Raw genomic sequence first — 144,179 nt, 5'->3', positions numbered from 1 at the left:
CTTTCACAGTTCGGAGGAAGAGGCAGTGGTGAGACCGAGCCAACAGCGTAGCAAAAGAGGGAGCAGTGGGCAAAAGCAGAACACCCGCCGCCAAGAGACTCCGCCTGCTACTGACCTCCGCCATCTGGGACCGAGCACTCAAAAGGCAGCTTCAAGGAGTTCCCTGGCATGGCACTTCTTCAAACAATGTGCTGACGACAAGACCCGAGTGGTTTGCACGCTGTGCCATCAGAGCCTGAAGCGAGGCTTTAACGTTCTGAACCTTAGCACAACCTGCATGACCAGGCACCTGCATGCAAAGCATGAACTGCAGTGGAGTAAACACCTTAAAAACAAGGAACTCACTCTTCTGCTGCTGCCGCCTCGGCCTCTTCTGCTGCTGCCGCCTCGGCCTCTTCCTCCGCCTCTGGAGGAACGTTGGCACCTGCCGCCCAGCAAACAGGGGATGTACCACCAACACCACCACCTCCGTCACCAAGCATCCTAACCATGTCACACGGCAGCGTTCAGCTCTCCATCTCACAAACATTTGAGAGAAAGCGTAAATTTCCACCTAGCCACCCTCGATCCCTGGCCCTGAATGCCAGCATTTCTAAACTACTGGCCTATGAAATGCTGTCATTTAGGCTGGTGGACACAGACAGCTTCAAACAGCTCATGTCGCTTGCTGTCTCACAGTATGTTGTTCCCAGCCGCCACTTCTTCTCCAAGAGAGCCGTGCCTTCCCTGCACAACCAAGTATCCGATAAAATCAAGTGTGCACTGCGCAACGCCATCTGTGGCAAGGTCCACCTGACCACAGAACAAGGACCAGTAAGCACGGCCAGGGACGCTATATCTCCCTAACTGCACACTGGGTAAATGTAGTGGCGGCTGGCGGAGAGCTGTTTGGCGCACTTCCTTCCGCCGCCAAGGATCGCAGGGCAACATTCTTTGCCTCCTGTTGCCACCTCCTCCTACTCAGCTTCCTCCTCCTCTTCTTCCACCTGCTCATCCAGTCAGCCACACACCTTCACCACCAACATCAGCACAGCCCGGGGTAAACGTCAGCAGGCCATTCTGAAACTCATATGTTTGGGGGACAGGCCCCACACCGCATAGGAGTTGTGGCGGGGTATAGAACAACAGACCGACGAGTGGTTGCTGTCGGTGAGCCTCAAGCCCGGCCTGGTGGTGTGCGATAATGGGCGAAATCTCGTTGCAGCTCTGGGACTAGCCAATTTGACGCACATCTCTTGCCTGGCGCATGTGCTGAATTTGGTGGTGCACAAGTTCATTCACAACTACCCCGACATGTCAGAGCTGCTGCATAAAGTGCGGGCCGTCTGTTCGCGCTTCCGGCGTTCACATCCTGCCGCTGCTCGCCTGTCTGCGCTACAGCGTAACTTCGGCCTTCCCGCTCACCGCCTCATATGCGACGTGCCCACCAGGTGGAACTCCAGCTTGCACATGCTGGACAGACTGTGCGAGCAACAGCATGCCATAGTGGATTTTCAGCTGCAGCACGCACAGGTCATTCGCACTGCGGAACGGCACCACTTCACCACCAATGACTGGGCCTCCATGCGAGACCTGTGTGCCCTGTTGCGCTGTTTCGAGTACTCCACCAACATGGCCAGTGGCGATGACGCCGTTATCAGCGTTACAATACCACTTCTATGTCTCCTTGAGAAAACACTTAGGGCGATGATGGAAGAGGAGGTGGCCCAGGAGGAGGAAGAGGGGTCATTTTTAGCACTTTCAGGCCAGTCTCTTCGAAGTGACTAAGAGGGAGGTTTTTTGCAACAGCAGAGGCCAGGTACAAATGTGGCCAGCCAGGGCCCACTACTGGAGGACGAGGAGGACGAGGATGAGGAGGAGGTGGAGAAGGATGAGGATGAAGCATGGTCACAGCGGGGTGGCACCCAACGCAGCTCGGGCCCATCACTGGTGCGTAGCTGGGGGGAAAGGCAGGACGATGATGATACGTCTCCCACAGAGGACAGATTGTTCTTACCTCTGGGCAGCCTGGCACACATGAGCGACTACATGCTGCAGTGCCTGTGCAACGACAGCAGAGTTGCCCACATTTTAACGTGTGCGGATTACTGGGTTGCCACCCTGCTGGATCCACGGTACAAAGACAATGTGCCCACCTTACTTCCTGCACAGGAGCGTGATAGGAAGATGCGCGAGTACAAGCGCACGTTGGTAGACGCGCTACTGAGAGCATTCCCAAATGTCACAGGGGAACAAGTGGAAGCCCAAGGCCAAGGCAGAGGAGGAGCAAGAGGTCGCCAAGGCAGCTGTGTCACGGCCAGCTCCTCTGAGGGCAGGGTTAGCATTGCAGAGATGTGGAAAAGTTTTGTCAACACGCCACAGCTAACTGCACCACCACCTGATACGCAACGTGTTAGCATGAGGCAACATTTCACTAACATGGTGGAACAGTACGTGTGCACACCCCTCCACGTACTGACTGATGGTTCGGCCCCATTCAACTTCTGGGTCTCTAAATTGTCCACCTGGCCAGAGCTAGCCTTTTATGCCTTGGAGGTGCTGGCCTGCCCGGCGGCCAGCGTTTTGTCTGAATGTGTATTCAGCATGGCAGGGGGCGTCATTACAGACAAATGCAGCCGAATGTCTACAGCCAATGTGGACAAGCTGACGTTCATAAAAATGAACCAGGCATGGATCCCACAGGACCTGTCCATCCCTTGTGCAGATTAGACATTAACTACCTTCCCTTAACCATATATTATTGTACTCCAGGGAACTTCCTCATTCAATCGTATTTTTATTTTCATTTTACCATTATATTGCGGGGCAACCCAAAGTTGAATGAACCTCTCCTCTGTCTGGGTTCCGGGGCCTAAATATCTGACAATGGACTGTTACAGTGGTGGGTGACGTGAAGCCTGATTCTCTGCTATGACATGAAGACTGATTCTCTGCTAACATGAAGCCAGATTCTCTGTTACGAGACCTCTCTCCTCTGCCTGGGTGCCTGGGCCTAAATATCTGACAATGGACTGTTACAGTGTTGGGTGACGTGAAGCCTGATTCTCTGCTATGACATGAAGACTGATTCTCTGCTGACATGAAGCCAAATTCTCTGTTACGGGACATCTCTCAACTGCCTGGGTGCTGGGCCTAAATATCTGACAATGGACTGTACCAGTGTTGGGTGACGTGAAGCCTGATTCTCTGCTATGACATGCAGACTAATTCTCTGCTGACATAAAGACAGATTCTCTGTTACGGGACCTCTCTCCTCTGCCTGGGTGCCGGGGTCTAAATTTATTACAATGGACTGTTACAGTGGTGGCTGACGTGAAGCATGATTCTCTGCTATGATATGAAGACTGATTCTCTGCTGACATGAAGCCAGATTCTCTGTTACGGGACCTCTCTCCTCTGCCTGGGTGCCGGGGCCTAAATATCTGACAATGGACTGTACCAGTGTTGGGTGACGTGAAGCCTGATTCTCTGCTATGACATGCAGACTGATTCTCTGCTGACATGAAGCCTGATTCTCTGTTATGGGACCTCTCTCCTCTGCCTGGGTGCCGGGGCCTAAATATCTGACAATGGACTGTACCAGTGGTGGGTGACGTGAAGCATGATTCTCTGCTATGATATGAAGACTGATTCTCTGCTGACAAAAAGCCAGATTCTCTGTTACGGGACCTCTCTCCTCTGCCTTGGTGCCAGGGCCTAAATTTATGACAATGGACTGTTACAGTGGTGGGTGAAGTGAAGCATGATTCTCTGATATGACATGTAGACTGATTCTCTGCTGACATGAAGCCAGATTCTCTGTTACGGGACCTCTCTCCTCTGTCTGTGTGCCGGGGCCTAAATTTATGACAATGGACTGTTACAGTGGTGGCTGACGTGAAGCCTGATTCTCTGCTATGACATAAAGACTGATTCTCTGCTGATATGAAGCCAGATTCTCTGTTACGGGACCTCTCTCCTCTGCCTGGGTGCCTGGGCCTAAATATCTGACAATGGACTGTTCCCGTGTTGGGTAACGTGAAGCCTGATACTCTGCTATGATATGAAGACTGATTCTCTGCTGACATGAAGACTGATTCTCTGCTGACATGAAGACAGATTCTCTGTTACGGGACCTCTCTCCTCTGCCTGGGTGCCGGGTCCTAAATATATGACAATGGACTGTTACAGTGGTGGGTGACGTGAAGCCAGATTCTCTGCTATGGGACCTCTCTCCAATTGATATTGGTTAATTTTTATGTATTTTATTTTTATTTTAATTCATTTCCCTATCCACCTTTGTTTGCAGGTGATTTACCTACATGTTGCTGCCTTTTGCAGCCCTCTAGCCCTTTCCTGGGCTGTTTTACAGCCTTTTTAGTGCCGAAAAGTTCGGGTCCCCATTGACTTCAATGGGGTTCGGGTTCGGGACGAAGTTCGGGTTGGGTTCGGATCCCGAACCCAAACATTTCCGGGAAGTTCTGCCGAACTTCTCGAACCCGAACATCCAGGTGTTCGCTCAACTCTACTCATAAGGCAGTTGAAGGATGAAACTGAGCATGTGTGGCCTTCTAAGTGAGCAGGTGAAAGAAATAAAAAAAAAACAAACAGCAGGTCGTGCTATACAGATACATTTTATTGAATAACATAGAAACATAGAATGTGTCGGCAGATAAGAACCATTTGGCCCATCTAGTCTGCCCAATATACTAAATATATGTATAGCCCCTTGCCCTATCTTATGTGAAGGATGGCCTTATGTCTATCCCATGCATGCTTAAACTCCTCCACTGTATTTGCAGCTACCACTTCTGCAGGAAGGCTATTCCATGCATCCACTACTCTCTCAGTAAAGTAATACTTCCTGATATTACTTTTAAACATTTGCCCCTCTAATTTAAAACTATGTCCTCTTGTAGCAGTTTTTCTTTTAAATATTCTCTCCTCTTTTACCTTGTTGATTCCCTTTATGTATTTAAAAGTTTCTATCATATCCCCTCTGTCTCGTCTTTCTTCCAAGCTATACATGTTAAGGTCCTTTAATCTTTCCTGGTAAGTTTTATCCTGCAATCCATGGACCAGTTTAGTAGCTCTTCTCTGAACTTCTCTGAATAACTCAATGGATATACTACATTTTTAATTACATGCAATTACAAAAGTATTCATATCCAGGAGCTGGTTTGAAAAGTGTAGAATTTTTTTGTGGCTCAACCCCTTTAACATTCAACTTTATTAGGCATTTATTGGCCACATTTTGAAAATTTTATTTTATTTTTTGGGACGTTAGAAGGGATTCTTAAAATTTTAAAGAAAATTTCCAAAACCCACTATTTTCTTAAAGCCACCAGGTTCTCCTTCATCTTTGGGCCCGGCCGTTTGTCAAGATATAAGATCATGGCCACAATGGGGATATTTCTGAAGACAGAAGAAATTGATTGATAAATTTTGGGGTGTATGCCTTCATTTTCATTTGCTCAGTACTAGAGTTGAGCGGACACCTGGATGTTTGGGTTCGACGGGTTCGGCCGAACTTCAGAAAAAAGTTCGAGTCCGGGACCCGAACTTGACCCGAACTTTATTGAAGTCAATGGGGACCCGAGCTTTTGAGCACTAAAATGTCACGGCCATTGCCATGGTCGTGACTCCTGTGTCCGCATTCTGTTGCCTGCAGTTTGGTTTGGATGTTCAGCCACAGGTGAGGGCCGGGCCGCTAGTATGTTGCCTCACTTGTGGTTGACGTCGGCAACATGTGATTGTACTTGGCAGTATAGCAGCCTGAGCTGGTGCTAGGTAGCTTACTGTCAAGTGCATGTGGTTGCACCTGAGTTGTGTTTGTGTATGTTTGCACTCTGAATGTCTGGTGTGCACTCCGTTGTATGTTTGGTGTGCACTGTGACATTTTCCCTTCACTGTAGCTGCCCGTGGCAACGTTTGGTTTGATGTACATGTGGTGGCAGTGTCTCGGCCTTTTGGTCGGCTCCCAGGACACGTTTGCCGCATATGTCGTTGTCGACGGTAACAGCTGCAGTGAGTGTTTGTGTATATTCCCCTTTATGTGGTCTCACTACACTTCCTGGTGTTGGAAGGGTTAACTTCCTTCCTTGAGTGTCTGAACACTGGGTGTGTTTGTTGGGTGTGGCTACTTGGGCCTATAAAGCCTCAGTGTTTAGCACGTGTCTGAGGGTTACTTCAGCCATGGTTAGCTGGGGCAGCCTCCTGTGTATTCCACCTGCAAGTGGGGGCCACCCTTGTGGTCATAGGTTTTATACTGATGTTCTCCTGATGTTTTCCTTTCTTATCTGTTATTGCAACTATGGATGTCCTGGTTACCTGTGCGATATGTGTGCTATGTCCCTGAGTGTTTTGTGGACATTAGTAGTCATGCATGGGTTCCAGTCAGCGTGGCTGTGACAGGTATGTTTGGAACTACTTTAGTTCGCCTGTCATATCTGTATGTTGTATTTGTTCCCCCATTCCTTGCAGCTTGGCCAGTGAGACTCCTGTTCCTCCGTGTCCAGAAGGAACAGGTCGTCTTACCCTACTCCTAGTTCAGGGACCGGTCGGAGGGTGAGTAGGGATCCGAGGTTCCTGAGCATGGGCCCTCCTACCTTCAAGGTCGGCCCATGCAGCTAGGAGTTAGGGACGGATTAGGGATGTATTAGGAGGTGACCTGCTCCCTAATTCTGTCGTCCTGGCCGAGCAGCCATTAACATCTTCTGGCATCGCACGGCTTAGGGTTTTCCCCATCCTCAGCCGTGACATAAAATGGCTGTAAAAATGTCAATGGAAAGGGCTAGAGGGCTGCAAATGGCATCACAATGTGGTTAAGAGGATGATGTGGATAGGGAAATGACTTTAAATAACATCAAAGACGTAAAAATAAAAAATAATAATCTAGGACAAGGTCCATATGGAGTAGGAGGTTGAGGAGGCGGTGGATGTGGAAGCGGCAGTGGTTTTAAATTATATATATATTTTTTTAAATTAGGGTACACCCTAAAACATTGGGAAATATAGCCTGTGATAACCCACTCCAGTTGTGCTAAACACACGTTCAGACATTGCACTGGCTACAGGGTAGTCCAGCACCTCCAAGGGGTAAAGGGCAAGCTCAGGCCATGTGCCTAATTTGGAGACCCCAGAAGTTGCAGGGGCTGACCCCTGTCAGTCAGTTCGTGTAGGCGTGTGTACACTTACTGCCCCACCATGTCGCACGTCCCCGTGATGTTCACGATCCAGTTTGATATCTGCTCTATCAACTTTCAATGTTTTTTTATGCGCCCACCATGGTGATCACGGGTGGCGGGGAATCAGGGTTCCAGGCCAGAGAGGGAGCGTGAGAAAGAGAGACCACATCCACGGGAGGATTAATTTTTTAAAATGTAAAATTATAGAGCGCAATTATGGGACAAATTATTAAAGCGTAAAAGTGGGACAACTTTTTAAAGTTTAAGCATTGAATGAAAGGACGTGGCGCGCATCAATTAATAAAAAAAATATAAAAAAATATATAAAATTTTATTCCCTGTCAACTATGCAGAGCAGGGGTTTCTATCCGGCAAAATTTGAAAAATGTCAACTGACAATGTAATTGACGATTTTTTAAAATTTATGTTCCTGTCACCTATGTAGAGGTGCCCCAGTGACATCCACCATCCATTTGGATACAAATTTCGATGTTCTTTTCTGAGGCCGTCACAGCCATGCCTACTATTGGCATGGCTGTGATTGGCTAGAGCACCATGTGACCCAGCCTCTATTTAAGCTGGAGTCATGTAGCGCCGCACGTCACTCTGCTCTGATCAGCATAGGGAGAGGTTGCAGCCGCGACGTTAGGGCGAGATTAGGCAGTGATTAACTCCTCCAAAAGACTTCATTCAGAGATCGATCTGCAGCTGTGGATGATTGAACTGCTGCTATTGAATTGCTCACTGTTTTTAGGCTGCCCAGAGCGTTTTTCAGTCACTTTTTTCTGGGGTGATCAGCGGCCATTTTGTGTCTTGTGGTGCGCCAGCACAAGCTGCCACCAAGTGCAGTTAACCCTCAATGGTGTGGTTGTTTTTTGGCTAAATCCTACATCAGGGTCAAGCTGTCACACCAAGTGCATTTAACCAGGAATAGTGTGGTTATTTTTTGGCCATATACTACATCAGGAGCAAGCTGAGCATGTCACCAAGTGCATTTAACCCTCAATGGTGTGGTTGTTTTTTGGCTAAATCCTACATCAGGGTGAAGCTGTCACACCAAGTGCATTTAACCATCAATAGTCTGGTTATTTTTTGGCTATATACTACATCAGGGGCAAGCTGTCACCAAGTGCATTTAACTCTCAATGGTGTGGTTGTTTTTGGCCAAATCCTACATCAGGGTCAAGCTGTCACACCAAGTGCATTTAACCATCAATAGTCTGGTTATTTTTTGGCCATATACTACATCAGGGGTAAGCTGAGCCTGTCACTAAGTGCATTTAACCCTCAATAGTGTGGTTGGTCAAGCTGTCACACCAAGTGCATTTAACCATCAATAGTGTGGTTATTTTTTGGCCATATCCCAGTCTAATTCTGGCAGTAAACGTATACCTGTCACCCAGCGCCTAAATAATAGGCCTCAAATTTATATCCAGCTAAATCTGTGGTTACTGCTGTGGCTGGTCAAGTTATTTAGTGTCCGTCAAAGCACATTTTTTGTTCTGGGTTGAAATACAATTCCTAATTTAGCAATTTCCTAATTTAGTGGTTTCTGCTGTATCAGAGCTATTTTAAATCTATCCCTAAAAGGGTATATCAGATTCAAGGTGCACATAGGGTCATTCTGAATAACTTCACACACACGCTACTGTGCATTTCCAAGTCTAATTCTGTCAGTAAACATATACCTGTCATCCAGTGCCTAAATACTAGGCCTCAAATTTATATTCAGCTAAATCTGTCGTTACTGCTGTGGCTGGTCAAGTTATTTAGTGTCCGTCAAAGCACATTTTTTGTTCTGGGTTGAAATACAATTCCCAATTTAGCAATTTCCTAATTTAGTGGTTTCTGCTGTATCAGAGCTATTTTAAATCTATCCCTAAAAGGGTATATCAGATTCAAGGTGCACATAGGGTCATTCTGAATAACTTCACACACACGCTACTGTGCATTTCCAAGTCTAATTCTGTCAGTAAACCTGTACCTGTCACCCAGCGCCTAAATATTAGGCCTCAAATTTATATCCAGCTAAATCTGTCGTTACTGCTGTGGCTGGTCAAGTTATTTAGTGTCCGTCAAAGCACATTTTTTGTTCTGGGTTGAAATACAATTCCCAATTTAGCAATTTCTTAATTTAGTGGTTTCTGCTGTATCAGAGCTATTTTAAATCTATCCCTAAAAGGGTATATCAGATTCAAGGTGCACATAGGGTCATTCTGAATAACTTCACACACGCTACTGTGCATTTCCAAGTCTAATTCTGTCAGTAAACCTATACCTGTCACCCAGCACCTAAATACTAGGCGTCAAATTTAGATACAGCTAAATCTGTCATTACTGCTGTGGCTGGTCAAGTTATTTAGTGTCCGTCAAAGCACATTTTTTGTTCTGGGTTGAAATACGATTCCCAATTTAGCAATTTCCTAATTTAGTGGTTTCTGCTATATCAGGCCTACTTTAAATTTATCCCTAAAAGGGTATATTAGCTTCAAGGTGCACATAGGGTCATTCTCAATAACTTCACACACACGCTACTGTGCATATCCCAGTCTAATTCTGTCAGTAAACCTATACCTGTCACCCAGCGCCTAAATACTAGGCCTCAAATTTATATCCAGCTAAATCTGTCGCTACTGCTGTGGCTGGTCAAGTTATTTAGTGTCCGTCAAAGCACAGTTTATGTTCTGGGTTAAAATACAATTCCCAATTTAGCAATTTCCTAATTTAGTGGTTTCTGCTGTATTAGTGCTATTTTAAATCTATGCCTGAAAGGGTATATCAGATTCAAGGTGCACATATGGTCATTTTGAATAACTTCACACACACGCTACTATGCATTTCCAAGTCTAATTCTGTCAGTAAACCTATACCTGTCACCCAGCGCCTAAATAATAGGCCTCAGTCAGCTAAATCTGTGGTTACTGCTGTGCCTGTATTAGTGTAATACGGTACCTAAATAGATAGCCAGATAGTGTTAGTTGTCTTTAAAAAAAAGGCCTGAATTTGAATTCAATACATTGGGTCAAATAATATTTTTGTTGTTGTGGTGAACGATAACAATGAGGAAAACATCTAGTAAAGGACGCGGACATGGTCGTGGTGGTGTTAGTGGACCCTCTGGTGCTGGGAGAGGACGTGGCCTTTCTGCCACAGCCACACGTCCTAGTGTACCAACTACCTCAGGTCCCAGTAGCCGCCATAATTTACAGCGAATTTGGTGGGGCCCAATGCCGTTCTAAGGATGGTAAGGCCTGAGCAGGTACAGGCATTAGTCAATTGGGTGGCCGACAGTGGATCCAGCACGTTCACATTATCTCCCACCCAGTCTTCTGCAGAAAGCGCACAGATGGCGCCTGAAAACCAAGCCCATCAGTCTGTCACATCACCCCCATGCATACAGGGAAACTGTCTGAGCCTCAAGTTATGCAGCAGTCTCTTATGCTGTTTGAAGACTCCGCTGGCAGGGTTTCCCAAGGGCATCCACCTAGCCCTTCCCCAGCGGTGGAAGACATAGAATGCACTGACGCACAACCACTTATGTTTCCTGATGATGAAGACATGGGAATACCACCTCAGCATGTCTCTGATGATGACGAAACACAGGTGCCAACTGCTGCGTCTTTCTGCAGTGTGAACAGGAGGTCAGGGATCAAGACTGGGTGGAAGACGATGCAGGGGACGATGAGGTCCTAGACCCCACATGGAATGAAGGTCGTGCCACTGACTTTCACAGTTCAGAGGAAGAGGCAGTGGTGAGACCGAGGCAACAGCGTAGCAAAAGAGGGAGCAGTGGGCAAAAGCAGAACACCTGCCGCCAAGTGACTCCGCCTGCTACTGACCACCGCCATCTGGGACCGAGCACCCCAAAGGCAGCTTCAAGGAGTTCCCTGGCATGGCACTTCTTCAAACAATGTGCTGACGACAAGACCCGAGTGGTTTGCACGCTGTGCCATCAGAGCCTGAAGCGATGCATTAACGTTCTGAACCTTAGCACAACCTGCATGACCAGGCACCTGCATGCAAAGCATGAACTGCAGTGGAGTAAACACCTTAAAAACAAGGAAGTCACACAGGCTCCCCCTGCTACCTCTTCTGCTGCTGCCGTCTCGGCCTCTTCTGCTGCTGCCGCCTTGGCCTCTTCCTCCGCCTCTGGAGGAACGTTGGCACCTGCCGCCCAGCAAACAGGGGATGTACCACCAACACCACCACCACCTCCATCACCAAGCATCTCAACCATGCCACACGGCAGCGTTCAGCTCTCCATCTCACAAACATTTGAGGGAAAGTGTAAATTCCCACCTAGCCACCCTCGATCCCTGGCCCTGAATGCCAGCATTTCTAAACTACTGGCCTATGAAATGCTGTCATTTAGGCTGGTAGACACAGACAGCTTTAAACAGCTCATGTCGCTTGCTGTCTCACAGTATGTTGTTTCCAGCCGGCACTACTTCTCCAAGAGAGCCGTGCCTTCCCTGCACAACCAAGTATCCGATAAAATCAAGTGTGCACTGCGCAACGCCATCTGTGGCAAGGTCCACCTGACCACAGATACGTAGACCAGTAAGCACGGCCAGGGACGCTATATCTCCCTAACTGCATACTGGGTAAATGCAGTGGCAGCTGGGCCCCAGGCGGAGAGCTGTTTGGCGCACGTCCTTCCGCCGCCAAGGATCGCAGGGCAACATTCTTTGCCTCCTGTTGCCTCCTCCTACTACTCGGCTTCCTCCTCCTCTTCTTCCACCTGCTCATCTTGTCAGCCACACACCTTCACCACCAACTTCAGCACAGCCCGGGGTAAACGTCAGCAGGCCATTCTGAAACTCATATGTTTGGGGGACAGGCCCCACACCGCACAGGAGTTGTGGCGGGGTATAGAACAACAGACCGACGAGTGGTTGCTGCCGGTGAGCCTCAAGCCCGACCTGGTGGTGTGTGATTAAGGGGCAAAATCTCGTTGCAGCTCTGGGACTAGCCGGTTTGACGCACATCCCTTGCTTGGCGCATGTGCTGAATTTGGTGGTGCAGAAGTTCATTCACAACTACCCCAACATGTCAGAGCTGCTGCATAAAGTGCGGGCCGTCTGTTCGCGCTTCCGGCGTTCACATCCTGCCGCTGCTCGTCTGTCTGCGCTACAGCGTAACTTCGGCCTTCCCGCTCACCGCCTCATATGCGGCGTGCCCACCAGGTGGAACTCCACCTTGCACATGCTGGACAGACTGTGCGAGCAGCAGCAGGCCATAGTGGAGTTTCAGCTGCAGCACGCACGGGTCTGTCGCACTACGGAACAGCACCACTTCACCACCAATGACTGGGCCTCCATGCGAGACCTGTGTGCCCTGTTGCGCTGTTTCGAGTACTCCACCAACATGGCCAGTGGCGATGACGCCGTTATCAGCGTTACAATACCACTTCTATGTCTCCTTGAGAAAACACTTAGGGCGATGATGGAAGAGGAGGTGGCCCAGGAGGAGGAGGAAGAGGGGTCATTTTTAGCACTTTCAGGCCAGTCTCTTCGAAGTGACTCAGAGGGAGGTTTTTTGCAACAGCAGAGGCCAGGTACAAATGTGGCCAGCCAGGGCCCACTACTGGAGGACGAGGAGGACGAGGATGAGGAGGAGGTGGAGGACGATGAGGATGAAGCATGGTCACAGCGGGGTGGCACCCAACGCAGCTCGGGCCCATCACTGGTGCGTGACTGGGGGATAGGCAGGACGATGACGATACGCCTCCCACAGAGGACAGCTTGTCCTTACCTCTGGGCAGCCTGGCACACATGAGCGACTACATGCTGCAGTGCCTGCGCAACAACAGCAGAGTTGTCCACATTTTAACCTGTGCGGACTACTGGGTTGCCACCCTGCTGATCCACGCTACAAAGACAATGTGCCCACCTTACTTCCTTCACTGGAGCGTGATAGGAAGATGCGCGAGTACAAGTGCACGTTGGTAGACGCGCTACTGAGATCATTCCCAAATGTCATAGGGGAACAAGTGGAAGCCCAAGGCCAAGGCAGAGGAGGAGCAAGAGGTCGCCAAGGCAGCTGTGTCATGGCCAGCTCCTCTGAGGGCAGGTTTAGCATGGCAGAGATGTGGAAAAGTTTTGTCAACACGCCACAGCTAACTGCACCACCACCTGATACACAACATGTTAGCAGTTGGCAACATTTCACTAACATGGTGGAACAGTACATGTGCACACCCCTCCACGTACTGACTGATGGTTCAGCCCCATTCAACTTCTGGGTCTCTAAATTGTCCACGTGGCCAGAGCTAGCCTTTTATGCCTTGGAGGTGCTGGCCTGCCCGGCGGCCAGCGTTTTGTCTGAACGTGTACTCAGCGCGGCAGGAGGCGTCATTACAGACAAACGCAGCCGTCTGTCTACAGCCAATGTGGACAAGCTGACGTTCATAAAAATGAACCAGGCATGGATCCCACAGGACCTGTCCATCCCTTTTGCAGATTAGACATTAACTACCTCCCCTTAACCATATATTATTGTACTCCAGGGCACTTCCTCATTCAATCCTCTTTTTATTTTCATTTTACCATTATATTGCGAGGCAACCCAAAGTTGAATGAACATCTCCTCTGTCTGGGTGCCGGGGCCTAAATATATGACAATGGACTGTTACAGTGGTGGGTGACGTGAAGCCTGATTCTCTGCTATGACATGCAGACTGATTCTCTGCTGACATGAAGCCAGATTCTCTGTTACGGGACCTCTCTCCTCTGCCTGGGTGCTGGGCCTAAATATATGACAATGGACTGTTGCAGTGGTGGCTGACGTGAAGCCTGATTCTCTGCTATGACATGCAGACTAATTCTCTGCTGACATGAAGCCAGATTCTCTGTTACGGGACCTCTCTCCTCTGCCTGGGTGCCTGGGCTTAAATATATGCCAATGGACTGTTCCAATGTTGGTTGATGTGAAGCCTGATTCTCTGCTATGACATGCAGACTGATTCTCTGCTGACATGAAGCCAGATTCTCTGTTACGGGACCTCTCTCCTCTGCCTGGGTGCCTGGGCCTAAATATATGACAATGGACTGTTACAGTGGTGGGTGACGTGAAGCCTGATTCTCTGCTATGACATGCAGACTGATTCTCTGCTGACATGAAGCCAGATTCTCTGTTACAGGACCTCTCTCCTCTGCCTGGGTGCTGGGCCTAAATATATGACAATGGACTGTTGCAGTGGTGGCTGACGTGAAGCCTGATTCTCTGCTATGACATGCAGACTGATTCTCTGCTGACATGAAGCCAGATTCTCTGCTACGGGACCTCTCTCCTCTGCCTGGGTGCCTGGGCCTAAATATATGCCAATGGACTGTTGCAGTGGTGGCTGACATGAAGCCTGATTCTCTGCTATGGGACCTATCTCCAATTGATATTGGTTAATTTTTATTTATTTTATTTTTATTTTTATTCATTTCCCTATCCACATTTGTTTGCAGGGGATTTACTTACATGTTGCTGCCTTTTGCAGCCTTCTAGCTCTTTCCTGGGCTGTTTTACAGCCTTTTTAGTGCCGAAAAGTTTGGGTCCCCATTGACTTCAATGGGGTTCGGGACGAAGTTCGGATCAGGTTTGGATCCCGAACCCGAACATTTCCGGGAAGTTCGGCTGAACTTCTCGAACCCGAACATCCAGGTGTCCGCTCAACTCTAGTAGTGAGGTGTACCTTGCCACAGATGGCGTTGCGCAGTGCACACCTGATTTTGTCCCCTACTTGGTTGTGCAGGGAAGGGATGGCTCGCCTGGAAAAGTAGTGGCAGCTGGGCACAACGTTTTGTGGGACAGCCACCACCATAAGGCCTTTAAAACTATCCATCTCCACAAGACGGAATGACAGCATTTCAAAGGCAAGTAATTTAGAAATGCTGGCATTCAGGGCTAGGGATCGCGGGTGGGTAGGGGGGTACTTCCTCTTTCTCTCCAGCATTTGGGAGATGGAGAGCTGAACGCTTCCTTGGGACATTGTGGAGATCTTTGGTGACCCAGGTGTTGTTGTTGCTGGCAGATCATCTGTTTGCGGGGTGGCAGGTGGCACTGTCACTCCAGAGGTGGATGAAGAGGCCGAGACTGCAGCAGAAGAGGAGCCAGAGACCTTTCTTGGTTTTTGTGGTGTCTACTCCACTGCAGCTCGTGCTTAGCACTTAAATGCTTGGTCATGCAGGTTGTACTCAGGTTGAGAACGTTTATGCCTCGCTTCAGGCTCCGATTGCACAGAGTGCAAACCACTCGTGTCTTGTCGTCAGCACATTGTCTAAAGAACTGCCACGCTAGGGAACTCCTTGGAGCTGGCTTTGGTGTGCTCGGTCCCTTGCTGCGGTGGGCAGTAGCAGGCATACTGTCCAGAGGACGGCTGCTCCGCTTTTGCACCCGGCTACCTCTTCTACTGTGCTGGTGGCTCTGTGCGACCAAAGTTTCTTCCTCCGAACTACATAGGTCGCTCACATGATCTTGATTCCATGTGGGGTCGAGGACCTCATCGTCCTCCACATCATCTTCCACCCAGTCTTCACCCCTTCCCTCCTTGTCGGTCTGCACACTTCCGAAAGCCCCAGCAGTTGGCACCTGTTTCGTCATCATCCGAGACGTGCTGCAATGGTCCTCCCATATACTCATCTTAAAAGATAAGTGGTTGGGCATCGGTGCACTCTTCCACTTCTGGGGTAGGGCTAGGTGGATGGCCCTGGGAAACCCTGCTAGCAGAGTCATCAAAAAGCAGAAGAGACTGCTGCATGACTTGGGGCTCAGACTGCTTGGCTGATTTGCAAGTGGGTGAGGTAAAACACTGATGGACATGGGCTGCAAGTGCCAACTCTGATCTTTCAGCAGGAGACTGGGTAGGAGACAATGTGAAGGAACTGGAGGCACTGTCAGCAACCCAATCTACTATCGCCTGTACTTGTTCAGGCCTCACCATTCGTAGAGCCACATTATGGTCTACTAAATAACGCTGAACGCTCTGTTGCCTACTCGCACCTGAGGAAGGAGTTTCACTTGTGCATGTAGCTGGCACAGATCGACCATGTCCTCTCTCTGCAACAGGAGCTCCACCAGCAGCACCACGACCTAGGCCACGTCCCTTATTTGACGCTCTCCTCATATTTCTCGAATTTAGGATCTTGCCCTATTCTAATAGTAGAATAGAATGACAGTATGTACATGGTGTATCTCACACGCTCTGAAGCAGACTAGGCCTCAATTAAATTTGTTTGCCCAAAATGGCTGTATTTCAAATACCTGAATAGAACCCCTGTATTTAAACGGTATATCTCACACGCCCTGACCCACACTAGGCCGCAATTAAAGATTTGTGCCCAAAATGGCTGTATTTCAAATAAACTAAATATAACCCCTGTATTTAAAGCGAAACTTTTACCCCATTTTCACTTTATAAACTAGCAACAGTACCTTATAGATTATCTTCAGTGTGTTCTTATACATGTTAGTGCCGCTTTCCTGCGCTCTTTATTCTTGAAAAAATCGTCTTATAAAGTTCACATTTCCTGCTTCAACAGTCACGCAACAGTCTATGCTCTGTAATTGACAGCCGGCTCAGTCGCCGGGACCGCGCTTGTGAATCCTGCGCATGCGCCGTCCTCCTCATTCGCCGCGCGATCCCGTCTTTCTTGTGGACACAAGCGCGATCCTGTAACAGAATCGCGCATGCGTCGTACGCAATGCCTGCCTGTCGGCGAATGAGGAGGACGCCGCATGCGCAGGATTCACAAGCGCGGTCCCGGCGACTGAGCCGGCTGTCAATTACAGAGCATAGAGGCGGGGTTAGGGCAGGGGAGGTACAGCCAGAGGTGAGGGAAGGGCTACCCCCTTGACTTGTTGCGTGACTGTTGGATCAGGAAATGTGAACTTTATAAGACGATTTTTTCAAGAATAAAGAGCGCAGGAAAGCGGCACTAACATGTATAAGAACACACTGAAGATAATCTATAAGGTACTGTTGCAAGTTTATAAAGTGAAAATGAGGTGAAAGGTTCGCTTTAGGCCTCATGCACGCGACAGTATTTTTTCCCGTTCCGCAAAAACGGGGTCCGTAGGTCCGTGATCCATGACCGTTTTTTCGTCCGTGGGTCTTCCTTGATTTTTAGAGGATCCACGGACATGAAATCGTTTTGGTGTCCGCCTGGCCGTGCGGAGCCAAACGGATCCGTCCTGAATTACAATGCAAGTCAATGGGGACGGATCCATTTGACGTTGACACAATATGGTGCCATTTCAAACGGATCAGTCCCCATTGACTTTCAATGTAAAGTCAGGAGTCCCTTTTATACCATCGGATCTGAGTTTTCTCCAATCCGATGGTATATTTTAACTTGAAGCGTCCCCATCACCATGGGAACGCCTCTATGTTAGAATATACTGTCGGATATGAGTATATTCTAACACAGTATATTCTAACACAGAGGCGTTCCCATGGTGATGGGGACGCTTCTAGTTAGAATATACAAAAAAACTGTGTACATGACTGCCCCCTGCTGCCTGGCAGCACCCGATCTCTTACAGGGGGCCGTGATCAGCACAATTAACCCCTCAGGTGCCGCACCTGAAAAGGTTAATTGTACTATCATATCCCCCTGTAAGAGATCAGGGCTGCCAGGCAGCAGGGGGCAGACCCCCCCTCCCCAGTTTGAATATCATTGGTGGCCAGTGCGCTCCCCCCTCCCTCCCTCTATTGCAATAAAAGGTTGGTGGCACAGTGTGCCCCCCCCGCCCCCCCTTCCTCCCTCTATTGTAATAATTTGTTGGTGGCACAGTGTGCGCCCCCCCCCCCTCGCCCCCCCTTCCTCCCTCTATTGTAATAATTAGTTGGTGGCACAGTGTGCCCCCCCCGCCCCCCCCCGCCCCCCCTTCCTCCCTCTATTGTAATAATTTGTTGGTGGCACAGTGTGCCCCCCCGCCCCCTTCCTCCCTCTATTGTAATAATTCGTTGGTGGCACAGTGTGCCCCCCCGCCCCCCCCTTCCTCCCTCTATTGTAATAATTCATTGGTGGCACAGTGTGCCCCCCCCCGCCCCCCCTTCCTCCCTCTATTGTAATAATTTGTTGGTGGCACAGTGTGCCCCCCCGCCCCCTTCCTCCCTCTATTGTAATAATTCGTTGGTGGCACAGTGTGCCCCCCCGCCCCCCCCTTCCTCCCTCTATTGTAATAATTCGTTGGTGGCACAGTGTGCGCCCCCCCCGCCCCCGTTCCTCCCTCTATTGTAATAATTCGTTGGTGGCACAGTGTGCGCCCCCCATCGGCCCCCCTTCCTCCCTCTATTGTAATAATTCGTTGGTGGCACAGTGTGCGCCCCCCCCTTCCCCCCCTTCCTCCCTCTATTGTAATAATTCGTTGGTGGCACAGTGTGCGCCCCCCATCGGCCCCCCCTTCCTCCCTCTATTGTAATAATTCGTTGGTGGCACAGTGTGCGCCCCCCCTTCCTCCCTCTATTGTAATAATTTGCTTGTGGCACAGTGTGAACCCCCCATCGGCCCCCCCTTCCTCCCTCTATTGTAATAATTCGTTGGTGGCACAGTGTGCGCCCCCCATTGGCCCCCCTCCCTCTATAGCATTAACAACATTGGTGCCCAGTGTGCGGCCTCCCATCTCCCCCCCTCCTCCGATCATTGGTGGCAGCGGAGTTCCGATCGGAGTCCCAGTTTAATCGCTGGGGCTCCGATCGGTAACCATGGCAACCAGGAAGCTACTGCAGCCCTGGTTGCCATGGTTACTTAGCAATAGTACAATAGTAGAAGATTCATACTTACCTGCTGGCTGCTGCGATGTCTGTGACCGGCCGGGAGCTCCTCCTACTGGTAAGTGACAGTTCATTTAGCAATGCGCCGCACAGACCTGTCACTTACCAATAGGTGGAGCTCCCGGTCGGACACGAACATCGCAGCTGCCAACAGGTAAGTATGAATCTTCTACTATTGTACTATTGCTAAGTAACCATGGCAACCAGGACTGCAGTAGCGTCCTGGTTGCCATGGTTACCGATCGGAGCCCCAGCGATTAAACTGGGACTCTGATCGGAACTCCGCTGCACCAATGATCGGGGAGGGGGGGGGAGATGGGAGGCCGCACACTGGCCACCAATGTTGTTAATGCTATAGAGGGAGGGGGGGGGGCCGATGGGGGGTGCACACTGTGCCACCAACGAATTATTACAATAGAGGGAGGGAGGGGGGGCGGGGGCGCACACTGTGCCACCAAAAAAATATTACAATAGAGGGAGGGAGGAGGGGGGGGCTGGGGGGGGGCGCACTGGCCACCAATGATATTCAAACTGGGGAGGGGGGGGTCTGCCCCCTGCTGCCTGGCAGCCCTGATCTCTTACAGGGGGATATGATAGTACAATTAACCCCTTCAAGTGCCACACCTGAAGAGGTTAATTGTGCTGATCACGGCCCCCTGTAAGAGATCGGGTGCTGCCAGGCAGCAGGGGGCAGTCATGTACACAGTTTGTAGTGTATTCTAACTAGAAGCGTCCCCATCACCATGGGAACGCCTCTGTGTTAGAATATACTGTCGGATATGAGTTTCACAAAGTGAAAACTTAGATCTGAAAAAGCTTTTATGCAGACGGATCACGGACACGGATGCCAATCTTGTGTGCATCCGTGTTCTTTCACGGACCCATTGACTTGAATGGGTCCGTGAACCGTTGTCCGTCAAAAAAATAGGACAGGTCATATTTTTTTGACGGACAGGATACACGGATCACGGTCTCGGCGATTTTTCCACGAAAAAAACGGAAAACGGCACAACGGCCACGGATGCACACAACGGTCGTGTGCACGAGGCCTTAAACTGTGTTTCTCACACGCCCTGAACCACACAACAACTGTGTATTTTGCCCAAAAAAGGGTGTTTTATTAATAGAAGAATTTAAGCCCTGTATATACAGGGTGTATCTCACATGCCCTGACCCACACTAGGCCGCAATTAAAGATTTGTGCACTACTAAATGGCTGTATTTCAAATATCTGAATATAACCCAAATATATAAAGGGTGTATCTCACAATGACATCTGCAGCAAAGACTGCCAAATAATATTTTTATATAACCCTGGAATTTCAAACGTCCTGATGCTGCAAGGGCGCAACAATTGTGTATTTTGACCAAAAAAGGGTGTTTTATTTTTTTATTTTTTATTTTTTTTTTTGCTTTAAAAAAAAATTTATTGGGAAAACTACAAAACATTTGCAATAAAAAGTTTTTACAATCTCTCAATTCTTAGTGACCCAACTAATTATATATAAATATAAATATATTCAACTCGTCTTTTCATAACATTTAGAAAAACCATCCCCTCCCTCCCCCCCGATTTGTGGTGCGTCAAAGTAGGACCCCTATATATAAAACAACTTGACCTCAGCTAATCAGACCTCCAACCACCCCATATCCTACTCCATTGGTATTCAATTTCTCTCCGTCTATATATAATTTTCTCGTAGTTCTTTACCTTATCAATTAAATTTATCCATGTATTTATGTCTGGAGTGGATCGGGCAAACCAGGTCCGACTGATCAAAACTCTAGCCAACATCAGTATTCTACTCAGGAAGATCTTTTGATACTTGTGATTTTTTAGTTTGGAAAGATCATTAAGAACAAATACTTGTGGTTCAAAAGGAATTCGAATTTTTAGTTTATACATAATACAATTATTGATACTATTCCAGTAATTTATAAGTTCTGGACAGGTCCATATCATATGGAGAAAGTCTGCTCCTACAGTGTCACATTTGGGACAGTTGGACGTGTCTCTTAACCCGCATTTATTCATCCATAGGGGAGTAATATATAATCTGTGGCAAATATAGAATTGTATTAGAACATGGTTAAAGTTCTGGGATAATAAAGATAAATTCCCAAAAATATTCTCCCACCCTTCTATTTGTAAATTCGGACAATCCACATCCCACGCTTTTTGTCCTGGTGAGTGTATATCACTAAACCGTACCTTAAGTAATAACTTATATATATATGAAATTTTTATTCTAGAAAGTGTACCCCCTACCCAATCATTCAGAAAAGATGAATTATCTATATCCAACAACCGTTTATCATCCAAACTAGATAATACAGATCGCAATTGAAAATACCTAAACCATGAAAGATTTTTTATATTATGTGTCATTTCTATAAAGGGTTTAATTTCTCTATCTTTAACTACCTGTGAAATATATAAAATTTTATTCTTCTGCCAAAATGTGTCAGCTGCAATTTCATCCAGCCTTTGTAAATACACATTATGCCAAAGAGGCGTAAATGTAAGTGAACCCTTAACCTTCAACCATGTCCTAGTTGTAGCCCACACCTTGAGGAGTAGTTTTATAGTCTCTTTATAGCCTTGCTCGTAACTCTTCAATAGGCCGGATTCCAACAAGGTAAAAATATTATTGTGAGCGTGACTGGTTACCAACTTCCCCAGCAGTGCGCTGTTCTCTGATTCATAGCACATCAATAACTGGGCTGCAATAAAATACCCCTTAAAGTAGGGGAGATTTAAACCCCCGCACTCCACTGATTTATACAAATATTCCAACTTAATTCGAACTCGCTTTCTTCCCCATATTAAATCATTAATTATTCTTTCCATAAGTTTAAAATGTTTGTCTTGTATCCAAATAGGTGTATTCCTGAGCACATAAAGAAATTGTGGTAATATCACCATTTTTACCAGTGAAACTCGATCAGCTCTAGATAGGGGAAGTTTCAGCCAGATTCCTATTTTAGCTCTAATCTTTACCATTATGGGGATCAAATTAAGTTCTAAAAAATTTTCGACCCGAGGCGATATAGTCAAACCCAAGTATTGAAAAGTATCAACAATATCCAACTGTGTAACAGGAACCTCTTTCTGTGGCAGGGGGTCTATTGGGAGCAGACTGGTCTTGGCCCAGTTTATAAGAAGACCAGACACCTCACCAAATACTTTAACCATTTGAATAACCCTAGGGAGAGTAGTTTCCGTATGATCTATAAAAAACAGAACATCATCTGCATATAATGAGATACGGTCTTGTATTCCTAGCGTACCAAATCCTTTAACCTGATCGTCCTGCCTGATGGCCATCGCAAGGGGTTCGATATACATATCGAATAATAAGGGAGATAGTGGGCAACCCTGACGGGTGCCTCTGTTTAAATCGATACTACTACTCAGAATTCCATTAAGACTCAATTTAGCCCTTGGGGATCTATACAATAACTTAAGAGTGCGTATAAACCTCTCTCCAAAGCCCATCCTAGCAAGAACCTTCCAGAGGAAACGCCACTCCACCCTGTCAAAGGCCTTAGAGGCATCCAATGACAGGATGGAGCGGGCGGTCCCCCCAGGGGCCTGGATATTAGAAAAGAGCCACTGTAAATTATGATGTGTACCCTTGTTTTGAATAAAACCGCTCTGATCTGGATGGATAATGGAGGAGATGACCCTAGAAAGCCTTGTAGCAAGGACCCTCGCAAAAAGCTTTACATCTGCATTGAGCAGTGAAATTGGTCTATAAGATTCTAAATCTAAAGGGTCCTTGCCTTTTTTTGGAATTAGTATTATTGTGGCCTCCATCATTGAATCCGGCAGCATCCCATCCTCCATTGATTCAGCAAAGACCTCCAATAATCTAGGAAAGATACAGTCCCCGTATTTACTATAAAATTCATATGGAAGCCCGTCTGAACCCGGAGTAGAATTGGCTGAACATAGTTTAATGGCTCCCTCAAGTTCCTGAATTGAGACCTCCAATTCTAGTGCTTTCTTTTGCGTCTCAGAAATAGTTGAAAAGTTGATCCTATCTAGATAGAGATCTATCTTATCATCTGTAATATTAGAATCAGCCTTATACAGATCAAGAAAATAATCAAGAAAGGCCTTCTCCACCGGGCCCTGTCTAGTGACTATCCTACCATCCCTCACTCGAACCTTGTCTATATGTTTTTTAGGTTGTTGATTGGAGATTACTCTAGAGAGGAGTTTACCAGGTCGCCCAGACTCTGTGAAATATTTTTGCCCTTTAAAAAAAAAGGGAGAAAGAGGTAAGAGACAAGCGGTTCTTGACCTAACTCAGGCCCATCTACCAGCAATAGTATGTCTGTTAGAGACCCACCTTACTGAGGAGACCACTAGAGTGGTCGACAGGGGATGGGCTGCGCATACGTATCATTCTACCCTCTCCAATTATTCGAAAGGTGTTACGGTGTTGATACATAGACTTATCGACTTCGTTTGTGAGGCATCCTCTGTCGACCAACAGGGGAGATTTATTTTTTTATACTGTAGGTTAGGGGGAAAGCTATGTATTTTGGCCTTTGTCTATATCCCACCGCCATTTTCCTTTTCGGTTCTTAATTCTCTTCTATTATTCATGGATAAATGGCCAGAATGTCCAACATTGATTATTGGCGATTTTAACTGTGTAATCGATCCTTTACGTGACAGGGTTTCTATGAGTGCCGGGAGAGACTGTCCGGTCCAGGGGTCTCCCCTCGCACGGTTTTGCCTGGAGGCTGGATTTGAGGACGCTTGGGAACATCTGGGACAGGGGAAAAGGGTTTTTTCATGCTTTAGCAAAGCAGGTAAATCGTTGTCCAGAATAGATCTTGTACTGATAAATAGTAAATATGTGAAACTGATAAAGCGAATGAAATATGAAACAAGGTCAATATCTGACCATTCTCCGCTATTACTTGAATTATGCTTATCTCAGGAAAGATATACACCAAAACCTTCCTTTAGACTAAACCCTTATTGGCTATCAGTTATAAAGACACATGAAATAATTCGAAATGAAATAGGCCGATTCTGGGATATTAATTATGGTTCAGCAAAAATTCAAGTGGTATGGGATACCTTTAAGGCATACATGAGGGGATTGATGGTTAGCAATATCACGAACCTTAGAAGGGAATATGGAAAAAAACTGAAAAATCTAGAAAAACAGGTAGTGTTGGCGACAGAATCCTTCCACACAAACAAGACGGAGAAGAATAGGGAAAATATGCAAAAAGCCACACAAATATATGCTAAGTTTTTATTGGATAAGGCCCAAAAAAGGGTGTTTTATTAATAGAAGAATATAAGCCCTGTATATACAGGGTGTATCTCACATGCCCTGACCCACAATAGGCCGCAATTAAAGATTTGTGCTGTATTTCAAATATCTGAATATAACCCAAATATATAAAGGGTGTATCTCACAATGACATCTTCAGCAAAGGCTGCAAATATTATTTTTTTGCCCAAATGGGTGTTTGTTTAATAACTGAATATGAAAGCAGTATATAACCCTGGAATTTCAAACATCTTGATGCTGCAAGGTCTGAAAAAATTTGTATTTTGCACAAAAAAAGTTGTTTTATTCATAAAAGAATAAAACCCCTGTATATAAAGGGTGTATCTCACACGCCCTGACCCACACTAGGCCGCAATTAAAGATTTGTGCCAAAATGGCTGTAGTTATTTAGAACACCTGCTGCGGTCCGCAAAAACTGATTCCGTAGTTCCGTGATCCGTGTCCGTTTTTCCTTCCGTGGGTCTTCCTTGATTTTTGGAGGATCCACGGACATGAAGGAAAAAGTCGTTTTGGTGTCCGCCTGGCCGTGCGGAGCCAAACGGATCCGTCCTGACTTACAATGCAAGTCAATGGGGACGGATCCGTTTGACGTTGACACAATATGGTGCAATTGCAAACGGATCCGTCCCCCATTGACTTTCAATGTAAAGTCAGGAGTCCCTGTTATACCATCGGATCAGAGTTTTCTCCAATCTGATGGTATATTTTAACTTGAAGCGTCCCCATCACCGTAGGAACGCCTCTATGTTAGAATATACAATCGGATTTGAGTTACATCGTGAAAACTCATATCCAACAGTATATTCTAACACAGAGGCGTTCCCATGGTGATGGGGATGCTTCAAGTTAGAATATACTACGAATTGTGTACATGACTGCCCCCTGCTGCCTGGCAGCATCCGATCTCTTACAGGGGGCTGTGATCCGCACAATTAACCCCTCAGCTGCCGCACCTGCAGTAGCGTCCTGGTTGCCATGGTTACCGATCGGAGCCCCAGCGATTAAACTGGGACTCCGATCGAAACTCTCCGCTGCCACCAATGATCGGGGAGGGGGAGAGGGAACGCCGCACACTGGTCACCAATGATATTAATACAATTGAGAGAGGGAGGGGGGGACGGGGGGGGGGGGCGCACACTGGCCACCAATGATAATACAATAGAGGGAGGGGGGGCCGCAGATCGGATACTGCCAGGCAGCAGGGCGCAGTCGTGTACACAGTTCGTAGTATATTCTAACTTGAAGCGTCCCCATCACTATGGGAACGCCTATGTGTTAGAATATACTGTCGGATCACAAAGTGAAAACTCAGCATTGAAAAAGCTTTTATGCAGACGGATCTTCGGATCCGTCTGTATGAAAATAGCCTACGGACACGTATCACGGACACGGATGCCAATCTTGTGTGCATCCGTGTTTTTTTCACTGACCCATTGACTTGAATGGGTCCGTGAACCGTTGTCCGTCAAAAAAATAGGACAGGTTATATTTTTTTGACGGACAGGAGACGGATGACAAACGGTGCATTTTTTTCAACGGACCCATTGAAAGTCAACGGCCGGTCAACAGGAACAAAGGCCACGGGTGCACACAACGGTCATGTGCATGAGGCCTTAATTGCACACTGACTAATCCTGCAAATGCACCAGATGTTGTATATTGCCAAAAAAGGGTGATTTTTTTTTTACAACCAGATCATTAGTGCTGTTTTTCAAGCTTGGATTTCAATGTCACTCAGATGCAGTGCTGGTGCACTGAGCTTGCATAAAATGGCTGCCACCGTCGCCCACCTAACTGACTTATAAAAGTTTTTTTTTTTTTCGGTCAGTGGGCTCAGGGCAGGATAAAAAAATGGTGCCCTGCACCCACACAACAAAATGGATGTAGTTTGCTGAGTTAGATTCACGTTTTGAACAAAGATTCAGTCCTATTCTCTCCCTGAAATCACCAGCTGCATCCTCTCCCTACACTAGTAACAGCAGAGTGACGTGCAGCGCTACGTGACTCCAGCTTATATAGAGGCTGGGTCACATGCTACACTGGCCAATCACAGCCATGCCATTAGTAGGCATGGCTGTGATGGCTTGTAAGGGCACACAGTTAATTGTTTGTTGATTGGCTGCTCTGCAGCCTTTCAAAAAGCGCAAAGAAATCGCCGAACACCGAACCCGAACTTTTACTGAAATGTTCTAGTTCGGGGTCCAAAAATCCTAAAGTTTGGTACGAACCCAAACTTTACAGGTCGGGTTTGCTCAACCCTACTCAGTACAAATACACTTTTTACCTGCTTAGCATTAATTAATGGAAAAAACTAGAGGGTCAAAAAACTCACTACACACCTAAATAAATAGTTTAGGGGGTCTAGTTTTCAAAATGTGGTAATTTATGGGGGTCTTCTATTGTTTTGGCAGCTTAATGCCAATAAAATGGCGCTTAGAATATTTCTGAAGACAGGAGAAATTAATTCATACGTTTTGGGGTGTACTCCTTATTTTTCATTTGCTCTATATGAAAAAAATCAGTCTTTAACCCCTTCCCAACTGCCCACTGGTATATACGTCCAATCTACATATGCCTCGTGCAGATAGCACATATATACACGTGCAGGCTTTTCTTTAATCCCAGCGCTGATCAGTCGCTGATGCAATCTAGCAGGAGCACTTCGGGTCCTGGCTGACAGACACAGCAGGGACCATAAGGAGAAGACAGGAGCGGTTTATTACCGGTTCTGCCTTCTCCTGTGTCGGCATGAGAGCGCTGAACGAGCGCATGTTGGGGGGAACAGAGCCGCTTCCTCTTTTAGTCCCGACGGTCACGTGACCGCCGGGGGTGTCTGAAGCAGGGGCAGGAGCAGAGCTGTAGGGTCTAAGGAGACCCGGATCAGCTCTGCCTGTGTGTCATGCCCCCACAAGGAGCTGTTTTCCCCTCTAACAGGGGCTCCTTTGGATGCCCCAGTTGCAGTGTGGAATTTTTTTTAAAAAAAGTGTTATTCAGAGCTCTTTTAATGACCTCCATATTATGTGCCAAAAAGAAATTAACCACTTCAGCCCCGCTAGCTGAAACCCCCTTAATGACCAGGCCACTTTTTACACTTCTGCACTACACTATTTTCACCGTTTATTGCTCGGTCATGCAACTTACCACCCAAATGAATTTTACCTCCTTTTCTTCTCACTAATAGAGCTTTCATTTGGTGGTATTTCATTGCTGCTGACATTTTTACTTTTTTTGTTATTAATCGAAATTTAACGATTGTTTTTCCAAAAAATGACATTTTTCACTTTCAGTTGTAAAATTTTGCAAAAAAAAACGACATCCATATATAAATTTTTTGCTAAATTTATTTTTCTACATGTCTTTGATAAAAAAAAAATGGTTTGGGTAAAAGTTATAGCGTTTACAAACTATGGTACAAAAATGTGAATTTCCGCTTTTTGAAGCAGCTCTGACTTTCTGAGCACCTATCATGTTTCCTGAGGTTCTACAATGCCCAGACAGTACAAACACCCCACAAATGACCCCATTTCGGAAAGTAGACACCCTAAGGTATTCACTGATGGGCATAGTGAGTTCATAGAACTTTTTATTTTTTGTCACAAGTTAGCGGAAAATGATGATTTTTTTCTTTTTTTTTTTTTCTTTTTCTTACAAAGTCTCATATTCCACTAACTTGTGACAAAAAAATAAAAACTTCCATGAACTCACTATGCCCATCACGAAATACCTTGGGGTGTCTTCTTTCCAAAATGGGGTCACTTGTGGGGTAGTTATACTGCCCTGGCATTCTAGGGGCCCGAATGTGTGCAAAGTAGTTTGAAATCAAAATGTGTAAAAAATGACCTGTGAAATCCTAAAGGTGCTCTTTGGAATGTGTGCCCCTTTGCCCACCTAGGCGGCAAAAAAGTGTCACACATGTGGTATTGCCGTACTCAGGAGAAGTTGGAGAATGTATTTTGGGGTGTCATTTTACATATACCCATGCTGGGTGAGAGAAATATCTTGGCAAAAGACAACTTTTCCCATTTTTTTTATACAAAGTTGGCATTTGACCAAGATATTTATATCACCCAGCATGGGTATATGTAAAATGACACCCCAAAACAGATTCCCCAACTTCTCCTGAGTACGGTGATACCACATGTGTGACACTTTTTTGCAGCCTAGATGCGCAAAGCGACCCAAATTCCTTTTAGGAGGGCATTTTTAGACATTTGGATTCCAGACTTCTTCTCACGCTTTCGGGCCCCTAAAATGCCAGGGCAGTATAAATACCCCACATGTGACCACATTTTGGAAAGAAGACACCCCAAGGTATTCCGTGAGGGGCATGGCGAGTTCCTAGAATGTTTTTTTTTTTTGCCACAAGTTAGCGGAAATTGATTTTTTTTGTATTTTCTCTCAAAGTCTCCCTTTCCGCTAACTTGGGACAAAAATGTCAATCTTTCATGGACTCAATATGCCCCTCACGGAATACCTTGGGGTGTCTTCTTTCCGAAATGGGGTCACATGTTGGGTATTTATACTGCCCTGGCATTTTAGGGGCCCTAAAGCGTCAGAAGAAGTCTGGAATATAAATGTCTAAAAAATTACATTACGCATTTGGATTTTTTGACACAAGTTAGTGGAATATGAGACTTAGTAAGAAAAAATAAAATAAATATTTCCGCTAACTTGGGCCAAAAAAAAAGTCTGAATGGAGCCTTACAGGGGTGATCAATGACAGGGGGGTGATCAGGGAGTCTATATGGGGTGATCACCCCCCCCTGTCATTGATCAGCCCCCTATAAGGCTCCATTCAGACGTCTGTATGATTTTTACGGATCCACGGATACATGGATCGGATCCGCAAAACGCATACGGACGTCTGAATGGAGCCTTACAGGGGGGGGGGGGTGATCAATGACAGGGGGGTGAACAGGGAGTCTGTATGGGTGATCACCACCCTGTCATTGATCACCCCCCTGTAAGGCTCCATTCAGACGTCCGTATGCGTTTTGCGGATCCGATCCATGTATCCGTGGATCCGTAAAAATCATACGGACGTCTGAATGGAGCCTTACAGGGGGGTGATCAATGACAGGGGGTGATCAATGACAGGGGGGTGATCAGGAAGTCTATATGGGTGATCACCCCCTTGTCATTGATCACCCCCCTGTAAGTCTCCATTCAGACGTCCGTATGTGTTTTGCGGATCCGATCCATGGATCCATGGATTCGTAAAAATCATACGGATTATCTGAATGGAGCCTTACAGGGGGGTGATCAATGACAGGGGGGTGATCAGGAAGTCTATATGGGTGATCACCCCCTTGTCATTGATCACCCCCCTGTAAGGCTCCATTCAGGCGTCCGTATGTGTTTTGTGGATCCAATCCATCTATCCGTATATCCGTAAAAATCATACGGACGTCTGAATGGAGCCTTACAGGGGGGTGATCAATGACGGGGGGGGGGGGGGTGATCAGGGAGTGTATATGAAGTGATCAGGGGTTCATAAGGGGTTAATAAGTGACAGGGGGGGGGTGTAGTGTAGTGGTGTTTGGTGCTACTTTACACAGCTACCTGTGTCCTCTGGTGGTCGATCCAAACAAAAGGGACCACCAGAGGACCAGGTAGCAGGTATATTAGACGCTGTTATCAAAACAGCGTCTAATATACCTGTTAGGGGTTAAAAAAATCACATCTCCAGCCTGCCAGCGAACGATCGCCGCTGGCAGGCTGGAGATCCACTCTCTTACCTTCCGTTCCTGTGAAAGCGCGCGCTGTGTGCGTGCGTTCACAGGAAATCTCGCTTCTCGTGAGATGACGCGTATATGCGTCGTTGAGCGCACAGCTGCCACCTCCGGACCGCAGATCTGCGTTAGGCGGTCTGGAGGTGGTTAAAATATAAATAAAAAATGCAGTCGCTATCAGAAACCGTCACCATAGTCACCACATTCTATCAAACCTTTACATGTTATATATGAAAAAGATAATCACAAAATAGGGAACTCATTGCAATAATTAATTTTTGTCAGTTTTAATATTTAAGATATAAAAATCTATAATAAAAAAACATTTTTTAATAATAATTAAAAAGAAAAAAGGAAAAAAAAACTAAAAAAAACATTCTAATAAAAAGTCTTAAATGTCAAGTAAAGAAAAAAAAATCCCAAAATGTATTTTGGTAGTCAAACAAATAAAAAAGCTACCGTCACTAAACCACTACGTGCACAAAATCACAAAAAGTTGCCTGGACAGGCCTGTTTCGGGCCCAGTCATGAAAGGGTAAATTAACACTTAGCATTATTTTCTGCAAAAAACTAGGGGCTCAAAAAACTCACTTTTCCCTAGATGAATACATTGAAGGGATTCTAGTTTTCAAAATGGGGTAATTTATGGGGGGTTTCTATTGTTTTGGCAGCTCAATGCCATTATAAGTAGGGTTGAGCGAATATTTAGGGTTTATTGTACCCGGACCCGAACATTTCAGTAAAAGTTCGGGTTTGGTGTTCAGCGATTTAATAAAGCTCGTTGAAAGGCTGCAGGGCAGCCAATCAACAAGCGTTTGACTCGTGTGCCCTTAGAAGCCATCACAGCCATGCCTACTAACGGAATGGCTGTGATTGGCCAAGTGCAGCATGTGACCCAGCCTCTATATCAGCTAGAGTCACGTAGCGCCACACGTCACTCTACTCTTACTAGTTGTAGGTATAGGATGCTGCTGCTGTGAGGGAGAGATTAGGAAAGACTCTGATATCTGCACTTGGTGTGAAGTCTGCGATCTACAGCGTTTTTTGTTTGGGGGTGCAATGCAACATTTTTGTACCCTGCCCTGAGCCCAGTGAGACTGAAAAAAGTTTTAATCCGCCTGTTAGTTAGGTGGGCATCGGAGGTCATATTGTGCAACAGCAGTGCACCAGCACTGCATATGTGGCAGGGACAATCATTTAATCCTGTTCTTGTAGTTCAGTGGCGAGATATACCCATTTTTAAAGTGCACCTGCACTGCATGTGTGCCGGGGAAGGGAAAATAATACCGTCTGTGAGTTCAGGGACCCAAGGGGTGACATATCCCCATTTTTTTCTGTAAAGTACCCCTGTGCTGCATTTCTGAGAGTAAACTATAATCAGTTAAATCCATCTGTTGCATTGTGGGGTGATATATTTACATTTTTTATTGTAAAGTACCTTTGAGGCCTGCACTGCATATGTGACAGGCAGGCACATAAATTCAGCAAATCCATCTGTTCCATTGTAGTGGTGACATATCCACATTTTTTTTTTTTAGGTAAAAAAAAAAAAAACTGTGCTTAATTTGTGAGATATAATATAATCTCAGTTAAATCCATCTGTTTCATTTATGGTTAAAGAAACCCTTTTTTTGGGGGGGGGGGGGGGGGGCAATAAAGTACCATTTTGCCCTGTACTGCATTTCTGACAGTCCAATAAAACCGCCAAATTCAGCAGTTACATTTTTGGTTGAAAAATTTAAATTTTTGTAGCTAGAAAGTACATTTGCGACCTGTGCTGCATTCCTGTCAGTCAAATAAAAACAGCAAATACTGCTGTTACATTTTTGGGCTTCAAATTCCCATTTTAGGGTGTAAAGTACCTCTGAGGCCTGCACATGTAACAGGCAGGCACATCAATTCATCAAATCCATCTGTTCCATTGTAGGGGTGACATATCCACCGTTTTTTATGTAAAAAAAAATAAATTTGCTTCATTTGTGAGAGTGAAATATATTCTCAGTTAAATCCATCTGTTTCATTTAGGGTTAAAAAAAAAAAACTTTTTGGGGGGGCAATAAAGTACCTTTTTGCCCTGTGCTGCATTCCTGACAGTCCAATAAAACCACCAAATACTGCAGTTACATTTTTTGTTGAAAAATTCTAATTTTTGTTGCTAGATAATACATTTGCTGCCGCCTACACTGCATTCCTGTCAGTCAAATAAAACCAGCAAATACCGCTGTTACATTTTTGGGCTTCAAATTCACATTTTTGTGTGTAAAGTACCTCTGAGGCCTGCACATGTGACAGACAGGCACATAAATTCAGCAAATCCATCTGTTCCATTGTAGGGGTGACATATCCACAATTCTTTATGTAAAAAACTTCTGTGCTTCATTTGTGAGAATGCAATATAATCTCAGTTAAATTAATCCATTTAGGGCTTAAAAAAACTATTTTTTAGGCAATAAAGTACCTTTTTGCCCTGTGCTGCATTTTTGATAGTTAAAGAAATACAGTTAAATCCATCTGTTTCATTGTGTGTGAGAAAAACAAACATTTTTTGGCAATAAAGTACCTGCATAGCAGACCGGGCAATAAGTTTAAAAAATGTGTCTGTTCCATTCTTGGGTGACATTAACCCATTTTTTCTGTAAAAAAAAACCTGCTCTGCCTAGGTGACAGGGACCTAAATTTCTAACAATTTGTCTGTTCCATTGTTGGGTGACATTAATCCATTTTGGCCATCAAAAAACCCCTGCTCTGTATTGTTCACAAGGATCTTAATTTAGTAAAAACTAGTCTGATACTTCGGTGGGTGACCGCAAAAATTGAGGAGCGCGTCAAACAAGGGACATGGCCCTGGTCGTGGTGCTGCTGGTGTTGATTGAGCTCCTGTTGCAGGGAGAGGACATGGTCGATCTGTGCCAGCTACACGCTCAAGTGAAACACCTTCCTCAGATGTGAGTCGGCGACAGAACCTTCAGCGTTATTTGGTATGGCCGAATGCGGCTCTACGAATGGTGAGGCCAGAACAAGTACAGGCGATAGTAGATTGGGTGGCTAACAGTGCCTCCAGTTCCTTCACATTTTCTCCCACTCAGTCCCCTGCTGAAAGCTCAGAGTTTGCACCTACAGCCCATGGCCATCTGTCTTTCAACTCACCCCCTTGCAAATTAGGCAAACAGTCTGAGCCCCAAGTCATGCAGCAGTCTCTTCTGCTTCATAACTCTGCTGGCAGGTTTTACGTGGGCCATCGACATAGCCCTGCCCAAGAAGTGATGCCCAACAACTTATGTTTCAGGAGGAGGACATGGTAAGACCACTGCAGCACGTCTCTGATCATGACGAAAAACAGGTGCCAACTGCTGTGGCTTTCTGCAGTCTGCAGACCGACAAGGAGGGCAGGGGTAAAGAGTGGGTGGAAGATGATGTGGAGGATGATGAGGTACTAGATGACACATGGAATCAAGGTCATGCGAGTGACGTGTGCAGTTTGGAGAAAGAGGCGGTGGACGCACAGAGGCACCAGCACAGCAAAAGAGGGAGCAGGGTACAAAAGCGTCTGTTACATTCTTGGGAGACATTTTACCATTTTTGCCATATACAAACCCCTGCTCTGCATAGTTGACAGGGACCTACATTTTGTAAAAATCGTCTGTTCCATTGGTGGGTGACATTTTACCATTTTTGCCGTATACAAACCCCTGCTCTGCATAGGTGAAAGGGACATAAATGTCTAAAATTCGTCTGTTACATTGATGGTTGACATTAACCCATTTTTGCCGGTGAAAAAACCCTGCTCTGCATTGCTGACAGGGAACAAAATTTTGTAAAAACGTCTGTTACTGATTGGAAGATGTGCGACTACAAGCGCACGCTGCTAAAGGCACTGCTGATGGCATTCCCACCTGACAGTGGGGGCTCAGTGGAAGCACAAGGCAAAGGCTGAGGAAGAGGAAGAGGTCACCAACACAGCTGGGGCATCGCCAGCCCCTCAGAAGGCAGGGTCAGCATGGCCGAAATGTGGAAATGTTTTGTCAGCACGCCACAACAACCAGCACCACCAGCTGATATGGAACGTCTTAGCAGGAGGCAGCATTTCAGCAACATGGTGAAGCAGTATGTGTGCACACACCTACACATACTGACTGATGGGCCTGTCCCCTTCAAATTCTGGGTCTCCAAATTGGGCACATGGCCTGAGCTTGCTCTTTACGCCTTGGAGGTGCCGGCCTGCCCTGCAGCCAATGTATTGTCTGAACGTTTGTTTAGCACGGCAGGAGGGGGTTATCATAGAGAAGCGCAGCCGCTTGTCCACAGCCAATGTGGACAAGCTCACATTCATTAAAATGACCCAGGCAGGGATCCCACAGGACTTGTCCGTACCTTGTGCAGAATAGACTTGTATAAAGGCCTCACCCAGCCATTGTTGTACTCCAGCGCACTTTATCTTTGTTTTATTTTTAATATTTCACAATGTTTTGGGGTATACCCAAATTGACACAAAAAAAAAAAAAAAACATAAAACAAAACAAAAAAACAAACAGTGTTGGCTACCTCCTCCACCGCTGCTTCCACCTACACCGCCACATCCACTGCCTCCTCAACCTCCTACTCTATATGGACCTCCTCCTCCTAGATCAAGATTATTATTTTTTATTTTTATGTATTTTATGTTATTTTAAGTCATTTCCCTATCCACATTTGTTTGCAGAACACTTGTTATGCTATTAACCACATGTTGCTGCTTTTTGCAGCCCTCTAGCCCTTTCCAAGACTTTTTTACAGCCATTTTAGCTCTCCAAAGTTCGGGTCCCCATTGACTTCAATGGGGTTCGGGGTCAAGTTCGGGTCCCAAACTCAAACTTTTTTGTGAAGTTCGGCTGAACCCGTCGAACCCGAACTTCCAGGTGTCCGCTCAACTCTAATTAGAAGTGTGCAATGGGGCCTGATACATTTTCAATAAAATTTTGTGTTTTGAAAGCCACTGGGTGTTACTTTATGTTTGGGCCCTGCTATGTGTCAAGACATAAGATTAGGACCATAATGGGGATATTTCTAAAGACAGGAGAGTTCTGCAAAAAACTAGGGGGTTAAAAAAACAAATACATCCCTAGATGAATATCTTGAGGGGTCTAGTTTTTAGAATGGGGTTTCGTTTGGGGGGTTCTATTATTATGACACTTATAAACCTCTGCAAACTTGGCTTGTTGCAGAAAGAAATATGTACTTCAAAACATTTTAAATTAATGTTATAATGGTAAGTCTCCTAAATTAAAAAAAAGTTTAGTTTTTTGTAAGTGCAGCCAAAATATAGTAAAGATGTGGAAATATATTTCTGATAAAATTAAATAGTATTTATGTATATATGTGAAATATTGCTGTAGAAAATTTGAAATTATGCTAACTTTTACTAATTTTCATAGATTTTTACATTTAATACATATACGCAGATTGTATCGGTAAAATATTGGATAAGAGAAAATAGCAGGCAACACCACCTTCTGGAAGAATGTGAAACACTCAAATGAAAATTCAACACTTTATTAGTGCAAGATATCACATAATATAAAACCATATATAAAATCACTTAGTATATAAAAAATACAATATATGCAAATAAAGTCCATACAAATGAAGTAAAAAAAAAGGTGCATAAACTAAAATGTGACTAAAAAACCAAAGTTGGAGGTATTCAATGGTGGCACTCTCAATTTAGTGCAGACTCTGATATATACAGTTTCCTGAGTTATGTTGCAGTAGTTGTAAAGCAATATTCAGCTGTGATAGATAATAGAACATAGAAAAACACTCCACTTCTCTCATAAGTTGCCCATTAGCGTCTGCATAAATGGCTGCCAAACTGAATCAAACTGTCTCTATGAGACTCTTACCACTCTGTGATGTTGGCTGCGTTGGTATATCAGCAAATTCGCTGGATGTTATACTTGCATGGAGCGGTGAACAGTGTGGTCACCAAGACGCTGGACGCTAGATGAGTGTGGTTTGGAGCGCACAACTTCCTTGCTTGAAGGGCGTGTTTCAAGTCATGTGATCCTGATAAACAGGTCAGGTGGTTAGGTCAGCTGATGTACTTGCCCAATCACGTGGTACACAGGTCCTTATACCATAGTAGGTATTACGAATGTCCAGGTCCTATGTTGCAATATACTGCCGTAGGTATCTGTATTGACCAATAATTCTTTCTCCGCAGAAGTCCTTCTGTACTTTGGGTCCGGACCAGTACTGGATGTGGAAATTGTGTAGTGCGCTAGACGCGTTTCGAGGCTGCCTGCCTCTTCCTCAGTAGCTACCGGACTGCACACCTCCAAACATTTTATATAGTTCATGATTAAAATGATTGATAAAACCTGAGATCTAATTAAAAATTTAGGTAAGACATGGAGTGGATTCCAAAATGGAAGCTTACTTATAGGTCAAAGGCAAATGTCAAATATCGTTATATGCACAACCGCACCACAGAAAAATTATAATACATATATGCGTTTTCCGTGCGCTTTCTCAAGTCTCTTGATTAAACCCATAATGGGTTCAATAGCGATGATAAATCAAATATCAGTATATCTCATCTATGATAAAACCACAGAAAACCCAAATACATATACGTTTCCTCTGCGTTATATATATATATATATATATATTTTCATATAGTTATTCATATAATTTTTCATATAATTTTTCAACAGGGAGTATTCACATAATAGTTTAGCAGAAGATATTCATATGTTTTTTCGTATGGTTTTTCGCTTGTTTTTTTGCATATTTTTTCACATGTTTTTTCGCATGTTTTTTTGCATGTTTTTTCACATGTTTTTTTCGCATATTTATTCGCATATTTGTTCACATATTCAGCAAGGAACCCAAAGTACAGAAGGACTTCTGCGGAGAAAGAATTATTGGTCAATACAGATACCTACGGCAGTATATTGCAACATAGGACCTGGACATTCGTAATACCTACTATGGTATAAGGACCTGTGTACCACGTGATTGGGCGAGTACATCAGCTGACCTAACCACCTGACCTGTTTATCAGGATCACCTGACTTGAAACACGCCCTTCAAGCAAGGAAGTTGTGCGCTCCAAACCACACTCATCAAGCGTCCAGCGTCTTGGTGACCACACTGTTCACCGCTCCATGCAAGTATAACATCCAGCGAATTTGCTGATATACCAACGCAGCCAACATCACGGAGTGGTAAGTGTCTCATAGAGACAGTTTGATTCAGTTTGGCAGCCATTTATGCAGACGCTAATGGGCAACTTATGAAAGAAGTGGAGTGTTTTTCTATGTTCTATCTATCACAGCTGAATATTGCTTTACAACTACTGCAACATAACTCAGGAAACTGTATATATCAGAATCTGCACTAATTGAGAGTGCCACCGTTGAATACCTCCAACTTTGGTTTTTTAGTGACATTTTAGTTTATGCACCTTTTTTTACTTCATTTGTATGGACTTTATTTGCATATATTGTATTTTTTATATACTAAGTGATTTTATATATGGTTTTATATTGTGTGATATCTTGCACTAATAAAGTGTTGAATTTTCATTTGAGTGTTTCACATTCTTCCAGAAGGTGGTGTTGCCTGCTATTTTCTCTTATCCATTATTTACTCCCAACTGGGTGGGTGACCCAGTTAGCAGTGAACCCACCGCTATCCGTCCATTCAAGTGTTGAGCCTCCCTACCTTGACAGTTTTTCAAATGTATCGGTAAAATGTTACCACCTAAGTAAAGTAAAATATGTGACGAGAAAACAATGTTAGAATTACTTGGATATGCAAAACCTTTATGTAGCAATTGTCTGCTAAATTGACACATGACAGATTTCCAAAATCTGGCTAGGTCATATAGGACATGACAATCTCTTTCTAACAAAGCTAGAACAATCCCTGTACCTCACATGGGTCCAGAGATCTCCCCATTCGTTGCTCTGCTAGATTTATATCAAGCTGACAGCTCAAGAAGAGTGTCTTTTCTGCTGCAGCTAAGGAGGCGTGTCCATGACCTCCCTATCACAACTCAGAAGACAGTTGAAGGATGAAACTGAGCATGTGCGACCTTCTCAGTGAGCAGGTCAAAGAAATAAGAAGAAGAACAAACAGCAGGTGGCGCTATGCAGATACATTTTATTGAATAACTCAGTGGTTATGCTACATTTTTAATTACATGCAATTGCAAAAGTATTCATATCTAGTTGCATATTTTTCATGGGACAACCACTTTAAGGTACCTTTATTGATGCTCTAATTAAACAAAGTTGATAAGACCAATGGCACCCATTGAATAGTCCTCTTTACCTCAGTTTGTGGGACATTCAAGGGCATTCATTCTATTATTATCAAAATATTTGTTCTTGCTAATGGGCCCAAATAGCCCAAAATTCATATGAACACATGATACACATAATTTGGCTGATTAGTGTGCAGTCTAGTAGGGGCTTTAGTCATATGGGATACAATGAAACAGTACACTCCTCCATGTGGCCCTCCAGGTGGAACTTAAGCAGACTGTTCTATAGACTTGTCAGCTTATCAACCTTAATGAGTGCAATTAAGCTAATGTCTGAAATAATGTTCTTCTTCCTTTACTTCCCAGTAGAAAAAATGTATTTAGCAGTAAAATTGCTCAATAGACCCCCAAAATAACAATTTTAGAATATTCTTTTACCAGGAGACCAACATTTACCCATCACTTCCCATGCAAGTATGCAAAGATTTAGCTACTATACTAAGCAGTGGATACTATACATTTTACATATGGACTACATTCTAAAGATTTTATTTATTAATTTTTTGCATTCATTTATCCAACACTTTTTCCTTTTTTGATTTTTCTGAATCAACCCAACCCAAAATTACTTATTTGATTTAGCATTTTGTGTTTACAAGCTAAAGTAAGCAGACATAGACCAGCATTTCTAAGAAATGGTGGCAGAAGAATTTGCCATTACTTTGGTTTACGGGCATGAATGAAATATTGAGTGTCATAATCAGCAACATCCATCTTTGATCTATCAATACGAGGAGTATACACAGCCTTTTCAATTTCATAACCAGCTTCTTTAAACGCCATCTCCAGCTCATCTTTTCTTGTGACCATTGAACTAAAATAAGTTTTACCAACATAATAAAAAGTAGCATTCAGCCCGCTTAAAATTAAAAGGTGACCTCCAGGTTTTATCAAGTGCTGGAAATTTTTTAGAACCTCACAATATGACTTTATGTCTTTACATGGAGCCTCAAGACAAAGACAAGAAAGGAGACAATCAACTGGAGGCACAACAATAGGATCATAAGGATTTTGTTTCAGAGCATCACATTTCAGGACTTCTTTCACCTTACTGCGAAGTTTTTCAGCTTTTTTCTCCCAACCCTCCCTATAAACATACAAGAATAAATTGTTAAACCATGTAATTTGTGTGCAAATTCATAACTTAAACAAAATCAAAATTTCAGATTCTACAGGAATGCATCAAGATGGCAACTACTTTCCATATGTTCTATTAAGACAAATTGTCATCATAGATGACGGTACCTTTCTTGGGATAATCCTCAGCTTGATTAGAAAGCAGCTCTGTAAGATTATTTCAATGGTCACCATGTAATACTATATCTACTGGTTGTTGAGGTTTGACCATCTACAGATGTAGTTCACAATCTTTTTGTCATGGAGAGGCCTACAACCCTTTCATGACTGGGCCTATAAAAAGGCCTGAAATGTCCAGGCAATTTTTAGTGATTTTGTGATTTGCATGTGGTGGTTTAGTGACCCAACTTTTTTATTTGTTTGACTACCAAAATTATTTTTACAATGTTGTTTACTTGAAACTTAGGACTTTTTATTGGCATGTTTCTATTTTAGGGGAAAACCGCTAATTGTTATTAAAAAGTCATATTTTTAATTATAGCTTTATATTTCTTAAATATTATAACCGATACAAAATGTATTATTGCAATTGGTTCCCTATTTTGTGATGATCCTTTTTATATCGAACATGCATAAGTTTGAGTTAATGGAGCAACTATGGTGATGGTTTCCGTTAGCCACGGTTTCCTGCAAATTTTTGTTTTACTTTTTTATTTGTATTTTTTTATTTTATATTTTTACTTATATTTTAATTTATTTTTAGCACATAATATGTCCCCCAAGAGGTCATTAAAAGACCTTTGGAGGACACTGACTTTTTTTTTTTTACTTGCACTGTTTCCACTGTAACTGGGGCATCCATAGGAGTACCAGTTATAGGGGATTACAGGCCTCTGTGGGAGCATTACACACAGGCAGAGCTGATCACATTCTTCTTAGACCCTGCAGCTCTGCTCCAGCCCTGAGACACTTGGCGGCTCTGCCGCTTCCTGATCCTCCTCTCTGAGCTACTGCAGCAATCTCCTCCTGGCACTGGACAAAGCAAGAGCGGTAATAAACCGCTCCTGTCTTCTCCTCAGGGTGCCCGCTGTGTCTGACTGCCAGGACCCAACCTGCCCCTGCTAGATTTCAGGAGCAGGAACTTTACAGGGCTGGGATTAAAGAGCAGCCTGACCGTTTATATATGTGCTATCTGCACAGGGTATGCGCAGATAGGACGTATATAGTCAATGGGCAGCCGGGAAGGGGTTAAAAAATAAAGTTCCCTTTCTGGGACATCTCCACAATTATTCCACGCCTATTGTTAAAAGTACAGCATCTGCGACAGTTAAAGCTAAAATTCAGTTGAGATCTAAGAAATATATTCAAATTGCTATCCCATAAGTGATGCTTATTTAGCAGAATTTTTCAAAACAAAGCACCTAGTCAGATACACAGTCGTCTGATGTCTGCAGCGCTTAGCTGATGAAGGAAGTTACACTTGCTGAGCTGGCTTGGTGGGTATATAAGGTTGTGCAATAGGCTTTCTGCACACATATCCTTTGTAACTGTTATGGGTAAAGTGGTGATTTATCAGAGTTGCAAAAAGAGATGATTATTGACTTTGGGCCAAGGGTGACGGTATTTCTGACACTGTGCAGTTTATGAATATGCATTCTACTGTGGTCAAAGTTTAATGCGAGTGCACAAATGGCATTGTGAATAAGCGATGTGGGAACTTCAGAGCACCACGTGCCATTTATATGACTAAGGCCTCATGCACACGACCGCTGTTGTGTCACGTGACCGTTGTTACGTTTTCCGTGATTTTCTGAAGACCCATTGTGGGTCCGTGGAAAACTCAGCTAATGCACCGTTTGTCATCCGCATCCGTGATCCGTGTTTCCAGTCCGTGAAAAAAATGTGACCTGTCCTATTTTCTTAACGGACAACGGTTCGCGGACCCATTCAAGTCAATGGGTCTGTGAAAAAACACAGAGGCACACAAGATTATCGTCCGCGTCCGTTTTTTTCCTATCATTTGCATGGCAAACTTGACTTCGATTTTTTTTTACTTTCCTTCATGTCTGGAGAGCCTCCAAAAATAAAGCAAGACACACGGAAAGAAAAACGGATACGGATTACGGAACAACGGAACCCTTTTTGCGGACCGCAAAAAAATACTGTCGTGTGCATGAGGCCTAAGGTGCGCGAAGGCAGACTGACACACTACAGTGGTGCAGCTCGCTGCCAAAATGAACCAGGGGTATACCACTTATGGGGCTCTGAAGCAAACAAAATTTCATTAGCAGAAAAGGCTTCAATTTGCATAGCATTGGACCTCTGTTAATTGGCAAAGGGTTGTCTTCTACAAAGAGTCATGTATTCTGCTTTATTGAATGAATGCACGTTATGAAGCCATCACTGCAGATCACAGGGCACACATAGAAATCACTAGGCCCCTTAGCAAGAATCAAAATTGGGCCCCATGATCCATTTATAGCCCCTCCCACTACCCATTCCTGGCCCCTCCCCTTGCTCAATGAACTGTGCTTGCTGCTTCAGGTTATATTGCGTGCCATCAGGGCTGGACTAGGATTATAAATCAGGCCAGGTCCCCAAACCCCAACAGCCACATATGATATTGCATAGCCAAGTACATTTTGTGTTACTTGGTCATGTCTCTATGTAAACAATCAACACAAGTAAGGAAATAAAAGTGGAACTCAAAAATGCCTAATCACAGTAGTCAGGGACGTACATTGCCTTCCCCAATAGCAATACATACCATGAAAAAAAGCTCAAAATACCTCCCCAACTTCCCTATTTAAATACAACATTGCAGCACAAAATGTCTCTCCAACAGCGCAAAATATATAACACCATGAAGTACAAAATACCCCACATTATTGTCCTCTGACAACCCCCTCCCCCACTGGCAGCAGCATTGTCCCCATTTAAATGTCTCATATCTGTTTGGGACATGCAAGACTGGAGTAGTGAGGCTGGAGTTGGAGGGAGAGAGCCTTCTGTTAGAAGGTAGACTGAAATGGGTAAAAGAAGTTGTGACATCACAGGTCACATGTTGCCGACAGTCAGATAGTAAGAGGTATAATAGATGCAGTGTGTACAGAACATATAGTATATAGAGCAGTGTACTGATATATGAGATATATGCAGTATAAATTATAACTCATACTTCACATATCAGTACACTGTTGTATATACCATATCTCTTAACACACTGCATTATATCTCGTACCTCTCATATCAATACACTGCTGTATATATTACATATATATGATATATAATCAATATTTATTATATACAACAGTGTACAAGGTATAATAGATGCAGTGTGTACAGATATATAGTGTACACAGCAGTGTACTTATATGTGAGATACGAGGTATAATAGACGCAGTGTGTACAGATATATAGTGAGGAACAGAAGTATTTGGACATCCTGTCATTTTGCAAGTTATCCCACTTAGAAATCATGGAGGGGTCTGAAATTCACATTGTAGGTAGAATCCCACTCTGAGAGACAGAATAAAAAATCAGGAAATCACATTGTATGATTATTTAAGAATTTATTTGTCTTGCACTGCTGAATATAAGTATTTGAACACTTGAGAAACAGCAAGAATTCTGGCTCTCAAAGACCTGTTACTGTGCCTTTAAAAAGTCCACCTCCACTCATTAATCTAACTTAGAATCACCTGTATGGGCTCTTTAAAGACACCTTTCCACCCCACTGTCAGAAGACACCAGAGACAAAATTGTGGACCTCCACAAGGCTGGAAAGGGCTACGGGCAATTGCCAAGCAGCTTGGTGAAAATAAATCAACTGTTGGAGCAATTGTTAGAAAATGGAAGAGGCTAAAGACGACTGTCAGTCTCACTCGGACTGGGGCTCCATGCAAGATCTCACCTAGTGGGGTATCACTGATGAAATAAAAGGTGAGGAATCAGTCCAGATCTACAAGGGAGGAGCTGGTCAATGACATGAAGAGAGCTGGGACCACAGTTTCAAAGGTCACTGTCAGTAGAACACCACGCCGTCATGGTTTTAGATCATGCATTGCAAAAAAGGTTCCCCCTGCTCAAGTTAGCAAATGTCCAGTCCCATCTGAAGCTTGCCAATGACCAGTAGAGGTATGGGAGAAAGTCATATGGTCAGATAAGACTAAAGTAGAACTTTTTGGTCTAAACTTTACTCATTGTGTTTGGAGGAAAAAGATGGATGAGTTGTGTAATGGATCTCCTGGCACCCCGACCGGGTACCTCCGTCAAATGATGCTCCTAGTGCTTCCCGAGGACTCCAAGCATTCCACTTGACACCGTAAGCGCTGCAGACCCCACTAACCGCTGAAGCTTGGTTGAGGTCTCACCGTCTCCTTCCCACCCTGGACCTACGACAAGGCTCCAGGCTCCAGTGGGTGAACCTCTCCTAAATCCAGAGAGCAGAAACAGATCTTGCAAGAGCAAATAGTATAGCCAGGGGAGTATAGCAAATCTTCAGCGTATAGCAATCCCCAGTGTCGATCAGTTACCCAAACACCCGCCTCAACAAGGCTGAAGGGTAAAACAGGAACTCTTTATTGAACACATAAGCATTGACTTATACACATTTTTCAACAAGGTTACCACCCACAGGGTTTTGTAAAAACAACCAATTAACACGTACAATACACTCAGACACTCCCACACAAAATCCTCCCCTCTGCCTGTGATACAATTACCTCACACAATGGGTTGATGTAATTGTATCACAGGCAGGAGAATACACAGTGTCTTCTGTCCTGGAGACAACCGAGGAGTAAGTCAATTATTTCTCAGGACAAAGGGAAATCGCCAATACACACATGGAGACAATAGGACAGACATTACTACTCAAATATACAATGTCCCACCCTTTACAGTACACATAGACATTTAACATATCCCAAATTGGCACAAATTAGACCAGGGGTTCAAACGTTAGCAAAAGTCCTTTGTGAACAAAGGCAGCCTGGCTGATGAGAGGGCCCATAATCCTGGGGCAAGAGGCTGGTAGCCAGGCTTCTCCACCACCCAGTGGCGAGGTTGGTTCTGTCACAAGTTGCATCCCAAGAAAACCATCCCTACTGTGAAGCATGAGGGTGGTAACTAATATTTAGCGAGCATGCTCGGCTGATTAACTGCTCGGCTTGAGTATCGCTATGCTCGGCACGAGTATCGCTATGCTCGGCACATGGCGGTACTTAGTCGAGTGCCATGCTCGAATCTCCTACCAGCACGTTTGCCGGCTTCTAAGCAGCCAATAAACGTTCAGGTAAGTACTGCCATCACTGTAATGCCAGTAGACATGTTGGCTACTGGCATTACAGTGATTGGCTGGCTGGAATGCTTCAGATATTTGGAAAAATATTACTGACAAAATTATATATTTTCCATAATTTATCTACACTTTGCCTATAAACGGTGTCTGCAGTGAATTGTCACATCTGCGCTGCATGCGCGTGTGTGTGTCAGGGCCAGATATTGGGGAAAATATTACTGACAACAAATATTTATTTTCCATCATTTATCCACACTTTGCCTATAAACGGTGTCTGTATAAATCACAGAAAAAAATGCACCAAACGGATATGCCACTGACTATACTGGCTAGTCATACAAGCAGATATTAAAAGCTGAGACTTTTGCTAATATATTCCTGTCAGGAACATATCGGAGCCCATAATGAACCACATCACGATCTCTCAGCATGGCAAGGGTCCTACCACTGCGCTAACTGTGGTGTGAACACGGTCTGAAGGTGATGAAATCCAGCTCACAGCCAAGCTTCCACACAACCGCATAGCAGGACAAATAATGCAATGTGGATAAAGCAAGACTGTAAGCCACACCCATATCAGACCGTATGATGGAGGTTACCGGGTGCAAAAGAATGTTTAAATGCCAGGTAAAGGCACATTCAACACATATCAAATAAAATCACAGAAATATAGTGGCAAATATGGGGGAACTGCTCAAACCCCAATCACTGTAGCGTGTTTCTCATTGGGGGAGCAGTCCCACCGCATGTGGACCGCAGAAAACGACCATCCCCAGCAAAAAATGCGTACAATGGAGGATGCCAAACGAATCTGCAGTGAATTGTCACATCTGCACTGCAAGCACAAGTGTGTGTGTCAGGGTCAGATATTGGGAAAAATATTACTGATCAACAAATATATATTTTCCATAATTTATCCACACTTTGCCTATAAACGGTCCCTTATAACATATAACATTTAATATGAAGAAAGTGAGCATTAAGGGACAGGGAAGTGGCCGTGATACTGATGGTGCACACAGAGGCCGTGGCCCTGGGCGTGGTGAAACTGTGCCTGCTGCCAGAGCACAAGAAGAACCATCATTCAAGATACCTAGCTTCATGTCCCAGTTTGCAGGGCTGCGCACGACACCACTCTTGAATTCAGCCTAGTGCGAGCAGGTGGTCGGTTGGATTGCAGCAGATAGTGCTTCCAGTCGGTTAAGCACCACCCTGTCATCCACCAAGTCCAGTCTCAGCTCAACAGCAGACCCGCACCTAAAATCTTTAACTGGATCAGCTCACATGCAGGCCCTCACATAGAATTTTTTAGACGGTCAGCTCAGCTGCAGGCCCTCATATAAATTGTTTTACAAGGTCAGCTCACCAGCAGGCCCATGCCTAAAATCTTTTACAGGGTCAGCTCACCTGCAGGCCTGCAACTCAAATCTTTTTCAGGGTCAGCTCACCTGCAGGCCTGCAACTCATGCTGCCTTGCTTTGAAGTAGTAGCCGTAGCCATTTATCAGGCTCCCTCTCCAAAATCACCATGAACAAGGCCTGGATTGACCATGACTTCTCGACTCCACCATAGGAATGATGATAAACATAAAGGCACTTTACATGTGTTGTTTTTAATGTAGTTAATAGACTGTATTCCCATGCACCCCTTCCACCACAAACAAGGGCATATGGTTGAATCTTCCTTTTCTCCTCCTCCTCTTCCGTCATATCAACATGCATTGCTTATTCGTCACATATAATGCCCTCGCACATATGGCCTTCGAATATAATTTATTTAGAGGGTCCGCTCACCAGCAGGCCCTCACATATAATTTTTTAGAGGGTCCACTCACCAGCAGGCCCTCACATCAAATTCTTTACAGGGTCAGCTCACCTGCACACTCAAACCTATAATCTTTTAAAGGGTAGACTCACGTGCTGGCCCTAAACTGAAATCTTTTACAGGGTCAGCTCATCTGCAGGCCTGCAACTCAATGTGAATGAGGCCCTCCTTTATGTGATATACAGGTTGTATCGGAGAGCCTCTTCCTTGTAATTTTTGGCAGCACTTGCACTTTATATGCAAGTAAATATACAGGAAAGAATGTTTTCAATCAATTGTTCCTATAAAATCGATTTTTTTACTTTGGTTTTGTGCTTAAAACCTTAAATAAATTGTGGGCCTGGTGATCACTTTAAGGCCTTTTAAGCAGCATCAGCAGCAGCATGGTGATAAAAATTTGTGGCAAGGTGACATACTGTGGAGATGGCAGCATGAGACGGCCACAAAGTGGCACAATGACTGAGTCTGGATAAAATACTGAGGCCACAGATTGCTGAGAAAGATGCAGATGAAAACAATCTGTTGATCTGTATGACAGTCATCTGCAGATTAATGTAGTCATCAAAATCAAGTTGGGTTTGTCGGTTCCACCTCAGCTCACCAGCAGGCCCGCACCTAAAATCTTTTACTGGGTCAGCTCACCTGCAGGCTCTCACATAGAATTTTTTAGACGGTCAGCTCAGCTGCAGGCCCTCATATACCTTGTTTTACAAGGTCAGCTCACCAGCAGGCCCATGCCTAAAATCTTTTACAGGGTCAGCTCACCTGCAGGCCTGCAACTCAAATCTTTTTCAGGGTCAGCTCACCTGCAGGCCTGCAACTCATGCTGCCTTGCTTTGAAGTAGTAGCCTTAGCCGTTTATCAGGCTCCCTCTCCAAAATCGAACAATGATTCTCCGTTATCGGTAGTCACCATGTTAGGCGCATAAAAGAACATCGCACAAAATTGATAGGGAAGATATCCAAATGGATCGTGGACGTGCGATCAGGAAGAAGTTAACTAGAGTCAAAAATGCGGCGGCAGCAGGGCCTCTCCTGTATAACATTTCCTTATCCAAAATAATGCAGTGATATTCCCTGTAAATTGTAATTACTCATTCCAATAACAGAGCATCTTAATAGTCTTGTATTGTTATTTATCGCCGCTACCTCCACAAGTTGGGAGTGTGTGATTTGCGCGACACCCGCTTACCTTCCTTGTATGTGTTAGCCGTTTCTCAGGCTCCCTTTCCAGAATCAAACACTGATTCCCCATTACCCATAGTTTACAATGGTTTTGAGCTGACAATTACATTGAAAGTTGATAGGCCAGACATCTGAATGGATCGCCGCCGTCACGAGGACGTGCCATCGGCTCCAGGTTAACTAGAGTCACCAAAGCGCCAGCAGGTCACCGCCCATAATGTTTTAGATGGTCACATCAGCAAGCCCTTGCTCCTAATGTTTTTGAGGTTCATCAGCAGGCGATCAATCATAATTTTTAAAGGGTGTGTATGAAGCGCTCCTTTATGTGTAACTAAGGGTGTATCGGAGTGCCTCCTCCTTGTAATTTTAAGCAGCACTTGCACTTTATATACAAGTAAATATTCAGTAAAGAATGGTTTCTATCAATTTTTCCTCTAAAATCAAATTTTTTATCCCCTTGGTTTTGTGCATATTATTGTCATTATGTAAAAGTGGCGTACTATTTGGACAACATAGTTCCCAGCAGCGACCAGCTTGTCCAAGATGCATCCATACATCCTCCCCATGCTGTTACAGAACCATTTTGGTGGTGTCACCAACAATTTCTGACATTTTCTTATGTACCTGGTTTAATGCTCGGGTTCTCACATTGACTTCCATTATACTCAGGTGCTCGGTCGAGCACCCGAATATCAATGTGTTTGGCCCAAGCACCCGAGCACTATGGTGCTCGATCAACACTAGTGGTAACATCATGCTTTCGGGGGGCTTTTCTGCGAAGGTGACTGGACTACTGCACTTTAGATTTTGAGCAACAACCTCCTTCCCTCATTCAGAGCATTGAAGATGGGTCATGGCTCGGTCTTCCAACATGACAACGACCCGAAGCAAACAGCCAAGATAACCAAGGAATGGCTCTGTAAGAAGCATATCAAGGTTCTGGAGTGGCCTAGCCAGTTTCCAGACCTAAATCCAATAGAACATCTTTGGAGGGAGCTGAAACTATGTGTTGCTCAGCGACAGCCCCAAAACCTGACAGATCTAGAGGAGATCTGTGTGGAGGAGTGGGCCAAAATCCCTGTTGCAGTGTGTGCAAATCTGTCCAAGAACTACAGGAAACGTTTCACCTCTGTAATTGCAAACAAAAGCTTCTGTACCAAATATTAATACTTATTTTCTCAGGTGTTTAAATACTTATGTTCTGCAGTGCAAGACAAATACATTCTTTAAAAATCATACAATGTGATTTCCAGATTTTTTTTATTCTATCTCTCAGAGTGGGAATGCACCTGCAATGTAAATTTTAGACCCCTCCATGATTTCTAAGTGGGAGAACTTGCAAAATAGCAGGGTGTTCAAATACTTCTGTTCCTCACTGTATATTGTCAGGTATATATTATGGTCACTGTGAGGTACATGAGGTAGTGGTGGTTGTGACTGTCTGCAGTACTATATATATGAGTGAGATATGAGTAAAAACAGGGAATGATGGGTGAGAGCAAATGAAGAGAAAAGGGGAGAACCTCCTTTTATCCAGTCCATTCTAGTCTGCAATTGAGAGCTTATGGAGCAGTTCTTCTCCTTGCTGTTGGAGGTTGAAGGAGATATGAGTAAAAACAGGGAATGATGGGTGAGAGCAAATGAAGAGAAAAGGGGAGAACCTCCTTTTATCCAGTCCATTCTAGTCTGCAATTGAGAGCTTATGGAGCAGTTCTTCTCCTTGCTGTTGGAGGTTGAAGGACCTGTTATGATGTCATAAGAGGTCCTGGCAGATGCACCTTTCTAACCTGGGAACTACACTATTCTCTGGCAGTTCCCTTAGTAGATATACAAGACCTGTGATGACATCATCACAGGTCCGTTCACTTTCTCTACTGATGGTAGGGCCTCTAGACTGGAGCTGGATAAGAGCCTGTATTGAATGTAATTAGGGGGCAGGGCTTTGGTTCACTGTGGGCCCCCCTTCCCCATGGGCTCCATAGCAGCTATGTGCTCTGTCTTTATTAGAGGTACGCCACAGAGTATGCCCATACCTGCTGATTGTCTTTCCTAGGAACGATGGGATCTTCAAGCAAGACAGTGTGAAATGTCACATGACTAAAAATGTCTGACATTGGTTGGTAGTACATGACTATACTACTTTATGTTCTGGCCCTGCTATGTGTCAAGACATAAGATTAGGACCATAATGGGGATATTTCTAAAGACAGGAGAGTTCTGCAAAAAACTAGGGGGTTAAAAAAACAAATACATCCCTAGATGAATATCTTGAGGGGTCTAGTTTTTAGAATGGGGTTTCGTTTGGGGGGTTCTATTATTGTGACACTTATAAACCTCTGCAAACTTGGCTTGTTGCAGAAAGAAATATGTACTTCAAAACATTTTAAATTAATGTTATAATGGTAAGTCTCCTAAATTAAAAAAAAGTTTAGTTTTTTTGTAAGTGCAGCCAAAATATAGTAAAGATGTGGAAATATATTTCTGATAAAATTGAATAGTATTTATGTATATATGTGAAATATTGCTGTAGAAAATTTGAAATTATGCTAACTTTTACTAATTTTCATAGATTTTTACATTTAATACATATACGCAGATTGTATCGGTAAAATATTGGATAAGAGAAAATAGCAGGCAACACCACCTTCTGGAAGAATGTGAAACACTGAAATGAAAATTCAACACTTTATTAGTGCAAGATATCACATAATATAAAACCATATATAAAATCACTTAGTATATAAAAAATACAATATATGCAAATAAAGTCCATACAAATGAAGTAAAAAAAGGTGCATAAACTAAAATGTGACTAAAAAACCAAAGTTGGAGGTATTCAACGGTGGCACTCTCAATTTAGTGCAGACTCTGATATATACAGTTTCCTGAGTTATGTTGCAGTAGTTGTAAAGCAATATTCAGCTGTGATAGATAATAGAACATAGAAAAACACTCCACTTCTCTCATAAGTTGCCCATTAGCGTCTGCATAAATGGCTGCCAAACTGAATCAAACTGTCTCTATGAGACTCTTACCACTCTGTGATGTTGGCTGCGTTGGTATATCAGCAAATTCGCTGGATGTTATACTTGCATGGAGCGGTGAACAGTGTGGTCACCAAGACGCTGGACGCTAGATGAGTGTGGTTTGGAGCGCACAACTTCCTTGCTTGAAGGGCGTGTTTCAAGTCATGTGATCCTGATAAACAGGTCAGGTGGTTAGGTCAGCTGATGTACTTGCCCAATCACGTGGTACACAGGTCCTTATACCATAGTAGGTATTACGAATGTCCAGGTCCTATGTTGCAATATACTGCCGTAGGTATCTGTATTGACCAATAATTCTTTCTCCGCAGAAGTCCTTCTGTACTTTGGGTCCGGACCAGTACTGGATGTGGAAATTGTGTAGTGCGCTAGACGCGTTTCGAGGCTGCCTGCCTCTTCCTCAGTAGCTACCGGACTGCACACCTCCAAACATTTTATATAGTTCATGATTAAAATGATTGATAAAACCTGAGATCTAATTAAAAATTTAGGTAAGACATGGAGTGGATTCCAAAATGGAAGCTTACTTATAGGTCAAAGGCAAATGTCAAATATCGTTATATGCACAACCGCACCACAGAAAAATTATAATACATATATGCGTTTTCCGTGCGCTTTCTCAAGTCTCTTGATGAAACCCATAATAGGTTCAATAGCGATGATAAATCAAATATCAGTATATCTCATCTATGATAAAACCACAGAAAACCCAAATACATATACGTTTCCTCTGCGTTATATATATATATATATTTTCATATAGTTATTCATATCATTTTTCATATAATTTTTCAACAGGGAGTATTCACATAATAGTTTAGCAGAAGATATTCATATGTTTTTTTGTATGGTTTTTCGCTTGTTTTTTTGCATATTTTTTCACATGTTTTTTCGCATGTTTTTTTGCATGTTTTTTCACATGTTTTTTTCGCATATTTATTCGCATATTTGTTCACATATTCAGCAAGGAACCCAAAGTACAGAAGGACTTCTGCGGAGAAAGAATTATTGGTCAATACAGATACCTACGGCAGTATATTGCAACATAGGACCTGGACATTCGTAATACCTACTATGGTATAAGGACCTGTGTACCACGTGATTGGGCGAGTACATCAGCTGACCTAACCACCTGACCTGTTTATCAGGATCACCTGACTTGAAACACGCCCTTCAAGCAAGGAAGTTGTGCGCTCCAAACCACACTCATCAAGCGTCCAGCGTCTTGGTGACCACACTGTTCACCGCTCCATGCAAGTATAACATCCAGCGAATTTGCTGATATACCAACGCAGCCAACATCACGGAGTGGTAAGTGTCTCATAGAGACAGTTTGATTCAGTTTGGCAGCCATTTATGCAGACGCTAATGGGCAACTTATGAAAGAAGTGGAGTGTTTTTCTATGTTCTATCTATCACAGCTGAATATTGCTTTACAACTACTGCAACATAACTCAGGAAACTGTATATATCAGAATCTGCACTAATTGAGAGTGCCACCGTTGAATACCTCCAACTTTGGTTTTTTAGTGACATTTTAGTTTATGCACCTTTTTTTACTTCATTTGTATGGACTTTATTTGCATATATTGTATTTTTTATATACTAAGTGATTTTATATATGGTTTTATATTGTGTGATATCTTGCACTAATAAAGTGTTGAATTTTCATTTGAGTGTTTCACATTCTTCCAGAAGGTGGTGTTGCCTGCTATTTTCTCTTATCCATTATTTACTCCCAACTGGGTGGGTGACCCAGTTAGCAGTGAACCCACCGCTATCCGTCCATTCAAGTGTTGAGCCTCCCTACCTTGACAGTTTTTCAAATGTATCGGTAAAATGTTACCACCTAAGTAAAGTAAAATATGTGACGAGAAAACAATGTTAGAATTACTTGGATATGCAAAACCTTTATGTAGCAATTGTCTGCTAAATTGACACATGACAGATTTCCAAAATCTGGCTAGGTCATATAGGACATGACAATCTCTTTCTAACAAAGCTAGAACAATCCCTGTACCTCACATGGGTCCAGAGATCTCCCCATTCGTTGCTCTGCTAGATTTATATCAAGCTGACAGCTCAAGAAGAGTGTCTTTTCTGCTGCAGCTAAGGAGGCGTGTCCATGACCTCCCTATCACAACTCAGAAGACAGTTGAAGGATGAAACTGAGCATGTGCGACCTTCTCAGTGAGCAGGTCAAAGAAATAAGAAGAAGAACAAACAGCAGGTGGCGCTATGCAGATACATTTTATTGAATAACTCAGTGGTTATGCTACATTTTTAATTACATGCAATTGCAAAAGTATTCATATCTAGTTGCATATTTTTCATGGGACAACCACTTTAAGGTACCTTTATTGATGCTCTAATTAAACAAAGTTGATAAGACCAATGGCACCCATTGAATAGTCCTCTTTACCTCAGTTTGTGGGACATTCAAGGGCATTCATTCTATTATTATCAAAATATTTGTTCTTGCTAATGGGCCCAAATAGCCCAAAATTCATATGAACACATGATACACATAATTTGGCTGATTAGTGTGCAGTCTAGTAGGGGCTTTAGTCATATGGGATACAATGAAACAGTACACTCCTCCATGTGGCCCTCCAGGTGGAACTTAAGCAGACTGTTCTATAGACTTGTCAGCTTGTCAACCTTAATGAGTGCAATTAAGCTAATGTCTGAAATAATGTTCTTCTTCCTTTACTTCCCAGTAGAAAAAATGTATTTAGCAGTAAAATTGCTCAATAGACCCCCAAAATAACAATTTTAGAATATTCTTTTACCAGGAGACCAACATTTACCCATCACTTCCCATGCAAGTATGCAAAGATTTAGCTACTATACTAAGTAGTGGATACTATACATTTTACATATGGACTACATTCTAAAGATTTTATTTATTAATTTTTTGCATTCATTTATCCAACACTTTTTCCTTTTTTGATTTTTCTGAATCAACCCAACCCAAAATTACTTATTTGATTTAGCATTTTGTGTTTACAAGCTAAAGTAAGCAGACATAGACCAGCATTTCTAAGAAATGGTGGCAGAAGAATTTGCCATTACTTTGGTTTACGGGCATGAATGAAATATTGAGTGTCATAATCAGCAACATCCATCTTTGATCTATCAATACGAGGAGTATACACAGCCTTTTCAATTTCATAACCAGCTTCTTTAAACGCCATCTCCAGCTCATCTTTTTTTGTGACCATTGAACTAAAATAAGTTTTACCAACATAATAAAAAGTAGCATTCAGCCCGCTTAAAATTAAAAGGTGACCTCCAGGTTTTATCAAGTGCTGGAAATTTTTTAGAACCTCACAATATGACTTTATGTCTTTACATGGAGCCTCAAGACAAAGACAAGAAAGGAGACAATCAACTGGAGGCACAACAATAGGATCATAAGGATTTTGTTTCAGAGCATCACATTTCAGGACTTCTTTCACCTTACTGCGAAGTTTTTCAGCTTTTTTCTCCCAACCCTCCCTATAAACATACAAGAATAAATTGTTAAACCATGTAATTTGTGTGCAAATTCATAACTTAAACAAAATCAAAATTTCAGATTCTACAGGAATGCATCAAGATGGCAACTACTTTCCATATGTTCTATTAAGACAAATTGTCATCATAGATGACGGTACCTTTCTTGGGATAATCCTCAGCTTGATTAGAAAGCAGCTCTGTAAGATTATTTCAATGGTCACCATGTAATACTATATCTACTGGTTGTTGAGGTTTGACCATCTACAGATGTAATTCACAATCTTTTTGTCATGGAGAGGCCTTTAACCCTTTCATGACTGGGCCTATAAAAAGGCCTGAAATGTCCAGGCAATTTTTAGTGATTTTGTGATTTGCATGTGGTGGTTTAGTGACCCAACTTTTTTATTTGTTTGACTACCAAAATTATTTTTACAATGTTGTTTACTTGAAACTTAGGACTTTTTATTGGCATGTTTCTATTTTAGGGGAAAACCGCTAATTGTTATTAAAAAGTCATATTTTTAATTATAGCTTTATATTTCTTAAATATTATAACCGATACAAAATGTATTATTGCAATTGGTTCCCTATTTTGTGATGATCCTTTTTATATCGAACATGCATAAGTTTGAGTTAATGGAGCAACTATGGTGATGGTTTCCGTTAGCCACGGTTTCCTGCAAATTTTTGTTTTACTTTTTTATTTGTATTTTTTTATTTTATATTTTTACTTATATTTTAATTTATTTTTAGCACATAATATGTCCCCCAAGAGGTCATTAAAAGACCTTTGGAGGACACTGACTTTTTTTTTTTTACTTGCACTGTTTCCACTGTAACTGGGGCATCCATAGGAGTACCAGTTATAGGGGATTACAGGCCTCTGTGGGAGCATTACACACAGGCAGAGCTGATCACATTCTTCTTAGACCCTGCAGCTCTGCTCCAGCCCTGAGACACTTGGCGGCTCTGCCGCTTCCTGATCCTCCTCTCTGAGCTACTGCAGCAATCTCCTCCTGGCACTGGACAAAGCAAGAGCGGTAATAAACCGCTCCTGTCTTCTCCTCAGGGTGCCCGCTGTGTCTGACTGCCAGGACCCAACCTGCCCCTGCTAGATTTCAGGAGCAGGAACTTTACAGGGCTGGGATTAAAGAGCAGCCTGACCGTTTATATATGTGCTATCTGCACAGGGTATGCGCAGATAGGACGTATATAGTCAATGGGCAGCCGGGAAGGGGTTAAAAAATAAAGTTCCCTTTCTGGGACATCTCCACAATTATTCCACGCCTATTGTTAAAAGTACAGCATCTGCGACAGTTAAAGCTAAAATTCAGTTGAGATCTAAGAAATATATTCAAATTGCTATCCCATAAGTGATGCTTATTTAGCAGAATTTTTCAAAACAAAGCACCTAGTCAGATACACAGTCGTCTGATGTCTGCAGCGCTTAGCTGATGAAGGAAGTTACACTTGCTGAGCTGGCTTGGTGGGTATATAAGGTTGTGCAATAGGCTTTCTGCACACATATCCTTTGTAACTGTTATGGGTAAAGTGGTGATTTATCAGAGTTGCAAAAAGAGATGATTATTGACTTTGGGCCAAGGGTGACGGTATTTCTGACACTGTGCAGTTTATGAATATGCATTCTACTGTGGTCAAAGTTTAATGCGAGTGCACAAATGGCACCATTGTGAATAAGCGATGTGGGAACTTCAGAGCACCACGTGCCATTTATATGACTAAGGCCTCATGCACACGACCGCTGTTGTGTCACGTGACCGTTGTTACGTTTTCCGTGATTTTCTGCAGACCCATTGTGGGTCCGTGGAAAACTCAGCTAATGCACCGTTTGTCATCCGCATCCGTGATCCGTGTTTCCAGTCCGTGAAAAAAATGTGACCTGTCCTATTTTCTTAACGGACAACGGTTCGCGGACCCATTCAAGTCAATGGGTCTGTGAAAAAACACAGAGGCACACAAGATTATCGTCCGCGTCCGTTTTTTTCCTATCATTTGCATGGCAAACTTGACTTCGATTTTTTTTTACTTTCCTTCATGTCTGGAGAGCCTCCAAAAATAAAGCAAGACACACGGAAAGAAAAACGGATACGGATTACGGAACAACGGAACCCTTTTTGCGGACCGCAAAAAAATACTGTCGTGTGCATGAGGCCTAAGGTGCGCGAAGGCAGACTGACACACTACAGTGGTGCAGCTCGCTGCCAAAATGAACCAGGGGTATACCACTTATGGGGCTCTGAAGCAAACAAAATTTCATTAGCAGAAAAGGCTTCAATTTGCATAGCATTGGACCTCTGTTAATTGGCAAAGGGTTGTCTTCTACAAAGAGTCATGTATTCTGCTTTATTGAATGAATGCACGTTATGAAGCCATCACTGCAGATCACAGGGCACACATAGAAATCACTAGGCCCCTTAGCAAGAATCAAAATTGGGCCCCATGATCCATTTATAGCCCCTCCCACTACCCATTCCTGGCCCCTCCCCTTGCTCAATGAACTGTGCTTGCTGCTTCAGGTTATATTGCGTGCCATCAGGGCTGGACTAGGATTATAAATCAGGCCAGGTCCCCAAACCCCAACAGCCACATATGATATTGCATAGCCAAGTACATTTTGTGTTACTTGGTCATGTCTCTATGTAAACAATCAACACAAGTAAGGAAATAAAAGTGGAACTCAAAAATGCCTAATCACAGTAGTCAGGGACGTACATTGCCTTCCCCAATAGCAATACATACCATGAAAAAAATCTCAAAATACCTCCCCAACTTCCCTATTTAAATACAACATTGCAGCACAAAATGTCTCTCCAACAGCGCAAAATATATAACACCATGAAGTACAAAATACCCCACATTATTGTCCTCTGACAACCCCCTCCCCCACTGGCAGCAGCATTGTCCCCATTTAAATGTCTCATATCTGTTTGGGACATGCAAGACTGGAGTAGTGAGGCTGGAGTTGGAGGGAGAGAGCCTTCTGTTAGAAGGTAGACTGAAATGGGTAAAAGAAGTTGTGACATCACAGGTCACATGTTGCCGACAGTCAGATAGTAAGAGGTATAATAGATGCAGTGTGTACAGAACATATAGTATATAGAGCAGTGTACTGATATATGAGATATATGCAGTATAAATTATAACTCATACTTCACATATCAGTACACTGTTGTATATACCATATCTCTTAACACACTGCATTATATCTCGTACCTCTCATATCAATACACTGCTGTATATATTACATATATATGATATATAATCAATATTTATTATATACAACAGTGTACAAGGTATAATAGATGCAGTGTGTACAGATATATAGTGTACACAGCAGTGTACTTATATGTGAGATACGAGGTATAATAGACGCAGTGTGTACAGATATATAGTGAGGAACAGAAGTATTTGGACATCCTGTCATTTTGCAAGTTATCCCACTTAGAAATCATGGAGGGGTCTGAAATTCACATTGTAGGTAGAATCCCACTCTGAGAGACAGAATAAAAAATCAGGAAATCACATTGTATGATTATTTAAGAATTTATTTGTCTTGCACTGCTGAATATAAGTATTTGAACACTTGAGAAAAAGCAAGAATTCTGGCTCTCAAAGACCTGTTACTGTGCCTTTAAAAAGTCCACCTCCACTCATTAATCTAACTTAGAATCACCTGTATGGGCTCTTTAAAGACACCTGTCCACCCCACTGTCAGAAGACACCAGAGACAAAATTGTGGACCTCCACAAGGCTGGAAAGGGCTACGGGCAATTGCCAAGCAGCTTGGTGAAAATAAATCAACTGTTGGAGCAATTGTTAGAAAATGGAAGAGGCTAAAGACGACTGTCAGTCTCACTCGGACTGGGGCTCCATGCAAGATCTCACCTAGTGGGGTATCACTGATGAAATAAAAGGTGAGGAATCAGTCCAGATCTACAAGGGAGGAGCTGGTCAATGACATGAAGAGAGCTGGGACCACAGTTTCAAAGGTCACTGTCAGTAGAACACCACGCCGTCATGGTTTTAGATCATGCATTGCAAAAAAGGTTCCCCCTGCTCAAGTTAGCAAATGTCCAGTCCCATCTGAAGCTTGCCAATGACCAGTAGAGGTATGGGAGAAAGTCATATGGTCAGATAAGACTAAAGTAGAACTTTTTGGTCTAAACTTTACTCATTGTGTTTGGAGGAAAAAGATGGATGAGTTGTGTAATGGATCTCCTGGCACCCCGACCGGGTACCTCCGTCAAATGATGCTCCTAGTGCTTCCCGAGGACTCCAAGCATTCCACTTGACACCGTAAGCGCTGCAGACCCCACTAACCGCTGAAGCTTGGTTGAGGTCTCACCGTCTCCTTCCCACCCTGGACCTACGACAAGGCTCCAGGCTCCAGTGGGTGAACCTCTCCTAAATCCAGAGAGCAGAAACAGATCTTGCAAGAGCAAATAGTATAGCCAGGGGAGTATAGCAAATCTTCAGCGTATAGCAATCCCCAGTGTCGATCAGTTACCCAAACACCCGCCTCAACAAGGCTGAAGGGTAAAACAGGAACTCTTTATTGAACACATAAGCATTGACTTATACACATTTTTCAACAAGGTTACCACCCACAGGGTTTTGTAAAAACAACCAATTAACACGTACAATACACTCAGACACTCCCACACAAAATCCTCCCCTCTGCCTGTGATACAATTACCTCACACAATGGGTTGATGTAATTGTATCACAGGCAGGAGAATACACAGTGTCTTCTGTCCTGGAGACAACCGAGGAGTAAGTCAATTATTTCTCAGGACAAAGGGAAATCGCCAATACACACATGGAGACAATAGGACAGACATTACTACTCAAATATACAATGTCCCACCCTTTACAGTACACATAGACATTTAACATATCCCAAATTGGCACAAATTAGACCAGGGGTTCAAACGTTAGCAAAAGTCCTTTGTGAACAAAGGCAGCCTGGCTGATGAGAGGGCCCATAATCCTGGGGCAAGAGGCTGGTAGCCAGGCTTCTCCACCACCCAGTGGCGAGGTTGGTTTTGTCACAAGTTGCATCCCAAGAAAACCATCCCTACTGTGAAGCATGAGGGTGGTAACTAATATTTAGCGAGCATGCTCGGCTGATTAACTGCTCGGCTTGAGTATCGCTATGCTCGGCACATGGCGGTACTTAGTCGAGTGCCATGCTCGAATCTCCTACCAGCACGTTTGCCGGCTTCTAAGCAGCCAATAAACGTTCAGGTAAGTACTGCCATCACTGTAATGCCAGTAGACATGTTGGCTACTGGCATTACAGTGATTGGCTGGCTGGAATGCTTCAGATATTTGGAAAAATATTACTGACAAAATTATATATTTTCCATAATTTATCTACACTTTGCCTATAAACGGTGTCTGCAGTGAATTGTCACATCTGCGCTGCATGCGCGTGTGTGTGTCAGGGCCAGATATTGGGGAAAATATTACTGACAACAAATATTTATTTTCCATCATTTATCCACACTTTGCCTATAAACGGTGTCTGTATAAATCACAGAAAAAAATGCACCAAACGGATATGCCACTGACTATACTGGCTAGTCATACAAGCAGATATTAAAAGCTGAGACTTTTGCCAATATATTCCTGTCAGGAACATATCGGAGCCCATCATGCACCACGTCACGGTCTCTCAGCATGGCAAGGGTCCTACCACTATGCTAACTATGGTGTGAACACAGTCTGAAGGTGATGAAATCCAGCTCACAGCCAAGCTTCCACACAACCGCATAGCAGGACAACTAATGCAATGTGAATAAAACAAGACTGTAAGCCTCACCCATCTCAGACCGTGTGATGGAGGCTACCAGGTGCAAAATAATGTTTAAATGCCAGGCAAAGGCACATTCAATACATATAAAACAAAATCACAGAAATATAGTGGCAAATATGGGAAAACTGCTCAAACCCCAAACACTGTAGCGTGTTTCTCATTGGGGGAGCAGTTCCACCGCATGTGGACCGCAGCAAACGACCATCCCCAGCAAAAAATGCGTACAATGGAGGATGCCGGCGCGGTCCACATGCACCACAAAGGCATCCTACACAAAACAGAGCATTGTGCGGATGAAAATATAATTATATAAATCACAGAAAAAAATGCACCAAACGGATATGCCACTGACTATACTAGCTAGTCATACAAGCAGATATTAAAAGCTGAGACTTTTGCTAATATATTCCTGTCAGGAACATATCGGAGCCCATAATGAACCACATCACGATCTCTCAGCATGGCAAGGGTCCTACCACTGCGCTAACTGTGGTGTGAACACGGTCTGAAGGTGATGAAATCCAGCTCACAGCCAAGCTTCCACACAACCGCATAGCAGGACAAATAATGCAATGTGGATAAAGCAAGACTGTAAGCCACACCCATATCAGACCGTATGATGGAGGTTACCGGGTGCAAAAGAATGTTTAAATGCCAGGTAAAGGCACATTCAACACATATCAAATAAAATCACAGAAATATAGTGGCAAATATGGGGGAACTGCTCAAACCCCAATCACTGTAGCGTGTTTCTCATTGGGGGAGCAGTCCCACCGCATGTGGACCGCAGAAAACGACCATCCCCAGCAAAAAATGCGTACAATGGAGGATGCCAAACGAATCTGCAGTGAATTGTCACATCTGCACTGCAAGCACAAGTGTGTGTGTCAGGGTCAGATATTGGGAAAAATATTACTGACAACAAATATATATTTTCCATAATTTATCCACACTTTGCCTATAAACGGTCCCTTATAACATATAACATTTAATATGAAGAAAGTGAGCATTAAGGGACAGGGAAGTGGCCGTGATACTGATGGTGCACACAGAGGCCGTGGCCCTGGGCGTGGTGAAACTGTGCCTGCTGCCAGAGCACAAGAAGAACCATCATTCAAGATACCTAGCTTCATGTCCCAGTTTGCAGGGCTGCGCACGACACCACTCTTGAATTCAGCCTAGTGCGAGCAGGTGGTCGGTTGGATTGCAGCAGATAGTGCTTCCAGTCGGTTAAGCACCACCCTGTCATCCACCAAGTCCAGTCTCAGCTCAACAGCAGACCCGCACCTAAAATCTTTAACTGGATCAGCTCACATGCAGGCCCTCACATAGAATTTTTTAGACGGTCAGCTCAGCTGCAGGCCCTCATATAAATTGTTTTACAAGGTCAGCTCACCAGCAGGCCCATGCCTAAAATCTTTTACAGGGTCAGCTCACCTGCAGGCCTGCAACTCAAATCTTTTTCAGGGTCAGCTCACCTGCAGGCCTGCAACTCATGCTGCCTTGCTTTGAAGTAGTAGCCGTAGCCATTTATCAGGCTCCCTCTCCAAAATCACCATGAACAAGGCCTGGATTGACCATGACTTCTCGACTCCACCATAGGAATGATGATAAACATAAAGGCACTTTACATGTGTTGTTTTTAATGTAGTTAATAGACTGTATTCCCATGCACCCCTTCCACCACAAACAAGGGCATATGGTTGAATCTTCCTTTTCTCCTCCTCCTCTTCCGTCATATCAACATGCATTGCTTATTCGTCACATATAATGCCCTCGCACATATGGCCTTCGAATATAATTTATTTAGAGGGTCCGCTCACCAGCAGGCCCTCACATATAATTTTTTAGAGGGTCCACTCACCAGCAGGCCCTCACATCAAATTCTTTACAGGGTCAGCTCACCTGCACACTCAAACCTATAATCTTTTAAAGGGTAGACTCACGTGCTGGCCCTAAACTGAAATCTTTTACAGGGTCAGCTCATCTGCAGGCCTGCAACTCAATGTGAATGAGGCCCTCCTTTATGTGATATACAGGTTGTATCGGAGAGCCTCTTCCTTGTAATTTTTGGCAGCACTTGCACTTTATATGCAAGTAAATATACAGGAAAGAATGTTTTCAATCAATTGTTCCTATAAAATCGATTTTTTTACTTTGGTTTTGTGCTTAAAACCTTAAATAAATTGTGGGCCTGGTGATCACTTTAAGGCCTTTTAAGCAGCATCAGCAGCAGCATGGTGATAAAAATTTGTGGCAAGGTGACATACTGTGGAGATGGCAGCATGAGACGGCCACAAAGTGGCACAATGACTGAGTCTGGATAAAATACTGAGGCCACAGATTGCTGAGAAAGATGCAGATGAAAACAATCTGTTGATCTGTATGACAGTCATCTGCAGATTAATGTAGTCATCAAAATCAAGTTGGGTTTGTCGGTTCCACCTCAGCTCACCAGCAGGCCCGCACCTAAAATCTTTTACTGGGTCAGCTCACCTGCAGGCCCTCACATAGAATTTTTTAGACGGTCAGCTCAGCTGCAGGCCCTCATATACCTTGTTTTACAAGGTCAGCTCACCAGCAGGCCCATGCCTAAAATCTTTTACAGGGTCAGCTCACCTGCAGGCCTGCAACTCAAATCTTTTTCAGGGTCAGCTCACCTGCAGGCCTGCAACTCATGCTGCCTTGCTTTGAAGTAGTAGCCTTAGCCGTTTATCAGGCTCCCTCTCCAAAATCGAACAATGATTCTCCGTTATCGGTAGTCACCATGTTAGGCGCATAAAAGAACATCGCACAAAATTGATAGGGAAGATATCCAAATGGATCGTGGACGTGCGATCAGGAAGAAGTTAACTAGAGTCAAAAATGCGGCGGCAGCAGGGCCTCTCCTGTATAACATTTCCTTATCCAAAATAATGCAGTGATATTCCCTGTAAATTGTAATTACTCATTCCAATAACAGAGCATCTTAATAGTCTTGTATTGTTATTTATCGCCGCTACCTCCACAAGTTGGGAGTGTGTGATTTGCGCGACACCCGCTTACCTTCCTTGTATGTGTTAGCCGTTTCTCAGGCTCCCTTTCCAGAATCAAACACTGATTCCCCATTACCCATAGTTTACAATGGTTTTGAGCTGACAATTACATTGAAAGTTGATAGGCCAGACATCTGAATGGATCGCCGCCGTCACGAGGACGTGCCATCGGCTCCAGGTTAACTAGAGTCACCAAAGCGCCAGCAGGTCACCGCCCATAATGTTTTAGATGGTCACATCAGCAAGCCCTTGCTCCTAATGTTTTTGAGGTTCATCAGCAGGCGATCAATCATAATTTTTAAAGGGTGTGTATGAAGCGCTCCTTTATGTGTAACTAAGGGTGTATCGGAGTGCCTCCTCCTTGTAATTTTAAGCAGCACTTGCACTTTATATACAAGTAAATATTCAGTAAAGAATGGTTTCTATCAATTTTTCCTCTAAAATCAAATTTTTTATCCCCTTGGTTTTGTGCATATTATTGTCATTATGTAAAAGTGGCGTACTATTTGGACAACATAGTTCCCAGCAGCGACCAGCTTGTCCAAGATGCATCCATACATCCTCCCCATGCTGTTACAGAACCATTTTGGTGGTGTCACCAACAATTTCTGACATTTTCTTATGTACCTGGTTTAATGCTCGGGTTCTCACATTGACTTCCATTATACTCAGGTGCTCGGTCGAGCACCCGAATATCAATGTGTTTGGCCCAAGCACCCGAGCACTATGGTGCTCGATCAACACTAGTGGTAACATCATGCTTTCGGGGGGCTTTTCTGCGAAGGTGACTGGACTACTGCACTTTATTAAGGAGAGGATAAATGGGGACATTAATTGTTAGATTTTGAGCAACAACCTCCTTCCCTCATTCAGAGCATTGAAGATGGGTCATGGCTCGGTCTTCCAACATGACAACGACCCGAAGCAAACAGCCAAGATAACCAAGGAATGGCTCTGTAAGAAGCATATCAAGGTTCTGGAGTGGCCTAGCCAGTTTCCAGACCTAAATCCAATAGAACATCTTTGGAGGGAGCTGAAACTATGTGTTGCTCAGCGACAGCCCCAAAACCTGACAGATCTAGAGGAGATCTGTGTGGAGGAGTGGGCCAAAATCCCTGTTGCAGTGTGTGCAAATCTGTCCAAGAACTACAGGAAACGTTTCACCTCTGTAATTGCAAACAAAAGCTTCTGTACCAAATATTTGCTTAAATACTTATGTTCTGCAGTGCAAGACAAATACATTCTTTAAAAATCATACAATGTGATTTCCAGATTTTTTTTATTCTATCTCTCAGAGTGGGAATGCACCTGCAATGTAAATTTTAGACCCCTCCATGATTTCTAAGTGGGAGAACCTGCAAAATAGCAGGGTGTTCAAATACTTCTGTTCCTCACTGTATATTGTCAGGTATATATTATGGTCACTGTGAGGTACATGAGGTAGTGGTGGTTGTGACTGTCTGCAGTACTATATATATGAGTGAGATATGAGTAAAAACAGGGAATGATGGGTGAGAGCAAATGAAGAGAAAAGGGGAGAACCTCCTTTTATCCAGTCCATTCTAGTCTGCAATTGAGAGCTTATGGAGCAGTTCTTCTCCTTGCTGTTGGAGGTTGAAGGAGATATGAGTAAAAACAGGGAATGATGGGTGAGAGCAAATGAAGAGAAAAGGGGAGAACCTCCTTTTATCCAGTCCATTCTAGTCTGCAATTGAGAGCTTATGGAGCAGTTCTTCTCCTTGCTGTTGGAGGTTGAAGGACCTGTTATGATGTCATAAGAGGTCCTGGCAGATGCACCTTTCTAACCTGGGAACTACACTATTCTCTGGCAGTTCCCTTAGTAGATATACAAGACCTGTGATGACATCATCACAGGTCCGTTCACTTTCTCTACTGATGGTACGGCCTCTAGACTGGAGCTGGATAAGAGTCTGTATTGAATGTAATTAGGGGGCAGGGCTTTGGTTCACTGTGGGCCCCCCATCCCCATCGGCTCCATAGCAGCTATGTGCTCTGTCTTTATTAGAGGTACGCCACAGAGTATGCCCATACCTGCTGATTGTCTTTCCTAGGAACGATGGGATCTTCAAGCAAGACAGTGTGAAATGTCACATGACTAAAAATGTCTGACATTGGTTGGTAGTACATGACTAGTGATGAGCAAAGCGAGCTTCGGATCCTAGAACCAAAGTTGCATCACTCAAAACTTTATTTAAATACTGTACAGAGGTTCATCTCTGTACAGCATTCAAATATATGGGCTCTGGGGAGTTAAAATGAGTAAATTTGACATTCGATTTTTTTTTTATTGAAAACCATTTTAAAACAAGAGTCTAAAGTTGGCCTCGGTACTGATTGGTAATTCTGTACCGAAGCCGACTTCGGAACCAAGTTTTAAAATGGTTTTCAAGTTGAAAAATCTAGTCCAAAGTTATTCACCAAAGTCCTGCTAAACTTCGGTGAAAACGAATTTCCGTCCCTGGAGCCCATATATTTGAATGATGCACCGAGACAGAATTCCGTGCAGCATTAAAATGAAGTTTGGAGTGAATCAACTTCGGATCTTGGATCCGAAGCTCAATTTGCTAATCCCAAAATGTGACCAAGACTTCCAAGTACTACCCTGGCCCCCTATTTCACCAGACTTGAACCCAATAGAGCATCTGTTGGACCACCTCGATCGTTGTGTTACCTCTATAGATCCTCCACCATACACCTTCCAGCAGCTGTGGGATGCACTGCAGTCAGCATGACTCCAGATACCTGAGACAACCTACCAGGACCTTATGGAGTCATTCCCTGACTAGCTGCTGTCCGCTCTGCACACAGAGGTTACTCTGGATATTAGCTGGTGTTCATAATAATGTGACTCAATTGCTTCTCAGGGTCAGCTCACCTGCAGAACAGTAGATGCTTAACCCTTTCAACCCTGGAGGGTTTTTCGTATTTGCGTTTTCGTTTTTCACTTCCTGTCATTCTAGGGCCATAATTTTTTAATTTCCTTATGGGGGTTTGTTTTTTGAGGAACAAGTTGTGGTTTCTAATTCCATCACTTAATATTGCATATGATGTTGTGGGGAGCTGGAGAAAATTCCAAATGGATTGAAATTGGAAAATAAAAACACAATTCCGCTACAGTTTTATGGGTTTTTGGTTTATTTAATTCTCCAGGATATATAGTTTTTCTTATGTTTTTATACTGAAAAATAAAATAAAAACTTGAAAAATGTTTTATTTATTTTTTTCATCAGCATATTCTGATCCCTATAACTTATGTGTACAGAACTGTATGAGGGCTCTTGTTTTGTGGGGAGATCTTTTTATTTCATTAATACCATTTTGGGATGTGTGTAACTTTTCATGTAATTTTTTGTGGAAGGTGAATTGACCAAAAAACTGCTAATCGGCCAGTTTAACTTTTTTCCCGTTTCGCCGTTTGCCGTATGGGATAAACATTTATATATTTTAATGCTACAGGCATTTTCACACGCTGCAATGCACATGATGTGTATTTTTTTATTGTTTATGTATTTTATTTTAATTTTAGGGAAAGAGGGATGATTTGAATTTTATAATTTTTTTTTACATTTATACATTGTATATCTATGGAGCGCTGTATTTATAGGGCTTTGACATCACAGGGCTGGCTGGCTGCTGATTGGCTGCATGCATGGCATTATGGGTGATCCCGTCTTCCCAGAGTTCCTTGCTCCATGTCCTCACACGTGCAACAGCCATTTTTGGAAAAAATTTGATTTATTATCACGAAGCGTGAGAAAATTTGTATTTGGTCAACTTCGATTCGCTCATCTCTAATGGTGACCATTTATATTAACAGCTATCTGTGCAATATATGTACAAGCCAGGCCTTAAGCTTAAAAAGAAATTACCTGTTTCCCTCCAGCTCACATACATGTTTGATGATGGGAGTCCAGTCAAAAGCATCTGGATCCTTGTTCAGCCATTTTCGGAATTCAGCACGGTTTTGCTCAAGGAAATCTGAGACAATGATTTTATCAAATACTTCACAGGCTGAGAGATGCTGATAAATGGTAGGTCCTGTGCCAAAATCAAGCAGAGTATCTCCTCTTACTCCACCTTAGAAGACAACAAAAATTTAAAAAAATGATTAGAAGTTTCAAATGACTACCACAAGGCAACCCTAGCTAAGGGTAAGGTAGATGTTCACCTCAGAAATGCCCAATTTAATGATACTGTACAGGGCATATGTAAGAGCTAGTGTCTTCTGTTTCTATTCTTGTGCAGTTATTTTGGAAAGTGTGATCTCTAATTTGAAAGTTTGAGGACCAGGGATGTGTGGAACTAATATGAGTGTTCATAAGTGCACATTTATTCAGCATTCTCTTCTAAAGTGCTACAGGAGTGCCATTATTATATGCTACATATGCTATATACTTGTTCAGATGCAGCAGAACCAAGTTTGTAATTTTGCATAACCCTTTTTGATATCACAATGCAACACATATACCCCTTCCCAGCACATGTATCGGGTGTGTTAAGGTAAGGACAACTTGGCTAAATACTCATCCCCCATTTTGTATACATGCTAAACTTTATTTTTTGTCTCTCTGATAATTGAAGTAGCGTATGGAACTTAAAGGCTATGCACACCTTTGGGGGCATTTAATATATATATATATATATATATATATATATTATTGCAAAGAACTTATTATGAGGTACATATCAATTAATTGGTGTTTAATTAAAATATGGAGTCCTTTTCTCGGTACAGAGCTGAGATGCGCTATTAGCAGGATCTGAATTTTCTCTCTCTTCCATCAGGCAGGGAACTGACGGGCTCCTTATCTCTGCTCTCTGATCTTGTAAACACTCATTGAAGCTCAATCCTTATCTTACTGATACGAATGTGGCTAAAATGAGTGTTTATGAACTATTAGTGATTTAGAGATAAGGATTCACACAGCTACAAAAACAGTTAACCCTCTGTGACAGAACGGCTCAATATTTGTTATTAAAGACCAAGTAAAAAAATGTTTTTTAGCCACAAATTGAATAAAATGCAATTATAAAAAAATTGCCCCTGAAAGTGTACATAGCTTTTAAAGTGTTGGCTGAGGCCAGCAGTTCTGATGGCATGGTCATATTTTTCTATAGGTCGTTTTTGTAAGACTTTTTGAATACTCTGAAGAACTATAAAGGTTTTGTATGTGTCTTCAATAAAACAGAGTAAGTTTGAGTTCTCCAGCTTGCTGCATCTAATTGGGAACCGTCTTGCAGACTGTGAGGCTTGAGCCTCAATCTATTTTTTATCCTAACGGCATCAGGGTGATTTCCCTAATGGAAGGGGGGTTATTCTGTTTCCACTCACTCAATTGTGCGCTCACCTTCCATTCCGACTGCTTAACTTTTCATAAATGACACCATAGACACAGTCCACTCACCCAAAAAATAAAAAATAAACATCCTGCCACCACCTGTCATTATGACCACTTCACTAAAACACGGTACGCACAGACATACAACTCTCTCAGGCATCAAACAGTCTTTAAAGGCTATGGATTCTTAGTGCATACAAGGGCAAAACATTATTCAGACTACGGAAAAAAGACATGCAATACTTTTTCCCCTGTCTAAAAAACAGATCTCAGATAGGAATTACTCAAACAGATGAGAACTGATGCAACAGGATCCGTTTTTTTTTTTTGTTACAGGGTCCTGCTTTTTTTTTTTTTTTTCTTCTTCTAACGGATCAGAAGAAAGGAAAGCTAAACGGTGATATGAACTGAGCCTTAAGGGCAGGTTCGCATTGGCGTTAGGTAATTACGTTATTGGTTCTATTATAATAGATTTATAACGGAATATAAGGAAATTTTAGGACGGAAAGCAAAAAGGACTAACGGAACCGTTATGTGTCCCCATAGACATGTATTAGGATGGATTAAAACAGGATGCCTCTTAAAGCCTTTCATTTTGCATTCCGTCCTAAAATTCCATTATATTCTGTTATAACGGAACCCTTTAACGCCAATGCGAAACCACCCTAACCAGGAAGAGAACACTGCTTGTACTAGCACTGCGGTCTCTTCAAACAATTGATCTGTGGGGGTTCTGGGAGTTGGTTCCCTGCCAATCTGCTATTAATGACCTATTCCAAAGATAGTAAATAAAAGTGTATGTAGAGCAAAACCCACAGACACAAACGGCCACCCCAGCAATGCAACAGGGAAATCGTTAGCTAGGCCAGTTTTCTGTGTCCACTCCAGTCCTCAAAGACTCATCTGATCTGCTGTAAGGACAGCGTCCTGACAGCACCCCAAAATCCCCTTTTAGGGCTAGTACATCAGTCTGCTTTTTTTTTTCTTCCTTTTTCCCCCCTCTGTAATATAATTGCAGTTGCCTACCAGCGTGTGTCAGGCCCACAGAGTATGTTGTGCCCACTGCCAGTGCCCACCACTCATATCTGGTGACACAGTAGCTTGCATTTAAAACAGTAAAACAATTTTTTCTCTGTAATATAATTGCAGTTGCCTGCCTGCGTGTGTCAGGCCCATAGAGTGTACTGTGCCCACTGCCAGTGCCCACCACTCATATCTGGTGGCACAGTAGCTTGCATTTAAAACAGTAAAACAATTTTTTCTCTGTAATATAATTGCAGTTGCCTGCCAGCGTGTGTCAGGCCCACAGAGTGTACTGTGCCCACTGCCAGTGCCCACCACTCATATCTGGTGGCACAGTAGCTTGCATTTAAAACAGTAAAAAAAAAAAAATTATCTCTAATATAATTGCAGTTGCCTGCCAGCGTGTGTCAGGCCCACAGAGTGTACTGTGCCCACTGCCATTGCCCACCACTCATATCTGGTGGCACAGTACCTTGCACGCATAGTACCACTAATCTAAAGAAATGACAGGCAGAGGCAGGCCACCCCGCGGGGGCCGTCGTGGTGCTGTGATTTCCTTTGGCCCTAGAATAAAGCCCAGTGTTGAGAGGCCACGTACCCTGAACTCGAAAAGTTCTGAGGACATAGTTGACTGGCTAACACAGGACACCCAATCTTCTACAGCTTCCTCTCGGAACCTTGACGCACCATCCTCCTCCAGCTCAGCTTCGGGCACCTCTCAAGTTACCACTCGCCCGCCCGCCGCCACGACTAACACTAGCACCACAGCCGCTTCACTTGATCTGTCAGAGGAGTTATTTACACATCAGTTGGAAGAAATGAGTGATGCGCAACCATTATTGCAAGAGGATGTAGATAACAGGGATATGTCTCAGTCAGGCAGCATTACACACATGGACGTACAGTGTGATGATGATGATGATGATGATGTTGTACCCGCTGCTGTTCCTTTGCCGAGTTGTCAGACACAAGTGAAGTGGTTGATGATGACGATGTGTCCGTGGATGTGACGTGGGAGCCTGCTCGAAGAGAAAAAGTACAGGGGGAAAGTTCAGATGGGGAGACAGAGAGGAGGAGGAGACGAGTTGGAAGCAGGGGGAGGTCGTCGCAAGGAGCTAGTGGCACAGTCAGACAGCATGTATTGGCACCCGGGGTCAGCCAGACAGCACGCCAATCAACGCATGCTGTTGCCACCACCAGAATGCCGTAATTGCAAAGCTCAGCAGTGTGGCATTTTTTTTGTGTGTCTGCCTTTGATAACAGCGATGCCATTTGCAACCTGTGCCAAAAGAAACTGAGTCGTGGGAAGTCCAACACCCACCTAGGTACAACTGCTTTGCGAAGTCACATGATCTGACATCACAAACGCCTATGGGATCAACACATGATGACGAGAACAAGCAGCACACAAACTCAAAGCCACCATCCTCCTCCTGGTCCAGCATCTTCAGCCACGTCAACCACTGCTGTCCTCCTTGCCCCCTCTCAACCACCCGCCACTCCGCCTCTCACCTTCAGCAGTTCCTGCTCATCTGCCCACAGTCAGGTGTCTGTCAAGGAAATGTTTGAGCGTAAGAAGTCAATGTCACAGAGTCACCCCCTTGCCCGGCGTCTGACAGCTGGCTTGTCGGAACTCTTAGCCTGCCAGCTTTTACCATACAAGCTGGTGGAGTCTGAGGCCTTCAAAAAATTTGTAGCTATTGGGACACCACAGTGGAAGGTACCCGGCCGAATTTTTTTTTCACAAACGGCAATCCCCAACCTGTACTCTATTGTGGAAAAGGAAGTCATGGCATGTCTGGCACACAGTGTTGGGGCAAGGGTCCATCTGACCACTGATACCTGGTCTGCAAAGCACGGTCAGGGAAGGTATATCATGTACACTGCGCATTGGGTAAACCTGCTGACGGCTGCCAAGCATGGAATGCGTGGCTCTGCAGAGGAGTTGGTGACACTACCACGACTTGCAGGCAGGCCTGCTGCCACCTCCTATACTCTTCCTACTCCATCGTCTTCGCTAACCTCCTCGGCTGAGTCCTCTTATGCTGCTGTGTCTTGCTCCACATCAACTGCACCCCCCCCCCAGCTTCCCATGGGCTATTCCACATCCCGGATACGGCAGTGTCACGCCGTCTTGGGGTTGACTTGCCTGAAAGAAGAGAGTCACACCGGACCAGCACACCTGTCCGCCCTGAACACACTGGTGGATCAGTGGCTACCTCCGCACCAACTGGAGATCGGCAAAGTGGTGTGTGACAACGGAAGCAATTTGTTGGTGGCATTGAATTTGGGCAAATTGACACATGTGCCGTGCATGGCACATGTTTTGAATCTGATCGTACAACGCTTTGTGCATAAGTACCCAGGATTACAGGATGTCCTCAAGCAGGCCAGGAAGGTGTATGGCCATTTCAGGCGTTCCTACACGGCCATGGCGCACTTTTCAGATATTCAGCAGCGAAACAACATGCCAGTGAGGCGCTTGATTTGCGATAGCCTGACACGTTGGAATTCAACACTCCTAATGTTCGACCGCCTGCTCCAACAAGAAAAAGTCGTCAATGAGTATTTGTATGACCGAGGTGCTAGGACAGCCTCTGCAGAGCTGGGTATTTTTTTGCCACGTTACTGGACGCTCATGCGCAATGCCTGTAGGCTCATGCGTCCTTTTGAGGAGGTGACAAACCTAGTCAGTCGCACCGAAGCCACCATCAGCAACATCATCTCATTTGTTTTCTTCCTGGAGTGTGCCCTGTGAAGAGTGCTGGTATAGGCCGTAGATGAGCGTGAAGAGGAAGAGTTGTGGTCACCATCACTACCAGAAACAGCCTTGTCATCATCGCTTGCTGGACCTGCGGCAACGCTGGAAGAGGAGTCTGAGGAAGAGGAGTCAGAGGAGGAATGTGGCTTTGAGGAGGAGGAAGACCAACCACAGCAGGCATCCCAGGGTGCTCGTTGTCACCTATCTGGTACCCGTGGTGTTGTACGTGGCTGGGGGAAAGAACAGACCTTCAATAAGATCAGTGAGGATGAGGAACAGGACATGAGTAGCTCGGCATCCAACCTTGTGCAAATGGGGTCATTCATGCTGTCATGCCTGTTGAGGGACCCTTGTATAAAAAGGCTGAAGGAGAACGACCTGTACTGGGTGGCATCGTCATGAGTGTGTCAACCATTGACAACTCTTTGCGGTTGTCTAAAATCTATTCGATACACGTCCCCTGATAGGGGACGTAACAGGGATTAAACTGATAAGAATAGTACTACTTACCACTCATAAAGGGTGGCACATTACATTGCACGGCGCACGCGCAGTGCCCCAAATTGGAAGTAAGAGGGCCAACCAAGCATCTTTTTCCATCTCCCGGTTCCTAAAATCTATTCCATACACCGGCCCCTGATAGGGGACATAACAGGGATTAAACTGATAGGAATAGTACTACTTAACATACCACTCATATAGGGTAGCACAGTACATTGCACGGCACACACTCAGTGCCCCGAATTGGAAGTAAGAGGACCAACCAAGTAGGGGTGGACGGTATAGGCGATATAGGTGATATGTGATATAAATTTGGGCCACGGCGCACATGAGTATAATGCTGTTCACGACCTACCATGGCAGCCAGGACTTCAGTAGGAGTCCTCCCGGTTCCTGATGATCTCCAGCAACAGGCCGTGATCAAGGTCCTATTAGGACTGAAACGTTGGCCAATTTGCAATATATATAAAAAAGATCCTTTTGGGATGGACAACCAATAAATGAATTGAATTTTGAAAAACGACTTCTCGAGTGCCGTGGTTCTTATATATACATAGGACTTCAGTAGCATCCTGGCTGCCATGGAAACCTATCGGAGCCCAGCATTACACTGCTGGGACTCCGATCGGAACTGCTGCTGCCACCAATGATGTGGGGGGAAGGGGGCCCCTGCCACCAATGATCAATACTGGGGAGGGGGGGCGCACTGCCCACTGCCACCAATGATGGGGGGGGGGAGGGGGACCCTGTGGCCACTGCCACCAATAATTAATACTGGGGAGGGATAGGGGGGTGGGTTTGAGTTACCAGAGGGGGCTGATAAGAGGGAGAGGCTGGGGGGCATATGAGAGGCTAGGGGGCACATGAGAGGCTGGAGGGCACATGAGAGGCTGGGGGGCACATGAGAGGCTGGGGAGCACATCAGAGGCTGGGGGGCACATGAGAGGCTGGCTGCCATGGTCAGCTCCCTGCTGTTGTGTGCACAAAGCACAGGGCAGCAGGGAGAGTGTAAAGTCCTATTTACCCTAATAGAACTCTATTAGGGTGAATATGACAAGGGTTCTAGCCCTTAAGGGGCTAATAGTTATAGTAATAGTTATAGTATAGTAATAGAAAAAACGTAATTAGACTTACCGGTAATTCTGTTTCCTTGAGTCCACCATGACGGCTCTACTATGAGATTGGCAGAAACACACAGAGTTTAAAAGGCCACCACCCACTCTCACCCTCAGTGCTTTCCAAATTACCAAGTGGGTGTAGCCTTAACCTAGGCAAAAAAAAAAAAAAAAAAAAAAAAAAAAATATATATATATATACAGGTCCTTCTCAAAAAATTAGCATATTGTGATAAAGTTCATTATTTTCTGTAATGTACTGATAAACATTAGACTTTCATATATTTTAGATTCATTACACACCAACTGAAGTAGTTCAAGCCTTTTATTGTTTTAATATTGATGATTTTGGCATACAGCTCATGAAAACCCAAATTTCCTATCTCAAAAAATTAGCATATTTCATCCGACCAATAAAAGAAAAGTGTTTTTAATACAAAAAAAGTCAACCTTCAAATAATTATGTTCAGTTCTGCACTCAATACTTGGTCGGGAATCCTTTTGCAGAAATGACTGCTGCAATGCGGCGTGGCATGGAGGCAAGCAGCCTGTGGCACTGCTGAGGTGTTATGGAGGCCCAGGATGCTTCGATAGAGGCCTTAAGCTCATCCAGAGTGTTGGGTCTTGCGTCTCTCAACATTCTCTTCCCAATATCCCACAGATTCTCTATGGGGTTCAGGTCAGGAGAGTTGGCAGGCCAATTGAGCACAGTAATACCATGGTCAGTAAACCATTTACCAGTGGTTTTGGCACTGTGAGCAGGTGCCAGGTTGTGCTGAAAAATGAAATCTTCATCTCCATAAAGCTTTTCAGCAGATGGAAGCATGAAGTGCTCCAAAATCTCCTGATAGCTAGCTGCATTGACCCTGCCCTTGATAAAACACAGTGGACCAACACCAGCAGCTGACATGGCACCCCAGACCATCACTGACTGTGGGTACTTGACACTGGACTTCAGGCATTTTGGCATTTCCCTCTCCCCAGTCTTCCTCCAGACTCTGGCACCTTGATTTCCGAATGACATGCAAAATTAGCTTTCATCCGAAAAAAGTACTTTGGACCACTGAGCAACAGTCCAGTGCTGCTTCTCTGTAGCCCAGGTCAGGCGCTTCTGCCGCTGTTTCTGGGGAATGCGGCACCTGTAGCCCATTTCCTGCACACGCCTGTACACGGTGGCTCTGGATGTTTCTACTCCAGACTCAGTCCACTGCTTCCGCAGGTCCCCCAAGGTCTGGAATCGGTCCTTCTCCACAATCTTCCTCAGGGTCCGGTCACCTCTTCTCGTTGTGCAGCGTTTTCTGCCACACTTTTTCCTTCCCACAGACTTCCCACTGAGGGGCCTTGATACAGCACTCTAGGAACAGCCTATTTGCTCAGAATTTTTTTTCTGTGTCTTACCCTCTTGCTTGAGGGTGTCAATGATGGCCTTCTGGACAGCAGTCAGGTCGGCAGTCTTACCCATGATTGCGGTTTTGAGTAATGAACCAGGCTGGGAGTTTTTAAAAGCCTCAGAAATCTTTTGCAGGTGTTTAGAGTTAATTAGTTGATTCAGATGATTAGGTTAATAGCTTGTTTAGAGAACCTTTTCATGATATGCTAATTTTTTGAGATAGGAATTTTGGGTTTTCATGAGCTGTATGCCAAAATCATCAATATTAAAACAATAAAAGGCTTGAACTACTTCAGTTGGTGTGTAATGAATCTAAAATATATGAAAGTCTAATGTTTATCAGTACATTACAGAAAATAATGAACTTTATCACAATATGCTAATTTTTTGAGAAGGACCTATATATATATATATATATATATATATATATATATATATATATGTATACACACACCTTTTTTATTTTTTTGTATATATATATATTTTTTTTTATTTTTATTTTTTTTGAGTATTAATTCATGCTCACTCCCGCCTTAAATCTCAGGGGGGGAATCTGGGCCGTCATGGTGGACTCCCAGAATTACCAGTAAGTCTTATTACGGTTTTTCCATTTCGTCCACCATGACGGCTCTACTATGAAAACTACCAGATTATTAAATAGGGCGGGTAACTGCTTGCAGAACCTTCTGACCGAAGGTTAAGTCCGCAGAAGCTGACACATTAATTCGGTAATGTTTGATAAAGGTACTTATATTCGACCAGGTGGCTGCTCTACAAATTTTGTCTAGGGAGACACCTCCTCTTTCTGCCCATGAAGACGCCATAGCTCTTGGAGAGTGAGCTTTTATATTCATGGGGCTGTCTAGACCCAACTTCTGAAAGCGGCAAATAATAGTAGATCTGATCCATCTTCCAATCGTGGCTTTGGATGCCTTTTTCCCCTTGTTTGGACCTGCATACTGAATGAAAAGGTTATCATCTTTCCTAAATTCTTAGGTTGAATCTAGATATTGTATGATAGTATCCCGAACATCCAGGAGCTGGAACTGATCTAGTGATGGGCAGTCCTTGGGAAAGGATGGAAGAATGATCTCTTGGTCTCTGTGAAAGTCCGACACCACTTTCGGGAGAAAACCCGGATCCAAACGTAAAACTATTCTGTCCCGGAAGTTAGTGAGGTATGGTTCCCTGCAGGACAGCGCCTGGATTTCACCCAGTCGTCTGGCTGAAGTAATTGCCACTAGGAAGGCTGCTTTTAAAGATAGGTGTTTGAGTGATATATTCTGTATAGGAGAAAAAGGCAAATTTGTAAGGTTTCTTAGGACAAAGTTTAGATCCCATTGAGGCATCCTAGGGGTTAGGGAAGGTCTCAATCTTGAGGCAGCTCTTATGAACCTCCTTATCCACCTATGACTGGCCAGGTCCGTATCATAACAAGCCCCCAAAGCTGAGACCTGTACTTTGAGAGTACTTGGTCTAAGGCCCAGATCTAACCCTCGTTGGAGAAAGTCTAGCACTTTTTTAATATTTGGGGAAGAGTTTACAGGAGGAGTCTGGCCTAGCCAACTACAATATTTTTTCCATATCTTAAAGGAACACTGACAGGCCCAAAAAGCATATTTAGGTATATATATATGACAGTACAGGTCATATAAAGTGTATTAGAATCATCTAAGTATCCCTCCTGTCCACCTTATAAATACAGTAGAAAGAAGTTTTATAACCTGCTTTCATCGTGTTCAATCTGCCCAAGGGGCGGTGTTTCATCTGAATTTGCACCCAGCCAGCCTTGCCACAACTGCCGTTTAAAGCTCCGCCCAGCTAATCAATATTCACTTCGCTGGGTGGCTACTAGTGTCCCCGGCCATCTTCAGCGCATGCGCCCGGCACCCTCACTGGCCGGGATCGCATCGCGCCTGCGCACAGTCTGATTCCCAGAGGCCGATGCAGCCTCTGCTTAATGCGCATGCGCCGGGCACAGCAGCGCTTCAGAGTAGCCGCCCAGCAAAGTGAATATTGATTAGCTGGGCGGCGTAATACTGTTACACTGTCCGAAAGGATTTTTAGGTGCTTTCCGGAGACCTTGTCCTGTGACACCTTCAGCACCTCCCAGATTGCCCTCAGTTCTCTGTGATTAAAAAAACATCTTCTCATGGCGTCTGACCAAGTGCCCTGGTAATTTAGCGAGCCTATTTTTGCTCCCCAACCTTTTTGCAGGTTTCTCTCTTTCGTCCACCATTTTAAATCTGATATTACCTGATTCGGGATGGGGATTCTTTTCTTTAGAGAGCACTGTCTCTTGTCCCAAATTCTCAGGATCCAAGATTGGAGAATCCTGGTGTGGGCCTGAGACCAAGACACCGCTGTTATGCAGGAAGTCATCGTACCTAGGAGGCTCATGGCATTGCGAATGGAGCACTGGGATTGACTTCGGAATTTTTTTGTTTTGTCCATAAACAACGTAATTTTTTCCCGAGGGAGGGATGTAACCTGGGAGACTGAATCCAGGATCACTCCCAGAAATTTCATTTTGGTTGAAGGGATTAAACTTGATTTTTTCAGGTTTATTACCCAACCCAGGTCTGAAAATCTGCGCATCAGGTCTCTGGTAATGCTGGCTGTCTCCTGCTCCGAGGATCCTAGGACCAGAAAATCGTCCAAGTATGGGCAAATTTTTATCCCTTCTGCTCTCAGGGGGGATATCATTTCTACTACGAGTTTCGTGAATACCCTTGGTGCAGATGAGATTCCAAAGGGTAACACGGTGAACTGGAAGTGTTTTACATCTCCTGAGCTGTCCACTAGGGCGAACCTGAGGAATTTTTGCGATGATTTGTTTATGGCGACGTGATAGTGCGCGTCTTTTAAGTCTATGGACGTCATGAAGTCTCCTGTTCTGATCAGGGGAATGATGGATGTTACGGATTCCATCCTGAATTTCCTGTATGCGACTGCTTTGTTTAATCCTTTTAAATTTATAATAGTGCGGAAGGTACCATCTGGTTTTTGTACCAGAAATAAACTGGAATAATAACCCCTTCCTCTTTCTGTACTTGGGACTTCTGTCACAACGCCTGAGTCTATAAGCTGCAGGATACCCTGCCAGATTTTTTCTATAATTTTTCGGCTGTGTGAGGTTATTTTGAACCTCTTTGGAGGGGTTGAGGAAAATTCTATCCGGTAGCCATCCCGAATTATGTTTAAGGCCCATGGATTTTTTGTAATGGACTCCCACCGGGACAGAAAATTCTGCAGTCTTCCCCCTACTCTGGCGTCATTGTTTATCTGACTGTTTATTTTGGGGGTTAAGATGGAAACCTCTGCCTTTTCCCCCTTTCTGGTAACTCCACCGACCCCCCTTCCCTTTGCCCCTATAGGGTCTAGTTTGGGAATTGGAGGAACGAAAGGGCTTCTTTTTGGTCTCCTCCGGAAAACCCTTCTTTTTATCTGCAGCCTTTTCCAGGATGGAGTCTAATACGGGTCCAAGGACGTATATTCCCAAGAAAACGCTATGGAGCATAGCTTGGCTTTTGATGCTCTATCCCCTCCCCAGGCTTTCATCCACAATGCCCTTCTTGCAGAATTGGTGAGGGCCGCATCCTTAGCGGCAAACCTCACTGATTCCGCCGAGGCATCCGCCAAGAAGACCGTGGCAGATCTGAGGAGTGGGATAGAGCTCAATATTTCCTCTCTAGGGGTCTTGTTTTTGATATGCTCTTCTAATTCGTTAAGCCAAAAACACATAGATCTTGTGACCGATGTTGCGGCTATGTTGGTTTTGACCCCAAACATAGCTGCCTCCCAGGATTTTTTTAGGAGAGAGTCGGCTTTCCTTTCCATTGGGTCTTGTAGTTGTGAAGAGTCCTCAAATGGGAGGGAAGTCTTCTTAATTACTTTCGCTACTTGGATGTCAATTTTGGGGGTTTTGTTTAATAATTTGACGTCCGCTGGATCAAACAACAACCTGTTTCTGAATTCACGGGATACCCCCAGTCTTCTCTCGGGGTCAGTCCATTCGTCTAGAATCATGTCCTTTAAATTTTCATCCATTGGGAAAACTTTTAATTTTTTAGCTCTGAGTCCCCCGAACATCTCGTCTAAGATGGACCTTGGTTTTTTCACCTCCTCAATCCCCATGGCTGCTCTAACAGCTCCCAATAGCTCCTCCATATCTAGGTTTTTTTGCCGGAGGTGTAGACGGGACTGATCTGAGGGAGACCAGAGAGGACTTAATTTCATTTTGAATAAGCGATTTGACCTCAGACAAAATTGACGGTTGCTCCTCTTTTATAAGATCTTTTATGCAACCCTGGCAGAGCTTATTTTTATAATTCTCAGGAAGCCTCTTGCTACAAGTTGCACATCTTTGAACTTTAGACCTTGTTCTGGGCTCTTTAACTCCCTATAAGAGAGGAGCAGCCAGGTATCAATAGACAAACAGGCAAGTAAGTCAAAAAATGATACATCATTTTGTCCTTTCCCCACAGGGGAACTCACTGTTGGAGTAGCCGAGGGTGTTTCAGAGTCCATCTGGGCTGTAGAGGCGTCCGGGGCTTCAGGAGCAGACATCAGTGCTGTATGCGCCAGGAGGAAGATCGGTGCCACTGCCTGTTCGAAACTGCCGCCACAAGTAGTCAGCACAGCGTCTGACGTCACCGCCGTGCGCCCGATCCAAGCTCCGCCCCTTCCGCCTCCAGCCGCTGGGAGCAGAGTGTAATGCTGAGGCTTCCCCCAAAGTCGGCGTGCAGCATGCTCCTGCTTCCCTGCGGTCAGCTTCCTTAATATAGGGAAGGGGGACCGCACTGTGGGGAGGGATACAGGCTCCTGAAGCAGGAACGAGATCGGCTCCATATGGATCCCCTGCCCAGCTTTGGACCAGACCGCAGGAGGGCAGGGGAAGAGGACTAAATCCTCAGGTATTATTTAAAATAATAAAAACTTTCTTCACCTCCACCAGGAGGGCTCTCTGTGGGGTTGACCCCGTAGGGACAGGAAACATTTTAGGCCATATCGCCCACCCCTACAACCAAGCATCTTTTTCCATCTCCCGGTTCCTAAAATCTATTCCATACACCGGCCCCTGATAGGGGACATAACAGGGAATAAACTGATAGGAATAGTATTACTTAACATACCACTCATATAGGGTGGCACAGTACATTGCACGGCGCACGCGCAGTGCCCCAAATTGGAATTAAGAGGACCGACCAAGCATCTCTTTCCATCTCCGGGGTTCTAAAATCTATTCCATACACCGGCCCCTGATAGGGGATGTAACAGGGATTAAACTGATAGGAATAGTACTACTTAACATACCACTCATATAGGGTGGCACAGTACATTGCACGGCGCACGCGCAATGTCCCAAATTGGAAGTAAGAGGACCGACCAAGCATCTTTTTCCATCTCTAAGTTCCTAAAATCTTTTCCATACAACGGCCCCTGATAGGGGACAAAACAGAGATTAAACTGGTAAGAACAGATTTTTTTAATAAAAAAAAATAAAAGTACAGCCTCTGTGCAGCTGGGTATTTTTTGGACGCGTTACTGTAAGCTCAAGCACAATGGCTGTAGGCTCATGCGTCCTTTTGCAGAGGAGACAAACCTGGTCAGTCAAACCCAAGGCAACATCATCGACCTCATCCCATATGCATTTTTTCTGGAGCGTGCCCTGCGAAGAGTGCTGGATCAGGCCGTAGATGAGCATGAAGAGCAAGAGTTGGGGTCACCATCACCACCAGCCTTGTCATTGTCGATTGCTGGACCTGCGGCAACGCAGAGAGAGGAGTCTGAAGAAGAGGAGTCAGAGGAGTAAGGTAGCTTTGAGGAGGTGGAAGACCAAACACAGCAGGCATCCCAGGGGGGCTTGTTGTCACCTTTCAGCGACCCTTGGTGTTGTACATGGCTGGGTGGAGGAAGAGACCTTCAATGACGTCAGTGAGGACACGGAACGGGACATGGATAGCTTGGTATCCAACCTTGTGCAAATGGGGAGTTTGCGGTTGTGCAAATGGACTGTTTGCGGTGCGTTAAACGGGCAGTTTGGTCTGTCATAGTTTGGTCTGTCACTGTGAAGCGGGCGTAAACCCTTACACTACCTTATCGATACAACATCATACCTGATGTTTTAAAGCACGTTATTGCAAACAATTTAGGAATGTTAGGTGATTTATGCCCTTTATGGATTAAAACCCTACTCTGCGTCAACTACGTAATTTTCCATGGGAGTTTTGCCATGGATCCCCCTCCGGCATGCAACAGTCCAGGTGTTTGTCCCCTTGAAACAACTTTTCCATCACTATTGTGGCCAGAAAGAGTCCCTGTGGGTTTTTAAAATTCACCTGCCTAATAAAGTCTATGGCGGTTTGCCCGATTCGCCCATTCGCGAACATTTGCGGAAATTCGCATTTGCGAACGGAAAATTTTATGTTCGCGACATCTCTAATCCTCAGCAGTCAACCATATAGCAAATGAGAGGTAGCGGCAGGATCTCCGGTGAATCCTTAATTTGGACGGACTTTACAGAAAGTGTGCCATAAAATTAAGTAGCAATGTTTCGGCTGTATCCCAGCCTTTGTCAAGCTTGACAAAGGCTGGGATACAGCTGAAATGTTGCTGCTTAATTTTATGGCACACTTTCTGTAAAGTCCATCCCAATAAAGGATTTACTGGAGATTCTGCTGCTAGCTACCTCTCTTCATTTGCTATTCCAAAGATAGGTTATCAATATGGGAAACCTGACAACCCCTTTAATGAGGCTGTGGATGTCAGAGACCCAAAGAGGCTTGGGCCTGGGCCCTTGACTGCAGTACCACCAGTACTGCCCTGGTGGTAGCCATCAATTACTGCTGCATGAAGCAGGGAGAAACTAGGAGTCTGCTGTTTTATTAGGCTCTATTAGACAGTAGATTTTTTTTTCCTGTGGTATTAAGGAGGTTTAGTACATACCTCCCAAATTTGAAGAAACCTAGAGGGAACACACCAGAATTAATGTTGAGTGTAGAACTTTGCTTTGCTTTGTTCTACCAAGCACAATGGAAAAACCCCAGGCACCCCATGCTCTGACGAGGAAAGTGTGTTGGGACTCTAGTTCAGTTTCCACTGGGATTTGAACTCCCAACATTGTACATAAGAGGCAAGGCCCTTATCCACTCAGCTATAAAGCTGAATGCTAAACTGTGCCAGAAAAACCAAATCAGCAGAAGTCTTATTTTATATTTCAGTGCAGCTTAACATGTAGCTGTATAGAGTAGTGGTTAATGTCCTTGCCTCTAATGTACAAGCTTGGGAGTTCGAATCCTGGCAGAAACTATTCTGATTTTTTTTTAAATACATAAGTATTTAGGAATAATATATTTACATATATTATTATATATTTAGAATATATAATATATTATAATATATTATAATATATTATGGCTAAAAACATCAGTAGTAGTTTCCCATATATTATGCATTCATATATATCAGAAGTATGATTTTATCTAAATATATATATCACTCACAGTCCACAGGCTCTTCCCTCACCATCTCCAGAGTGCAATAAACAGCTTGAACAGCAAGCACATCAAATCACATGTGTGTCTAATCCTATCATGTACTATACAGCCTGCCAAGTCTGATACATAGCCTGTTGTGTGCGATACCGCCTGCTGAACTGTGATCTAATCTCATCTTGCACTATACTATCTGGTGTGTATCTAAGCTTATTGTTAGCCCAGCTCCCTGTACCTGTGATTCTGTCCCCACACGCAGGTACGGGTGCCGGGCTTCTTCACTCCTTCCCACTGCTGCACGCCATGCTGACAGGCGCAGGCAGCAGGGTTCTTACTGTGGTTTGCAATCTTGCATCTAGCATTTCCCTCCTGGCTCTTAGCAGAGCTTGCACCGTGGCCCAGAGTTCCTTGTGTGTATTTGGGGTGTTTGCGGGCATGTCTCTCCTCCCTATGTGAGGACCTTTGATGACGTCACTGTGCTCATCAAATGATCTTTTGCCATGGTGATGGATCATGTGACGGACCATGTGATGAATGCAGTGAGGTCATCAAAGGTCCTTTTCCTGTGCACAGCAAGGAAGAAGACAGAAGAGAAGCCGGGCTGCGCGATCAAGTTGATTAAGGTGAGTTATATTATTTATTTATTTTTTTAACCCCTCCAGCCCTATTGTGCTATGCATTCTGTATCAAGAATGCTATTATTTTCCCTTATAACCATGTTATAAGGGAAAATAATAATGATAGGGTCCCCATCCCCTATTCACTTCTATGGGGCTTGCATTGCATGAAAAATGCAGAATATAGAACATGCTGTGATTTTCACGCAACGCACAAGTGATGCGTAAAAATCACAGCTCGTGTGCACAGCCCCATAGAAATGAATGGGTCCGGATTCAGTGCAGCTGCAATGCGTTCACGTCACGCATTGCACCCGCGCGGAAAACTCGCTTGTGTGAAAGGGGCCTTAAATGTAGGCAGACAATGTCATAGAGCAGCAGGAAATGCTAGTAGAATGCTTGGGTGTATAGGGAGAGGCATTTCCTGGGCACAGTTATTTTTTAGGACACTGTGTGCCAATAATTATTGAAGGGGAACTATCTGTGTACAACCTGTATAGGGAGCACAGCGGGCACAGTATTGGGGGTGGCAGGATGGAATGTTCAGAAGGTGGGAGGAAGATGGAAAAGTAGGAAACTAAGATGTCTGTCTTTCAAACGCTGTAGAGAGAAGAGATGGCTGAAAAAATCATCATGGCGGTCTGGTCTGAAAGGAGAAGATGAGGACAGAGAACATCTACAGTACATCAATGGAGACGTCACTGGATGTAAGAGGTATGTGGTGCTGTATTAGGCTACTTTCACATCTGCGTTAGTAATTCTGGCAGTCTGTTCCAGCAGAGAACAGCCTGCTGGAATTCACTGGATCTGGCACTGCTGGATGCAGACAGAATGCCCGCCGGCCCCATTGACTATAATGGGGTATGGCAAAGATCCGGCCACAATCTGGCAAAAATGCAGAGAATCAGAGGGACTGCATGCTGCAGTTTGTGTCCGGCCGATTCCTTGTATTTTCGGCTGGATCAGGTGGCCGGAGCGTAGTGTCGCAGGTGTGAAAGTAGCCTAACCCTGTATGTTTTGTATTGCTCTAAGGCCTCATGCACACAACCGTTGTGTGCATCCGTGGCCGTTGTACCGTTTTCTGTTTTTTTTCACTGACCCATTGACATTCAATGGGTCCGTGGAAAAATCGGAAAATGCACCGTTTTGCAGCCGAGACCGTGATCCGTGTATCCTGTCAAAAAAAATATGATCTGTCCTATTTTTTTGACGGACAACGGTTCACGGACCCATTCAAATCAATGGGTCCGTGAAAGAACACGGATGCACACAAGATTGGCATCCGTGTCTGTGATCCGTGGCCGTAGGTTACTTTCATACAGACGGATCCAAAGATCCGTCTGCATAAAAGCTTTTTCAGATCTAAGTTTTCACTTCGTGAAAACTCTTATCCGACAGTATATTCTAACACAGAAGCATTCCCATGGTGATGGGGACGCTTCTAGTTAGAATACACTACAAACTGTGTACAAGACTGCCCCCTGCTGCCTGGCAGCACCCGATCTCTTACAGTGGGCCATGATCAGCACAATTAACCCCTTCAGGTGCGGCACCTGAAGGGGTTAATTGTACTATCATATCCCCCTGTAAGAGATCAGGGCTGCCAGGCAGCAGGGGGCAGACCCCCCCCCCTCCCCAGTTTGAATATCATTGGTGGCCAGTGCGGCCCCCCCCCTCCCTCCCTCTATTGTAATAATTCATTGGTGGCACAGTGTGCGCCCCCCCCCTTCCTCCCTCTATTGTAATAATTTGTTGGTGGCACAGTGTGCGCCCCCCATCGGCCCCCCTCCCTCTATAGCATTAACAACATTGGTGGCCAGTGTGCGGCCTCCCATCTCCCCCCCGATCATTGGTGGCAGCGGAGTTCCGATCGGAGTCCAAGTTTAATCGCTGGGGCTCCGATCGGTAACCATGGCAACCAGGACGCTACTGCAGTCCTGGTTGCCATGGTTACTTAGCAATAGTACAATAGTAGAAGATTCATATTTACCTGCTGGCTGCTGCGATGTTCGTGTCCGGCCGGGAGCTCCACCTACTGGTAAGTGACAGGTCTGTGCGGCGCATTGCTAAATGAACTGTCACTTACCAGTAGGAGGAGCTCCCGGCCGGACACAGACATCGCAGCTCCCAGGTAAGTATGAATCTTTTACTATTGTACTATTGCTAAGTAACCCGCTGCCACCAATGATCGGGGGGGGGGGATGGGAGGCCGCACACTGGCCACCAATGTTGTTAATGCTATAGAGGGAGGGGGGCCGATGGGGGGCGCACACTGTGCCACCATCGAATTATTACAATAGAGGGAGGAAGGGGGGAGGGGGGGCGCACACTGTGCCACCAACGAATTATTACAATAGAGAGAGGAAGGGGGGGCCGGGGGGGCGCACACTGTGCCACCAGCGAATTATTACAATAGAGGGAGGAAGGGGGGGGCGATGGGGGTGCACACTGTGCCACCAACGAATTATTACAATAGAGAGAGGAAGGGGGGGCCGGGGGGGGTGCACACTGTGCCACCAGCGAATTATTACAATAGAGGGAGGAAGGGGGGGCGATGGGGGTGCACACTGTGCCACCAACAAATTATTACAATGGAGGGAGGAAGGGGGGGCGATGGGGGGCGCACACTGTGCCACCAACGAATTATTACAATAGAGGGAGGAAGGGGGGGCGGGGGGGCGCACACTGTGCCACCAACGAATTATTACAATAGAGAGAGGAAGGGGGGTCCGGGGGGGCGCACACTGTGCCACCAGCGAATTATTACAATAGAGGGGGGAAGGGGGGGCGATGGGGGGTGCACACTGTGCCACCAACAAATTATTACAATGGAGGGAGGAAGGGGGGGCGATGGGGGGTGCACACTGTGCCACCAACGAATTATTACAATAGAGGGAGGGAGGGGGGGGCCGCACTGGCCACAAATGATATTTAAACTGGGGAGGGGGGGTCTGCCCCCTGCTGCCTGGCAGCCCTGATCCCTTACAGGGGGATATGATAGTACAATTAACCCCTTCAGGTGCGGCACCTGAGGGGTTAATTGTGCTGATCACAGCCCCTGTAAGAGATCGGATGCTGCCAGGCAGCAGGGAGCAGTCATGTACACAGTTTGTAGTATATTCTAACTAGAAGCGTCCCCATCACCATGGGAACGCCTCTGTGTTAGAATATACTGTCGGAAATGAGTTTTCACGATCTAACTCATATCCGACAGTATATTCTAACATAGAGGCGTTCCCATGGTGATGGGGACGCTTCAAGTTAAAATATACCATCGGATTGGAGAAAACTCAGATCCGATGGTATAAAAGGGACTCCAGACTTTACATTGAAAGTCAATGGGGACGGATCCGTTTGAAATGGCACCATATTGTGTCAACGTCAAACGGATCCGTCCCCATTGACTTGCATTGTAATTCAGGACGGATCCGTTTGGCTCCTCACGGCCAGGCGGACACCAAAACGACTTTTTTTTTCATGTCCGTGGATCCTCCAAAAATCAAGGAAGACCCATGGACGAAAAAATGTCACGGATCATGGACCTACGGACCCCGTTTTTGTGGACCGTGAAAAAATACTGTCGTGTGCATGAGGCCTAAGTAATATTAGGACAGAATAGGCTAGGTTGCAAATTTGGCTTGGGGGGGGGGCAGGAACATTCTTTGCACAGGGGCCCTCTGCTATCTGTGTCCGCCCCTGTGTGATACACTTGTGATATGACCAGGGCCGGCGCCACCTGTAAGGTGACCTAGGCAGCCGCCTAGGGCGCAATTTAGCAGGGGGCGGTTTAAAAAAAAAGTGTTGCCCTCCCCCACACCGGGCGGCTGCCGCACTGCCTAGAGAGAGGGACTGGACTGACAGGAGGGAAGCGCCTCTAATGTAGCATGGCCGAGCTCTGTTCGGTCCGCGGTACAGGAGCATTTGTTTTCTGTACCCAGCCGGACTGACAGGAAGTGCACACTTAGTGTGCACTTCCTTTCAGTCCAGCTGGGTACAGGAAACAAATGCTCCTGTACCGTGGACCGAACAGAGCTCAGCCACGCTACACTAGAGGTGGGGGGGGAATGGAATAAGAGTGACAAGGGAGTGGGGGGGGGGGAGGAAATGAGGAGACTGAGTGACAAGGGAGTGGGGGGGGGGGGGAATATGAGAGTGACAAAAGAGGGGGGGAGAAAATGATGAGACTGAGTGACAAGGGAGTGGGGGGATGATGAGACTGAGTGACAAGGGAGTGGGGGGGGAATGATGAGAGTGACAAGGGAGTGGGGGGAAGAATGAGAGTGACAAGGGGGGGGTGAGAGTGACAAAGGAGGGGAGGAATGAGAGTGACAAGGGAGGGGGGGAGAGAGTGAAAAGGGACGGAGGGGGGGAGAAGAGAGTGACAAGGGAGGGGGGGGAGAAGAGAGTGACAAGGGAGTCCCCAGAGCCAGACTGCAGCCAGAGACCAGATCATCTTATTGTCCTGGTGGTAAGTAGACAATGCAATATGTTTATTATTAAATTTTTTAGTCATTAATACTACATTGGAAACTAATTTACCTCACATTAAGGCTCCATTCACACGTCCGCAACGCGTTTTGTGGATACACGGAGTCGCGGATCCGCAAAACACAGAAAACGTCAATGTGCGTTCCACATTTTGCGGATCGCACATTGCCGGCACTAATAGAATATGCCTGTTCTTGTCTGCAATTGCAGACAAGAATTGGACATGTTCTATTTTTTTGCGGAATGGAAGTGCGGACCCGAAAGTGCGGATCCGCAATTCCGTGTCCAGGCAGCAAATCATGCTGCTCCATAGGAATGAATGGGTCCGCAATTCCGTTCCGCAAAACGCAGAACGAAATTGCGGACATGTGAATGGAGCCTAAAAGGACACTATAGTCCCAGAACCAGTACAGTTTAATGTAGTGGTACTGGTGTCTATAGCCTGTTCCTGCAGAGAACAGACACTGTGCAGTACTGGTGGTAAAGGAGCACTATAGTGCCAGGAAAACGCAGAACGAAATTGCGGACATGTGAATGGAGCCTAAAAGGACACTATAGTCCCAGAACCAGTACAGTTTAATGTAGTGGTACTGGTGTCTATAGCCTGTTCCTGCAGAGAACAGACACTGTGCAGTACTGGTGGTAAAGGAGCACTATAGTGCCAGGAAAACAAACTCATTTTCCTGGAACTATATAGTTGTTAGGAGTGGGGCACCCTCGTGTCCCCCTCCCACTGGGCCGAAGGGGTTAAAACCCCTTCAGCCACTTACCTTTCTCCAGCGCCGGCACTGTGAACTCTTCTCCCCGATCCTCCTCTCAGCTGCGAATGCGCATGCGCACGCATTCAAAGCTATGTTCCGCGACTTCCCACTTTAATTTTCACAGTGAGAATCGCGGAAGCACCTCTAGCGGCTGTCAGGGAGACAGCTACAAGAAGCTTGATTAACCCTAAGGGAAACTTAGCAGTTCTTTTCATTTAAATTCTGAGAAAGGGGTGGATTATGATATGGGCAGATCATCTGAAATGGGGGGGGGGGGGGGCGGCAATTTTTATCTTGCCTAGGGCGGCAAAAATCCTTGCACCGGCCCTGAATATGACCATGATCAGCCCAGGCCCATGTGCAGGGCGCATCTCCCAGGCCGACCACACTCTCCTGACTAGAGCTGATTGTATCATAGTAATGTATCGCAGCCATTCTCTATCTGATGGTGGGGTATGTAAACATGATTAGGTGAGTACACGACAACTTCCCTGCGGTCAGATAAAGACCTACCCCCCCTAGCTATAGTGGGAGTAGCTCCTTCCCTACATTATTATCATACAGTCAATACAGGTCAGGGACGCCGCAGTCGGCCTGTAAAATGTCGCTGACACATGGACTGGAACATGAAATTCCTGGGCCGAACATGGTCACTTATACTAATCCCCCATAACAGTGACCTCCACAGGGCCCCCATAACAGTGACATCCACAGGGCCCCCATAACAGTGACATCCACAGGGCCCCCATATAGTGACATCCACAGGGCCCCCATATAGTGACATCCACAGGGCCCCCATATAGTGACATCCACAGGGCCCCCATATAGTGACATCCACAGGGCCCCTATAACAGTGACATCCACAGGGCTCCCATAACAGTGACATCCACAGGGCCCCCATATAGTGACATCCACAGGGCCCCCATATAGTGACATCCACAGGGCACCCATATAGTGACATCCACAGGGCACCCATATAGTGACATCCACAGGGCCCCCATAACAGTGACATCCACAGGGCTCCCATAACAGTGCCATTGACAGGACCACCATAACAGTGCCATTTCCAGAGCCCCCATAACAGTGACATTCACAGTGCTCTCCATAACACTGACATCCACAGTGCCCCCAAGTGCCATCCACAGTGCCCCCAAGTGCCATCCACAGTGCCCCCAAGTGCCATCCACAGTGCCCCCAAGTGCTATACAGTGCCCCCTAAATGCCACTCAGTGTCCCCCAAGTGCCTGACACAGTGCCCCAAGTGACACCCGCAGTGCTCCCATGTAACTTGCCCCATGTGAAATCCACAGTGCCCCCCAAATGCCAGACACAGTGAACCCCAAGTGTCACCCAGTGCCCCCCAAATGCCATTCACATTGTCCCCCAAGTGCCAGACACAGTGCTGCCAAGTTCCAATCTAGTGCCTCCAGGTGCCACTTAATTTCCAGACACTGTGCCCTCCAAGTTCCAGGCATATTGCCCTCAAGTCCTATCCACAGTGCCCTTAAGTGCCAGATACAGTGCCCCCAAGTGCCATATACAGTGCCCCCCAAGTGCCATCCACAATGCTTTCCAATTGCCATCCACAGTGCCCCCTAATTTCATCCAGTGCCCCCGTGTACCACCCACAGTGCCCGAGTGATATCCACAGTGTCCCCCAAGTGCCATCTAATGTGCCCCCAAGTTCTATCCACAGTGACATACCGTACATAGAATACCAACAGCACAGAGGATGATCGCTAAGCTGCAATTCATGCACAGTGCTTATATTGCGGTGTGCACTAGTCAGTCAATTAAATTTAACCTAGCGTGCTTGCGTTGGGAAAGAGGACAGCTCAGCAATTTTTCTCTTGTAGGAGGCGGTGATGTCAGTAGTGAAGAACTGTGATTAGGGCAGGTTTTCTTTGTACTAATAGGACTGCGGCCATTTTACTTCCCCTGATGATTGCTCCCCAGACAAAACAAGCCACTATAACTAATGAAAGGTATTTGAGAATATATTTATAATAAAGTAATATTTAAGTATTTTCAGTACTTTTATTTTCTTACTTTCAGGAGAACCCCTTTAGGGTGCCTTCCACATTCTAAATATTCACTTCATGCATATAACCAGTGTGACCATGCATCATCCATACAAAATGGTCTTTCTTGTTTAATGTGTAAGAACTTGACTGCTCTGCATAGAGTCCTGAGCTGAACCCTGTTGGATGCCAATAGAAGGGACTGGAATGTGGACTACATGTCAGGATTGTCTGCCAAACATAAGTGCTTAATCACAGTATCGTTCTTGTAGCCAACTGCACTTGAATCCCTACAGGCATGCTGCAAAATGTAGTAGAAATCCTCTCCAGACAGTACAGGCTTTCAAAGCAGCAATGGGGGACTGACACAATTTGGGGATTTATAATGAGTGCTTCAACATGCGAGTGATGCTTGGGTGCCCACATACAGTCAGGTCCATAAATATTGGGACATTGACACAATTCTAACATTTTTGGCTCTATACACCACTACAATGGATTTGAAATGAAACAAACAAGATGTGCTTTACCTGCAGACTGTCAGCTTTAATTTGAGGGTATTTACATCCAAATCAGGTGAACGGTGTAGGAATTACAACAGTTTGCATATGTGCCTCCCACTTGTTAAGGGACCAAAAGTAATGGGACAATTGGCTTCTCAGCTGTTCCGTGGCCGGGTGTGTGTTATCCCCTCATTATCCCAATTACAATGAGCAGATAAAAGGTCCAGAGTTCATTTCAAGTGTGCTATTTGCATTTGGAATCTGTTACTGTGAACTCTCAAGATGAGATCTGTTCTGCTTCCCGTTATTGAACTGTTGGGTAACACTAGTCAGACAGCTTAACAATAATTCAGAAGTCAAGAAACGTGAGACATCAGATCTGTTTGCATTCTTTTTTTCTGAATAACTTTGTAAAACTTCAACATAAGCATAAAAAAAACATATGTGTCAGTACATTAAACATTATACAGCAGCCTCACTCCATGAGTGAGAGTACTCACAGACAATTCCATCCTTAGTCCAGGAATAGATCAAGAGCTCCTCTGCATACAGCCTGCTAGATCCAGGAGCAGTCATGAAATGGAGGAAACACAGTTCCAGGTTAAAGGTTACTGCCTCTCACTCTGAGAAATATACCACTTCCTGAGAAGCTCTGGCAAGATAATAACTAACTCTGACCACTAGATGGCAGCAACGTCAAACTAACATTGCAGTATAATCTGTAACAGCACATTGCACACATTTACTATGAACAATATGGGCAGAACAAGATCCAAAGAGCTGTCACTATCAGTGAAGGAAGCCATCATTAGGCTGAAAAAGCAAAGCAAACCCATCAGAGAGATAGCAAAAACATTAGGCGTGGCCAAAACAACTGTTTGGAACGTTCTTAAAATAAGGAACACCCCGGTGAGCTCAGCAACACCAAAAGACCCGAAAGACCACAGAAAACAACTGTGGTGGATGACCGAAGAATGCTTTCCCTGGTGAAGAAAACGCCCTTTACAACAGTTGTCCAGATCAAGAACACTCTCCAGGAGGTAGGTCTATGTGTGTCAAAGTCAACAATCAAGAGAAGACTTAACTAGAGTGAATACAGAGGGTTCACCACAAGATGTAACCATTGGTGAGCCTCAAAAACAGGAAGGTCAGATTAGAGTTTGCCGAACAACATCTACAAAAGCCTTCACAGTTCTGGAACAAGATCCTATGGACAGATGAGACCAAGATCAACTTGCACCAGAGTGATGGCAAGAGAAGAGAATGGAGAAGGAAAGGAACTGCTCATGATCCTAAGCATACCACCTCATCAGTGAAGCATGGTAGTGGTAGTGTCATGGCCAGTGGCGGATTACAATAGGGACGTTCGGGTCGGCAGCCCCGGACCCAGCACCGCTGGGGGGCCTAACACCCACCCGAACGCCCACATACTGCCTGAGGCCTATGCGTTAGTGAAATCCCGGCACAGGCGTGCGTGATGACGTCAGTGCGCGCCTGTGCCGGGACACCGCACTGCCTCATCTCGCCTTCCTCTGCGAGCAAGCGCCTGGCCCTGGACATAGGTGAGTATTTAGCTTTTAATTTTTTATTTAATTTTTTTATTTTTTATTTCATGTGCCTACTTTGGGGGACATGTGGGGGGTGGGGGACAAACAGTAGGACATATTAAGAGACATCGAGTACATGGGGGTGGGAATGTGGGGACAAATTACTATGTGAGGGCAAATTATTATGGGAGGGACTACTATGTGGGGGCAAATTACTATATGGGGCACTGTGGGGGCAAATTACTATGTGGGGGCAGTGTGGGGACAAATTATTATGGGAGGGACTACTATGTGGGGGCAAATTACTATATGGGGCACTGTGGGGGCAAATTACTATGTGGGGACAGTGTGGGGGAAACTATTGTGTGGGGGAAATTGCTATGTGGGGACAGTGTGGGGTAATTGCTATGTGGGGACAGTGTGGGGTAATTTCTATGTGGGGACAGTGTGGGGTAATTGCTATGTGGGGACAGTGTGGGGTAATTGCTATGTGGGGACAGTGTGGGGTAATTTCTATGTGGGGACAGTGGGGGAAATTGCTATGTGGGGACAAATTACTATGTGGGGGCAAATTACTATGTGGGGGAAACTATTGTGTGGGGACAGTGTGGAGAAATTGCTACGTGGGGACAGTGTGGGGAAAACTATTGTGTGGGGACAGTGTGGGGAAATTACTATGTAGGGGAAATTACTATGTAGGGGCAATTACTGTGTGGGGGCAAACTACTATATGGGGGCAGTTTCGGGGAAATTACTGTGTGGGGGCAAATTACTATGGGTGGATTACTATGTGGGGGCAGTGTGGTGGAAATTACTATATGGGGGTGTTGCTATTGGGGGGGGGCACTGTAGGGGTAATTCTATTATTTTTGGGGACACTATACAGGGATTATTGCCTGGAGCACAATAGAGGGTGGTATTATTACTCGGGGCACTCTAGGGGACATTATAGCTGCTGTGGACACTATAAGACATTTGGGGTAATTAATCAAACTGGTGTAAAGTAGAACTGGCTTAGTTGCCCATAGCAGCCAATCAGTTTCCACCTTTCATATTTGACAGCTCTTTTGGAAATCCAGTTCTACTTTACACCACTTTGATAAATTACCCCAATTATGTCTATTAGGGTCACAATTTTTTCAGCAGTATAGTACCTGGGACATTGGGGGGAAAAACAGGCACAGTATTGGGGGTGGCAGCAGGATGACACTGTGGGGACACCAGGATGAGGAGGGTGATGGAAAAATTGAGAAATCTAACGTGTCTGTGTTACAAACTATAGAGACAAGATCTGGCTGAGAGAATTTGCCATGGTGGTCTGGGTCAAACGGAGGAGAAGAGGAAAGAGAAGGTCTACATGACAGGAGATGTCACTGGATGTAAGAGGTATGTGGTGCTGAATTCTCCTCCATGTCTTTTTTATTATAATTATATGTATTTTAAATTTGGTGACCACATTTTTCAATTTTTTTTATTCTGAAGATGTCATATGGCCTAGGAAGAGACTGGCGCTCATGAAGCACCGCAGCCTCTTCATACAAAAAATATAAATAAACTAAAATGGAGGGGGGGGGGGGCAAGTTGGGTAGACAGCAGGATGAATTCTGAAGTGTTTCGTACAATATTATCTGCTCATATTCAGCTAAATGCTTCCGAACTCATTGGACGGCGCTTCACAGTGCAGATGGACAATGACCCAAAACATACTGCAAAAGCAACCAAAGAGTTTTTTAAGGGAAAGAAGTGGGATGTTATGCAATGGCCAAGTCAATCACCTGACCTGAATCCGATTGAGCATGCATTTCACTTGCTGAAGACAAAACTACAGGAAAAATACCCCAAGAATAGGAAAGGAACTGAAGACAGTTGCAGTAGAGGCCTGGCAGAGCATCACCAGGGATGAAACCCAGCGTCTGGTGATGTCTATGCGTTCCAGACTTCAGGCTGTAATTGACTGCAAAGGATTTGCAACCAAGTATTAAAAAGTGAAAGTCTGATTTATGATTATTATTCTGTCCCATTACTTTGGGTCCCTTAACAAGTGGGAGGCACATATGCAAACTGTTGTAATTCCTACACCGTTCACCTGATTTGGATGTAAATACCCTCAAATTAAAGCTGACAGTCTGCAGATAAAGCACATCTTATTCATTTCATTTCAAATCCATTGTGGTGGTGTATAGAGCCAAAAATGTTAGAATTGTGTCAATGTCCCAATATTTATGGACCTGGGTGTAGTTTTGCCCACTGGTATGTCATAGAAACTTACTGATGGGAACAAGAAACTTTATTTTTGATCAAGAGACACAGGAAGCTTGGTGCTCACTGTCACTTTAAGTGATTACAGTCTATAAAAGGTACAATATGTTGGTGGCTTCTCTCGTACTTCATGGGTGATGCCTCATGCTCATGGCCGTATTCTGTGTCTGATCTGCATCTTTTGTGGATTTCACACAGACCATTTAATTTCTATGGGTCCACAAAAAAAATAAAAAAAACATCCTTGTGCTGTCTGCATCCAGTCAGAAAACTATAAAACAATACAAACAAAACCTATTCTTGTCTGTATTGCGGACAAGAACAGTCAATTGTAGAGATGGCAGTAAGAAAAATGAGGAGTGCACACGGAAGGTGTCTGTATTTTGCAGATCAATGGTTTGTGAACTGAAATAACTTATACTTTACCAGAAGAACAGTAGTATCGTATTAACAGTAACAATAATATACTGTATATAGTAAGTAGCAACCCAGTCAAGCTACCGAGGAGTGATAAACTAGTTGTGAAGTTTGTCAATCTGGGCCGGAATATTGAAGTAATAAAAATAGCAAAGTGCAGGGTATTACTGTAGTGCAGCGGCAGCATGATGTCAGCAGGATACCAAGCCGGGATACCACGGACATTCAGCCTAACTGGCAGTGTGAGAGCAGTGGTGAAGACAGAAGATATTTTCCAGGGCACTGAGTGTCAAACCTCCTAGGGAGCCAGTAGTGGGATGAGGAACCCACTGGCAGTAAGCAGCTGACAGCCCAGAACGCGGTACAAGTTTAGGGATAATCCAAGAGGGGTAGTCAATGTCCAATCCGGGTCGAGGCAGGCAGCGAAGGTTCAAGGCGGAAGACAGTTCAGGGGTCAGTAGCCGGGAAGGATACAAAGAATCAACAGGCAATAGGAGGATCTGCAGGGAGGCTAGGTGTTCACCATAAGGTGGAATAACTCAGCTATGAGCCAGAGCTCAGGCCAGGTCTTTATAGCCAGGGGAGGTAGGAACCACCCTCCCCAGGAACCAATGGCAGGCGAGGAAGGTTGAAGGTGTGTACTGGGAACCTCCCCCAGCAAGGCTCACACCTGACAGCCAGATAATGCAGGAATGCTATGCACCCGGGAATGCGCACGCAGCCTGCGTACTGCGCACACTCCGTGCACTCGCACCTCGGGCACTAGGTGTTCTACCGAGCTGAAGGGGAACCCGTGCCCTGCGCCGTGCCCGTGGTCCCCGAGTAGGGGTAACCCCCCCTGCTTCCTGACACTGAGCTGTAATTAGAGGTTTATTTCTAGATCAGAGATTCTTTATGTTGATTCAGATCCGAATCTCTCATCTCTAATGTTGAGCTCGGCTGTATCCGGCAATGCCATAGACGGAATGGGGTGATAGGACACAAGGTTAAATTTTGTAAACTGGGATTCAATAAAACGTAACCTTTACTAGGTCATTTAAAATAATGTATCACATTTGGTGAGAGACGACATAGACAACAAACAAATACCTCCACTGTATCAGTTCATATACCATTCACATGAAATGAAAAAAGGGTGGATCTCACCTCGTCTGGGTAGGGTCCACGACCATGGAGGAGGGTCCTGGCAGTGGTAGTACCTTTGACCGATGTGACCAGGTGCTGATGTCGCGATTGGCACAGTATTTCCTCCTAAGACACCCTATTATGGCTTTCCTGCCTATCTAGGGGCCAAGGGGCTGTTCTTATAGCCTGCCTACCACAATGGAGCACCCGCCCCGACAGGGGCGACCCCACACCGAACCTTTCCCTCAGTAGGGGTCTAAAGTTCTATAAAGCCCTAACTACAACGCCCTACATGCCATGTTTCTGTCTTTTTCAGACATCATCAGGGGACTTCACACATGTATTCCAGGGCAACTACAAATAGAAATTACAGACAAACACTAAGTATAGGTCACAAATATCAGAGTACCGCAAGTATAGTAGCTTATCAGCAGACTCAGTAACAGATAACTCTGTGGTGAGACACTGACTGACATGGGACACTTCCCTTGTAACAGTGAGGATAGGAGTTACCCACTATCCTGTCTGATGATACGAGGCTAAAATCACCTTGATCTCTAGTAAGTATACTGAGTCTGCTGATAAGCTACTATACTTGCGGTACTCAGATATTTGTGACCTATACTTAGTGTTTGTCTGTAATTTCTATTTGTAGTTGCCCTGGAATACATGTGTGAAGTCCCCTGATGATGTCTGAAAAAGACAGAAACATGGCATGTAGGGCGTTGTAGTTAGGGCTTTATAGAACTTTAGACCCCTACTGAGGGAAAGGTTCGGTGTGGGGTCGCCCCTGTCGGGGCGGGTGCTCCATTGTGGTAGGCAGGCTATAAGAACAGCCCCTTGGCCCCTAGAAAGGCAGGAAAGCCATAATAGGGTGTCTTAGGAGGAAATACTGTGCCAATCACGACATCAGCACCTGGTCACATCGGTCAAAGGTATTACCACTGCCAGGACCCTCCTCCATGGTCGTGGACCCTACCCAGACAAGGTGAGATCCACCCTTTTTTCATTTCATGTGAATGGTATATGAACTGATACAGTGGAGGTATTTGTTTGTTGTCTATGTCGTCTCTCACCAAGTGTGATACATTATTTTAAATGACCTAGTAAAGGTTACGTTTTATTGAATCCCAGTTTACAAGATGTATCCGTTATATTTGGGTGTAATTAAATACCATGTACACATACTTGTAGAGGTGGTATAACTAATTAATTTTTAGGACACAGGGTTTACCCACTGTATAAATTAACCACTTGAATTAAATGAAATTACGGAACCGTTTACCTTTAGTGAAAGTTTCATGTAGATTTTGTAATGCAAAATCGGTCCATTCTCCAAAAAGCATTCCTTCCCCGGGCACGTAGTATGTCTGTAAGTAATCCTTGGGGTTAAATTCATCAATGTAGTTTTGCTGAGACGAAGAATGGGCGGCCATGGTGATGGGTCCTCAGATTCTCTGATCGATGCTTCAGAAATAGACCTGATTGCATAATGATATTTTACCAAAAGCACATCATATACATTGTAGCAATCAAATACACCAATAGTCTCCTGTAAATATAAAGATGCTGCCACATTTCAGATTTTTTAAATGCTGTTTTTGAAGACAAAATATCAGGTTTCAATCTAAAAAGGAGAGCCGGTATAAAGAACAGATACTATTTTTTGAATCCACTCCTGGTTTCCAAAAAATACATCAACAAACCTAAACATACGGCTGGACTCTCCAGATCTATTATCTCTTTGTGTTACAAATTCTGTTCAACTTCTTGCTGAAAAGGTTTTCGAGATAATCCATTGAAATTGTCTGCCTTTCCAGTGGAAACTTTTACAGCCACAATTATCCTTCCCTGGTGCATAGTTCTCCAGATGAAGCTGGTTACTTTTTTGCAGCAGCTGTTAACAGCATTTTGAGATCTGCTTTACAGCATCCATGTGGGCCATAAGGCAGGGGTGGACTTACCATTGGTCCAACCTCCTCAGTAGTCTCACTACTAGTGTTGGATGCTACTATTTGAATTGCAAATTTTAATTGCGAATATCGCCACTTAGAGAATTCGCTAAGATTTAGAATATAGCGATATATATTCGTATTCTCAAATATTCTAGATTTTTTTAAATCAGTAATCAATGTCTTTGTCAGAGCTTAGCAACATCCCTAGCAACCAATAGGAAAGTTGCCTGCCCCTAACTATATTACTTTCTGCAGTGACATTGCTGTGCTCTGTTTTTTGCTGTGTCATTACATTAGATAGTTAGTAATAGTTAGTTAGTGTATATATATATATATACATATATATATATATATATATATATATATATATATATATAATACAGATAGTTAGTGGGAGATCAGTGTAGGTTACATATAGTGGGATGCGAAAGTTTGGGCAACCTTGTTAATCGTCATGATTTTCCTGTATAAATCGTTGGTTGTTACGATAAAAAATGTCAGTTAAATATATCATATAGGAGACACACGCAGTGATATCTGAGAAGTGAAATGAAGTTTATTGGATTTACAGACAGTGTGCTATAATTGTTTAAACATAATTAGGCAGGTGCATAATATTGGACACCACAAAAAAGAAATGAAATCAATATTTAGTAGATCCTCCTTTTGCAGAAATTACAGCCTCTAAACGCTTCCTGTAGGTTCCAATGAGAGTCTGGATTCTGGTTGAAGGTATTCTGGACCATTCCTCTTTACAAAACATCTTTAGTTCATTCAGGTTGGATGGCTTCCGAGCATAGACAGCTCTCTAAGTCACACCACAGATTTTCAATTATATTCAGGTCTGGGGACTGAGATGGCCATTCCAGAACGTTGTACTTGTTCCTCTGCATAAATGCCTTAGTGGATTTTGAGCAGTGTTTAGGGTCTTTGTCTTGTTTAAAGATCCAGCCCCGGCGCAGCTTCAGCTTTGTCACTGATTCCTGGACATTGGTCTCCAGAATCTGCTGATACTGAGTGGAATCCATGCGTCCCTCAACTTTGACAAGTTTCCCAGTCCTTGCACTGGCCACACAGCCCCACAGCATGATGGAACCACCACCATATTTTGCTGTAGGTAGCAGGTGTTTTTCTTGGAATGCTGTGTTCTTTTTCCTCCATGCATAACGCCCCTTGTTATGGCCAAATAACTCAATTTTAGTTTCATCAGTCCACAGCACCTTATTCCAAAATGAAACTGGCTTGTGCTTTAGCCCACCTCAAGCGGCACTTTTTGTGCTGTGGGTGGAGAAAAGGCTTCCTCTGCATCACTCTCGCATACAGCATCTCCTTGTGTAAAGTGCGCCGAATGGTTGATGCACAGTGACTCCATCTGCAGCAAGATGATGTTGTAGATCTTTGGTGCTGGTCTGTGGGTTGACTCTGACTGTTCTCACCATTTGTCGCTTCTGTCTATCTGAGATTTTTCGTGGTCTGCCACTTCGAGCCTTAACTTGAACTGAGCCTGTGGTCTTCCATTTCCTCAATATGTTCCTAACTGTGGAAACAGACAGCTTTCTGTATCCTTCCCCTAAACCATGATGGTCAACAATCTTTGTCTTCAGGTCATTTGAAAGTTGTTTTAAGACCCCCATGTTGCTACTCTTCAGAGAAAATTAAAAGAGGAGGGAAACTTACAATTGACCCCCTTAAATACTCTTTCTCATCATTGGATTCACCTGTGTATGTAGGTCAGGGGTCACTGAGCTTACCAAGCCAATTTGAGTTCCAATAATTAGTTCTAAAGGTTTTGGAATCAATAAAATGACAACAGTGCCCAAATGTATGCACCTGCCTAATTTTGTTTAAACAGTTATAGCACACTTTCTGTAAATCCAATAAACTTCATTTCACTTCTCAGATATCACTGTGTGTGTCTCCGATATGATATATTTAACTGACATTTTTTTATCGTAACAACCAACAATTTATACAGGAAAATCATGACAATTAACAAGGTTGCCCAAACTTTCGCATCCCACCGTAGTGATATAGTGTAGCTGACAGGTTCCAGTGCAGGGTGTTAGGTAGTGTGACAGGTTCTGCTGTCCATACATACATACCTGCTACAGACATAGTGCTGTGATGTCACAACAATACCTGGTGCACCAATCAGCAATATGTAGTCAGACCTGAAAAATGTGAAGTTGCACGTATTGCGGCAAAATATGCGCATCATTAATTGCTGATTTGCGCAATAGCAAATATATTGGAGCACTCTATCTGCATATAAAGCTATTGTGATTTTCTGCCGTGCCAACCATTTTCTCCAGTCTCAGGAAACTTCTAGCAGCTTGAAAAATGTAGCAAAAGTGACCCACGCCTGAATTGTACGTCGCAATAAGCGCCTATTACATTAATTTTTGCAATCATGAAAATAATGGCGAATTCTTGAATTCGCAAATTTATGATGAATATTTGCCCAAATATTAGCAAAATATTGCAAATTTGAATATTTCCCCTGCCGCTCATAACTACTCACTACCTTAATAGCAGACAGACGCTTCCTAACATTTTTTGGGTTGCAAGTATTAGCCTGAGGTCATGATTATCATACGGTAGCTCCCAATTTTGATTTTATTAAAGAGCAAAGGGGCCCATATACGGTGCCTTCACATGGGCTTCCTGTTGTCGGTTTAAACTCCTCTCATAAGGCACAATAAACAGAAAATATTCATTGACCTCTATGGGATGTTGTGGCTGTGCTGTGGTCTGTGCAGAGGTAATTAGGTCATTGTGCAGTGAGGGGCAGGAGGTGAGCTGTAATCATCACCTATTGTGAATGGTGTGACCCTGTGTTATCTGTATGCAGGTGTTATCTGTCATTGTAATCATACCTATAATAATAATGTGATGACTAAGGAACAGTACAGATCATTAGAGATGAGCGAACCTGAACTGTTAAGTTCGGGTTCGTACCGAACTTTTGGTTTTTCGGCACCTGGACCCAAACCCGAATATTTACGTAAAAGTTGGAGTTTGGTGTTCGGTGTTTTTTATGGTGCTTTTTGAAATGCTGCAAAAGCAGCCAATCAACAAGAGTCATACTACTTGCCCCAAAAGGCCATCACAGCCATGCCTACTATGTGATTGGCCAAATGCAGCATGTGACTCAGCCTCTATTTAAGCTGGAGTCACGTAGCGCCGCCCGTCACTCTGCTCGGATTAATGTAGGGAGAGGCTGCAGTACGTCGTTTCCAGCCGCCACTCTGTGGCAAGGTCCACCTAACCAAAGATATGTGGACCAGTAAGCACGGCCAGGGACTCTATATCTTCCTAACTGCACACTGGGTAAATGTAGTGGCGGCTGGGCCCCAGGCGGAGAGCTGTTTGGTGCACTTCCTTCCGCTGCCAAGGATCGCAGGCAGGGCATCATTCTTTGCCTCCTGTTGCCTCCTCTTCCTACTTGGCTTCCTCCTCCCCTCTTCTAACATCTCCTCATCCAGTCAGCGACAGACCTTCACCACCAACTTCAGCACAGCCAGGGGTAAACATCAGCAGGTCGTTCTGAAACTGATGTGTTTGGGAGACAGGCCCCACACCGCGCAGGAGTTGTGGCGGGGTATAGAACAACAGACCGATGAGTGGTTGCTGCCAGTGAGCCTCAAGCCCGGCCTGGTGGTGTGCGATAATGGGCGAAATCTTGTTGCAGCTCTGGTACCAGCCGGTTTGACGCACATCCCTTGCCTGGCACATGTGCTGAATTTGGTTGTACAGAAATTCATTCACAACTACCCCATGTCAGAGCTGCTGCATAAAGTGCGGGCCGTCTGTTCGCGCTTCCGGCGTTCTCATCCTGCCGCCGCTCGGCTGTCTGCTCTACAGCGTAACTTCGGCCTTCCCGCTCACCGCCTCATATGCGACGTGCCCACCAGGTGGAACTCCACCTTGCACATGCTGGACAGACTGTGCGAGCAGCAGCAGGCCATAATGGAGTTTCAGCTGCAGCACGCACTGGTCAGTCGCACTGCGGAACAGCACCACTTCACCACCAATGACTGGGCCTCCATGCGAGACCTGTGTGCCCTGTTTCGAGTACTCCACCAACATGGCCAGTGGCGATGACGCCGTTATCAGCGTTACAATACCACTTCTATGTCATCTTGAGAAAACAATTAGGGCGATGATGGAAGAGGATGTGGCCCAGTACGAGGAGGAAGAGGGGTAATTTTTAACACTTTCAGGCCAGTCTTTTAGAAGTTGCAACAGCAGAGGCCAGGTACAAATTTGTCCAGCCAGGGCCCACTACTGGAGGATGAGGAGGAGGATGAGGATGGAGGATGAGGATGAAGCATGTTCACAGCGGGGTGGCACCCAACGCAGCTCGGGCCCATCACTGGTGCGTGGCTGGGGGATATGGAGGACGCAGACGATACGCCTCACACAGAGGACAGCTAGTCCTTACCTCTGGGCAGCCTGGCACACATGAGCGACTACATGCTGCAGTGCCTGCGCAATGACAGCAGAGTTGCCCACATTTTAACGTGTGCTGACTACTGGGTGGCCACCCTGCTGGATCCCCGTTACAAAGACAATGTGACGTCTTTAATTCCCTCACTGGAGCGTGATCGGAAGATGCGCGACTACAGGCGCACGCTGGTAGACACGCACCTGAGAGCATTCCCGACTGATGCCGGGGGAAAAGTGGAAGCATAAGGCAAAGGTAGGGGAGGAGGAAGAGGTCGCCAATGCAGCTGTGTCAGCGCCAGCACCTCAGAAGGCAGGGTTAGCATGGCCGACATGTGGAAAAGCTTTGTCACCTCGCCGCAACAACCGGCCCCAACTGCTAATATGGAGCATGTTAGCGGGAGGCAGTATTTGAACAACATGGTGGAACAGTACCTGTGCACACGTACTGACTGATGGTTCTGCCCCATTCAACTTCTCGGTCTCCAAATTGTCCACATGGCCAGAGCTTGCCCTGTATGCCTTGGAGGTGCTGGCCTGCCCTGCAGCCAGTGTACTCTATGAGCGTGTATTTAGCACGGCAGGAGGCGTCATTACAGACAGACGCAGCAGCCTGTCCACAGCCAACGTGGACAAGCTCACATTCATTAAAATGAACCAGGCCTGGATCCCACAAGACTTGTCTGTACCTTGTGCAGAATAGACAGTTCTAACAGCCTCAACCATTCATCCATTATTTTTTTTTTATATGTCCCAATATTTTGGGGGATACTCCTATGTAAAAATGGAAAATAACATACTGCATGTACAGTATGACAGTGTGTGTTGGCTACCTATTCCTCCTTCGCCGCCGCCTCCACCTAGACCGCCACGTGAGCATACACCGCCACATCCACCCATTAACCGCCTCCTCAACCTCTTCCTCCTACATCATTCCTATATTTTTTTTTTTTAAGGTCTTTTATGTTTTTTTAAATTAATTTCCCTATCCACATTTGTTTGCACAGCATTTGTCATGCTCTTACACACATTTTGCTGCCTTTTGCAGCCCACTAGCTCTTTCCAGGGCTATTTTAGAGCCATTTTAGTGGTCCCCATTGACTTCAAAGGGGTTTGGGGTCGGGGTCAAGTTCGGGTCCCGAACCCAAACTTTTTTTTCCAGGTGTCCGCTCAACTCTACAGATCATGAATTCTCAGCCCTTTTTTAGGTAGATTTATTGCAGACTTATATTTATATCAATGACTGCCTCTGACAAAGTTTTTAAATCTACCCACTTTGATTGACTCAGTGATAAACTCCATTAAACTAGGAAGTAGCAGCTCCCTGTGTAGTGGCCCACAGGGACACTACCACTCCTACATTCCTTTTGCTATTTTATTGGTTTGCACAACCAACTGTATCACCACCAGCAAAGTGTCATTAGGTGCCATGTAACTATTATGTATTGCATTTCATGCAATGTGCCTGCTTCTCCAGCAGGTGGCAGTATACCTTGCAGAGATCTTTAGCCAGAAAGGAGCTTACCATATTGTTATGCCCCCTTATGGGAAGAAGTGGGCTAGTCCTGCTTCCCTCCAAGGGAAGGGTTTGCAGGAAGTTAAAGTGGAGTTGAAAGTTATAGCAAAAGAGTTAAGCAGCATGGTGTGGTGAGGGAGCGTTTTCGCCTAATTTCTGCAGGAGCTTTAGGAAAGTAGCTCAGAGAGCAGCATCTCCTGATATAACTGCACTTAATAGCAGAGATTAGCACAGCAGTAGAGAGATAAAGCAAAGTATTAAAGTTCACCTGCCAGTTTATCCTTAGCCTGTTGGAGCAAGAGAAAAATCAAGTGTTGTTTGGATGACACAAGCTTTTTGCAATTTTACTCAAGTAAAAGTCTTTAAACTTCACTAAGTCTAGACTCTACTTACTCCACCAACGACTACTCTTTTGTTGATATGAAGCCTAACTCTGGGGAGCGACAGTATCCAGGTAGGATAACCTATTTCACAAACTATTAAGGCCGCATCACCACTCAGCATTCCGAAACACTGGGACCCGATCGCCCCTGGGGGTAGGCTCTGACTGGTCCACCGGGGAGTCAGGGAAATCATCGGTGGGCCCCCGAACCAGCAAGGGAGCTTCATTGCTTAGAAGCTTTCTGAGATAAGCTCCGCCCCTGTACACAGTAGGATGCATGCTGTCTGCAATTCATCGTAAATGAGAAGGATGGCTCCACACCAGCGCTGATTCATGGGAACTGACAAGTTTTGTGTAATCAGCATTCCTGGTCAGAGTAAAGCCTCTTTCACACAACCATATGGCTTTTTCTGTGCTTTGCAGTCCGTTCTTCATGGATTTGTTGTTCCGTTTTTTGTTACCATTGTGTTTCCGTTTCTGTTCCGTTTTTCCATATGGAATATACAGTAAACAGTAATTACATAGAAAACAGACCGGAAACGGAAGACATACGGATGCATTTCCGTATGTGTTCCGTTTTTTGGGGGGACCCATTGACTTGAATGGAGCCACTGAACGTGATTTGCAGGCAATAATAGGACATGTTCTAGGTATCTTTCAACAGAACGGAAAAAATTGAAATACTGAAACGGAATGCATATGGAATACATTCATTTTAATTTTTGCGGAACCATTAAAATGAATGGTTCCGTATACGGACCGTATATGGAATGCAAAAAAACGGCCTGTAAACGGAAAAAAAAATGGTCGTGTGAAAGCGGCCTAAGGCTGTTTCCACATGATCTGATTTTCATAAAATCGCTACAAAAAAACCCGAGGCATTTTGCAGTGATTTTATGTAAATTAGATCATGTGGAGACAGGGTTACTCTTACCAGGAGTGCTGATTGGACTAAAACCTGTCAGTCAATAGCACTGACAGGATCTCCTCCAGTGAGGCAGCTGTGCTAGAAGGACTGCTGCCTGTGTTATCAGTCTGGAGCCCAGCCCTGCTGCTCCGAAGGGGAGGAGCCTGGCTCAGGACCTGGGAACACAACTAGCAACACAGAGGTCCATGAAGTGAGGAAGGAATCTACATGTATTGTATTTGGTTTAAAAAAGTGCCTGCATGTATGACAGTGTGTGTATGTAAGAGAGCCTGCATGTATTACAGCGTCTATAAGTAAGAGTACATGCATGTATGACAATGTGTGTATGAAAGGGTGCCTACATATATGACAGTGTGTGTATGTAAGAGAGCCTGCATGTATTACAGAGTCTATAAGTAAGAGTACATGCATGTATGACAATGTGTGTATGAAAGGGTGCCTGCATGTATGACAGTGTGTGTATGAAAGCGTGTCTGGATGTATGATTACTGTCAGTAGTAACGAGCGGCATAGGCAATATTTGAATTTGTGATCTCAAGTCATTGTTTACTTGATTGCGAAAATCGGCAATGTAATATATTTGTGGTAGATTCACGATAAATTCACAATTAGAATATTCAACACTATTTGAATATGTAGCACTATATTCTAAATATTAGCGAATTCTCAAAGTGGCGATATTCGCGATTAATATTAGTGATTTGAATATTCGTGCTCAACACTAATCGTCAGCGTATGTCATCAATATATGATCAGTGGGGGTCTGAGACCCGGCACCCCTGCCAATCAGCTGTGTGAAGAGAAGGCGGCGCTCCATGTGAGCACGGCTTCCTGGTCTTTACACGATGCGTCATCTCCTGTGCAGTGGTGGTGTAGTGTAATGTGTAGTATGGTCAAGTGAATGGAGGGGGTACTTGCATTACACTGCACTTCTGAGACAAAGTACAGTTTAACGAAGAGGAAGCAGTGCCCGCATGAAGCGCTGCCTCCTCTTCAAATAGCTGACCGGTGGGAATGCCAGTTGTCGGATCAGATATTGATGACCTATACTGATGATAGTTCATCAATATATATGGCCGAACATCCCCTTTAATCAGTACTTGGTTTGGCTGTTGTATATGTTTCTGTCTACATCTTTGGTTAATTTTTTCTTTTTTCAGATTTGACAAGGTGGGGAACTTTAACAAATGCTGAATGCTTTTTGGATTAGTGTATCAGACAAATGTCATGTATTAAAAAAAAACTAAAAACTGTGAAAACCCTCTGTAAATATATATATATATATATATATATATAGTGCTAGTGCTGGTTGACACTGTTTGTTGTTAGTGTGGCTGTAAAGCCGATCCGGGTCGGCTCTTACTGGGAATAGCCAAAGTGGAGGGTGGGTGTCTCCTCCCCACGCTCCAGGCCGGGGCTTTATTGGCCTATATAAAACCCAGCCAGCAGTCTCAGCTGGGTGTGGATTATCCTCCATCTGACAGTGGAGCGCTGTCAGTCTCTGTGTGTTTTGGAACTGAGCACTTGTGCCGTGCTAAAGGGCTGAGAGACACCTGCTGGGAAATAGGCCCTAAAGCCTGCTGTGGACTGCGGGTGGAAAAACTGCTGACCAGGTGAAGGCTTTTGTTCTGTGGACTTTTTATGGTGTGAACAAACACCAAGAATGCAAACCGTTACTTTTTTGTTTTTCCCTATATATATATATATATATATATATATACACACACACACAGTACAGACCAAAAGTTTGGACACACCTTCTCATTCAAAGAGTTTTCTTTATTTTAATGACTATGAAAATTGTAGATTCACACTGAAGGCATCAAAACTATGAATTAACACACGTGGATTTATATACATAACAAAAAAGTGTGAGACAACTGAAAATATGTCATATTCTAGGTTCTTCAAAGTAGCCACCTTTTGCTTTGATTACTGCTTTGCACACTCTTGGCATTCTCTTGATGAGCTTCAAGATTTAGTCACCTGAAATGTTTTTCACTTTACAGGTGTGCCCTGTCAGGTTTAATAAGTGGGATTTCTTGCCTTATAAATGGGGTTGGGACCATCAGTTGCGTTGTGGAGAAGTCAGGTGGATACACAGCTGATAGTCCTACTGAATAGACTGTTAGAATTTGTATTATGGCAAGAAAAAAACTGCTAAAAAGTAAAGAAAAATGAGTGGCCATCATTACTTTAACCACATCAGCTCCCCTAGCTTAAACACCCTTAATGACCAGACCACTTTTTACAATTCTGCACTACACTATTTTCACCGTCTATTGCTCGGTCATGCAACTTACCACCCAAATGAATTTAACCTCCTTTTCTTCTCACTAATTGAGCTTTCATTTGGTGGTATTTCATTGCTGCTGACATTTTTACTTTTTTTGTTATTAATCAGAATTTAACAAAAATTTTGACAAAAAATGACATTTTTCACTTTCATTTGCAATTTTTTTTTTAAAAAAACGACATTTGTGTATAAATTTTTCTCTAAAATTATTGTTCTACATGTCTTTGATAAAAAAAAAATGTTTGGGTAAAAAAAATGATTTGGGTAAAAGTTATAGCGTTTACAAACTATGGTACAAAAATTTGAATTTCCGCTTTTTGAAGCAGCTCTCACTTTCTGAGCACCTGTCATGTTTCCTGAGGTTCTACAATGCCCAGACAGTAGAAACCCCCCACAAATAACCCCATTTCGGAAAGTAGATACCCTAAGGTATTCGCTGATGGGCATAGTGAGTTCATAGAACTTTTTATTTTTTTGTTACAAGTTAGCGGAAAATGATGATTTTTTTTCCTTACAAAGTCTCATATTCCACTAACTTGTGACAAAAAATTAAAACTTCCATGAACTCACTATGCCCATCACGAAATACCTTGGGGTGTCTTCTTTCCAAAATGGGGTCACTTGTGGGGTAGTTATACTGCCCTGGCATTTTAGTGGCCCTAATGTGTGAGAAGTAGTTTGAAATCAAAATGTGTAAAAAATGCCCTGTGAAATCCTAAAGGTGCTCTTTGGAATGTGGGCCCCTTTGCCCACCTAGGCTGCAAAAAAGTGTCACACATGTAGTATTGCCATACTCAGGAGAAGTTGGGGAATGTATTTTGGGGTGTCATTTTACATATACCCATGCTGGGTGAGATAAATATCTCGGTCAAATGCCAACTTTGTATACAAAAAATGGGAAAAGTTGTCTTTTTCCTAGATATTTATCTCACCCAGCATGGGTATATGTAAAATGACACCCCAAAATACATTCCCCAACTTCTCCTGAGTATGGCAATACTACATGTGTGACACTTTTTTGCAGCCTAGGTGGGCAAAGGGGCCCACATTCCAAAGAGCACCTTTTGGATTTCACAAGTAATTTTTTGCACATTTTGATTTCAAAATACTTCTCACGCATTAGGGCCCCTAAAATGCCAGGGCAGTATAACTACCCGACAAGTGACCCCATTTTGTAAAGAAGACACCCCAAGGTATTTCGTGATGGGCATGGTGAGTTCATGGAAGTTTTTATTTTTTGTCACAAGTTAGTGGAATATGAGACTTTGTAAGAAAAAGAAAAATCATTTTCCGCTAACTTGTGACAAAAAAAAAATTCAACGAACTCACCATGCCCCTCACGGAATACATTGGGGTGTCTTCTTTCCAAAATGGGGTCACTTGTGGGGTAGTTATACTGCCCTGGAATTTTAGGGGCCCTAATGCGTGAGAAGTAGTTTGAAATCAAAATGTGTAAAAAATGCCCTGTGAAATCCTAAAGGTGCTCTTTGGAATGTGGGCCCCTTTGCCCACCTAGGCTGCAAAAAAGTGTCACACATGTTGTATCGCCATACTCAGGAGAAGTTGGGGTGTCATTTTACATATACCTATGCTGGGTGAGAGAAATATCTAAGCAAAAGACAACTTTTCCCATTTTTTTTATACAAAGTTGGCATTTGACCAAAATATTTATCTCACCCAGCATGGGTATATGTAAAATGACACCCCAAAACACATTGCCCAACTTCTCCTGAGTACGGCGATACCACATGTGTGACACTTTTTTGCAGCCAAGGTGGGCAAAGGGGTACACATTCCAAAGAGAACCTTTCGGATTTCACAGGCCATTTTTTACACATTTGGATTCCGTGAGGGATATTGTGAATTCATGTGAGATTTAATTTTTTGATACAAGTCAGTGGAATATGAGACTTTGTAAGAAAAAACAAAAAACAAAAAAAAAAAAATCTATTTCCGCTAACTTGTGCCAAAAAAATGTCTGAATGGAGCCTTACAGGGGGGTGATCAATGACAGGGGGGTGATCAGGGAGTCTATATGGGGTGATCACCACTCTGTCATTGATCACCCCCCTGTAAGGCTCTATTCAGACGTCTGTATGTGTTTTGCGGATCCGATCCATGGATCCGTGGATCCACAAAGCACATACGGACGTCTGAATGGAGCCTTACAGGGGGGTGATCATCCCATATAGACTCCCTGATCACCCCCCTGTAAGGCTCCATTCAGACGTCCTTATGTGTTTTGTGGATCCGTAAAACACATACGGACATCTGAATGGAGCATTACAGGGGGGTGATCAATGACAGGGGGGTGATCAGGGAGTCTAATATGGGGTGATCAGGGGTTAATAAGTGATGGGGGGGGTGTAGTGGTGTTTGGTGCTACTTATTACTGAGCTGCCTGTGTCCTCTGGTGGTCGATCGAAGCAAAAGGGACCACCAGAGGACCAGGTAGCAGGTATATTAGATGCTGTTATCAAAACAGCGTCTAATATACATTTTAGGGGTTAAAAAAATCGCATCTACAGCCTGCCAGCGAACGATCGCCGCTGGCAGGCTGTAGATCAGCTAGTTTACCTTCCGTTCCTGTGAACACGCGCGTCTGTGTGCGCGCGTTTACAGGAAATCTCGCGTCTCGCGAGATGACGCGACGGCGTGTCCACTCAGAATAACAGGGCCGCCGCCAGGACGCAATCCTGCGTACGGCGGTCCTGTAGTGGTTAAGAAATGAAGGTCTGTCAGTCCGAAAAATTGGGAAAACTTTGAAAGTGTCTCCAAGTGCAGTCACAAAAACCATCAAGCGCTACAAAGAAACTGGCTCACATGCGGACCGCCCCAGGAAAGGAAGACCAAGAGTCACCTCTGCTGCGGAGGATAAGTTCATCCGAGTCACCAGCCTCAGAAATCGCAGGTTAACAGCAGCTCAGATTAGAGACCAGGTCAATGCCACACAGAGTTATAGCAGCAGACACATCTCTAGAACAACTGTTAAGAGGAGACTGTGTGACTCAGGCCTTCATGGTAGAATATCTGCTAGGAAACCACTGCTAAGGACAGGCAACAAGCAGAAGAGACTTGTTTGGGCTAAAGACCACGAGGAATGGACATTAGATCAGTGGAAATCTGTGCTTTCGTCTGATGAGTCCAAATTTTAGATCTTTGGTTCCAACCACGCGTCTTTGTGCGACGCAGAAAAGGTGAACGGATGGACTTTACATGCCTGGTTCCCACCGTGAAGCATGGAGGAGGAGGTGTGATGGTATGGGGGTGCTTTGCTGGTGACACTGTTGGGGATTTATTCAAAATTGAAGGCATACTGAACCAGCATGGCTACCACAGCATCTTGCAGCAGCATGCTATTCCATCCGGTTTGCGTTTAGTTGGACCATCATTTATTTTTCAACAGGACAATGATCCCAAACACACCTCCAGGCTGTGTAAGGGCTATTTGACCATGAAGGAGAGTGATGGGGTGCTGCGCCAGATGACCTGGCCTCCACAGTCACCGGACCTGAACCCAATCGAGATGGTTTGGGGTCCGAAAGAAATAATTACTAGAAGTGCACAAATAGTCCCACAACATGGACAGTGACATACCAGATGTATTATTTGAATTTGCGATCTCCATTCATTATTTTTTTTCAATATAATTTTTGCGTAAGCGCATGCGCAAAATAGGCGCGACCTACTATAGCAACACCCCGCTTCTATCAGTTTTTTGGGGGGGGAGGCGACTGGTATATAACACCTCTGTGTAGCATGCGGTATACTATAATATGCTTTCTATGCTAGAAAGTATATTATAAGTGGTCATGGGGGGGAGAACAGAACTGGATCGCACATAAACAATGCTATGCTTTGATCTAACTCGCTTATCAGCGCTATAATAAAGTGTACAGCCCCCCATACTACATGCTGTACAAGAGGCATTAGTGTACATTTTGATCAAAAGGCATAAGCCCACTCACCACGACAAGGACGCCTCTTTTGAGTGGGACCTACTCTGACAAAGAGGCGCAGTGCGGTGACAAAGCGGTAATGCCCTGGTAGGAGGCGGGACCCAGGAGTCAAAGCAGCAACCCTGCTGTCTGACAATGCCACCCATGGCACTGGGTCCCACCGACCCACCAGAACAGCACCACAAAAACAAAGGCCACCACGCAGTACTGCACCTTTTTGTCAGAGTAGGTCCCACTCAAAAGAGGCGTCCTTGTCGTGGTGAGTGGGCTTATTCCTTTTGATCAAAATGTACACTAATGCCTCTTGTACAGCATGTAGTATGGGGGGCTGTACACTTTATTATAGCGCTGATAAGCGAGTTAGATCTAAGCATAGCATTGTGGATGTGCGATCCAGTTCTGTTCTCCCCCCCATTATAAGTGTATTACACCCCTCTGTACTGCACACCTATCAATAGTACATCTTAAAAGGACTTTTGTGGACCTATTTGATAGCGTTTTTGTCCCTAACAGTCTGTCCCTGCTCCACACAGCAACCTCTCCCTACACTGACAAAAGACTGAATATACAATGGTGGCCAGATCTGGTCTATTTATAAGGTAGGGGGTATGTCCATGTGCTGAAATGTCTCAATTGGCTGTCCTGTACCACCTGATGGATGTGTCATGGGCCAAAGTTCTTCACAATGTAAAAGAATATGGCGGACGTGAATATCGCCATATGTTCGCATGTTCGGCGAACCGCAAACACGCAAAGTTCTCTGCGAACTGACCGCCGGGCAAACCGCAAGGCCATCTCTAGTCCAGATCACTTTATAGGGGTTAAAGGGCAAAGACTAGGAGACTGTGAGGATAGCAACCGTAGGTCTACGCAAATAACAAATTAGGATAATAAAGGGTGACCACCTGAGTCAGACAGAAAAATTATGTAGTGAGTGGTCAAATTAAAACTTAACATTTAATTAGTATATTTAGAAAATTGGTCCCAAGATATAACGATAAATAAACAAACATAAATCAGAAGCAACGCGGCGGGTTGCCACACGGAAAAGCTGGTACCCTGTATCAAGTCAAACACTGAAAAGGGATGCTCGGCGGCACCAAAAATAACCGTATGGTCCTACCACTCAGATGAAAGGCTTCTGGATCCACAATTGTCCGGCTGGTGTTGATGGATGTGCACACCGTTGCTCTGGTAATTGCGTGATGCAGGGTGGTCTGTAGTGCTGGCTGGCCCTAGTAATGCCCTAGAGCCCTACACTGGCCTATGTGACCGGATAGCGGTGAACCGCCACCAGTCACCTACAGGAACCTCACCCTGGAATTTGTGCGCCCTAGAAGGCCCTTGCTTACCTGATCCCTACATGCACGTTTCGCTGAAGAAGATGAGTAACAGGCTCATCAGGGGAAACACGGTCTGCTTGGGCTGAACCTGTGCAGGGTGCACTGACAGAGATGTCAATTGTGCACTCTGCATAGAGATAAAGTTTCACTGCGATCCAGATGTGGATCAAAGTGGGCTGGTTAGCTATGAGGGAAGAGGGGGGGTCAAGATGTAAAGCCCCTCTCCTACTAACTATCTAGACGCCTGGGCTGATGTAGCCTGAGGAGCACCTGAGAATTGCTTCCTTTTGAAAAGCGAGCCAGCCCCAGAATGAGGCTTGGCTAAGACACGCCTCCCACATTCAGAATGAGCGGTGCACGCCCGCGCATGCGCAGAGCGATACATCGCATAGGAGGAGGGAGACAAGGGGCGTTGCTTCTGATTTATGTTTGTTTATTTATCGTTATATCTTGGGACCAATTTTCTAAATATACTAATTAAATGTTAAGTTTTAATTTGACCACTCACTACATAATTTTCCAACCGTGGGTCTAGCCAAACCACTTGGTTGGCACAGTAGTTCCACACCCACAGTTGTAAAATTTTGTTTTAATACATCCAGAAAGGAAATATGTTGAACATTGCTATTACCTAATCCTCATGTCTCATCCTTACTTTAAAGTGTAAGATGAACGTCCAGTGCTAAATTAGAGAAATACATAAATACCAAAAGGTTCTATTTCTAATCATGTATAATAGAGGAGACTGGTGGTGAGAATATCCAATTCCCCATCAGAGCTCTATGAAACCCCCTGCAAAATAAAGGCTCCCATTACATACTATGCAACAAAGAAAAACCGTAACCATAATGTTCCCATAATAAATAATGATGTTTATTAAATATAACAAAACAATAATCAATAATATGAAGATCCAACAATGTATCCTACGACGATTACAGAAACTTCATAAAATACATATAAATTAGAAGCGCTTTTAAAACTAATCTGTACAATACAAAAATACCTGAAGTGCTAGCAGCGCCTGTAGTAGAGAGGTAAGCAACCCCTCAATTAGCAGCAATAAACATGACTGTGAATATGGGTGTTTGTAAGTAACTACCACACAAACTGTAGCAGTTAGGCTACTTTCACACTAGCGTTAATATTCCCTATGACGGATCTCAATACTAGAAAAAAAACGCTTCAATTTTGACCCCATTCATTGTCAATGAGGACAAAACGTAACTGAACAGAACGAAATGCTCCAAAATGCTGCGGTTTTCTTTCCATCCTGGGAATGCGGAGCAAAATGGATCTGTCATGACCCCCAATGCAAGTCAATGGCGACGGATCCGTTTTTTCTGACACAATAGAAAATGGATCCGCCCCCCATTGACTTTAAATGGAGTTCATGACGGATCCGTTCATGATGGATGCAGATGGTTATATTATCACTAACGGAAGCGTTAGGGCTGTTTCACACGAGCGGATGCCGTGCGTGACATCCGCTCCGTGAATGACAGCCAAGACCCGATGCGGATAGCAGAAGCACGGAGCAGTAACATGATTGATAATGCTCCGTGCCTCTCTGTGACCTCTTTACTACGAAATCACAGTGACAACTTTATCTCACTGTGATTTCGTAGTAAAGAGATCACAGAGAGGCACTGAGCATTATCAATCATGTTACTGCTCCGTGCTTCTGCTGTCCGCATCGGGTCTTGGCTGTCATTCACGGAGCGGATGTTACGCACGGCATCCGCTCGTGTGAAACAGCCCTTAAAGCTGAACCCTGCTGGATCCAGCAAAAACGCTAGTGTGAAAGTAGCCTAAGGGATGTAAAATGCCTACTCTGACCGTAACATACAAGGAATTAATCTAATTACAGTAGGTCCATGACCTCTCCTGTCCAATATCATATGCTATACTAGTCTGAGATACTCCGATGCATAGTTTAGTTGACGGCACTGAACAAATAGGAGCAAATATAGTAATATTGCCTCAGTGTCTCTTACCTCTGCTCCTCTTCTTTCCGTAGTCTGGATAGATTTAGTAGTACATTAGCTCGTTTCTTGGCTTGGTTATCATTTAAGTTTCCTTTATCCTTTCCGATTTGCTGAATAAAACATGTGATTTCATTATCAGGGAATCATCTGTTATGCCGAGAGTTATTTGCGTAGCTTACAATAAGAATTTTGGAACTGTTCAGTTATATCTCTGTGTTATTTACTTGATTAAGGATCCAGGGGTTTCTAAAAGCTGGAGCCAAACATTCAGTCTTGGTTTGGCAGTAATTTTATATAACAGATTAAATCAGTTCAAGTTTACTTTGTTCATATTGCAATGCATCCAATGTATCTATTTCATATTTGAATCCAGTATTCCTAGTTTCTATATACTAGAGATTGCCTATTTTAACCCCTTCAAGCGACAGCCATTTTGGTCAAAATGTCGGAGCCCCATTTTTCAAATATGACATGTCAGTTTATGTGGTAATAACTTTGGAATGCTTTTACCTATCCAAGGCATTCTGAGATTGTTTTCTTGTGACACATCATACTTCATATTATAAAACTGACCAAATAACTCAAGTATGAACTCTTACAGGTCAATGTTAGCGTCAAGAAGAAGCGCACTCCTTTTACACTGTCGGCAGCTGACTCCACATAGATGTCTACAGAACCTGTTCTATTAAATGCTTATACAAGTAGAGCCCCACAACAGAGTGGAGAGGGTGTCAGCAGTAAGTTTGTGTTGATGTCACTGATTATTTTGCCCTTCCTCTGATCCGTCAGAACAATAAGCCCCAAATAACGGATCCTGTCTGTGGAGCATCCGCCTTCACTCGGTCAGCATTTGGTCGGTAATCCATCAGCATTGCTAAAACAACAAAAAAAACAGGAATGGATCCAAAACATAGATGACACGTGAATGGAATATTTGCATGTCTTCTGTGTTTTGTATCCACTCCTGCTTTTGGCTATAAAATCATAAGCCAATTCTGATGCAAAATAGGGACCATGTCATGCAGGCCTTACAGCTGTTACATAGACAGGATGCATTGTGCGTCTCATTTTTCCTTCCTTCTGACAGATCAGAAGAGAGCTAAAATAAATGATGATGTCAGTCAGGCCGAAAGGAAAAATAGTGGCCCAGTCATGAAGTGGGGAGGGTGGGAACAGCATGAGAAGTCCACAGAGTAGTCCTATGACTTAGTGATGAGGTGGAAGCGCATGAGAAGTCCACAGAGTGGTCCTATGACATAGTAGTGAGGTGGCAGCAGCATCAGGAGGAGGCCACAGAGTGGCAAAATGACAGTGTGGAAGTGGCAGCAGAATCAGGAGGCTACAGAGTGGCACAATGACAGAGTGTGGAGGTGGCAGCAGCAGCATTAGGAGTCCACTGTCACGCTTCGGTGTGGGAGGAAAACACTACACTGAGCATAAGAGTAAAGGGGGAACAGGGAATCAAGCCTGAGTAATAGGAAAGTAATCTGGACACCTCCTAGTAAAACCTTAATCAAAATCCTGACTGACTACCAATATGAACATACCCCAGAGGTAGGTGTGTTCATACGCAGGAATACCTAGAGTCCTATCTAGCCCTATAGGACCCAAGTTCAAATGGCAGGGACAAGGCTACCTGTTCCTCCAAAATGAAGGACGGACAGGAGTCTCCTTCAGGCTTAATACATGCAATAGGGAAATGCAACACACAGAACCCAAACAAAATACAAAAAAAAGAAGCACCAGGAACTCCGCCGAGATCCACATAATAGCAATTCACAACTGAAGCTATAAACCGCACAGCATTGTGGTAGAAGCAACAATAGATAAAGAAGGTTAAATGACCACATTAGCAACACCTGAGGCAAGGGGTGTGGCCATTACCAGAATAACACAGACACCTATTGATCCACAAAGAAAACCTGTAAGATCAAACCACGTGTTGCCGGTCCGACCGAACTCCTGCCACCTGTCGCAGGAATGTCTGTAACAGTACACCCCCTTCTATGGGTGACCTCTGGGCACCCAAGACCGACCTTATCCAAACTACTGGCATTCACGTCAGATGCCGGCACCCACATCCTCTCCGCTGGCCCATAACCCTTCCAGTGAACAAGATACTGAAGGGATCTACAGAGAACTCGAGAGTCAATTATCTTGGTGATCTGAAATTCCAAACTACCCTCCACCATGACAGGAGCGGGTGGCAAGGAAGATGGCTACAAAGGTTCAACATATCGCTTCAACAAAGATTTATGAAACAGATTATGACTTTTCAGGGCCTGAGGAAGTTCAAGACAAAAAGTTACAGGATTAATAATAGCAGTGATCTTATATGCACCAATAAATCTTGGACCCAACTTCCAAGAAGGTACCTTCAACTTAATGTTTCTTGTGGACAGCCACACAGAATCACCCACTCTCAGGTCCGAACCATTCAAACGTTTCCTGTCAGCCACACTTTTATACTTGTCACCCATATTCATTAAGTTATTTTGAATTTTTCGCCATGTAGATGACAATGATGATGAAAAACGTTCCTTCTCAGTGATACAAGAAATATCTGAACCAGAAAATGTGGCAAACTGCGGGTGAAACCCATATGCCCCTGAAAACTGCGACTTACCATTGGACTCCTGTCTATGATTGTTTATGGCAAACTCTGCCAAAGACAAAAACGAAAACCACTCCTACTGGTTTTTAGAGACAAAACATCTCAAGTAAGTCTCCAGACTCTGACTAATGTGCTCCGTTTGACTGAAGATGAAAAGACGAAGAAAAGGACAGTTGTACCCCCAGTCGAGTACAGAACACCTTCCAGAATCTGGAAACAAACTGAGACCCACGATCTGAGACTATGTCAGAGGGAATGCTATGGAGTTTCACAATGTTGTCAACAATTACTTGTGCGAGTGTTTTAGCATTAGGTAGGCCCGGCAATGCTATAAAGTGCACCATTTTACTAAAGCGATCAACTACCACCAGCATAACTTATCCAAAAGCCATGGATAGTGAGTCAATGGTCTGGATGGGATGAGCAACGGAAGTAGAGATCCGGAAGGTCGAGTGTGTGTTACATAAGCACGTGCAGAGGTACTACAGGCTGACACATAGTCCTCAACACACTTACGCAACCCCGGCCACCAGAATCTACGAGAGATGATGTCGGCAGTGGATCTACTCCCAGGGTATCCCGTAAGAACCGTACATGTTCCTCATACACCTTGTGACGCAATTCCGATAGCACAAACAGTTTCCCAGAGAGACAAGAATCCGGTGCGTCTTCCTGGGCCTCTAACACCTTTACCTCAAGGTCAGGGTAAAGAGCGTATATCACCACTAGTGATGAGCGAGCATGCTCGGCCGAATAACGGTTCGGCTCGAGCATCACTATGCTCGGCACATGCAGGTACTCTGCCGAGTACCACATGTGCTACAGCAGCATGCTCGAGTCTCCTCCCCGCCCGTTTCGCAGCTGCTAAACAGCCAATAAACGTGCAGGTAAGTACTGCCATCACTGTAATGCCAGTGGCCATGTTGGCTGCTGGCATTAAGGTAATTAGCTGGCTGGAATGCGTGATCGGGTGCTATATAGCACCCGGTTACACGGGTTCGGTTCATTGCGAGTCAGGGAGAGCTGCGCTTAGGAAGGGACAGATAGTGTAGGGAGATTGTGATCACAATATATTTCAGTTAATAACGTTTCAAAGACCCAAAAGTCCTTTTAAAGGGAACCTGTCACCTGGATTTGGTGTATAGAGCTGAGGACATGGGCTGCTAGATGGCCACTAGCACATCCGCAATACCCAGTCCCCATAGCTCTGTGCGCTTTTATTGGGTAAAAAAAACTATTTGATACATATGCAAATTAACCTGAGATGAGTCCTGTCCCTGACTCATCTAACCAACAGGACTCATCTCAGGTTACTTTGCATATGTTAGATAAATGGTATAGATTTATAGTGGCTCACCCTTCTAATAGCTAGGGTAGGTGCTCTAACTAAGGTGTGGTTCACCCTAACCACAATATAAAATTTAAAAGATATAGGAATGTTATAGTGAGCACTCAATATCTGTTGCTATATATCAGGTCCAATTTGTAGTAAATTATTTATTATATCACAATATATCATACATAATATGGAGTAAGACAGTATAAAATATAGAATATAAAATACAAAATATAAAATATCTCAGTCTGATATAGAGTATTTGTTAAAATTGATAGTATCAGATGTATATCTTAAAACACATCTAAAAAGTTCTGTTTATATCCTTATAAACATTGCACCTTTGTTCAAAGTGCTACAGAGTCTCAATCGTGTAATTGTGCTATTGGGGAAACAATTCACAGTCCTATGCAGTATATCCGTGAGTATGGATTTCAATGTTACTCACTATTTGGGGTCCAACTTGCACGTGTCAGCCCGTGGTGGCGTCCCACCACAGGTCAGTACACTCACCCGGTTTCTTTATGATACTATGAAGTGTCTTCCGATATTTAGTATCCGCAGTATCGTTACGGAACTTGAAGATCTGCTCACCGCTGGCTTCTATGCGCCCCACGTGTAGCTGGTGTTCTATGTTTTACCTGCACTCCACGCAGTCAGGGCGTCAGAGGAATCCTCACTTGGTATTCAGTTCGAGGCTCCTATGGTGAGTCAGCGATGATGTAAATTACCGGCTATGCGGTTATGTCCGTAACTGTGCGTGCTGATCAGCTGATGTCTCCGGTATAGTGAGGTGTCTTGTTCAGTATAAGGGTCCCATCCGCTATACGCGTTTCAAGGTCTCTGACCTCTTCCTCAGTAGCTGGTTATGGGATCCATCTTTGCTTCCTTATATACCCTAAACGGGTTACACCTCTTTTCCTTGATTGAGATTCTTTTAAAAAAATCTGGTTTGGAATGAGTTAATTGTTCCTCATGCTATTAGATTAGGATATTCCACATTTTTCTCAAATTTATCAACTCCTTATTCCTTTTGTTTCAACATTAAATATACTTAATTTATATATACTGTATCTTTCTATAACAAATATTATTCTATAATCTAAAAATAAACATTTTAATACATATAAACATTTTTATTTTTATCCAATTATTAAAAAACTATATATGTTCTATACAATTATTATATTCTTTAGTCTCCTCTGTATAATATACTAATTTTTTTTAAAAAATAATTAAAATTATTCAAAATAATTAAAATTATTAAAACTATTTTGAATTCATCCGTGCTTTATGTTCAAAGTGATGTATAGGGGGTGGGGGCTCCCAGCCAAGGAGAGATCGGGGTGCTGGTATTACAGCTAAAACACCGATATCTCGTCCGCCAGGGGCACCCACCCCTTGATCTACAGAAAACCAAATATTTCGAAATCTGCGTTCAGACCCTCAGGTAATAAGGTGTTAAAATCATATATGCGTCTTGCCTCCTGTCTTGACATGTTGGAGATATGATCACCCCCCCTCCAATGAATATCTATTTTTTCAAATGCCACAAACTTTAATACGGAGGGATCCTGATTGTGATATTATTTAAAGTGCTTGGACAATGAATGCTTCTCATATCCTGTTTTGATCTTAGTCATATGTTCTGCAATCCTGACTTTTAGTAACCTTTTAGTCTGCCCTATATATTGCTTTTTGCAGGGGCATTCAATCATATACAGGACATTTGACGTATTGCATGATAGAAATGTATCAATTTCATACGAAAATGAATTGGATGTGGAAGAAATTGAACTTGTCTTTTTCATAAATTTTGTATTTTTACAATTACTGCAAGTATTACATCTGTAAAATCCCTTCAGGTTAAAATAATTTTTATGAGTATCTTCTTTTTTGTTTTTTATAGTCGGTGCTACTTTAAGGGCTAGATTAGGTGCTTTTGTATATACCATTTGGGGACCATTAGTTAACCCCTTCACGACTGCAATCTGTATATATACGTGATAGCTGCACATACCCCGTGCAGCTACCACGTATATATACGTTCTGGCAGCTCTTTAATCCAAGCGCTGCAAAGCGCTTGGATTAAAGCTTCTGCCCCTGCCCTGTATGCTGTCACGGACAGCATACAGTGCAGTAATGCCGGCAAGGGACCAATCAGAGTGGCCCCTTGCCGGCAATCGATCCGATTGGTTAGTCTGTGCAGACTAACTAATCGGATCGCTGTGTGAAAAAAATGCCGGTTTCAGGCTCTGATCTGCGATCCGCAGATCAGAGCCTGAAATCGGTAATGTGTCCTGAAGCCCCCGTGCCCCCATGAAGCCCCCGATCTGTGCCCCGTTCTTGTCCTGCCCCCCCGATGCGGTCCGCCCCCTCCTGCCCCGACCTGTGCCCCCTTCTTGTCCATCATCTTCTCCTGCTACTTCCTCCCGATACGGTCCGCCCCTTCCTGCAGCCCCTTCCTGTAAATAATGAAATGCTGCCCCCCTCTCCTCTCCCCAGTTTCCAGCGATGCCCCGTCCCCTGCCCCCGATGCGGTCCCCCTTCTGTGTGTGATGGCGGCGGCTCCATTCCTGAGCCGCCGCCATCAGCAGCGTGTGTCAGCTCTATGCTGACACTGCTGTAACCCCATAGATGCCGCAGTAGCGGCATCCATAGGGTTAATAGAGGGAGAGGGCTCCCTCTCTCTCAACCATCAGGGCTGCTGCGATCGCAGCGCCCGATGGTTGCCATGGCAACCGGACGCTTTGCAAAGGCGTCCGGTTGCCATGGTATAGGCGTCCAGTGCTGCCACCTACAGGCATCTGATTGTATTATACTTTGCAATGCAATAGCATTGCAAAGTATAGTACAACCATCAGCCCCACTGGATCTTCAAGATCCAAGAGGGAACTGATAAAAAAAAAAAAAAAAAGTGAAAATAATAAAAGTAAAAATAAATAAATAAAAATGTAAAAAATAAATTTCCTTTTCCTATAAAAAAACAAAACAAAAAAAAAACACACATATTAGGTGTCACCGCGTCCGTAACGACCATCTCTATAAATATATCACATCATCAACACCGTCCAATAAACACCATAAAAAATAAAAACGGTGTAAAAAAATAAGCCATTTTTGTCACCTTACATCACAAAAAGTGCAACACCAAGCGATCAAAAAAGGCATATATACCCCAAAATAGTACCAATCAAACCGTTAGCTAATCCCGCAAGAAATTAGCCCATATTTAAGACAATCGCCCAAAAAATAAAAAGCTATGGCTCTCAGACTATGGAGACACTAAAACATCATTTTTTGGGTTTCAGAAATGCTATTATTGTGTAAAACTTAAATAAATAAGAAAAGGTATACATATTGGGTATTGCCACGTCCGTAACGATCTGCTCTATAAAACTGTCACATGACCTAACCCCTCAGATGAACGCTGTAAAAAAAAAAAAAAAAAAACTGTTCCAAAACAGCCAATTTTTGGCCACCTTGTCCCATAAAGTGTAATAATGAATGATCAAAAAATCCTATGTACCCAAAAATGGTACCAATAAAAACCTCAACTGTTTCTGCAAAAAATGAGCCCCTGCACAAGACGATCGGTAGAAAAATAAAAAACATGGCGTTCAGAAAACCAATCCAGCAAAATCTGCCTTCCAAAAACCGTATGGCATTCCTTTCCTTCTGCGCCCTGCCGTGTGCCCGTACAGCAGTTTACGACCACATGTGGGGTGTTTCTGTAAACCGCAGAATCAGAGTAATAAATATTGAGTTTTGTTTGGCTGTTAACCCTTAATGTGTTAAAGAAAAAATAATAATAAAATAGAAAATCTGATAAAAAAGTGAAATCTAGAAATTTCATCTCCATTTTCCTTTAATTCTTGTGGAACACCTAAAGGGTTAATAACGTTTGTAAAATTGGTTTTAAGTAACTTGAGGGGTGTAGTTTCCATAATTGGGTCATTTATGGGGGTATGCACTATGTAAGCCCCACAAAGTGACTTCAGACCTGAACTAGTCCTTAAAAAGTGGGTTTTGGAAATTTTCTTAAAAATTTTAAGAATTGCTTCTAAACTTCTAAGCCTTGTAATGTCCTAAAAAAATAAAATAACATTTCCAAAATGATACCAACATAAAGTAGACATATGGGGAATGTTATGTAATAAATATTTTATGAGGTATCACTTTCTGTTTTCGAAGCAGAGAAATTGAAGTTTAGAAAATTGCTAATTTTTACAATTTTTTGGTAAATATGGGATTTTTTCATAAATAAAGGTGATATATATTGACTCAAATTTATGACTGTCATGAAGTACAATGTGTCACGAGAAAACAATCTCAGAATGGCGTGGATAAGTAAAAGTGTTCCAAAGCTATTACCACATAAAGTGACGCATGTCAGATTTGTAAATTTTGACCTGGACATTGGGGCATCAATGACCCTTGGTCATGAAAGGGTTAAGTATGGTCCTATTAGTTTGTCATTTGTAATATGGTGCCAGTGCTTTTTAATGATGGCCTCAATCTTCCTATATTGTGCACTATAGGGTAAGACAATTCTAATTGGATCCCCTATTTTGGGGTCAATTTCTATTCTGGTCCCTATCTTCTCTTCAAAGAATATTTTTCTGTCCATACTTTTCACTTCCACTAGGGCTTTCTCGACCTGTTCTAAAGGGTATTTTTTCGTCAAGAACTCTTCCTTCATGTGTATAGCTTCTTTCATATAATCCTCTTCCCTTGTACAGTTCCGCCGCAACCTCCTAAATTGTCCCTTAGGGATATTTAGCAGCCATCTTGGTAGATGGCAGCTTTGTATAGAGAATATAGCTATTTTTTGCTATCTCTTTTTGGTATGTTTGACAGATTAATTTTTCATCTTCCACCATAATAGTTAGATCCAAGAACTCTATTTGTTTTTTATGAACTTTAGAACTGAATTTTATATTATTTTCATTCTGATTTATATGGTCCAAAAATGATACTAAATGTTCCTCCGTTCCCCTCCAGATGAAGATCACATCCTCAATGAACCTTCGCCAGAGCACCAGGTCCGTCCCCAGTACGGGTGCTATATATTGTTCCTCTCATTGTGCTATAAACAAATTGGCATAACTGGGGGCGAACCTGGTGCCCATCATCTGGAGAAAGAAATCGGAGTCATATACAAAATAATTATGACTCAGAATGTGTTGTACCCCTTTCACTATGTATTCTACTTGGTCCGGCAGATATTTCCCATATGATGTTAGTTGTTGTGTCAAAGCTTCTAATCCCTAATCATGCTTTATTATGGTATATAGGGAATTGACATCAAGGGTTCCAAGAATCCAATTTGGTTCATATTCAAGATTCTCAATGATCTGAACTATCTGTGTAGTGTCCCTGATATAAGCAAATGTCTTCCTTACCACCGGCTGTAATAGTCTATCTAAGTACTGGGATAGGTTTGATGTATATGATCCTATCCCGGAGATGATGGGTCTCCCCGGAGGGTTCAGTGGATCTTTGTGAACCTTTAGTATGATGTAGAAAACAGGTGTACGTTTAGGCGTGCCCATAATAAATTTGGATTCCTGTGTATTTAAGAATCCTTTCGCTAGGCCTTGTTCTACATACACCCCCAAAGATTCCACAAATCCTATCATAGGGTCTTTCTGTGACTTTAAATATGTTTCCTTATCTTCTAATTGTCTTCTACATTCTGTGTCATATTTACATGTATCTAAGATCACAATTGCCCCCCCTTTGTCCGCTGGGCGTATGGTTATATTGTCATTTTGTTGCAATTGTTTGATTGCATGGATTTCATGGGGTTTCAAATTATTAAATTTCCTTGGATCCTTTTTAATTTTTCTTATGTCCGCCTCTACATTCTTCTTGAATGTGATGATATCCTGTCCCATTTCATGTCTTGGGTATGTTTTACTTTTTACTTTGAGATTCATATGTACGTATTTCCCTTGTATTGTCCCTATTGTATTTATAGGGTTCTTCAAAAAATATTTTCTTAGGCATAATTTACGTACAAATTTTTCTATCCCTATATAAGTGTCAAATTTACTCAATGGTGCCGTCGGTGCAAATTTTAAACCTTTATTTAACAGTGCATGTTGTGCCGTGGTTAAAGTGACTGAGCTTAAATTTATTATGGAGTTATCCTCCTCAACTAGTGTCTCCTGTGATTTATCCTTTCCCTTCCTTCTCTTCCCTCTTCGTGTCTTTTGATTCCTAAATTTTGATTGTGTTGGTGTTTGTAATAATTCTCTACATGGTTCTCTCTGCTGTTGTAGGGTGCATGTTGATTCCTCGTTTGATGTCCTCTCTGAGGATATTGGTTCTGATTGTTCTTCTGTGTTTCCTCCCTGTGTCTCAAATTGTAATTGTGCCCTGTGATTGGTGTTATGTGGTGGTGATCCCGTGGTGATTGTCGGGGTGACCTTGTGCGAATCCTGTGATGTGGGGGTGTGCGATCTAAAAAAAGAGGATTATTCAGTGTCTCATATCTATTAGTGATAGGGATATTATAGTGTATTGTTCTATCTTCATTTATATCTCTCTCTCTCTGGTTTGGTGTTATAATAATGTTTGGACGATCTTCTATTGTATTATGTCTATCAATCTGCCTATCACTTCTTACCAGGTTCTGTATTTTTCTACTTTTTTTGGAGATAATTTCTTGTTCTACTATGCCTAACTGTTTGCATATTCTGTCATGCCAGTTCTTGAATATTTCATTCTTTGGGAATTTGTCTACGATTTCTTTTAGTTCTTCTATTTTACCAGATATTTCCTCTAATATTGTTGTTCTCCTTTTAATAATAAGTTGCACAAGTAATATAGATTGTGACTTAAGCAAATCTTCCCATTCCTTATCAAAACTAATACTGCAGAGATCCTGAGCCGGCACTTTAGAGAGTCTTAATCCCTTAGGTATAATGCCCTGCTCCAAATGGCGGTTCAGGGCTTTGATTTCCCATCTTTGTTTTAATTGTTTAATGAGTGAAAATTCAAGTTCTCTAAAGGTCTCGGTTATGGATCTATCTGCAGTATTTTCTCTTATGTTTGATTCATCAAATGAATAGTTATCCATCCTCAGTTTTTGACCCTCAATATAGCTCCAGATATCCATAGTTTTCAGAAGGGGGGCTCAACTATCAGGTGATAGTGTTAGATAAATGGTATAGATTTATAGTGGCTCACCCTTCTAATAGCTAGGGTAGGTGCTCTAACTAAGGTGTGGTTCACCCTAACCACAATGTAAAATTTAAAAGATATAGGAATGTTATAGTGAGCACTCAATATCTGTTGCTATATATCAGGTCCAATTTGTAGTAAATTATTTATTATATCACAATATATCATACATAATATGGAGTAAGACAGTATAAAATATAGAATATAAAATACAAAATATAAAATATCTCAGTCTGATATAGAGTATTTGTTAAAATTGATAGTATCAGATGTATATCTTAAAACACATCTAAAAAGTTCTGTTTATATCCTTATAAACATTGCACCTTTGTTCAAAGTGCTACAGAGTCTCAATCGTGTAATTGTGCTATTGGGGAAACAATTCACAGTCCTATGCAGTATATCCGTGAGTATGGATTTCAATGTTACTCACTATTTGGGGTCCAACTTGCACGTGTCAGCCCGTGGTGGCGTCCCACCACAGGTCAGTACACTCACCCGGTTTCTTTATGATACTATGAAGTGTCTTCCGATATTTAGTATCCGCAGTATCGTTACGGAACTTGAAGATCTGCTCACCGCTGGCTTCTATGCGCCCCACGTGTAGCTGGCGTTCTATGTTTTACCTGCACTCCACGCAGTCAGGGCGTCAGAGGAATCCTCACTTGGTATTCAGTTCGAGGCTCCTATGGTGAGTCAGCGATGATGTAAATTACCGGCTATGCGGTTATGTCCGTAACTGTGCGTGCTGATCAGCTGATGTCTCCGGTATAGTGAGGTGTCTTGTTCAGTATAAGGGTCCCATCCGCTATACGCGTTTCAAGGTCTCTGACCTCTTCCTCAGTAGCTGGTTATGGGATCCATCTTTGCTTCCTTATATACCCTAAACGGGTTACACCTCTTTTCCTTGATTGAGATTCTTTAAAAAAAATCTGGTTTGGAATGAGTTAATTGTTCCTCATGCTATTAGATTAGGATATTCCACATTTTTCTCAAGTTTATCAACTCCTTATTCCTTTTGTTTCAACATTAAATATACTTAATTTATATATACTGTATCTTTCTATAACAAATATTATTCTATAATCTAAAAATAAACATTTTAATACATATAAACATTTTTATTTTTATCCAATTATTAAAAAACTATATATGTTCTATACAATTATTATAGTCTTTAGTCTCCTCTGTATAATATACTAAAAATTTTAGCTGTAATACCAGCACCCCGATCTCTCCTTGGCTGGGAGCCCCCACCCACTATACATCACTTTGAACATAAAGCACGGATGAATTCAAAATAGTTTTAATAATTTTAATTATTTTGAATAATTTTAATTATTTTTTTTTTTTTTTTAGTATATTATACAGAGGAGACTAAAGAATATAATAATTGTATAGAACATATATAGTTTTTTAATAATTGGATAAAAATAAAAATGTTTATATGTATTAAAATGTTTATTTTTAGATTATAGAATAATATTTGTTATAGAAAGATACAGTATATATAAATTAAGTATATTTAATGTTGAAACAAAAGGAATAAGGAGTTGATAAATTTGAGAAAAATGTGGAATATCCTAATCTAATAGCATGAGGAACAATTAACTCATTCCAAACCAGATTTTTTTAAAAGAATCTCAATCAAGGAAAAGAGGTGTAACCCGTTTAGGGTATATAAGGAAGCAAAGATGGATCCCATAACCAGCTACTGAGGAAGAGGTCAGAGACCTTGAAACGCGTATAGCGGATGGGACCCTTATACTGAACAAGACACCTCACTATACCGGAGACATCAGCTGATCAGCACGCACAGTTACAGACATAACCGCATAGCCGGTAATTTACATCATTGCTGACTCACCATAGGAGCCTCGAACTGAATACCAAGTGAGGATTCCTCTGACGCCCTGACTGCGTGGAGTGCAGGTAAAACATAGAACGCCAGCTACACGTGGGGCGCATAGAAGCCAGAGTTGAGCAGATCTTCAAGTTCCGTAACGATACTGCGGATACTAAATATCGGAAGACACTTCATAGTATCATAAAGAAACCGGGTGAGTGTACTGACCTGTGGTGGGACGCCACCACGGGCTGACACGTGCAAGTTGGACCCCAAATAGTGAGTAACATTGAAATCCATACTCACGGATATACTGTAGGACTGTGAATTGTTTCCCCAATAGCACAATTACACGATTGAGACTCTGTAGCACTTTGAACAAAGGTGCAATGTTTATAAGGATATAAACAGAACTTTTTAGATGTGTTTTAAGATATACATCTGATACTATCAATTTTAACAAACCGCAATACTCTATATCAGACTGAGATATTTTATATTTTGTATTTTATATTCTATATTTTATACTGTCTTACTCCATATTATGTATGATATATTGTGATATAATAAATAATTTACTACAAATTGGACCTGATATATAGCAACAGATATTGAGTGCTCACTATGACATTCCTATACTTTGCATATGTATCGTATCGTTTTTACTACACAATAAAAGCACACAGAGCTATGGGGACTGGGTATTACGGATGCGCTAGTGGCCATCTAGCAACCCATGTCCTCAGCTCTATACCCAAAATCCCGGTGACAGGTTCCCTTTAAGTACTATTGTGTGTGGTGGCAGCAATTTATTTGTGCAAAGTTGCACAATTATTTTTTTTTTATACTTTGCGAAATAGCAATTATTTTGCTATATAGAAGGTGTCTACAGTGACTTGTGACATCTGTGCAGCCATACCTTCTGTGTGTCAGGGGCAGAGATAGGAAGAATATTAGTGAAAACAATCATTTTTTCCCCATAATCTATCCACTGTCGACGGGGTAATCGGTGAATTGTGTGATCTGTGCTTCAATAACTTGTGTGGTTGTCAGGCCTAGGTATAGGGAAAAAATGTAAAATACAGAAAACTATTTTTCTCCCATAATCTATCCAAATTTTTGCTGTTAACGGTGTAATCCGTGAATTATGTGATTTGCGCTTCAATACCTTGTGTGGTTGTCAGGCCTAAATATAGGGAAAAATATAAATATAAACTACATCAGAAAACAGTGTCTGTACCGCAGATTCCAATAATCTGGGCCTAAAATGATGTCCATATTCTGTGGTGTTCTGTGACATACACTGTCCTGCATCCGAAAACTCTTTCATTAGGGCAAATTCCAATAATCAGAGCCTAATATAGTGTCCATATTCTGTGTTTCTGCGACATATACTGTCCTGCATATGAAAACTGTTTCTTTAGGGCAAATTTCAATAATCTGGGCCTAATATAGTGTCCATATTCTGTGTTTCCGTGACATATACTGTCCTGCATCCGAAAGCTGTTTCGTTAGGGCAAATTCCAATAATCAAAGCCTAATATAGTGTCCATATTCTGTGTGTTTCTGTGACATATACTGTCCTGCATCCGAAAACTCTTTAGGGCACATTCCAATAATCAGAGCCTAATATAGTGTCCATATTCTGTGTGTTTCTGTGACATATACTGTCCTGCATCTGAAAACTCTTTCTTTAGGCCAAATTCCATTAATCTTGGCCTAATATAGTGTCCATATTCTGTGTGTTTCTGTAGCATATGCTGTCCTGCATCCGAAAACTGTGTCTTTAGGGCAAATTGCATTAATCTGGGCCTAATATAGTGTCCATATTCTGTGTGTTTCTATGACAGATACTGTCCTGCATCAGAAAACTGTGTCTTTACCGAATTTTAACTATGGGACGGGGAAGTCGGTGTGATGCAGATGGTGCACGCAGAGGCCGTGGACCTGGGCGCAATGAAACTGTGCCTGCTGCCAGTGCAATAGAAAAAAAAATCTACCGTACCCAGCTTAGCTGGGCTATTTTCTTATATTTTTTGTGTATATATATATTTATATATATATATATATATACATAAAAAGATTCAGGCAGCACTCCCTTTAGTGCAGAAATAATGCAGGTGCCCGCGGTGGTCCCTCGATATGGGACAAATTCAGTAAGGAAGGAAAGTCCGCAGCACTCCTTTAAGTAAAAAAGTGAATTTTATTCACACATGTCAGACAACGTTTCGGTCCTCTCACAGGACCATTTTCAAGTCAAGTGAACAAAAAAGTGCATAGTGCAAAAATAAATACAACTCTACAGCATGACACAATCCATTATCAGCCAATAGAGTACTAGTGCACTCCCATTCATGGGTGGACTACAATTCATATAATTAACTCCATATATTGCCGTGCATATTAACTTCAGTAGCAGTACATCAGTGTTACATTCAATAGTAATTCATCATAATATGTGTACATAAAGTGTATATAATAAAGTGAACCGTGCAGTTTTTAAAAAAATTCTTGACTGTATTACCTTGCCTTAAGCCTGCTGGAGAGCCGAGAAAGTTTATGGAGAAGGTTTGTGGAGAAGGCGTCTCTACATGTGTCTGAACACGCCACTCATCCGCGTCCTCTACTCCTTACTGCGCATGTACTCAGCCCTGTTCCGTTCACGCAGCTTTTAATGCTCCTACGTCACCTCTATGGTGAAAACCAACGCGATGACGTACGGTCGATCACGTCCAGGCGCCGCACACAGACAAGTCTGCGTCAGCGTATGGACAGATCGTTCACGCCCCATCACGAGTACCTATCCACCATCTTTTTTAGGTAATATTTTCGGGCAAAAGTATCATGCCTCCATACCTCACATATTTATCTCGTCTCCATCTATATACGGCCCGGCACTGGCAAAAAAAATCAGCATCCATCTATATCATCAGGCAAATCATTGTAGTTTCCATTTAAATTCACTGCATATAGAGAGCAGACAACATCAGGGTATAGGCTATGTAAGCTGGGTATCTAGCTAACCATTCCTCCTGTCACCCTAAATTCTACATTTAACCCTTTGGGTTTTAGGGTATCGAGCCGAAAAATCCACCTAAGTTCAGTTTTTTTTAATTTACTTAATCGATCACCTCCTCTTTCCAATGGTTTAACATAGTCTATAATCATAAATTTCAAGTCACTTTCTTTATGATTTTTTTCGGCAAAATACTTTGATACAGGCAGATCTCTTCTTTTATTCCTAATAGACTGCCTATGGTTATTTAACCTGGTCTTTAGATCGCAAGTGGTTTCACCAACATATAATTTTTTACAAGGGCACCATAGTACATATATCACCCATGACGAATCACAGGTGAGATAATGCACTATATCAAAGGTCTCGCCCGTGTCTGGATGTGCGAACGTCGATCCCTTGACCATCAGTTTACAGTTCACACATCCCAGACACGGGAAAGAGCCCGTGCGCCTTGTTTTGAGGAATGTCTGTCTGGATTGTCCTTTATCTGGTACTTTGGAGTGTACTACCTTATCCCTGATGTTGCCTGCTCTTCTATATGCCATCATCGGCACACTTCTAAATGCAGCAACATTTGGGTGTCCACTACTCAGTAAACTCCAATGTCGCCTTATTATTTTTTCAATTTCAGGACTCAACTCGTTATATGATGATACAAACGGCATTCTGTCATTAGTTCTCCTAGTTTTCGGGGTCAATAACTCATCTCTGGGGATTTTTTTAGCCCTTTCTGCATGTCTTTTCACTAACTTTCTAGGGTATCCCCTGTCTATAAAAGATTGTTCCATATTTTCCATTGCTGTACACATATTCTCATCCTTATCAACAATTCTCCGCACCCGAAGCATTTGGCTAAACGGCAGAGAATCTACCATCCTTCTTGGGTGCCCACTGGTAAAATGCAACAATGTATTCTTATCTGTGGCCTTAATGTTTAAATCCATATGCACCTGTTCATCCTCAATGTATACTTGTGTGTCCAAGTATTGCACCCGGTCAGTCGATGCCGTTAACGTAAACTGGATCTCCCGATCAAGGGAGTTCAAGTATACGTGAAAATCCATCAACTGATCCATGGTGCCATCCCAAATGAGGAAAATGTCATCCATGTATCTCCACCACGACAACACTTGATTGAAGTGGGGAGATACATAGACGAGACGCTCCTCAAATGACCGCACAAAAATATTTGCATAAGTGGGCGCGGCATTAGAGCCCATCGCCGCGCCCATCTTTTGCAAGAAAAATTGTCCCTGGAACACAAAATAATTGTTCCTCAAGGACAATTCCAACAATGTCGATATAAATTGTCGAACTGGGGCAGGATGCTCCGAATGTGCCAACATCTCCGCCACAGCCGACAAGCCTTTGTTGTGGTCAATCGAGGTGTACAACGACACTATGTCAAAGGAGGCTATAATGGCCCCCCTTGGTACCTGCATCCCTTTAATTTTGGTGATGAAGTCTCCGGTATCCCTAACATACGATCTAGCACCCATAGCATATTCTCTCAGTATCTTATCCAGAAATACATTAATGTTGGATAGTATAGAGCCCCTACCCGAAATTATCGGCCGACCCGGAGGGTCAACCAACCTTTTATGTATCTTTGGTAATGCATATATCGTGGGTGTAACCGGGGACTTCACCACCAAAAAATCCTTAAGTTGTCCATCAATAATGCCACTCTGCATCGCCTTAGTCAGATGTGCATCAATTTTCCTTGCAATGTCGAACCTGGGGTCCCTGGCCAATGGCTCGTAGACGCCAGGTTCGCTCAATTGTCTTCTTATCTCCTTAACATACTGTATGGTGTCCATCACCACGATCCCACCACCCTTATCTGCGGGTTTGATGGTGAGATCGGGGTTATTGGACAATCCCTCCAGTGCAGACATTTCCTGTGTCGAAATGTTTGGCCTAATATACATACTGGGATGAGTATTTTTTCTCAACATAGCTACATCTCTTTTGACCGCTTCAGAGAAGCATTCTAAAGCATGTGAATTGACAAGTGGAACTGACAAGTGGAACTTTTTTAGGCTCACGAGTTGCTATGGGAGACGCCCCACGAGACGGGGAGGGCTCAGACATAGAAGAGCCTGGAAAAACCAGAGCGCAGAGATTAATGAGGACCAACAACTCCAAACAGCTGAATACAAACAAGAAAAAATAGAATCGAATGTGGTGGTCAACATTTCATCCTATACATTGACTGAACATGAATTGAAAGCCCTAAATAAGGGATTGTCCTTTTGCCCACAGGCTAGGCCGGATTGGTTTCAGTTGGAACTGGACTTGAACCGCCTCCTCAGGAATCTTAAACTGAGGGTGTGGTTCGACTCCGGTTCCACTGATGCCATGAAGGTGAGTGCTAATGAATCTGGTAACGCTGATGGTCAACTTACTTTGAAACAGTTTGATTTGTATTTAAAAAGTGATTTTGTTCCACTTGTCAATTCACATGCTTTAGAATGCTTCTCTGAAGCGGTCAAAAGAGATGTAGCTATGTTGAGAAAAAATACTCATCCCAGTATGTATATTAGGCCAAACATTTCGACACAGGAAATGTCTGCACTGGAGGGATTGTCCAATAACCCCGATCTCACCATCAAACCCGCAGATAAGGGTGGTGGGATCGTGGTGATGGACACCATGCAGTATGTTAAGGAGATAAGAAGACAATTGAGCGAACCTGGCGTCTACGAGCCATTGGCCAGGGACCCCAGGTTCGACATTGCAAGGAAAATTGATGCACATCTGACTGAGGCGATGCAGAGTGGCATTATTGATGGACAACTTAAGGATTTTTTGGTGGTGAAGTCCCCGGTTACACCCACGATATATGCATTACCAAAGATACATAAAAGGTTGGTTGACCCTCCGGGTCGGCCGATAATTTCGGGTAGGGGCTCTATACTATCCAACATTAATGTATTTCTGGATAAGATACTGAGAGAATATGCTATGGGTGCTAGATCGTATGTTAGGGATACCGGAGACTTCATCACCAAAATTAAAGGGATGCAGGTACCAAGGGGGGCCATTATAGCCTCCTTTGACATAGTGTCGTTGTACACCTCGATTGACCACAACAAAGGCTTGTCGGCTGTGGCGGAGATGTTGGCACATTCGGAGCATCCTGCCCCAGTTCGACAATTTATATCGACATTGTTGGAATTGTCCTTGAGGAACAATTATTTTGTGTTCCAGGGACAATTTTTCTTGCAAAAGATGGGCGCGGCGATGGGCTCTAATGCCGCGCCCACTTATGCAAATATTTTTGTGCGGTCATTTGAGGAGCGTCTCGTCTATGTATCTCCCCACTTCAATCAAGTGTTGTCGTGGTGGAGATACATGGATGACATTTTCCTCATTTGGGATGGCACCATGGATCAGTTGATGGATTTTCACGTATACTTGAACTCCCTTGATCGGGAGATCCAGTTTACGTTAACGGCATCGACTGACCGGGTGCAATACTTGGACACACAAGTATACATTGAGGATGAACAGGTGCATATGGATTTAAACATTAAGGCCACAGATAAGAATACATTGTTGCATTTTACCAGTGGGCACCCAAGAAGGATGGTAGATTCTCTGCCGTTTAGCCAAATGCTTCGGGTGCGGAGAATTGTTGATAAGGATGAGAATATGTGTACAGCAATGGAAAATATGGAACAATCTTTTATAGACAGGGGATACCCTAGAAAGTTAGTGAAAAGACATGCAGAAAGGGCTAAAAAAATCCCCAGAGATGAGTTATTGACCCCGAAAACTAGGAGAACTAATGACAGAATGCCGTTTGTATCATCATATAACGAGTTGAGTCCTGAAATTGAAAAAATAATAAGGCGACATTGGAGTTTACTGAGTAGTGGACACCCAAATGTTGCTGCATTTAGAAGTGTGCCGATGATGGCATATAGAAGAGCAGGCAACATCAGGGATAAGGTAGTACACTCCAAAGTACCAGATAAAGGACAATCCAGACAGACATTCCTCAAAACAAGGCGCACGGGCTCTTTCCCGTGTCTGGGATGTGTGAACTGTAAACTGATGGTCAAGGGATCGACGTTCGCACATCCAGACACGGGCGAGACCTTTGATATAGTGCATTATCTCACCTGTGATTCGTCATGGGTGATATATGTACTATGGTGCCCTTGTAAAAAATTATATGTTGGTGAAACCACTTGCGATCTAAAGACCAGGTTAAATAACCATAGGCAGTCTATTAGGAATAAAAGAAGAGATCTGCCTGTATCAAAGCATTTTGCCGAAAAAAATCATAAAGAAAGTGACTTGAAATTTATGATTATAGACTATGTTAAACCATTGGAAAGAGGAGGTGATCGATTAAGTAAATTAAAAAAAACTGAACTTAGGTGGATTTTTCGGCTCGATACCCTAAAACCCAAAGGGTTAAATGTAGAATTTAGGGTGACAGGAGGAATGGTTAGCTAGATACCCAGCTTACATAGCCTATACCCTGATGTTGTCTGCTCTCTATATGCAGTGAATTTAAATGGAAACTACAATGATTTGCCTGATGATATAGATGGATGCTGATTTTTTTTGCCAGTGCCGGGCCGTATATAGATGGAGACGAGATAAATATGTGAGGTATGGAGGCATGATACTTTTGCCCGAAAATATAACCTAAAAAAAGATGGTGGATAGGTACTCGTGATGGGGCGTGAACGATCTGTCCATACGCTGACGCAGACTTGTCTGTGTGCGGCGCCTGGACGTGATCGACCGTACGTCATCGCGTTGGTTTTCACCATAGAGGTGACGTAGGAGCATTAAAAGCTGCGTGAACGGAACAGGGCTGAGTACATGCGCAGTAAGGAGTAGAGGACGCGGATGAGTGGCGTGTTCAGACACATGTAGAGACGCCTTCTCCACAAACCTTCTCCATAAACTTTCTCGGCTCTCCAGCAGGCTTAAGGCAAGGTAATACAGTCAAGAATTTTTTTAAAAACTGCACGGTTCACTTTATTATATACACTTTATGTACACATATTATGATGAATTACTATTGAATGTAACACTGATGTACTGCTACTGAAGTTAATATGCACGGCAATATATGGAGTTAATTATATGAATTGTAGTCCACCCATGAATGGGAGTGCACTAGTACTCTATTGGCTGATAATGGATTGTGTCATGCTGTAGAGTTGTATTTATTTTTGCACTATGCACTTTTTTGTTCACTTGACTTGAAAATGGTCCTGTGAGAGGACCGAAACGTTGTCTGACATGTGTGAATAAAATTCACTTTTTTACTTAAAGGAGTGCTGCGGACTTTCCTTCCTTACTTTATATATATATATATATATATCCGAAATTAATTCATAGTTGTATACAGGCCAACATTTCGGTCTTATTCAAGACCTTGTTCACGGCACCTGGACCTTTGCATGAACCATCAGCAACAACATTCACTTCCCTGTCCCAGCACAGCATCCAAATGTCCATAACACAATCATTTGAATGCAAGCGCAAATACCCACCCACCCACCCACAGGCCATAGCACTAAATGCGCAATTTTCAAAATTAATGGCCCTTGAAATGTTGCCATTTAGGCTTGTGGACACTGAGGCTTTTCGCAGCCTGATGTCGGCAGCCATCCCTCGGTACGCAGTCCCCAGCCGCCGCTATTTTTCACTGTGTGCCCTGCCAGCCTTACACCAGCATGTGTCCCAGAACATTACCTGTGCCCTGACCAACGCAGTTATTGGGAAGGTCAACTTAACCACGGAAACATGGACAAGGGCTGGTGGCCAGGGACGCTACATTTCACTGACCGCACACTGGGTGAATGTTGTGGAGGCCGGGAGTGAGTCGTACCCTGGGATGGCACAGGTGCTACCTACATTGCGGGCCCTTTGTATTGCGGGCCCTACGTCAATCAGGGTCTCCGCAAGCAGCTAAATTACTGGCTCCAACCCCAACTTCTGCTCCTCCACTGCCTCCTCCTCCACTTCCACCTCCAGCAGCAGTCAGTCATCAGTCGCTAGCTGGAAGCAGTGGGTAAGCGTCAACAGGCCGTGCTGAAGTAGATCAGTTTAGGGGACAGCACACCGCCGCAGAGCTATGGAAGGGTATAAGGGACTAAACCGAGCTGTGGCTCTCACCACTCAACCTACAACCATGCATGGTTGTGTCTGACAATGGCTGTAACTTGGTGGCGGCTTTGGAGCTCGGCAACCTGACACACATCCCATGCCTAACCCAAGTCTTAAACTTAGTGGTTCAGCGGTTTATCAAAACATACCCCAATTTACCAGAGCTACTAGTGAAGGCGCGCCGCGTGTGTGCCCATTTCCGACGGGTCGTTCACAGCTTCAGCCAGTCTGTCAACGCTGCAGCAGTGCGCTTGCAGCTTCCAGCTCACCGACTGTTGTGCGACGTGAGCTCTCACTGGAACTCTACGTTCCACATGTTGGCCATGCTTTGTGAGCAGCAGAAGGCAGTTGTGGAATACCAGCTGCAACATGGTTGTCGCCTTTCGAGTCAACTGACACTATTCACAAGCGAGGAGTGGGCATTGATGTCAGACCTCTGTGAGGTTTAAAAATCTTTGATGAATCCATACAGATGGTTAGCTCTCAGGATCGCTTCTTATTGGCTGGCTGGGCAGGTGGGCGGGCGCAGTGGCAATTTTGAATTGGCTGTAGTGTAAGTTTTTTTGTGCCATCAGGCACAAATCAGTGTATTTGGGTGAGGTAGGGAGAGGTAGATCGGGTGTCTGAGGTCCACAGCACTTAGCTGTGTGACCCTAGACCCCCAGGCGTGCAGCAACTTGCCCGTCCGCCCCCACACACACATTTTTGGGGGCGCAAGTAATTTAAATTTTTTATTTTTTTTGCATGCGCTGACTGTGGCCGGCACTTTAAGCGTACGGCCACTGTTAGCGCATCGCCCACCCTACCGCTGATCAGCTTCGTACCGCTGCTCAGCACGTTTGAATCTTTTTTTTTTACACTTTTTGGGATTTTCAATTTTTTTTGTTATTTAAAAAAAAATAATATTCTGCTAGGTGTAGGGAAAAATACGCGAACACCCGTCCCCCACACACACTGAATAAAGTTTTCCACACACGCACACAAACACACTCCCCTACGGCCCGCTGGACGTTCTCAGCTGAGGAGGCATACGCCCTGCTTGCCTCCGAATTCGAGAGTCCCAGTGAGGATGAGGATGACCCCACTTTCCTCTTGTCATCCGCGTTCTCCACATCATCTAGTGATGATGATAAAACCCTAAGGCGGCGGAGACGCAGCCAGGTGGAGCAAGGGAACCGCCATGCCAGAGACCCTGTAGCCCACACTAGTATGAGCAGCTCTGGAGCTCGTACCAGTTTTCCGGCCCACCAGATAAGTCCACCTGAGCCCCCTACCAGTGAACTTGTCTGGTGTACCCCAGAGCATTTTGAGCTTATGATTCCTGATTTTGTTGGCCAAGCAGGAATCCAGATTCCCATAGTGGGCCTCACTGAATGTGACTATTTTAGTCTTTTTTTCAGTGACCACTTTGTGAATCTGATGGTGGAGCAAACAAACTTGCACGCCCAACAGTTCATTGCTCAACACCCGGGCTCCTTTTTGGCTAGGGCCGGTGGCTGGACTCCGGTCAGTGCAGCCGAGTTGAGGAAGTTTTGGGGCCTCGTGCTCCACATGGTCCTAGTCAAAACACAGTGTCAGACATTACTGGAGTGGGAACGTCCTCTACCAGACCCCAATTTACAGTACGGCCATGACACGTACCCGGTTTGAGGCCATCCGGAAATGCCTGCATTATGCAGATAATGCAGCATGTCCCCCCCATGGTGATCCTGCCTATGACAGCCTGTACAAAATCAGGCCGGTCATCGATCACTTCGGGGCCAAATTTTTGGAGGCCTATGCACCTGGAAGGGAGGTCGCGGTTGATGAGTCTCTCATTGCTTTCAAGGGAAGACTTATTTTCCGCCAGTATGTTCCCTCTAAGCGGGTGAGGTATGGCGTGAAGCTGTACAAACATTTTGAGAGTACCTCAGGGTACACTTACAAGATTTGTGTGTACGAGGGGCGAGATTCCTGTATTCAACCCCCAGAATGTCCCCCCACTCTGGGTGTTAGCGGGAAACTTGTGTGGGACCTTATGCACCCACTGCTAGATAAAGGTTACCACCTGTACGTGGATAACTTTTATACTAGTATCCTCTTGTTCCAGTCCCTCGCTGCCAGATACACGTCCACTTGTGGGACCGTGCGAAAACATCAATGCGGCCTCCCTACCCACCTCCTCCAGGTACCTATCTCCAGTGGTGAGACCCGTGCCCTTACCAGTGGAAACCTGTTGCTGGTCAGATATAAGGACAAGAGGGATGTCCTTGTTCTGTCCACAATTCACGGAAACGGCATCACCCCTGTCCTTGTGCATGCTACCGCGGGAATGGTCCTCAAGCCCGATTGTATCGTCGACTACAATCGGTATATGAAAGGAGTTGATCTCTCTGATCAAGTCCTCAAACCATATAACGCCATGCGCAAATCCCAGACATGGTACAAAAAGTTGCAGTCTACTTGATAGAGGTTGCCTTGTACAACTCTTTTGTGCTGTCTCGGAGCACTGGCAACACAGGGAAATTCCTCCAGTTCTATGAGGCAGTCCTCAAGGCCCTGATCTTTTTTGACCAAAAAGAGCAGGCCCGAGTACCTCGGGAACTGGAGGCGCCCGGATCGTCCCTGGCCAACACTTTCCAGGTGTGGTCCCCCATACTGGAAAGAAGGGACGGTCCCAAAAAAAGTGCAGAGGTTGTCACAGGAGAGGGATACGGAAGGACAACACCACTCAGTGTGACACGTGCTCCGATCTTCCGGGCCTCTGCATTGACGGTTGCTTTAGGGAGTACCACACTTCCATGGAGTACTAAATTTATAATCCCATTCCCCAATTTTAATTCCATTTAGCCACTGACAATCGAAAAAAAACTATGGTTCTCAGACTTGAGATACTAAAACAAAACAAAAAATTTCCAAACATATTATTTTGTAAAACTAAAATAAATAAAAAAAGTAGACATATTAGATATCGCCACATCCGTAAGAATCTTCTCTATAAAAATACCCCATAACCTAACCCATTAGATGAACACGGTCCCATAAATTTAATAAAAACGGTGCAAAAAAATGTATTTTTGGTAACCTTACATCACAAAAAGTGTAATAGCAAGCGATTAAAAAGTCACATGCCCCCAAAATAGTGCCAATAATACCATCATCTCATCTCGCAAAAAATGAGCCCCTACCTAAGATAATCGTAAAAAAAAAAAAAATGTAATGACTCTTTTTGTTTATAAAAGGATAATATAATGTAAAAATTAAATAAATTTAAAAATGTAGACATATTAGGCATCTCCACATCCGTAAAAATCTTCTCTATAAAAATACCCCATGAACTAACCCATTAGATGAACACGGTCAAAAAAATAAAATAAAAACGGTGCAAAAATTGTATTTTTTTGTCACCTTACATCACAAAAAGTGCAATAGCAAGCGATTAAAAAGTCACATGCCCCCCAAAATAGTGCCAATAAAACCGTCCTCTCATCTCGCAAAAAATGAGCCCCTAGCTAAGATAATCGGCTAAAAACAAAAAAAAAATGACTAGGGATGAGCGAACTCGAACTGTATAGTTCGGGTTCGTACCGAATTTTGGGGTGTCCGTGACACGGACCCGAACCCGGACATTTTCGTAAAAGTCCGGGTTCGGTGTTCGTCGCTTTCTTGGCGCTTTTGTGACGCTTTCTTGCCGCTTTTTGAAAGGCTGCAAAGCAGCCAATCAACAAGCGTCATACTACTTGCCCCAAGAGGCCGTCACAGCCATGCCTACTATTGGCATGGCTGTGATTGGCCAGAGCACCATGTGACCCAGCCTCTATTTAAGCTGGAGTCACATAGCGCCGCCCGTCACTCTGCTCTGATTAGCGTAGGGAGAGGTTGCGGCTGCGACAGTAGGGCGAGATTAGGCAGATTAACTCCTCCAAAGGACTTGATTAATCGATCGATCTGCAGCTGTGCATCATTGAGCTGCTGAAATTCAATTGCTCACTGTTTTTAGGCTGACCAGACCGTTTGTCAGTCACTTTTTTCTGGGGTGATCGGCGGCCATTTTGTGTCTTGTGGTGCGCCAGCACAAGCTGCGACCAAGTGCATTTAACCCTCAATGGTGTGGTTGTTTTTTGGCTAAAGCCTACATCAGGGTGAAGCTGTCACACCAAGTGCATTTAACCAGCAATAGTCTGTTAATTTTTTGGCCATATACTACATCAGGGGCAAGCTGCGCCCGTCACCAAGTGCATTTAACCCTCAGTAGTGTGGTTGGTCAAGCTGTCACACCAAGTGCATTTAACCAGCAATAGTCTGTTAATTTTTTGGCCATATACTACATCAGGGCAAGCTGCGCCCGTCACCAAGTGCATTTAACCCTCAGTAGTGTGGTTGGTCAAGCTGTCACACCAAGTGCATTTAACCAGCAATAGTCTGTTCATTTTTTGGCCATATACTACATCAGGGGCAAGCTGCGCCTGTCACCAAGTGCATTTAACCCTCAATGGTGTGGTTGTTTTTGGGCTAAAGCCTACATCAGGGTGAAGCTGTCACACCAAGTGCATTTAACCAGCAATTGTCTGTTCATTTTTTGGCCATATACTACATCAGGGGCAAGCTGCGCCCGTTACCAAGTGCATTTAACCCTCAGTAGTGTGGTTGGTCAAGCTGTCACACCAAGTGCATTTAACCAGCAATAGTCTGTTCATTTTTTGGCCATATACTACATCAGGGGCAAGCTGCGCCCGTCACCAAGTGCATTTAACCCTCAGTAGTGTGGTTGGTCAAGCTGTCACACCAACTGCATTTAACCAGCAATAGTCTGTTAATTTTTTGGCCATATACTACATCAGGGGCAAGCTGCGCCTGTCACCAAGTGCATTTAACCCTCAGTAGTGTGGTTGGTCAAGCTGTCACACCAAGTGCATTTAACCAGCAATAGTGTTGTTATTTTTTGGCCATATCCCAGTCTAATTCTGTCAGTAAATCCATACCGGTCACCCAGCGCCTAAATACTAGGCCTCAAATTTATATCCCGCTAAATCTGTCGTTACCGCTGTACTGTTGTGGCTGGGCAAGTTATTTAGTGTCCGTCAAAGCACATTTTTTGTTCAGGGTTGAAATACAATTCCCAATTTAGCAATTTCATAATTTAGTGGTTTCTGCTATATCAGAGCTATTTGAAATCTATCCCTAAAAGGGTATATAATATTCAAGGTGCACATAGGGTCATTCAGAATAACTTCACACACATGCTACTGTGCATTTCCAAGTCTAATTCTGTCAGTAAATCCATACCGGTCACCCAGCGCCTAAATACTAGGCCTCAAATTTATATTCCGCTAAATCTGTTGTTACCGCTGTACTGTTGTGGCTGGGCAAGTTATTTAGTGTCCGTCAAAGCACATTTTTTGTTCAGGGTTGAAATACAATTCCCAATTTAGCAATTTCATAATTTAGTGGTTTCTGCTATATCAGAGCTATTTGAAATCTATCCCTAAAAGGGTATATAATATTCAAGGTGCACATAGGGTCATTCAAAATAACTTCACACACACGCTACTGTGCATTTCCAAGTCTAATTCTGTCAGTAAATCCATACCAGTCACCCAGCGCCTAAATACTAGGCCTCAAATTTATATCCCGCTAAATCTGTCGTTACCGCTGTACTGTTGTGGCTGGGCAAGTTATTTAGTGTCCGTCAAAGCACATTTTTTGTTCTGGGTAAAAATACAATTCCCAATTTAGCAATTTCATAATTTAGTGGTTTCTGCTATATCAGAGCTATTTGAAATCTATCCCTAAAAGGGTATATAATATTCAAGGTGCACATAGGGTCATTCAGAATAACTTCACACACACTCTACTGTGCATTTCCAAGTCTAATTCTGTCAGTAAATCCATACCGGTCACCCAGCGCCTAAATACTAGGCCTCAAATTTATATTCAGCTGAATTTGAATCAATACATTGGGCCATATAATATTTTTGTTGTTGTGGTGAACGATAACAATGAGGAAAACATCTAGTAAGGGACGCGGACGTGGACATGGTCGTGGTGGTGTTAGTGGACCCTCTGGTGCTGGGAGAGGACGTGGCCGTTCTGCCACATCCACACGTCCTAGTGTACCAACTACCTCAGGTCCCAGTAGCCGCCAGAATTTACAGCGATATATGGTGGGGCCCAATGCCGTTCTAAGGATGGTAAGGCCTGAGCAGGTACAGGCATTAGTCAATTGGGTGGCCGACAGTGGATCCAGCACGTTTACATTATCTCCCACCCAGTCTTCTGCAGAAAGCGCACAGATGGCGCCTGAAAACCAACCCCATCAGTCTGTCACATCACCCCCATGCATATCAGGGAAACTGTCTGAGCCTCAAGTTATGCAGCAGTCTCTTATGCTGTTTGATGACTCTGCTGGCAGGGTTTCCCAAGGGTATCCACCTAGCCCTTCCCCAGCGGTGGAAGACATAGACTGCACTGACGCACAACCACTTATGTTTCCTGATGATGAGGACATGGGAATACCACCTCAGCATGTCTCTGATGATGACGAAACACAGGTGCCAACTGCTGCGTCTTTCTGCAGTGTGCAGACTGAACAGGAGGTCAGGGATCAAGACTGGGTGGAAGACGATGCAGGGGACGATGAGGTCCTAGACCCCACATGGAATGAAGGTCGTGCCACTGACTTTCACAGTTCAGAGGAAGAGGCAGTGGTGAGACCGAGCCAACAGCGTAGCAAAAGAGGGAGCAGTGGGCAAA

The 144,179-nt window shown here is 44.0% G+C and overlaps 1 protein-coding gene across 2 annotated transcripts; it reads right to left on the bottom strand.

Moving 5' to 3' along the window:
* Window positions 1–52,962: 52,962 nt before the first annotated feature.
* Window positions 52,963–115,422, bottom strand: LOC122926938 (nicotinamide N-methyltransferase-like). Of its 2 annotated transcripts, XM_044278462.1 has the most exons (4): window positions 115,310–115,422; window positions 97,773–97,968; window positions 66,994–67,201; window positions 52,963–54,229 (listed from the first exon to the last, which is right to left on the bottom strand). In XM_044278462.1, the coding sequence occupies exons 2-4, from the start codon at window positions 97,921–97,923 to the stop codon at window positions 53,800–53,802; spliced, it is 789 nt and encodes a 262-aa protein (XP_044134397.1). In that variant the 5' UTR covers window positions 97,924–97,968; window positions 115,310–115,422; the 3' UTR covers window positions 52,963–53,799. The 2 variants fall into 2 exon arrangements, with proteins under 2 accessions (XP_044134397.1, XP_044134398.1); XM_044278463.1 differs by lacking the exons at window positions 97,773–97,968; window positions 115,310–115,422 and adding an exon at window positions 95,531–95,775.
* Between the last annotated feature and the right edge of the window lie 28,757 nt (window positions 115,423–144,179).

Source organism: Bufo gargarizans, chromosome 2 (genome assembly GCF_014858855.1).
Source record: "Bufo gargarizans isolate SCDJY-AF-19 chromosome 2, ASM1485885v1, whole genome shotgun sequence".
Classification (NCBI taxonomy): domain Eukaryota; kingdom Metazoa; phylum Chordata; class Amphibia; order Anura; family Bufonidae; genus Bufo; species Bufo gargarizans.
The sequence above is the reverse complement of the archived record's forward strand: the minus strand, read 5'-3'. Positions and strand labels throughout refer to the sequence as shown.

Bases quoted from the DNA above. Each gene is read 5' to 3' on its own strand.
- LOC122926938 (XM_044278462.1), bottom strand. From the start codon at position 97,923: ATGGCCGCCCATTCTTCGTCTCAGCAAAACTACATTGATGAATTTAAC. The intron at 67,202-97,772 runs GTAAACGGTTCC...TTGTCTTCTAAG, and splicing joins ACATGAAACTTTCACTAAAG to GTGGAGTAAGAGGAGATACT. The intron at 54,230-66,993 runs GTAATTTCTTTT...GTATGTTTATAG, and splicing joins TGTGAGCTGGAGGGAAACAG to GGAGGGTTGGGAGAAAAAAG.